The 112,912-nt window shown below is 38.7% G+C and overlaps 1 protein-coding gene across 1 annotated transcript; it reads left to right on the top strand.

Annotated features, from left to right (window-relative positions):
* The first annotated feature begins 23,426 nt into the window (after positions 1 to 23,426).
* On the top strand, positions 23,427 to 75,644 carry lmx1bb (LIM homeobox transcription factor 1, beta b). The gene is made up of 8 exons (XM_087796035.1): positions 23,427 to 23,578; positions 23,788 to 23,974; positions 67,585 to 67,817; positions 70,345 to 70,520; positions 72,110 to 72,187; positions 72,551 to 72,617; positions 73,383 to 73,544; positions 75,435 to 75,644. The coding sequence occupies exons 1-8, from the start codon at positions 23,509 to 23,511 to the stop codon at positions 75,590 to 75,592; spliced, it is 1,131 nt and encodes a 376-aa protein (XP_087652161.1). The 5' UTR covers positions 23,427 to 23,508; the 3' UTR covers positions 75,593 to 75,644.
* The last annotated feature ends 37,268 nt before the right edge of the window (positions 75,645 to 112,912 follow it).

Genomic DNA, 112,912 nt, shown 5'->3' with positions numbered 1-112,912 from the left:
TGTCCAGGATCTCGCTCAGTCTCTCGCTCATGGTAGCTGGAATAGAAACCATTGCTCACCACAACAACTGGAAGGATACAGAAAGATGTATCCATCACTCCAGAGGTCACGATAAATAGGTTTGACTGACTTTGAGGTTTTCAGGTCAATTGAGTCTTTTACTAAAGGCACAATGAATCCATATTTATAGATTTTATTTTGCTATATCGACTTGAATAGTTTTGTATTCATTGTTTCTTCAGAGAAAATTTAGTCCCAGTGTGTGTTGTAAACACAATTTCTGTATATTTAATGTATTTTTAAACATGATTTCATTTAATTTGCCGTGCTTTGATAAAAAAAATCATAAGAAATACATTGAATACTAAACAATAATGCTCTAAGCATATTTGAAATATACTAAAGAAAACTACATCTTCAAACCAGGTTACATAATAATCTGTCTCCACGTAAAAATGAAGAAAAATTCATTAAAGGACAAATAAAGAAACATTTAACTTGGGTTCCGAATTCCACCAAGATCCCACTCTGGAGCAGCTCAATTTCCCTTTCTTTCTTTTTACTACTACATATGTTTATCTGTGGAGATTCTCATTCATCCAGGTCATGGTTATCCAAGAGGTTAAAACGCGAGTCGACTGGACTGTGTAGTGTTCTAGGAAAACGTTTCACCTCTGACCTGAGAAACTTCCAAAGAAAGTTCCAAAACGAAATGATGATCTGTTGAAGCTTCATATATTTTTTTAGAGCTCCGTATGTGGTGCAATGTGTTTGAAATGATGTGAGGTTTCAAATGATTAGCTTTTAAAAACAAAAAATTAAAAAAAGAAAAGATTCATGAAGCTTCACCTACTGTTACACTCACAAAAATGCAAAAAAAAAAAAAAGGTTTTGGTGATTATGATAAAATACACAGCTTGAAATTAGCTGTTTGGCAGAGGTCTGCTTTTACCTGTTTTGAATATTTCAACCTGGTATTAAGGGGTTAAACCCTCAAAATAATTCACTGTGGGTTAGATTTAGAGAAGGACCGGAGTTGTGCGAGTGCTTTTAGCATGATTTAAAACAAGTTTTTTAAATATATAAAGTGGCTCAAGATGGTTGTGAACGTAAGTCCAGAGAGAGACTTTTGTACCAAATGCATTAAACACAAATAACATGACTGAAGAAGGATCAGTTGCTCAAACGGATAAAACCATCTGTGATGAATAATGAGAGTTGAAGCCGGTGAAGACACTGAAAAACACTCCTTACATTAGGACTATAGCGTGTGGAAGTCACGTCTCATTATCAAGCCTCCAAAATGGACGCGTCAACTCAGAGTGTCTTCCCTTTGACAGGCGACATCACAGAACAATCGAAAAGGGTTCTGAAACAAAGGCTTCCCTTTTTTCAATTGACTCTTAAAGTTTCTCATCAGCAGAAGGGAAAAAAAAAGTTTGATGGCGTCTAGATGAAACGGAATCATGGGTGTGCTCGCTCCTTCTCTTTTTTAAAGCCGGCGTGTGTTTGGTGTGTGCGCCCTAAAGAGAGTGACAACCCCCCTTCTCTCTCATTAGCACGGTATCTCGGTATCAGAACTGCCAGGAAGTGACAGACCACTGTAAAAAGAACAGGTGCTGTTGGGTTTTGAGACGTGTTACAGAGCAAACACTCCCTCATCAAACTGCGTGTCTGTTCTGCACTCTGCCTCTGTCTTCTGTCACACACTATCCCAATCACACTCGCAGTCGCCATCTTGTCACATGGTCATCTGAATGAGCCTCATTGTCAGCACAGGTACCACCGGTGTGTGTGTGTGTTGGTGAGTGTGTGTGTGTGTGTGTCCGGGGGGGTGCACACGAGCATCCCTATACGCTCTTGTCTTCTTCTTCTTTTTTCCTGTGCGAGAGCGTGATTAGCAGGAGGACACATGGCGAGCCGAGCCGGGGAAGGGAAGGGCATGAGAAATCATTAATTACAGCCGCACTGGAGCTGATGAAGTAAATGTGAGATAGTGTAACACACAGGATTTAGTGAAGTGGACGACAGCACAAGATTAATGGCGGGGGCCTGGCTGATGAGGATGAAGTCACGGCTTAGCTTGATAATTAGTTTCCAAGTGGAAACATCTCTCACCATTGTGTTATTTTTACTTTTTTTTCCAACCACGTCTTGTTATTATCATCCCGTGATGATATCTGGAGAAAGTGCGAGAGGAAGAGATGTTTTCTCGCAAACACGCTGATTGCTCTGGTTTCCCCTAAAATAGAAAACGCACACGCTTGTTTTCCCTTTTGTTTCCGATGCTTGTTTGGTCCAAAATGCTTTTTTTTCCTTAGACGATTAACACGCTCTTTTCATCTCCTCTGTGAGTGTCACGAGCTGTTTTAGGATCTAGGACGTTTGGCAGCTCTTATGAATGTGAGGTAATGGAACAAAGAGAACGTAATATGTCCTTATTTTACCTCCAGTCTAATAATATAAAGGTAAAGCAAATGGAAATACCTCTAATTGTGGTGTGTTGGTGAAGCTTCATGATACATTTTTCAAAGGCCACTAGCTGCTTGGATTATACTATTAATTTAATAAAACTTGACGTCATTTCTAAACTGTGAGCGCCACCTACTGAATAGGGGTGTGAGAAAATATGGATACATTTTTTTCCACAATACAGTATTGATATTCAATAGCACCTTAACGTTTAAAAAATATATATCTTTTTTTGACTTCCTTTAAATCATATTTTATTTATATGATAGTTCTTTAAAGTTTTTGATAAAGCGTGTGGAGAATAAAATAGATAATTGTTTTATTTACAATTAACGTGCAAATATTCCAACGTTTCTTATTTTTTAGGTGTTGCAATTAAAGCAGTCATTATATCCTCCACAGCAATAGTAACAATGATTTTCTGGCGATGACTGAGGACGAGAGGATACAATCAACTGCATAAGCTTTTAAAGCTGATGTTTGGACATATTTGGATTGAAAACAGATTTACTTAAGTTACGTTCACTGTAAGCTCTGCAACACCTGAGTCAAGTACTCGGTTAATACTAAAAATATATCCTCGTTACTACAGTATCACAATACATCGTATCGTTGCCCTTGTATCGTGATTTAATGTCTAGTGTTTTTTGAGCTTGTCTTTTTAGAGTAGGTTGTGTGTACTGCAATTGCCTTTTTAAGTTATTTATGAAGTAATAATTATTGCAATCATTGGAATTATTGCCTCTTTAGTCAACACAACATAGGAATACATTTCTCTGTAAATCAATAAAATATTATCAGTTAATAGAATGACAATAGATATTTAACACATTTATATGGGCCTGTAGGTTTATATGCCTACTAGTTAATTTAGAGGCTGTGGTCACCCTTTTCTTGGGCACACCTCTCCATCTAACCACCTTTTTCGTAAGCTTTAACACTTTTTTTATCAAGAACCTTTAATATTTTAAGGTCCCAAAATGTCTTCGTCTCTTTCTTTGATACACCTTCTTTTCATGTCAGCAGTAAAGTTTTCCACCTTCTCGTGAAGTTGTCAGGGTTTGTTTTTTTTACGAGATTCTTTGTAGATGAAAAATATACATTAGGAACCTACAGGCTTATATGAATGAGTGATGAGTCTGGTTGATGTATAACAACATATAGTGGAACCTCAAAAAACATGTGAATTAAGTATAATTCAATGTACCTGTTTTTTGCGTTGATTGGGCAGTGAGATGTCATCAACAGCCTGTGTTTTTTCTTCAACTAGTGATGGGATGATGAAGCTTCATGAAACAGTGTCATTTATTTTACAACACAGTAGGTGGCGCCGTCAGGTTTTAAAGAATAGCTGTTTAAAGAAATAGATATAGATTATATAGAGTGCCATCGAGTGAGCTCTGAAACAAGGGATAATGTTTCATGAAGCTTCATCAACACATCACTACTGAAAAACTGTTTATTTTACAAGAGTTTTCAAGAGTATTAAACATTTCCAAAATATCTGTAGCTCTTTGAAACCTGCATTTAGTGTGGTGGTTCAGAAAGATTACGCAATAATGTTTAAGCTGTTAGTTCTAGTTTAAACTGGGCTGTTTTCCATTTGCAACAATTTTCTCTTCTAGGACATTTTCTGATTTGCTTGTAGACATTTTTAATCTTGTACATGCTATTTCATAATGTTTGGGAAACACTGCCACTTGGTGGCGGGAGTTCTTCACTTCACTGGTCATGAATGAAAAATACCATGTCTGGCTTTTGGTATGTTTTGAATTTAATCGCTGAAGTCTTGTCTTGCTTAAATCATGAGTTTTCGTTCAGGTAAAGAAGGAAACGAAGGCTTGAAATTGAGCTGTAACCAAGGCCACTTCTTTTATATATCTTTTTATATAAAAAAGTAATAAAACGATTGATAAACGAGAGGCTCTCGTTCACCGGAGGGCAAGTGTTCCTAATCACAGCTAAAGATAAGAGCGCTTCCTAACAGGCGTCTCTCAAAGCCACCGTGTCTCCGATGATGTTGGTTCCAGCAATTAGGCATTCTTCTCATTTCCCAAATGACTCGCAAAAAAAAACTTGCGGATATTATAATTGCTTTTAGCCACGCATATCTAATTTGTGTCTTTTTAAGTGTTAATTAGCGCCTGATTTAAAATGACATCTTCATGTAGTTGGTTGCTGCAGAGAAATGTTGTCGGCGTCGAGCTAATGGCTTCCACCGCGTGTGTACATACATGACAAGTTTTTTCATTAGCGAACCGGGTGCGAGCGGCTTCTCCACACTCTCCAGGTGTGTTTCCGGTGTGTAAATGTATGGAAGGACAGTGGGGTGTACAGGGGAGTGTGAGAGGGAAGCGCTCCAAATAGAGGTGGAATTAATGAAGACAACATGTCACATATTTTTGGCAGCGGCGCGGGGACAGGAAATGAAGCTCAGCTCGTCTGGGTGACTGCCGCCCATGTTCTTGTGTGTCAGTGTCCTGTCAGCCCGTGTGTAAAAGTGGCAGACATTGATACATGCTCTCCCTGATAACACCCCATTTCCCCATCCATCATCCCCACACACACCCCTGCACACATATGCAGGATTATTTATTTACCGTGCCAGATGTTGAGAGTGAGATTTTTTTTTTTTTGTATTTAGGGGGGCTTGAATTCACTTCACAACTAACAGGCTTGTGATATGTGACAGGTTTTGGCTAACTTGGAGCTTCCCTAAAGTCTGTGGGATTCAATGAAGGAGGTATTGTGAGGATGAGCGCCTGCTGCAGACAGTTCATTTGGAAACTTATTTTAGTGATCGAACAGCGTCCCCTAGTGCTTAAAAGCAACAGTACAACTCTCGAGCATTATTTTGCTGCCGCTTAAATTCCATTCAGTGTCAATCCATCAATACAGAAGTAGTAGTTCAGGATTACAGTGGTCACTACATGGTACATGGTATTTTCAAGAAAATGGAAAAAAAAAATGCAAGTTATATGAGTTTGAGGATTATGAAGATTTTAACAATTCTTTTTTCTTTCTTTTTTACCTCAACAATACATTTTCTAATATTCATTTTAATTTAATAATCTTTAAAAGTCTTGTTATACTATGTAGCAAAAGAAGGTATTTTCTTAAAACATTTAAATACATTAATTACCTTAGTAATAATAGCTTTCTTTCGTAATCGGAATTAGATAGTTATTGCCAGTATTGAAAACACAACATGTGATTTTTCTTTTTTCTTCTAATTCGCTCTGAATTATACATTTAATATGATGTAATAAACTTGCAAATGTAAAAATAAACCGCTTTTTTCATCACAGGGGTAAAATACACACCACATTAACTGTAAGAGTTATCATAGCTAAGGAGCTGTGGTGAAAGTCATCGTAATGTTCGTTGGTAATAATGTTTAATCAGTACTATTATTACTATATACTGTGTTTTTTTGTTTGTTTGTTTTTTTTAAAGCGTCACATTATCATTTCTAGACATTATTTATTTATCGTTTACGAGAGTTTTCAGATCCATATTTTGATTCCTGTTGTTTGTCTGTTTTTAATCTGATTTCATATTTTCGAATGAAATCAGATTAATGTAAATCATAAAGCAAATGAAGCAACCCCGATTAAATGCGTATGTATGGCCTTCTATCCCACTTGAGTAGTTATGGGCATACTTTTCCAGCAGAGGGCAGTGTAGGCTAATGTTGCATCCGCTTCGATACAAACACAAAAGGTAGAATTGAATACTTTGGGGGAAAACATTTAATTGAATAGGACTTTGTGTGTTTCATCAAGCAGATTTAATTTAAATTTAACAAAAACCAGTAAACGTTTTTTTCTGACTTTTTCCTTTTTTCTTCTTCTGCAGTATCACTACAACTTCAGCACGGAGCAAAGTATCGCATATTAACCTTCTACACAAACATCTGAGGATGAGGATGACAATGTTTTAAGAATCGAAAATGAATTGTTTTGATTTCCAATTCCGTGTTTTAAAATAAATACTTGTTATATTGCTGTGAATAAATGTTTTCTAATTTACTGTTTGTGACTCCTTATTTCCAAAATCTTGTTTTTAGCTTTACTATCTCAATATTTATTTATGACAAATTACAATCTGCTGTTGGTTTAACTTTGTTTTTTCTTGACAAACTCACCTCCACCATGTTCCTGTTTGTTCCTCCACCTCACGACGATGATGGCTCTGCTGCACACTCAGGTTTTTATCAGCACATTATTGGGTTGCATTATTATTTCATACATTACTTTTATTGAAGACTTAAGTAAACATACATTGAAATAAAAACAATACCACTCAAAATGCAATATATGCTAAATATACATACGTTTTTATTTGGACATTTCTTTTAATGTAACTGCTCTTTTGATGAAAACGAAATGTTCCATAATGAATCATTAATAATAGAAAATGTGTGTTTCTACAGACACATATTTCCCATTTTAGCGTGTAGGAGAAATTTCATTTTATTCTGCAAAAGTAAGCTGTTCTAAAAAATAAATTATTGCAATAAACCAGATTTTTTTTTATTTAAGGATAATATGTATGTAAAAAGAATTGAGCTAAATATAATAGTAGTTATTTATTTCATACACAAACAAATACGAAACTGCTAGCTTCTGAATAAATCGCCATTCATTTATTTATTTATTTTCTACATTATGCTTGTATCATTATTAAGTTCCAGATCAATTTGAAGAATATAACACTAAATAACGATGAGCAGAAAATAAAAATAAAAAGCCAAACTGAGAATGAAATAGCATTAGCACCTGAGCTAGCTTAGCATCAGATGTATTTGGAGAAAGATGGTAGGAAATATAATATCAATGTAGTAATTTGTATGGGTAGGGTGGTTTTTAAGTGATAATGAAATAGTGAAATGTTTTTATTAAAATATACTGAACTTGCTATTAAATAGTTTAGGTATTGCATGTATATATTAAATGCAAAGGTAAATAACAAAGCCCCTAGACTACGGACAAAACAAAAATTAAGATGTACTATAATAACTCACTTATTCTTGATTAAATACTCAAAATTATATTCAATTTTAATATTTAGTTATTCCAGGTTGCTAAGAGAATCCTTAAACAAAAAAGCCTTTTCAGTAGTTGCTCCATGCTACATGGCTAATGTTGCTAACTTTATATTTACAAACGCCGAACAAATCATTACTGTACTCAACGTTTCCGCATCTAAAATCTAACAATTTGAAAAACATATCTACAAATATACTTGACTTCAATAGTTTACTTTAACCTAAAAAATATTCCTCATCTGTACTCGTGTGCTTGCTAACGTGACGTAGCACAAACTCGTAAAGCTGCCGTAATGATACTGCACCAGGAAGTGCATCAGATTAAAGACATTAAGGATAAGCGCATCTATATTAAAAAAGAAAAGTTAAAGTTAATATGAGCAAAAACCATGAAAACGCCCAAACCAAAAGTAAACATCGACTTCTCAGGCAACAGCTAATCTGCTTAATCTTTGTTGTCGCGCAAAAAATATTAAATGGCTGCACCGCAGATTCTCTCTAAGTCAAGTGTCTCGTCGTTATAATTAACTTTTAGACGTGCGGTTTGTTTAAAGTCGGCGCTCACATCGTCACGCCTAAATCAAACTCCCGGCTCCCCTGCAAATGTCGTCTCCTTTATGGGTTACTTTACTAGACTTTTACCGTCCAACCAGTAGTTTCAACCAATTATTTTGTTTTTCTAAAGTTTGTTTCTGTCCCGCCTGTAAAGGTTTTCGTCGTCATTCATCTGTTACACACGTCTGAGGATGTCGCTACCGCTTTTATAAGACCGTTCTCGATACGTGGAAGTTAGAATCAAGCGTAGCGTACGCTAAAATGTTAAATGAACCCGCAACTACAAGGTGTTGCGACACTCGGGGAGGCAGCAGATGTTGCTCTGCGCTCTCTCTCCGAGTAATAACGCAGTGTTGCTGATCTCCATTTGAAGTTCCTGGTTGACTGAGAGGAAAACTGGATTGAAAGTTTGCAGTGAGCTCAGAAACACAGCTCTCATGGGAGACCTGGCCAACCATCACATGGTTTCACTTTTCTATCCATATTCTTTATTATATTTCTATAGGATAAAATAAATATGACCAAAACATATTTAGCTCTTTGCTTGTGAACGGTGTCCGATGTTGTTGTGTTCAGTCTGCTATTAGCTATTCTGAAAATACTCTTTCATTTTTTACATATAGTCTTTTGTGACCAATATTTAGCATTTCTGGATGCTATGCAGTTGCTGGTGGTACCAGATACAGTCGATGGGTTGGTGAAGCTTCACGAAACACTGTCCTATTTGAAATATCAACCGAAAATCTGTTCAAAGCAATTGATTACAGAGAAGCTTTATCAATCCATCACTACTATCTGGTACTACCTGTATACTCTATGGCACCCCATAAATGTTAAATGGTGTTTGCAAAATATAATTAATTTTAAAAATAATCTATTTCGAACTGAAAAAATGAAACATAAGTCAAATTAATGCCCCACAAAATGCTATATGGTTGTAGTCAACCTCTCAAGATACGATACAGATACGATGTCAAATCTTGCTATTAATCACAATTAATTCATTGCAGTCATGAATAGTTTTTTTTTTTTAAATCTCGTTGATGACTCAACTCGAGTTATCTGGAGGTCCCAAATATACTGAGGGGTTGATGAAGCTTCATGAAATACTGTCCCATTTTTTTCTAGCTGAAAACTGACTCTCCAAAAAAGGTACTTTTTTTCATGAATCTTCATCAGCCTATCAATAGTATCTGGTACCAGTATGCTATTTGATACTTCAAAATCCACTTTCTGCCAATTGTTTCCTTATTTGAGTCCCAGTTTCCATGGGCTTGAGGATGGGGGACACCATGAAAAGGAAGACGTTCTGTCACAGGGCACACAAAGACAGACAACCATTCAGACACACTCGTACCTACAAACAACTTCCCTAAATTCCCAATCAATCTCTGGGTTTTTGGACTGTGGGAGGAAACCGGAGTGCCTGGAGTAAACCCTAGCAACATGGGGAAAACATACAAACTCTACACAGAAAGGTCACAACTGGGAAGTGAACCGGCATCCTTCTGGCAGTGAGGCGACCACACTAACCAACTAATATATATTATATATATTTCCACTTAAAATAATGAAATTCATACTTGGATAAATGCTATAAGGTCAAATATTGCTTGTAAATTATTCAATCATTTGCAGTCAATCATAAATTACATATTTCTTTTTTTTTTAAATTGCTTTAAATCGTCACGCAAAATGTGTTTTCTGGAGATCACAACCTTTTAATGTGGTATTGATGTGCTAATGAAGCTTCACGAAACAGTGTACAATTTTACGTAGCTAGGGAGCGCCCTCAGTTTAAAAATGATGTTTCAAGAGAACAACTATTCATTAGATTTTAAAGCAGGGAGTGACATAAAGTCGTCTCTGATAAATAAAATAAAATGCTTCTTACTGAAGCAACCCTCAAGGTGTTGTTTCCAAAACCACATTGTTGTTATCTGCTGACAAATACCGACCATACATTATAGAATATGTTTGGTGTTTGAAAATCAGATTGTTTGTGATTTACGTGATGGTGTTTGTAAAATAATACAGACACTACATGGCGGACCTGTTAAATAATGAAGTCAGTGTGAGAGTATAGAAATATATTTTGTGTTCTGGAAGCTTCATTTAGAATTTAGATCCATTTCCATATTCCTTTCATTTCTGTTTTCTAGTCATTTTACAATGTCCACTTATATGAGTCCCCAAAAATAATTCATCTTTTTAATAAATCACATTAAAGGACAATGTTTTTTTAATCATCTAAACATAGTTTTGTGAAAACATCAAGTCATTACTAAAAAACAAAATAAAAGTTGTTTCAAATACTTCATGAGTTACAAGAAGAGTGTGGCGCCGATAGAAATAGGTTTGTAGTGCACACTGACAGATTTCAAATTGAGATTTTTACATTTTTAGATCCCTCTTGAGATATCCTTTCGGGAAATTAGATTTCCAGTACAAAGATACTAGGATTCTTTCACTACATAGTACTCTTTGCAGTTCCTATCTAGGATCTGCACTGTTAACGTGTGATGTCAGGAATTGTTATGTGCTTCTGTTAGTGTTGAGCTGATGACGCTTCATGAAACTGTGTTTTTAGAGATCAGTAGGTGGCGCTCTCTGTTTTAAAAACATTTGGGGTTTCAATAGAGTAGATGTAAAACCATAGAACAGAGGGTGTTATCTTGTGGACTCAGAATAAAAAGGATGCTGTTTCATGAAGCTTTATCGATACATCAGTAAGATTAACATGATGTTACATAGTGATTGAAACAAACATTTAGGGTCTTACGAGATAATATCTAGTGTTTATGAGGAAACCCTTGTTAGCACTGACCATATGTTTCTCATGATGAGGGAAAGATTGTGTATCTGCTGATGTGATTTTATCTCAAGAAAGTATCTGCGCTTACTAGACTTACGGTGGGTTGTTGCACTTCAGGGGGGTTTAGAATCGGACGTTCAATGCACCGACGCAGACATTCATATCGGACCCTGTGTGTTTGGACATCTGGCAGATTTGTTTCCAGTCATTATCTATCTTGACCCACCGGGCTGCTGCAGTCAGGACTCTGGCATGTTCGGAGTTGAAGTGCAGAGCAGCAGATCAAAGCTCCACCCTCATGTGCGTCCGCCAGATGTCCCGCGGTCATTTTTAAACTCACACCCCGCCGCATGACACGGAGCGGTGTGCAAGCATGTAGACAGAGGTGGATGGGCTGCTTGGAAATTGGAAGAGGAAGCCTGTATTTATGAGGTGGTTTGAGGTGCTGTGTTAAGACGGGCTTAAGTCTGCCACTCTGGCCCTGACAGCCCTGTTTCCCCCCCCCCCCCCCCCCCCACCCGCCCGAGCAGGGGCGAGCAGACACCGGGAGAGGTGAGGGAGTGAAGGCAGGAGGCCTGTCAGAGCCAGAACATAACTGGACCTTCAGTCCACAGAGCGGCGGGTGATGCATGACTCACATGATGACCGCTGCTGATACACACTAATTGTTCAGCCGGAGGTGTGATCGGCAATTTGTTCCCTGGTGTGTTTTACAAAAATACTCTCACTTTGACAGAGAAGATAAGAAAAAAAAAAGTCCATAAAGGTAATTATTATATAATGCACCTTAACGGTAATCTTTTAATAGCTTACATTCAATTTCCATGCAGATTCAAGCTTTTGAAAAGATAATAAATGTTGCTAAATTAAGTTACATTAAGTAACATGTAAAAAATTAAATTACAGTCACATCTTAATTCAATTTTAAAAATATTGAGGATTTGGTCAAATATGTCTTTTTTTTTCTTATTAAACTTAATGAAATGAAACGTTTTTTAGTCTATTTACAAAAGAATGACAGATAAAAAGTCAATTTTATTATTTTTATAGAAAATGTCATTTAATAACACATTAACAATAGAAATTGTTGCCAAACACTGACAAATTATTATTTATCTATTTATGTTAAGGTATTTTGGTTTAATTTGCAGATCTGCATTAATGAAAGTGGAAATGTACACTATTAATATATAGCTTTGTTTCGTCGCTAAAATAGCACAGATTACTTTGGCGGGATTTGACTGAACAAATAAAGTACAGTTAAATCCCACTCGTTCTTTAAACAATTACCGGCAGCACTTGTAGAAAACTAGATGGCTGACTGCCAGGTGGAACATTAAGTAAGAAGCATCAGAACTAATAAAAACTATTTAGTTCCTGTGAAAAACGACTTCCTGCCAGAGGCTAGCAGGTGAAGATGTAAACAGAAACTGTTGGTGTTGTTATACATCAGTGTTTTTGTGTGATGGAACTTTTGTTTACTGTACATTAATGTTTTTTAATGTAATGTTGCCATGTAGAAATATTATAGTGTCCTCTGTATGTTAGATTATCTCTAAAATATGTGTGCTACCAGGGATGCTAAATGAATAGCCCTATCAATGGAAATTGTTGCTTTTTTTTACCAGCCATAATTTATCTCATGAATATATTTTACTGTGTGATGCAAATCCAAGAATCTCAGTGGTATTATGTGTCCTTAAAGAGCTTGAAATACTCATTTAAAGTACACAAAAACAAGATAGCAAAACTAGTTCATATCATGACCCCTGAAAATGCATGAAATATAGATTTTCATTAGCTTTTTATCCTATACATCCTATCATAGCTGTGCTTTTCATTTTAGTTTGAGTTTTTTTGGTTTCATTTTAACCTATTATTTTAATCCACATTCTGTTTTTTAGTGATGTATGTGGACATCAATCAAATATCAAATATTGCAACCCAGACTGGAGTTTAGTGTGTTTTTTTAATTTATATTCCTTGGTAAAACATACTGCTTAAACAGCTGTTAAAATATATATATTTTATATTCATGATGACTGTTTTTGATAGTGAACCTTCAGACTGAAACTTAAAGTTAAAAGTTTAAGGCTTAAGTTTTTGATTTAATGGATCTTGTTTTTTGGTGTTTTTTGGTTGTTTCTTTGTATTAAACTACCTTTTCAATGCACACTGATTTATTTTACAGTTGCCCTGTTAAAATATCAACTATGGTAACAAACTTCGCAGCCCAAACTGAAGTTGAGGTTTTGTATTTATTGAATTAAAAGAAATGCCTAAAATGCTGACAGTGCAAAAAAATAAATAAAGATGTATTAATAGTTGATCCTCCACATTGAGCCTTAAAACCGAACAAGTCGTTTCCAGTGTCATCCTCAGCTTCACCGCGTCACTCCATCCGTTCTTCGAATCATTTGTACGACTTCCAATCCCAGCTTCTTCTCATTAGGCGTGTTGGGCGCAGCCGTGTGGTCTCTCTCTCCCTCTCTCTCTCCCTCTCTCTCTCCGGGCCGAGCTCCAGACGAGGCCACACATCAAACCTGTCCGACTCTCCCTCGGCTCCAGGTAGGATGAGTGATCTCCCCGGAGCAGGGATCTCCTCTCCTCCCCCACACGGCATCCTCCTCTCCCTCTCCCTCGCTCCGTCCCTCCGTTCGCCCGGCCCATGTGACTCGCATTATTGTTAATTGAGCAAGGATGGAGTCGGGTGTGAGGTGATCTCTCTCTTCATCCACTCCCTCCTTCCTTCTCTCTCTCTCTTTGAGATATTTCTGCACATGTTTGAATGACCGGCAAGCATCTTTTCTTTTTTCTTTTTTTTCCTCTCTCCTTCCGCCAACACTGGCTGTAACACAGAAATCAATTAACTCCTTTCATGTCAGATCAAAGGGCCCGATCACCGTCCGGCTCTTTGAGGGACAATTAGGTCGCCGGACAGAAGGCAGGAGTGGACGCATTGGAGGGTGGAGGCCAGGGTCGCACGTGCGTCGTAAACAAACAAGGTTAGATGGATGGTTGGCGGAGGATGTTCCTCACTGGTGGCACAACAACATCAAACCGTTGGAGCTCCTCGTCCACAGACAGGTGCGCTGACCCCGTCCACCCCTGGAGGTGCCACTGGCATTTTATTTGACATTAATGGCTGGCCGGCGTTTTTTCTAACAGCCACCTGGATGCAATAAAGGGGGCAGCTCCTGAGCTCTGGCTGCCCAGAGGATTTCCCAGCAGCTCCCACGGGACCTCCGGCTAGTTAAGATGTTTATTAAGCTGAAAGTGGTCCAGTGGGAAAACACGGCACTTCTGAGAGATTCGGGCCAGCAGTTTTCTTGTTAGTCGGAGCGCTCCCCTGAGAATTCCCCCGTTTCTTTACTTCTTCAAAACCTGGTCGGGGTCAGTTCACGGGGCCGTGAGGTTGACCGGCTGGTAACTAGGCGAGTGAACCCAGTTAGAAAAATATGGAGGGACATTCCTGAACTTGGTGCTCACGGGGGAACGCAAGTGTGATTAGCAGAGTTGTCGGGATTAATCATTTGACTGAAACATACGGAGAAACTACTCTTGGGGTTCTGAGGGGCCACTTTCTGTGAGAGGAGCGACCCAGTCTGGGCCCTAGCAGGTCGCTATCGAAGAGAAACTTTATTTTCTGTCATTATACTTACGTTTAAATCTAAACTTTCTTTTTATATTTTTTAATAATTCTAGAGTTTAACTACCAATACATGTTTGGCTTGTCCAAGTGAATGTATTTTATTACTCAAACTATTCGTATTGTTTCTTGTTAAAAATAAATCCTTTATTTCTTTTAAAATATGCTGTCCTTATTTTTAAATCCATAGAATGCATTTCTAGCTTATTTTAAATGCAGCTTTTTGTTTTATGGTTTAATATTTCTAAACAAATTTTTAATTACTTTTTTTTAAGAACAACCTTTTGATCTGTATGTTAAAGTTAAGGTCAGATATTAACCCTTTATTGAAGTATTTATTTTATTTTTATTTTAGAATTTCATCATAGTAAAGATTGTTTGTTGTCATTTTAAATGTTATACAATTATTATTTAATTGTATTATCTATATTTTAGGTGTACTTATAAAATGTATTGACTCATTTCTATAAGCCTTTAATTTCATTGAACATATGCATATTTAATCATTTCGAGTACATTTTTAGGCAAATGATTTAAAAAATGTATGTTACCAAAATATTCCAATAATATATATTTTAATTTATCATAGTCTTATTTGAATGCCTTACAATTAGCCTTTTTAAAGATATATTTGGACAATGTTTCCAGGGTTTCCTCCTCATATTTAAAACTAAGAAATTACTCAAATCATCAAAAGATTCTGTTATCATGATGAAAATTACATATATACTACATTTATTTATTAAGATTATCTGTTTTTGTTTTTGTTTATTTCCGAGTGTCACTTTCTTCACAGGTCCCCTTAATAATACCATTGACAAATATTATTTTAAACCATTTGCAGGTTATATTGTATCAATATTGGTGCTATTTATTTTTTATTTTTTTATTAGATAATTATTTAAAAATACATATAGTTCGAATTATGAAGGACATTTTAACATATAATTGATATTTTAATGAATGCAAGCATTTTCCTCATCAAATAAATTGTTTTAAAGTCATTTTTATTGATGACACAATGTTTTATTATTATTTTTTGTTGTTTTGTGGGATCTGTTAAATCATAACTGTACTTGTATTAATTCAAAACAAACCTAAATTCTTAGTAACCGTCCTTAAAATACGCATCTTTAGTTTGTACAACTCAAAAAAGTTCAAGAATGTCGTTCTACTTTTGGGATTTTGACCTTTTGGAATCTGCTGCAGCAAAGTTCAAAGCTCAGATCTCGGGCCCGAGGCGCTCGGCTCTAACAAGCCCCACACTCCAACGTCGTCGCTCGCTGCTTGTTATACTTTAATCTTTTCTTTTTTTTCTGTGCTGAATATTAAGGATCTTTCGCTGGAGTTGCGGGTGCGAGCACAATGTGAGGCCCGGCGGCAGCACGTGCTGCACTCCTGAGTGCTCTCTGTCTAATGTTCGGGACAGATTAGAAATGTTGGCCTGTGACAGATGCTGTCTAGATCTTCACTACCAGATCCACCCAGCTGCAAAACATCTGCTGGATTTTCTACCTTTCCCTCTGAAGTGCAGCCTGCTAATGACACCAGCACATGCCGCATGTTTCATAGGACGAAGCCCCAAACACGGTGTAGTTTCATATTAAAATAGAAAACTACGTTCAGATTATTGAGCTTTGCTTTTGCATTGAAGCCAGTCGGCTGTTGAAATGTACTTTTTCAAACCTTTATTTCCCCGGCAGAGACAGCATTGATGTATTGCTCATGAGAAATGGGCAGTGAGAGCTTGTTTTTAATGGCGCCGCGCCTAAAATCGTGGCCTCCTGCAGCCTGTTTTTTTTTTTTTGTCTGAGGAAACATTATTTTTGTGAAGACAAATCCACTGAATAACATAGTCGTGCGATGAAAGCCGCTGCAAATCTTCACCCAAATCTTTTGAGGAACATCAAAACTAATTCAGTGACTTCAAAAAAGATTGTGAAAGTTTTAATCTTACGCACAAATATGTGTGTTTTGTGAACACATTTTGGAGCCGAGAGGGTCAATGGTGTTTGGACCAAAGTTGTTCCTCGTGTGTCTCCGGCGGAGACTTGTTTTTCTGGCGACCCCTTGAAGGAAAACAGAAGTGGAGCGGAGATTCCCACATCACAGAATAAAAAAGATTCTGTTGCTGCTGCTGGGTTTCATAAGTCGTCCATCTGCTGCTATCTGGGATCCAACTTTTGAGGGACCGCTGAGAAAATGTTTGCTAGATAATCCTCTTGTGGGGAACATTGAAACGTAATGATGGTTTTTATGCCTTTGTTTTCTCTTGACACGATAATGAGTGAGCAGTGGGAATGAATTGTTCTTAAGTGACATGAATCAAAGCATCGTGCGCAATAACGTCACACATGGATTGTGGGTTTGGAGGAACATTGAAAGGCTTCTTCTTCTTCTCACTTCTCTCGGAGATGAAAGCAGAAAAATACAATTAGCTTTATCCATATCATCGACTATTGCCATAAAAATAATGTCACCCCGTTTTAAATTAGGTCAGGTTCGTCCAGATTTCCTGAGGAGTTCGGGTCGACACACACACACACACACACACACACACACACACGCTCACACACGCTCACACACACTCCACAGTTACTTTTGGCGTAAGGATGCTATGGAGTTACCAATTAATTATTTGAACAGTTAATATTTTCATAAATATAACATTAATAAAAATGTAATTCATTAAAATGAATAACATTTTAAAATGTAAATTAACTGTGTAAATTAAACAACAAAAGTGATACAACCTAATAATATTCAGAAGAAAGTGTTTTAATAAAAATATATATATATATATATATTTGTGCAGAAAATATTGTTTGAACAGTTGTTTGAATTAGCACAGAATGTGTGTGGATGTAACTATAATACATTGTTAATATATATATATGAAACTTAATGTACATTTTAAAGTTTCAATTTTAGTTATGTTTATTGAAAAACTACCATTACTCTAATAACTCTTATTTTATTTCATTTCTATTCTTTTTTTTTGTATTTTATTTATTCTATATATTATTTATGTATTAACGTTATATATTACTTTATTTTATTTTTTAGATGTTTTTTTTCTTATCTTATATTATTTTTTGAATTACATACTTTGTGCACAAATAGCGGTGAAGAGAGGCTAAACTGGATTTAATGGTAGAGCAATATTATTGCATTTTCATTATAGATAAATTCTAAATTCTCCTAAAAAACTTTCTAATTCTGCTAATAACTGTTTTTTTTCTTAGCGTCTCCATGCCCTTAGCTTTCCTTAAACTTAGTATCCAACATTGTCGAAGTGCAGTAGGACCAGAACTTCACTGTCGTAGTTCAGTCGTGACATGAAGCAGAGCCGCAGCGCTCATGAACTGAGCTACAACACCGATCATGGAGAAACGTTTCACAAGTAATTTGACTATTATTAATTTTTGCCGCATTATTAATTTAAATATAAGTTGTTAAAATAAAGTTTTAAGACTCTGTTTATTATCTTTTATTTGAATAATGTGTGTTATATTCTTATCTAATTATAAGTGTTTTGTTATTTATTTTTAAAAAAAAGTATAAAGTTTTATTTGTATTATGTAATTATATTTGTACTAGGGTAAAAAAAAAATGTCCATGTTTACATTTCACTATGTTTGCCGTTGTGTCTTCTTTATATGTTTGATAACAGTCTCCGTGTATAATCTGGCCCCTTAAAATGACATCGCTCATCCATGACTTACAGAGTGTAATGACAGGTTAGAACATTGGTGGGTAATCAAATTCCCCAGGGGCCCCATTTAAGACAGTGACTGCCGTGGCGGCCACGAAGAAAAAAAGAAAGGAGTAAAATAGCTATATTTAACTACAATAATAATAATACATTAAAAATAGAAAATCTAATAAAACCAAACTAAATTAACTAAAAATGTTATTTTAAATAATGCTTTTTGCCAAATATATACATTTATATATTTAAATTAATACTTTTTAACGTGTATAAAATACTAACATCAATGACCGAAACGGAAAATAAAAGTCACATTAAGAGTTGAACTAGTAATAACTATAAATATAATACATAATTAAATTAATTAAATACAATTGTTGTTTTTTCATGACCCTTGACCTCATGAGGGCCAAAAAATGATCGCAAAGAAAATGTTTCCCAAGTCTGGATAAATATTAAATCAAAAGGAAACATTTATTTATATGTTTTACTATGATTAGCTATTAAATAGGAATATATTATTTCAGTTGTACTTCCACCTTAAATCCAGCAGGTAGCAGTGTTGTTGTGGAAATAAAGCACGGTTTCACCTTTTCAGGCTGGTTTATTTACACACAGTCTTGTCCGATTTCACATTAAACTTTTTTTTATATTATTATATTGTAACTTTCAAACAATAGTTTAACTTATTTATTCTACTAAATAAGTCAAACATTTTAAATAAGTACTTTCCGGTTCTACCTGTTGTTTTTTCAGAGAAAATCTTATTGTTTCTTGTTTTATTATGTATATTTGAATATATTATTATTATAATAATTATTATTGTTTGTGCGGAAAAATAATCTCATAATTGAGAAACCGGACCATGCTTTGAATTCCAATACAGTTTGTCGGTGTGAGACGTGTATTACTGCGTTTAAATTCACGCTTTTTCTAGAGAATATCTAGATGGATTTAGCTGTAGCTCACCGTCACGCTGGCCTGTCGTGAACTCGGCTGTCTTGTCAGAGAAGAATAGAAAAAAGCTCAAATCCAATAAGTCATAACGTAAACAAACGTGACTGGACGGTGCTAAATTAAATTCGGGTTCTATTCCTCGGGGAGTTGGATTATCCGGCTGTATCACTCCGCTGCCGTTTTTACAGATTTAAGAGGAAACATGTGGCTGGAAGAATAAAGGAGAGAGATGCCATGCATGTGCGTCATATTGTTTTTGCAAGAATAAACAGAAAGGAAAATTGTATATTTGCGTAAAAGTGAGATGAAATACACCGTAAAATATCATGAAATCATTTTTTTATTATTAGCTAAAAAAGTTCGTTTACACATCGAAAGTTTGTTTATTTTAAATTTAGAAACGATGTTATTAAAGATAAAATACAAAAAAAAGGAGAATTTAAAAAAAAGGACAAACCTGATTTACTTCCGCGCTGACCCCCGCTCAAGGTCACTGCTTCCGGTTGCAACAATATTAAAAGTGAGCATTATTTTACAACAAATACTTTCTACGCGTTTAAACAGCGATGTAAAGGTGCAGCACAGATCGAGGGTTCGAGCCTGTGTGTGTCAATAGCTTCGTAAAAAAAAAAAAGCATCATGGCGAGTTGGAAACACTCGTTAAAAAAGATGAAAGAGAGTGAAACTATCAAAGTCTGCAATTTAGCAGCATTTAGGTTGAGCTTCTCTTTGAGCTCGTCAAAGTGTCTGATTCTGGAGCAGCACTTTGTTTCAGGGATGAGTGCAGCTGCTGTGAAAGATGGATGGACGAGCATTGAAGCAGACATCACATTGATTTTAATATTAGTCTTGATCACTTTTGTTTTTCCTCCATTGATCTGCGGTCGCTAACTCAATTTGAATCGCAGTTGGAGGCTGGAATGGATTTATTTGACCTCAGGACACAATTATTCTGCAGTTTTTAATCGTCCACATTTTATCTTACTTTTTTTATTATTGATCGTTGTAATATTTGTTTGATGAATGAATGATGGTTAAACATTAATAAAAGTGACATTTTCAAAATGACACTCAGCATGATAATCCGTGCGTTTATTAAAGTTCATATTTCCTCAAACGTACATTTTTTTTAAACCAAAATCATCTTTTTATAGCTTAAGTTTTACTTGGAAAAAATATCTAGAACTAAACTGTCCTGAAAAAAACATGAACGGATGGAGTCAACGTTAATGATCCTTTTTTTTTAAATAGTGAATGAATTCATGGAAAAAAAACCTCTAGTATATTGTAAACGTTGGGATGTATAGCAATAAATTCGACACACAAAGTCCATTTCCATTGTAGCACTCTTTTTTTTCAATTTGAATAAAATACATATTAATATTATTGTTATCAAGATACACAAATATGTCAAAATGAAAATCTTAAATTGCGTTGCAATCGTTTTAATTCCAAATAACAAAACAAAGATATTCCTAGGAAAAGTGATTTTGAATTATATTTAAATGGAATCAATTATCATTATTATTATTATTGTTATAATATGTTGTGCCGGACGTTTTTTTGTATATATATATATTGTTGATTGTTTTCTTTTTTTTATTCCTCCATGTGTACAGACGAATAGTTTACATTTCATGTAGTACCATTGGTGTTTTCAAGCGACACTTCCTCTAGTTTGGCAGTGAAAAGTTTGCAAAGCTCTCTCTCAAGCACACATACACACACACACACACACACACACACACACACACACACACACACACACACCTGCTGCTGAAAGCATGGGAGGGTTTCTTCATTAAAACACTGCTGGCTAAAGTTAGGATTGATTTATTGAAGTGATGTTTTCATTTATACACTGCTGGATGGATGGATGGATGGATGGACGGGTGGGGATGTATGGAAGGAAGGGACGCAGAAAAGACAAGATGAACGAGAACTATATGCTGATGTTATTTTTATTGATATTTCTTCTTTTTTCTTCTGCTCTACTCATAAGGCTACTCCAGAAACTAATTGACCCCATGCTGATAGAAGTGTTGGAAACGAGAGACGCAAGGGGTTATGGGGCTGGAATGCAAGATTTGATGACGTCACGACCGACAGCTAAAGACCGACAATTATTGCGTGAAACGTGTGGATCAACAGTGATGGCGACTTTAGTTCGTTTAAAACTAAAATCTGTCATTCTCTCCTCGTTTTAACAACGATTTTCTAAATTCGAATGATTCAAATAACGGTTGTTTTTTTTATTAAAGGGAAAAAAATAACCCGCAGTATATTATGTTCAATATAAAATGTATTGCAACAACATTATTGTTATAATCCATTAAAACCTAATAGTTATCGCATTACGAACATTTGTAAGTGGTTCCTCGGATTCATGTCATTTGCCAAACCCGTCTTAACCTCCATTATTTTCTTTTAATTTTGATCCATGATAAATGTTTTAATTCATACTTTCTTTTCTTTTGACATAATCTCATTGGCTTTTAATTCGGGAAAAGCTTCGCTAATCTCTTGTAAGATTTGAGAGCTTTGTTGGACTTACTTAAAATGTGCACCTACATACTTTATTTGGATTTGCACTGCCCTTAAGGTAACTCTTTACATGTCACATTTATAGCTTCTAAATTGCCTTATGACGTATTCATTATATTTATTTGGAATTATTATTTACGATTTTATAACATGGAGTATATAAACATCTTTATTATGATTCATGTTTTTTTGTAATTCTGTATTAAATTCAACAGAAAATACGTTAGAAATAACGGTATTTAAATATGCTACATGTCCTTATTATCGTCAAGCGTTGATATATTATCACGGAGAGCGATGCTCCCATAGGTGGCGCTATAATTAATAAGACTATAAATTTGTCAGGCTCCTTCCATCAGCGGGCCCGGGTGATAATGATGACTGTTATTACTAGTGTAATAAGTAGTAGTAACAATGTGCTGTTATTATGAAGGTGTTGCCTGGATGTCTTCCTTATAACACAGCAGGTATTAACGTGCGGCCATTCCTGCTGCCGCCGTCCGTGTTTTTATTATTCTCTTCTTTTTTTTTCCTGCAAAAAAGGCCTTAAGAAAAAAAAGAATCACACAGCGTGACTAGCGATGCTTCAAAGGGGCCATCATTTGAGCGGTTATTTTGTGTTTTATATTTTGTGTTTTGTTTAACAAAAGATTGTGGATTCATATCGCAAATATATTTTATTTGAATTGACCGCGAGGGGGTTTTATTTTATTTATTTTTAAGGCCTTTTACGAACAAACACCGGAGCTTCTGTTCAGAAATAACAAAGCATGACTATATATTTGCATTTACGGTCGCTTTTACGGATGGTTAAAACATATATGACATGTTTTATGTGCGTTTTAATAGTCATGCTCTACTGAGGATCACCTTATCTTCAGGTGCGTCATATATATTTTTTTTCATCCACAGATCTGACGTGAAATAAATCTCAATTAAATAGTTAAAAAAGTGCTCAAAAACCATGCATTAATTCGATAAATACATGCTGGGAATGTTCGTCTCTGTTAAAACTTGATTACACCGCCTTGTTGTTGTGTTCATTGTTGTTAACTTGTGTCGTTTTTTCCTCTGGTTAGTGTGTTTTTATTGGGAGTGAGTGACTCGAGCAGCATCCCAATAGCAGCGAGAGTGGGGAGTGAAAAAAAGTGCCGTGGAGCATGCAGCAGTGGGAGGATCCACCTCCAATCTGGATCCAAGACTTGTGCTGCCACAGGAACACAACCCAACAACCATCCCGAGAGTTCCTGCAGGACTCCGAGCCTCTGCTATCTGTCTGGGATATCTTGTCAGCCTCATCCTCTTTTTTGCCTTTTTTTTCTCGCTGGTTTTCATTCTCGAACTGACATTTTCGTGCGCGTCTGTGTGCCCGCGACCAAAACTTCTCTCTCGCGAAGACGTTTTGCACTGCTTGGTGCCGTCGGCTTTTGAGGGGAAAAAGAACTCGTCCCTCGGTTTTCGGATCATAACATTTTATTTTTTTTAAAACGACCAAAAGCCAGGTGACTTTTTTTGCTTGATCGCTACTTTTTTGATGTACTTTTATTCAAGTTGAACGCGTCGCGTTGACAGAATTCAACTCAACAGGTTCAAGACAAATACCCCGGCGATTCATATTTCATCATTTAACGATTGAAGATCGTTTTTTTTTCGAGAGAGAGAGAAAAAGAGAGAGATTCTGACGGTTTTTGTTGGCACCAGGTTCGGTGGGACGACAGCGGCTCTCCACTGGAGATCAGTCCGACACGTGCATCATGCTGGACGGCATCAAGATCGAGGATCATCCGCTGCGATCGGGGCAAGCCACGATGGGAGTCATGCTCGGTTGGTTTTTCTTATTTTTTACTTGTGAAATATAGCCTTTCAATGCAACTTGTTCGTAAAATCATTTACTTTTGGAAGATTAATCAAGAGTGTTTTGGCACCTGAACGCATCAGCTTATTGTGTCTCTGTTATCTATAGGGATTTTCTGTACCCTCTTTTTACCCACTTGTTTTTAATTTTAATTGACAATTTCTCCTTGTTATTTTAGGCAGTGACTGTCACCACCCCGCCGTGTGTGAAGGATGCCATCGTCCCATCTCCGACCGCTTCTTGATGCGGGTCAACGACTCGTCATGGCACGAGGAGTGTTTGCAGTGCACTGTGTGTCAACAACCCCTCATCACCAGCTGCTACTTCAGAGAAAGGAAACTCTACTGCAAACACGACTACCAACAGTAAGTGTCTCCTGTACATATATATTTTTTAAATATGTCCCGGTAGCCCTCGCGGTGATGCTGCAGAATTTTGGCCTGCAGGCCTCCATCCTATGGCGGCGTCAATGTTGGAGGACCATTTTATTCTTCTATACCTTCAGTAGCATCCTTCATTTCCATCCCTGCATCATCACTAAAAAAAAGTGTGTTTGAGAATGAAGGGGGGATTAATTGAAGGCCACTTGACGTCCTGGTGTGATTTATGAGACGTGGATATGTAACGTAAGTCGTCCCTATTAGTGGCCATATATTACTGTCAAATGATCGCCCACAATATTTTCCACCTTTTATTCCGGTCACTCCCTTTATATGTCTTTGAACAAAAGACGGCACAGGTGGAGCTTCCATATTTTTTGTTTTTTGGATTACAATTAAATAAGGACGAATTGATCGATATTCCTTCAGTCATATTTTTAAAATGTATTTTAATATGTAAATATGAGTATTTAGGTTGATTTAAAATAAGCCTGGATCGGTATATTTTTTTCAGCTAAAGACATACACATACGGAATAATATTAGACATCCGAATTCTGCAATAAAAATAAAACTATAAAAAAATAAATACGTGGATGTATAGTTATTGACTTTAAATAAAATGCGGTTTCTAAATTTTTTTTAAATGTATATGTATTGTAATTTACATTATTCATGCTTCAGAATTACATTTATTCGCAGAAATGCTGCACAGTTTATAAAACATTTAATCCATAATACATTACGCAAACGTGCAAAGGAATTATTATAATATTTTAAACAGCTTTTCTCAATTAAAAAAAACGCCTTAATTTAATCATATTCTACACTTTGATAACTGTGTTTAATAATTTACATTACATGGATTTCAGTATTTAATTGTAATTCATATTATATTTAAATGTAATCGCTTCCAATCACGTTCTATTCATTATTGTTAAATATTAATCGTTTTATAATTATTTAAAATCGATGATAATCGTGTTTCTTATGTAACACACTATCTGGATTACATTTGTGTGTTATTACTAATGAAGTTATTATTGAATTGATATTCTGGATGTGACTTTATTATCAGCACTTGAACATGGCTTGAGTGGCTGGAGCTGATGTTTCTCCTCCACATGAGCGCTTTTCATGCTTGTCACCACATTTTGGGGCATTTTTTTTTTTTGTGTTGTGTGTGCGGCCTTTTTGAACGACCCTGCCTCCATGACTGGCACATTATGTCTCCCTGCTAGAAGCCTCGCCTGTGACAAAGACTTACATCTATTGCCGTGTGTGTGTTTCACGCTGCTGTGTGTAGCAGTGCAGACAACAATGGGGAAAATCATCGCAGTAACTATGGGATACTCCTGCCATGGCGTCACGGCTCGGGGAGCCCGACGAAAAAAAAGGGGAGATTTCCTTCTCTTTATTTGAGGCACATTCTCACCCCCCCAAAAAAAGTGTCAAACCTGATGAGCCAAAAACCTGCTCTTTTCACTCAGTTATCGTCTGCGTAATTTTTAAAAACAATTTTCGGTGATATCATTTTTCATTGATGGCACCGTTAAAGATGTAATTGGCACCTTTTTGACTTTTATGAGAGCCGTTTAAGATGCATTTGTCAGCCCACAAACGACTCTGGTCGGCGAGGCTCGCCTTCCAGAGTCTCCGCGCCTCATTACATTCTTCCAGCGACTGATTCATGCTCCGTAATCAGCCTCGCTAGTTACAATAAATCACAGCATTGGCAAGCGTTCATTCTTCACACCTTTGGAACACATTTAAGTGCAGGCCGGGGAAAACAATTGTGTATGCTGTTATTAAACTCCCACCAACAGAGTTCAACCCATACAGTGCAATTATACTGTAACAAGATTGGATCCTTTATCCCATATGTTTTCCTCCTTTTTATGTCACGCAGCTGACCTGTGTTTATTGTTCCAGCCCTGGCTTAAATGCACTCAAATTGGAATTTATGTGCATGGGAAGTAGATTTGATGGCTTTTTATTTCAGTTGCACGACGTAGGGAACCCCTTCACAGGCCGATAGAATAAAACCGTATTTCATATCATGTAATATTATAATTCTAAAAATACCTGATTGATTCAGAGCATTTTCTTTCTTCCTATTTAATTACCAGTCATTTCAAATAACAAAGTGTAGGTATGTCAACAAATAGTAATTGAATATTTATTATTTTAAATAAAGTGAAGACGACATTATAATAGTGTTAAAAATGTAAGTCAACATTAAAAATGTAAATGTTACATACATTGCATATAAATATACAACTACTAATAGCTACTATTTAAATTTCTACTTATTTATTTTTTTGCAGATGCTGTAATAATATATATATTTTTTTCAATTAATGTTATTATTGCAAACCAAATTTCTTATCTTAAAAACTGTGATTCGAATAATCAAAATATGAAAGATCATCTTTAATAAATAGGACATTTAAATTTAATTTAACTTTATTTTATTATTTATTATTTTAAGGATAATTTATGAATTTACTAATAATAATAAAAAAACAATTCACCATAAAGTTGTTCGCTGTACATGTTATTTTGTGAGGAAAAAAATAATGGAATTCAGGGTGTGGTTATAGGTGGAGCTTCAAAGGTTTTCCAGGTCACTCTTCTAAACATGCGGGCATGGTTGATGGCCCTGAATTGTTTGCCAGGAAGACTCAAGGGTCGTATCTTTAAGTTAGTCTGCAGTGTTGATGTTGGTGGCTTATTTGCCCTCATGATCTTTGATGATGCCTGTGAAAGGTTTTGATACGTCTTCATTCTCAGATCCAACATTTGGCTAAATTGCCTCTTTTCAACCTCTTCAAAAGTGTGAAATCAGGTTAAAGTTTAACGTAATGAGTCTACAATTATGACTCGGAGGCACTGAAAGTAGGGCTGAGGCTGACATGGCGACCCGAATGCATCACCAGCACTGTCAGGAACAAGCTTGAACGAGACAGCGTGGAGTAGAATTACAGCACCTCCAGAGTTTGTTGTGCCCCGTCCTGGCGTTGCAGAGGTCAATTATATACGATTAGAGGTAGATCTTTTCCCCCCAGAGGGACCTTTCTTCTGAGCGAGCAGAGGCTTTGAACGCGGCCGTGTAATGAGGCTATCACTTGGCCGAAAATGCTGGACAACACCCCTGTAATGGACGGCCTTGTTAGATAGCGCCATAGGCTGCAGTCGCGAGCACAACATGAGCTGCTGCGATCACACTTTTCACGCCTGCTGACACATGAGACCATGGAGGTTCTGAAAGTCCCCGAATGCAGGGGCCACCAACATCTTCGAGAGATATTAACACTGGATACATTGGCTTAATGATACAGAAACATCTTTAAGTGTGGCATAACCATTTGAATATATTTGTAACTAAAAATGTGTCACAAGGTACATTTTTAAAAAGGTTATTCGCCATCATTATATCTTAGGCCTTTTTTTTATTTTCATCACAAAATAGTTACGAAAGATTTTTTAATTTTAGATATATATTTTTATTTAACTTAACTTCACAAAGTTAGTATTTTAGTAACAATAATATGTATTTTTTAATTCGTTTTTCATTTTCATTTACTTTTTTTTTTTACACTAAACCATATTTTAAATTTCGTTTCAAATGTTTTCATATGAATTTATTTGAAATTTGAATGTATTCTTCTATTAATATATGTTCTCATATTTTTCAATTTTGTTTTTAATAATCTTTTTTGTTTTAACCCATCAGATTTATAATAATTTAATTAAATGTTTTAACAATGTATTAATGCATTTCATTTATTTACAACTGTCTTCTATTTTAATATATTAAATTTTAAATTTTCAGTTGCATTTCTCTTGTCACTCTCTCTGTGGCCCCGCAGCAGTGCCAGTTTTTATGTGGCCCTCTGGGAATATTAATTAACCTTCCTGCTTTTTAGCTATTTATCCTGCTCTCGTATCAACGATTGTCTCATCAGTTGTACCTCAATGACCAGTTCAATATAATCTTCTTTTTTTTTTTTTTTTGGAAACGAGCATGCTGTAAGCAGAATTAAATTCAGGTCACGGCGGTGAGAGTGGTCTGAAAACACAGCAGTGATGAGGCCATAAAAGCCGAGCGTCCAGAGCCTGTCGCCCCTCCTGTGTACGCTGGACGATCCCCCAGTGTGCTGAGAGCTGCTTTTTTACAAAGTGTTTGGAGTGCCCTCCTGTGAAATTGTTGTTTTTTAATTAGCCGAGCTTGTGACGCTGCAGCGTTGTGCCGGAGAGATGCTGACGGCTGGTTTTCTCTGTCAGCTCACCCGGTGTGTGTGTGTGTGTGTGTGTGTGTTGTGTTCCTGCGAGGCCTGGCATTTTGTGAACAATCATACTCGCTGGAAAAACAAACACAAAACAAAATATTTTTTACTGTCAATACAGAGTTAATTAAAGATTGTCCTCATCGGTTGCTTTTAGCAAAACAAACTAACTGCTGATCCCTGCGTTTTCGTCCCCCAAACGTAGCTTAGCTATAGCCGTCTTTTATTTGAAATATCTCTCTTTAAAAAAAAAGGGATAAAAACTCAAGAGTCTAATGTTAGAAACAGTGAGCAGGATAGTGTTGCTTCAGCTTGCTGGGATGTTTTAGAGCTCGGTGAGGAGCTGGCTGCATCTGACCCTGTTCCTCTGTAAGGAAGTATTGGGTTCTATGTCAACACGGCTCGGCCTGTTCCAGCAGCACACTGGGATGCATCATCTGTCATCTCATGGTTCTGCTCTCAGCCACCTTCCTATGAAGCAACCTGTTGGCTTGTTATCCGTCAGCCTTGTCCTTTCCACTCAAGCTTTTGTCCGGATAAGTGGTAAAATATGTCCAAGAGCCTCAACGAACGCATACATACTGTCAAGCTCACCATCCCGGACTTTCTCAATATGAAATGACGCTTGAATTCAAAAAGTCTCCTCTTTATTTATTTCCAATTTGTATTGTTGTTTTTGGCTGTGAAACAACTCGACATATAGACTCCAATGTGTTGAGGCCAACACTACATAATATAAATGTAATAAATGACTTTAACAGTTTGGCTTTTTTGACAGTTACTTGTTTCATAGTATTCAAACCTTTTAACAATAATTTTAAATCATTCACTAGTATTTGCAACTACAATTTTTATGTATATTTCGACACAAATAATATATTGGAGATGGGAAAGCATAGGATTTCAATGGCTTGCTCAAGGGCTACAAAGTATTTTTCGTAAAGCATATTTTTTTATATTTATAAACTTGCAAATTTGAGTTTTAAGTTTGAAATTATACAGATTTTTAAGAAAGGTTTTGCTTTCTGCTGCAACATTATTATTGGTTCCAAATGCCCAAAATTAATTATAGTATTGTTATTTATAGTATTATTATGTATAGTATTATTTATAGTACTTTAGTAATATTCCTTTGAGATTGTTGCATTTTAGTTTGGATCAAATTGAACAAATTGATCCCAAACTTTGCAAGGACAAACATTGAAAATCATTTTATTTTTATATTTTTCTCAACATGAATAAAAATAATAGCATATCTCTGTTAAAAAACACATTTTTTGTACATTATTATTAACATTAGTTCAAAATGAAACAGTCCATATAAAGTTTATGGTTCGTAAGTTTCATATATATATATATATATATATATATATGTATATATATATGTGTAAATATATATATATATATATATATATATATATATATATATATATATATATATATATATATATATATATATATATTATAATGTAGCCATGTGAACAGGATACGATGCTGACACTAATGCTCTCGCCATGATCCTCCGGCACCACAAAGGTTCAGACCCGTTACTGCCCATCACGACTTAAGAGGCCAGTGGTGAGGGGACGAGGTTCCGTGTTGCTTTTGTGTCAGTGGGAGGAGGATCTGCAGTCGGATCCGCCTGGTGTGCTCATGTTACCCCGGATGATAGGAGAGGGCTGCACGGGAACTCAAGCGTACAATTTGTTGGTAGCCACGATTTAACCTCATGTGTTTGACATCCAGGGAACGTTCAGGTTTGTTTGAGCTTCACCGCGTCTCTTTAAATATACAAACTGCTCAATTGAATTAAAAAAAAATAGATTTTCGGCCAGATCTGTGGAAGATTTTTATCAAGAGACCGGCAAAGAAATAAACATGTTTTCAATTTAGCATGTTTGCATCAAGTGTGGAATTGTTTTCCTTTATGACAATGATGTTTAGGATTCCTTAGGTTTAGAACATGTGTGTGTACAGTATAGCATTAGCATGGAGGAAGGCGAGGTATTGCTCGAAAACAAAACATTTTCGATGCAATTGTGTCCCATTTTTACGGTTAAAAATGTTGTGCAAACACACAAAACCCCACCAAAAGCAGATGGTTTCACCACAAACCATTACAAATGTCACCACAGCAGCACTTTGAAAGAACAAAGAAGTGTCTTTTCAGGCTGAAGTCATCTTTTCATTGAGCGCTTTAAAAAAAATGTAAAGACTACCTCCTGTTAAAAATGTATATATTGACTTTATTTAATTTTGTGAAAACACATTTGGGTAACAAGATAACTCTCACTGTGAGGTCCTGGCTTTGTGAGGAAAATCCAGTCTCCACGTATACGTGATCCCACACTGGAATGTTTTTCCAACACGTAGCCCTTTTTTTTACGTGTACACTCGAGAGGACCGGCATCATGGTGACAAGTGCTGCAGTCAGACTGTTGTGTGCCCGAGACTCACTCTCACACTCGGGTCACACATTCTAGCTCAGCATGGGAATGGGCAGAGCAGTGTGTTTGTCCGGCCAGGTTTAGCCGGGGAGTGTGTGTGAGTGTGTGTGAGTGTGCGTCGCTTCAACCTCTTTTTTAAGCTACATTGTCAGTGTAAAAAAATTGGCTGTCGAGATGCTAGACATAGCACATTTTCTTTGTCTTTTTTTTTCTGTACCCCTTTTTTTTAATCTTCATTAAATGAGATTAGGGCCCAAAATACCGGTATTCCTGCCCGATGTGACTGACAGAGATTTGCACTTTTATCATTAAGTGTGACACTAAGCTGTTGGAAAGCTTTGTTTTCAATGGAGGGTCTGACGGAAACGGGGGCTCCTAATCCTTTTATTTGTGTCGGGCTCAGAAGAAGGGAAGAATGGGGACGGGGTGGGATGTGGGGGTACAGAATGCCACGGCCCTTAGTCTCTTCCAGACCAGGCCTCCACAGCCAAGTGAGCATGAGACTCATCTTATGTGGTCCCCAAGCGGACATTTTTCACACGCATTTACACATCAGTGGCTTTGAGGCGTGTTGAGATATGTTATCCTGTTTGCTATTGTGTTGTTCCTGTTTTCTTCAGCTCATGAAATACAACTTAAATACTAGCTTAATAGTTGCTCTTTTCAGTTCTCTTTTCATCATTTTATTCAAGGATTTTAAGACAAGAGAACTGACCGGAGCTAATAATATCCTCATTAGGTGGATTTTAAGTTTGCTGGTTCCCCTGGTCCAGCTCCAGCTTTGGCTTTTGTGTGATGGCTCATCACATCAGGTTGTGGGGCATCGGCTTCTTTGTGTGTACACCCTCGCGGTAATCCATCTCCAGCGGGAATCCCCCGGGGCACTTTATTTACTCATTCAACTGTTTGGAAGTCTGTTAGACTGCAGATCAGATGCAGTGAGACCAATGTGATTACTTTAACCGGCGCGGCAGATTCCTGCCCAGCATCTTCTCTCACCCGGAGCTGGTCGGCTCTGCAGGTGGGGAGGGATGGTTGCTCACCGGCTCATCTTTCTCTCGCTCTGACTCCAGGGCCTGAATTCCTGGTCCATCTCGAGAAGTCTAGTTTTTCGAGGGTATCGTCGCCACGCTGCAGTGTTTCTGATCACATTTATCATGTTTCTCTCCGAGGATCATTATTTAATTCCTGGCATGTTGTCACAGTGTGAAAACTTACATCTACCGTATGTTTTATTGCAAACAATCAGGACCGGGTTTGTTATCCATCCATCAACATAAACCCCAAGCTATGTATTCTGGGCTTACCCCGCGTTAAACCACTGCAAAACTGTCAGACTTGCTGAATTTACTCTCCCGCGCTGCAGCACGACGGGGGAATATGGTTGCGATCAGCTGCCAGGAGCTGCCTTTTTGACGCAAGAGCTCCTCGAATCCCGTGTTTAGAAGCGGCCGCTGATTGGTGATGGCTGTCTTGGCAAAGGAAAGAAGCACTGAGTAAAAACAGTGCAGATTGGGTTTCTCCCAGACCTGACCTGTACAACCCCTCCTTCCCCAAATCTCAGCATGATTTGTTGCATGAGGTGCCATGACCCATGGATGCTCTAAAAAGGCGTCACAGGGAACGTGGGCGGATTATGAAAGGAGTAGACAAACTCGAGGAACGTGGGCCACATCTGGGCCATTCCATTGAATGTCAGCCACTGCTTATAAGAAGGACTATAACATTTTTGTGTCGTTATTTTCTCTTTCTATTTGGCAGATCATTTGTGATGCATGTAAACAATAGAAAATTCACTTGATTCTATATTTATTTACTTTTTAAATGGACAGCTAGCTACTTCTACCACTTGATTTATGCCAATAACATGGACCTTAATTCCTCAGGCAATAGATAATCCAGCATGCAGAGAGAAAGTCATCAAGGCCTGTAGCCAGGCCGGGCAATAACATTTCCCTAAAGGGTCCACATTACATACTGTAATGGAAATCAGAGAAAAACCCTTTAAAATGGTACAAAACAGTTTAGAAAAAAAAGCTTTTTATTGGTATGGTTTTCTCTTAAATATGTAGCAACAGCATGGAAACTAATTTAATTTAAATGTAATTTGAGGGAGCGGAAATACTCATCAATAAACTTTAGACCTGACCTAATAATGGATGGTAAAATTTGTTATTTTTACATGATCAATTTAAGGTTTTACTGTGACCTCAAAGGGCCCCCAAACCGCCTTTTACTTAGATTGTGTGTTCATCTTGACCACGATGAATTTATTACGAGTTGGGAAAGTGTTGAGCATTGACTATGTGTAGCTGTCAAAGCACTGTATTGTACAAACATTATCTACTCTGCTCCCCTTATACCTTTCTGCTGGCAGCTGGATATTCATATTTTTCCAGAAGGCATAACAATAGATCTTTTAAGGGGAATTCCTCGACTCGTGACTGCTTGAAAATGATTGGGTGTCTCTGAAAGGGATGAATAACACAGACATTTTTCAAAAAGCTTTGTATCCATGTGTGATTTTAGCAGTTCTCTCCAGGTGGAAATTTGTATACTGGGCCGATAAGGAAAAATGTGCTGCTGTAGGTGAGGGCTGAGATGTTTGCTCGATTCATCTAAATTTCCTCCTCCTATGTTGTTCGATTCAACCTCGCGGCCTCAGAGCACATTATTTATGCAGCGGAGCTCCCTCTGGGATCGGTGCAATGGAAGGCCTGTTGGACAGGAATAACTGAGGCTTGATGTCGGCTCAAAGCATTGCAGGAGTCTGAATCAGCTCCTATCAGTCTTCCGAGCTGCCTCGGAGAGTTAGGGGGTTGAGTGGGCTCTCTTGACCCCCTGGGCGTTGTGTCTGCCTCACGTGGGCTCGGCCTCAGACCCATCCACACAGGGGAGCGCCGTCCCAGCCCCAGGCCGGAGTTGCGGTCTGAAACCGGAGCCGCATGGTTGTGTTCTGATCCCAGCTGGAGAGACAGCTCCGACTCCGAGAGCGAGGTCCTCTCGCAGCGTGCCGCCGAGGTCAGCGATGGCCTCTGAACCTTCGTCGCACAACTCTCGCTTCTGCGCAGCTTTAGCTACGTCAATAAGAGCGGCGTCCATGGCTGTATCTTGGCGGTCCAGAGGGGCTAAAATAATGTCATTTTGGCAAGAGATTTATTTTATTAGCGCTGTAAATTATTGATTTGGATGTCAATAACAACTTTGTATACAACATAAACATACATATCTTGATTTCATTACACATTCCTACCACTGTGGGGAATAAATAAGGGGTTAAACTATAAACAAAGTCTTACATTTATGCATTTTTGTTGCAATTATTTCAGCAATTATAAGTACAGGATTGTCCGTAAACTCTTCTAGCACCAAAATAAGTTTTTATTTTTCCCTAAACCTTGTCGAATAACGTCTGATGGCTTTTCCAGTTGATGTGTTGGAATGCACAAATCCCACGTTTGGACTTTTAATGGGGAAATAAAAGGTTATTTGATACATATTTAAATATCACAAACAAAATGTTTACGCCAACACACAGTAGAATTGCAAATCCTCAGTACAGCTGTCGCTTCCATGGCACAATATGATGTTCTGTGACCAGTTTATATTAAAATGTCAAGCGCAAACCGTGTCACAGAACTGGAGCGATGGAGGGTGTCTGACTTACAAGAGGGCAGCTCTTAAGTTTGTCATGTCTCCGCCATTGTTTCCATGTTGTGGTGGACAGTTTCATTGCTTTTCTCAGATTCTGTGGTTATTGGGAATTTTTTTTTTTTTTCCCCTTCTTCTTTGTCTAACACTTTGACTGTATCTCCCGACATTGAGTCGTGTGTTTTGCATTCCTGTGTGGAAAAAAATGCTTGCGTGCACGGAACCATATGTCTGCCCACGTGGATCTCGGCCTGTCACTTTGCCAAGTTTTGGACATGCTTTTGGCAGGCGACACAGTCTGTGGATTCTGCTCTTGTAGCAGAAAGCGGTGCGTGCCACCTAAACCACTAGTCACTCCATCACCCCCCACCCTCCGTTCCTCTCTCTCATCAGCCATCCTTGTCGTCTCCACGCTCGCCGTACTCTCCTTTTTCTGGGCCCCCGAGCCTGGGCTGTGGCCTGTGGATGAGTGCTACATCCTGGCTGTCAGCACAGGGGTTAGCTGGGGATTGGTCTGTGGTGGAAGTGCAGTATCAGGCCCTGTCTGTCAGCTCCTCGTTCCACGTCCTCCCGCCCCTCAGCGCTGGCTGCTGTCAGTGGCACAAACACGTCCCGGAACACTGAGCTTTGACGGACTCTGATCTCTGGCTCGGGAAAAGTGCGTATCGGTATAGGCATATTCACAGCCATGCCAATGAAAAGCGGTTGTTTTAAAAAACCCTTAAGTGCTCTGGTGTTGTGTTTTTAAACAGACCGCGAAAGTTCTGACGGATAGTTTAATATTTCACCCTGTATTACATTTCAGGTACTTTTAACTGTCACTTTCGTACTTCCGAGGAACGACCACTCACCCACAGCCTCCCTCTGAAGCTCGGCACACCCCTTCAACGAGCACCTATGTACAGTATGTATCTAATGGTGGAGATTATAAATAAGGACTGTACATCCCCACATTTCTCACTCTGAGGCTAAACCTAGTTACTGCCATCTATTTTTTGACTTTGGAAGATATTTACTTCCATGTGCAACACCTGATGGGAACTGTTTAGATGAAAACCCTAGTGAAGATATTGCACCTATCGCGACATGTTTCTTTACGTCTTCTGATACTTGAAGTACTTTTAAGACCTCTAGATCTGAGTTTCAGGGGCGAATACATGGATGTCTTTGTTCTAATCTGACACACAGGTACATGCAGGCCGACACACATCTGTGGCACACATGGCCGCAGACAGGCCAACACATGTCTGAGGATTTGCGACCATAATCAGATTAATTGGTCCATCTCTCCTTGGAAACATCACATATACACATGAAGGCCTCTGGTAGCTTTCAGCTGGATGCTGCTAACACTAACCAGAAGCTGAGCTGCAGGCGAAAGGTCGGCGGGGTCACAGTCTGCACTCTTCAACAGCATCTCTGTACAGCCGTTCTTACCTTGTTCAAACTGAATGATTTCTATTTTCAGCCTGAAGTTATTTGAGCCGGCGTCTCTTTTAGTCACTTTTTTTTTTTTTTTTTTTGGGAAAGATAGAAACGCTTTTCTCCCGCAACATAAACATAACTTTCGTGATGCTTGGCACGAACCCGAGTTTCTTCAAAGACTAAATTTGCCTGGCCTTTGCATGAATATCATAAGTACATTAACCATAATCCTTATTAACATTCTCAGAGCCACAGGCAGGTTCTGAGCCACAGAACGTAGCCAGTGTTTTTCTTGCTTCCCACAAGTATGTCAATGTGAGGAGTATCTACACACAAGCTGCCATTTATGATTTTATTATAGGATTGAGTTCACCACCACTTACCCTCCGTAAAGACTACATCTTACTGTCTTCTCCCCCTTTCAAACCAATACTTTGGCAATACCTTTACTTAAATATGTTTATTGATCAAAGGTTGTTTTTTTTCAAGTTGTGCCCAACATATCTGGAGTAAGAATAAATTATTTCAGACTATTTCCTGTTAGTATTAGCTTTACACATACAAAGAATCATTGTAAGGAGCCTACAGACAAAAATCCTTTAATGATTTCATCGCCTGCGACAGAATTACTGGGTTGTCACGATATCTACTGACCTTTACTTCCTCCCCTGGCAGTGAAAAAGCAATTGTTGCTCTGAATAAATTGACACATCATACCCAGTTTAACAGAGTAGACCTTGTTTCAGATCACAAACATTTGGGCCTACTTAAAATCGTAAGCATACCATGTAAATTTTCTACAGAGTATTCAATTATTTGTGTAAGGGAAGGGGGCAAGAGATGAGGAAAAAACACAAAAACACTCACCTATTTAGAGTACTCAAATGACCTCTTTTCACAGTGGGAGGGAAATGGAGTACCCGGGGTAAACCAACACAAGTAAGGGGAGAATATAAGGAAATCCACACATTAGGTTGCTAACCTGCAACTGTGCACCCGTCCAGGTATAAGTCCATGCACTGGATGCACTGTGTAAATCCATTGTGTTGTCTCTGGGTCAAGGTGACCCGGTGTCCTGAAAAAAAATGTGCTTGAAGTATCCCTTGTGTTGCCTTGGCCTCCGGGTAACCTTAACCCAGATATAACATAATGTACAGTATAGTGTATTAACAGCACGTTCAACATGTTGCTAGTATAAAGAAGCCATATTTCTCTTTGCTACAACTCCGAAATCTTTTTTTCTTGTTCGATCGACAGCTATTGTGAAACTTGGTTGACGCAGTTGCCGTGACCGGGCAAACTCTCCATCTGACCAAGACATGTATAGACTCATGTCCTTTAGTGTAGCATGCTAAATCTTAGACGTAAATTGCCAACGACCAAACAAGTGTATAACGCGACCTTGCCAATAGAGTTTTATAAATGTAATTACTGGTCCTACTGTTTTCAGCCATAGGTCGTATTGGAAGGGTAATCAAATACACATGAGCTCATTAACACTGAAACCCAGGGGTTTGTCCCAACTTTTCTTTTGAACAACTTGGTGTTATGTGGCCGAGGTCCAGGAGCGTTGCCTTGTAAGACGAGTGAAACAACTGCTTAACCCTTTTTTTCAAAACACATTCTGGCACTAATGGACTATGTCACACCCAAACAACTCCGCTCAGAGCGACGCTCCGCTGTGCAGGAGAATCCTGCGGTTCTGGAGCCAGAGACGGAGTCGTGGCCCGCCGTCCCACAGAGATGACAGGAAGATAAGAAAGCGAGGCGGCCTCTCCACACAAAAACATCCCACCAGGAACCGAGTTAACCTGGAGGGGAGATGAAGGACTGTCAAAATCGATCCTTCCCACTTCGAAAATACACAAATGTTATTTTAAACGTACACAATTCGCTCCGCATAATCGACTTTGTCATCCAGTAGCCGGCTCAGTCTGCAGCAGATAGTGTCTCGACGACCAGTTTTCAGATTAAATGTCAACGGAACATCTGTATGTCACGACTTTGACCTCCTTTGTAGCCACAAAACCTTTTTTTTTTTTTCAAAGACTGTAAAAATGACAGACTCTTGGCAGACCCGGCGTCTGCAGACATAAGTCAGAAAAAAGTGCTTATAGTTTGCAATATTTGAGAAGGCGAAGTGAAAAGGTAGCAGTTTCTCCCAGACGAGGCGTAATGAGGGCACTGTAGGGAAGAAGAGGTTTTTGGAAGCAGCACTAAGACAGGGATCAGGAGCATTAAAAAAGATTTACACCACCGGCTCTAACAGTTTTCTGTTGCTCAATGGCTCCTCTTTTACAGATATTTCAAGGAAGTAATAAACTGCGCTGACAAGCTTTTCGAGTGGCTTTGAAACATCCCTGATGGGCACGCCGCTTCCATCCCTGCGCCGCTGCTCACTATCGTTAGACTCTTTTGGCCTCACCTGGATGTTACGAGGCGCGTGTTGTTGTTTGCATCTGAGAATAGTTGCGTACTTAACTACAGCGCATCAAGAGCAATGCTCCCCCCGAGGGTAAGTGAGCGCAACATTACTCTTGTTGTCTGCTCCTTTTTGTCGTGTGGTTTTAGTCGACACAATGTTTTTCCTGATGCTTAAGTTCTTTTGAAGCTGTGTGCACACTCCAGAATGAGGCCCTGCTCAGTGTACGATGTCATACTCCCACTGTGCTGACCAACGTGCTCTCTGGGACTTGATGTGCCCATAACATTTAATGGTATTTTGGCAAATGTGAATGGAAACTCTAGCTTTTGCACTGAAATCACACCATGTTCCCGTCTGTCCCGCTGCTCGTTTTTTTTGCTTTTAATTATTTGTTTGCGTCTTTGATGTACACGAGAAAGAACTCGAAGGAGGGGTAAGTTGAAACAATATGCCTTATCTGATTATTATTAAGAGTAAGGGAAGAAGACTTAAAACAGAACCGTGTGAGTCAAGGGTTCATAGCTGTTCTGCTAATACACTGCATTTGGGCTTCATTGTCACAAGGACAGTCTCACGGAGGGGACGTTTGGATGATATCTAGGAGGTTTATGCAACAATGTGTTGAACAAGGGAGTGTAATAACCTCAGGCAAGACCACTTTTTTGATCTTTACCAACACTATTACAACTCTTAACTCCAAGAATATACATCTTGTCATTTACTCAATAATGGCTCAATATTGTAAGTAGCTTTAAGAATATGAATATTCTCATTTAGTGTTTTTGTTGACAACAGTCCTGTTTTTGTACCAAACAATACGGTTCAATGTGATCTCATTTTTTCCACATACCGTTAAAATAGTCTACGATCATAAACAAAGCACTCAAAAGTATAGTAAGGACAACAATTATATATATACATCTATACTTCTATACATTATTGGATAAAGACAATACACAATTTATTTAAAGTAATTTCCTTGAAATCGAAATATATAAATAGAAGCGTAGACATAGCTACCTAATGTGTGTTTTACAAACTTTACTTTTGTTGCTGCTTAGAACATCAATATTATCCAAACAACAATAAAGCATCATAAGAAAGCAATATCTTACAAAGACAAAACAGACCAAGTCACCACCACAACCCGAAATCATTACCAGAGGGCAATAGTGGGGTATAAAACATCCCTCGTGACTCTCTACCCCTGCTGGTAACTGGCAAGTTTATCTTTCGCTCCACTTCCGTGCAGATGCCTGGCATCGAGCCCCGCTGTGATAAAAACGTCTTCAGGAGGTAAGTGTTTACGGTGAGCATCCAGAGGGGTCAGCAGGATCAAAGCCCTCAAAGGGGCACACAAGTACAGAAACAGGAATAATAAACAAACCATCCAGTTAGTCATACAGTCCAATTCATGACATGCAGAAAATATTTCAAGTCGAAGCAGATCTCTGACCCTCTGTACTTTATTAGTGTAAAGAAACAGCCCTGACCTAAAACAGGCCTGGCAAAAACAACAGCAATAATAATAAATTGATTTTTTTTTTTTGAAACCCTTCATGTTCCAATCATTTTATTTTCCACAGATGATGTGTTTACTTTTTGATTTTGTACTTTTTATTTGTTGTAGTTCCAGATCGTACTCATTTACACATTTTAGATGTTCAAGAACAACTAAAAAGAATTCTGGGGGAATTTCAAAAATTGGATCATCATTCCTTGTTGATGATGTTAGCGAACGCCAAATGGTGCTTCTAAATTCTTTATTCTGCAGCACTGGTTGCAATAAAAAAAACTAAAAGAAAAAAGTCGTCAATTCAATTGCAACCATTTTAATAGCTCTGCCTCGAGTTCAACTTTACTATGTTACAGCGGTTTAAACATTGATTCCAGAAAACAAATAAAGGAACGCTTTAGAGGTAACTAAAAGCACAGTCAGCACATTTCATGACCCGTTTTTTTCTTTGCCTTGCCGACAAACTCGATCAGATCGTCACTGAAGTGCGAAACATCCACTTCTCAATACAATTTAACATGACTCACGGTAATAACAAAGGGTCTAAACATACTTGTAGCGAGAGACATTGTAGACCAGCAACTTGAACAGTGCTTGAAACACAGAGTGTGTTTTATCTCTAATTAGAAAGGGATTTGCTTCATAAAATGATAGTTTTTCTCATGTTTTGTCCATATTTCCATGGTGAACCACTGGGGTATTTGTTGTCGGCCAATTGTCGGCTTCACGTCGAGTATTTTAAGTTCAGACTCGGCTCTCTGGTGATCGTTCGCTGGAAGCTGCTGATTGACTTGACGGTTTTAGATGAGCCCGAAGTGCTCGGACCCCCTGCTCGCGTTCCCCAAAGTCCAGATTTCTCCCAGGACAACAGCAATAAATCTTCACTTTTTCACTCTCCTTTTCTTCTTTTGTCCTCATTAAAACATGTCGTTGCTCAGGCATCCCACCGGTGCTCAGACATGCTTGGGTTTGTGAGCTCTTCTGCGGCGGTGTCTGGGAAGCCCACTGGAATGGGAGTGGTGTACCACCCCGGGCCTGCCCTTTTGCCCCCCCCACCCCCCCGTCCAGTCGTTCGCTGGAGGCTACAGATTTTTTTAAGTGGGACTTATTACTGGTGAGATAAGTTGGGAGATAAGCCGGGTTCGTGCGCGCAAGATGTATGAGGTGCGCGGACGGTTTGTGACACGCACCTGACCTGGAAACGAACGGTGTGAAGCTACAAATGCAGCTCATGGAACATCTGTCATCCGTCTTGTCAGGGGTAACGCCGCGTATCACCGGGCAGATCTCGGAAGGTGTTAGCACTTGTTTTTTGTCGAGAACGTTTGATGTTTCAATTGAAACACACGTCGAAAGTTAAACGCACATTTATTATAATTTAGCTCTTATACACTCTTAGGGCTTAGGTTGAATTTCAAATTAAGCCATTTTACCCGGGAGTTTTGACTGTGATGTATTCGCGTGGGAGAAACATTCCTTCTGCCTGGTATGTTAATTCTCTGCTCCAGGACCTTCTCCAGCATTTGGGACTTTGAAGTTCCGACTTAAGTTGCCTTTCTCCTGATCAGATGAACTTGTGGCCTCTTACCCGTTCGTATTTACGAGACAGTCCCTCGCATGTAGAGGGATGATAACATCGACATGTTACAGGCTGCCGCCGCTTTCGCATTTTAAGAGGAGCGCTTTGTTGAACACCCAAACTAATTTGAGCTTTAAAATTGATGACACATACATGGCAAAGGAGTTCACTCTCGGGAGAGCTGCCAAGATACTCAAGATGAAGACGAAGAAAAAAAAAGAAGCCAAACCAGATCAGTGTGAGCTCAACAACAGTGTCAGTGAACTTATCGGATAATAATCTGTTTTCTAAATGTTATACAAACCTTTGAACCTTAGTTTCTAACTCTACTCTCAAAATATGATATCGTTGGCTCTTGCTTTTTTTTAATGGGACCAACGTACAGTTTGTATTTTATATCGAAATAAAGTAGAGACATACTTAAACTTAAAAACGTCACTAGCTATGTTGAGTTTCTTTTTTGCTTATCCACATGAAGTAACACACGGCTTAGTGACAGTCATTTGAGGACAATGACAATAAATATTAATGATTATATGGAAAGAATAGTTAAAATATATTATGTAAATTATGTCTCGACATTTCCTCACCTTTCCCGATTGTATTAGTTGATCAGAATCAATATAAGAAATGACTTTACTGGCCACGTATATTGAATTTTTCTTGGCTCTTTGTGTCTTAAATTTAAAAAAATAAAATATAAATAGGATTATTCAATATACCAAAAAATACCAAAATAGTCAGTCAGTGCATGTCATTTAGAATTAAAAGTGATAGATCGCTGAAATAGTTTGTTGAATAGTTGCTATTTGAAACGCCGGTGGGCTGGAAACAATTAATGATGACAGTTTGAGCTTAACTTAAATTTCTTGGGATTGTTTGATCCACACAAGCATTGAATTGACAAGTCTCAGTTGTGGTCCTTGTTGTTGTAGTGACGTCACGAGCATGGATGTTCTTGTTGTGTGGTATTTGAGACGTGACTATGACAACCTCACTTAAGATGTCAAACCTGGAATTTGGTGCCTTGATTTCCAGAAGTTGTTTTTTTGTGGTCTTGTTTAGAAATGTTGCTTTGTTTTCTTTCATCACCGGGAAGAAATGATTGTCCGGGCGGGCGGCTAATGTTCCGAAAGGTCACCCGCTGTAATGATCCCGGCAAACGCCGGTGTTCTGACCCGACTCGGGATGAGTTATAGGTGTCTCGTCAGCTTGTCAGTCAGTTTGGGTGGTTCTTTTTTAATCATTTCATCTTGGCCGGGGGGCTCTCTTGAGACTCCCGCAACGTTTAGCAGTCTGCAGCACAGGACCGCGGGGCCCGTCTCAGCCCGGCCCGTATCCGAGCTGCCATTATTAGCTCTGCTCTCCAGAGCTCGCAGCTCATCTCTCCCCGGAGAGGACGGCTGAGAAATGAAGCGGGGCTTGCTGGGCGCGGCAGTGGAGGGCCAATGGCCCGACATGGAACAGTAATTACTCCATTGATATTCCTCACACAATAACACTGTCATCCCTCATTTGCATAACCCCGCTCGGCTCAGTGCGGCAGATGAATCGTGTGGTCTTGTCAAAAGGCTGCAGGAGTCCACCCCCCCCACACCAGCCCCCCTGTACTTGAGAGGAGGGGGTCTCACCTCCTTCTAGGTGCCACGGTTGCTTCAAACTCAGGGATAAATTGTTTGATGGTGATGCTTTCTTGTGTTTAATACGTAACTTAATTGTTACTAAATGAGTAAATATATTTAATAAATAATTTTTACTAATAACTTAATAGCTCTTTATAATCCTTTTGTTGCTGCTACTACTTCTGCCACCGACTTAATAACTGTTTACAGAAATGCTAGTGGTGTGAGTAAATATCGATGGACTCGTATATCGCGATAATTCTCTCATGATACTCAACGATATTCAAAAATAATGTATTTTTTTTTTCTTTCTCCAAAATAATATTAATTAATTAATTATTTTTATAATTGTATATTTATAATTATTTCCTTTATGGGTTACATTTCATTAAAGGATATATAAAATAAATATATATATTTTTAATTTATATTCATCGTTATATTTTTTTTCATGATGATATATCATTTCTCAAATTTACTGCGTTGTTTTGTTGTTGTTGTTGTTGTTTTTTTATCGTAGTTGTTTATGGTTTACATTTCAATAGGAACATGAAGATACTCATAGTGTTTGTTCATTTTTGTGATGCAATAAAACCGGCTGCTAGATGGCAGCGATCATCAAGTCCTCCACACCCGAAGGAACAATGAAGTTCTACCGATAACTGGGGACAAGAGGATACAGTCGACTCCAGCATCTTATAAAGATGATGTTTGCACATTCTTAAAAAATAAGGAAAAATCTCAGGCAATACTAAAAATAAGTGTATCCTTGCGTATGGAATTGGCCGATTCTTGCCAATACACACAATTATTATACTTACTACAGCTGCCCTTACTTTTACTCATGCTACTTCAACATCTTATGATGATAATATTTTCTTTTGCTACTATCATTATAAATTGTATTTTACATTTATTTGGCAAAGGTTTTTGACGACGAATATCAAGAGAACGTATGAGTCCGCCTCTGAAGATGAGAGCGTGTTGAGTTTTTTTTTTTTTTCCTGTGGATGTCACAGTCTCAGTCCTCGGTTAATGGCCATTGGTCATTGGCTGTCTCCCCTTTATTTCTTTTGCTCTCCTGCTCTATCCTCCGAGGTCTCCCGCTGGAGCAGCACCCTCAGGCACCACATCATTTATTGCTGTCAGGAGTCACGGAGGAGGGGGTGGGTGAGGAGGAGGAGGAGGAGGAGGAGGGCGAAGATGTGCTGCAGAGAGAAACCAATGGAGGTGATGGGGAGAGGCAGGCACGCTAGGCTGTCAAATCTCAGCCGTTGAATATTTAATGGAGCCTGGAGTGTTTATTTAGTTAGCCTGTCGATTTTTACCGCTCTGTCAATAGCAGCTCCCATGTAGCCTGCTGATGATCTTTAGTGTCTCGTCCCCCAGGAGCCGAGCCGGCTCTAAATGCAATTATGGATTTTCCTGCACCGCAATGTGTTTGATATTTTTACTGATCTAATTTGCAATCTGGTAGTTTATTGTTTGGCATTTTAGTGGCGTTCAAGTGGCGAGGCAAATTTGATTTCCTCTCATAATTCTTTATAACTTCATTAATGCTGTTAGCACATTGGCACAGGTCTTAAATAAAGCCCGAGAATCATCGCAAAGGATGAACGCATTCCTCATTTTATTGTCTCTGTGCCTCGTCCTTTTTTTAACTGATTCTGGCTCTAATTAAAAATCATCCTGGCGGTTTAGAGTCTTTGCGAAAATATCAAGTCGTAATTGGACGGGAGGCACTTAGCCGTGTATGGCGGGAAGAATGAAACAAGAATCAAAACAACTATTTTCCGGGTGGCACCGGGTACCCTGGGAGACGAATGAAGGTATTAGCGTCAGAGAAACAGAAGCAACAGAGGCAAAAAATAATGAGGACGCTTGCCTCAAAAGAGATAGTGGGGCTTGTGTGTCTCTGCACCGCCGCAAGGATTTTCTCGCCCGATGACGGATGTGTTAGTTAGAGGGGCAGCATTAGCCGTAATGCTGTTAGCATGTAGCCGCGTGAGTGATGCGCTAGTTAGATGCCCAGCAGTCGAGCTAATGGTATTAAGCGCGTTGAGCCTTCAGAGGGATGCAATCGGTTAGGCGGTGATGGATGAGTGTCGTGCCGCGGAGGCCCGCGAGTCCTCCGGTTCGCGCAGCCGTCGGTGTTTCAAGTGGACACGCACAATTAGCAGAGAAAATCAGAGCCAGCTTAGACCGATGTTGGTGTTTGGACGTACAGTAGGAAATTCCTCATTGAGCGAGTGACGAGTGAGTAGCAGGGGGAAGGAAAGAAGCTGCCGCTGTCTGTGGAAATCTAAGCTCTTTCTTGATACGTACAAATATACAGCCCGGTGCTGCAAATCTGTAGATCTCCCAGTTTTCTGGATGACGAGGCAAAGACAGTACTTTCTCCTATTTCGGCATAAAACAATATCCTCCGACGTAATCTGTCATCGCGTGGAGACGGAGAGGAATCCAAAGAAAAGCACCAAACAGAACGCACTTCAGAGGTGATCGGCAGGTCACGCAACACACACTCCGCCAGCGTGGGACAGTGTCACACCCCATTGAGTTTTCAAAACAAACAGACGGGATATCAAAGGCGGAGGAAGTGCCTACATTATCTGCGACAGACTAACAAAACTTGTTCTGAGCCGGCGTTGACATACAACTGTCGTGACGACGGGACGCTCGGCTCAAAAGATTCTCAGGCACGAGTCGCATTTTTGGAATGTCATTAGTTGTTGCATCTAGACTGCAGTTTCAACACGTGACTTTAGTTTCAATGCATTATTGTTATTTTCTTTCTAAAGTCTTGACATATTTCAAGATATACACTTCAATATCCAACCAAAAAAGTATTCCTAGGATTCCTGGATACAGCTTTTAATAGAGACCCTGTACTTAGACAAACATTGGCTTTTAGATTAGTTATTTTTTGCTTTTTGTTTTATCTAGTACACCAAATATTTGACTCACAGCATAACATTTTTCTGCATCTGGACCAGCAAATTTCGATTTTAAACAGCTGTGATAATGATTTCATACAGACCAGAACTGACAGTTAGCACTAGAAGTTGGTGTAGAGAGAACAATGGGGTCAAAAGAAAGTTGTTTTTCACTGAAAGACATATACTGTTGTGAGGCGCCATCAAACTAACAGACAAAAGCATCAAGCACGAAAATATATAAACTTGCACAAGGACAAAATAGGGAACAAAATAAAATGGCCCTAAATCAGGTAAAAAAATGTCAAGAAAATACAATAATAAAGAAAAAAATTAAATAAGGTGTGTAACAGTGTCGTATATTACACATTAAAGCTAACAACAGTTGTTTGATTCTATATTTATTCTATAAAAATAATCTCAATAGAAATAAATAAATATCTAATATTTTCTGTTTCAAATAAAAAAAATTAGATTTAATAATTGTATTCATTTTGAGCGATGGCTTTACTAACTTAATTTAACTAATTATATAAATATGACTATATGATTAAAGAAATATACCCTTAAAATGGAAGGTAATATAAAAAAGCATCAGCAACTTTAAAAAATTTTTTTTTAAAAATGAACAAATAATGACAAACAAAATAGCCAAAATTTTTACATTGTTTTAACATGCTGCCTATTTAGCCGTCAAACCTATACAAAGAATCAGTTAGTAGTTTAACCTTGACCCCATGAGGATCACACTAAGATACTTTGCCTTGGTCTTAAGGTAACTAATACTTATTCTTAGTTATTACTTTAACTTTACGACGGCATCAATACACTTGTTTTAACAAACGTAAAAGTAAGAAAGTCTTGAACCTGCACACCTTAAGAGTCTCCCTAACTTGGCAAGCAAGAACATGAAGGATGTTTTTATTCACGCATGAGCTGAATGATCCATCAACTCAAATCCTCTGAAACACTCGTGATATATGAGAAGAAGATAAGCTGCTAAATCTTAACCAGTCAAGATCTGCTTGTTTTCTCTCTTGTACAAATGTATAAATTCAGCGGGTCTTATCAAACTATCCAGAGGAAGAGGAGTAACTTCATGTAGAGGGAATAATTGATGATTCATCTCTCCACCTCTTACTAAATAATGAGGGATGACAATTAGAGCGGCCACGGGAGGAGGAATCAAAGAGCCGATATTCCCCTCGGCAGAGTCGCTAAACTGGATCCAGATGTGGAGATCCATGCTGCCACACAACAGGCTCTTTCTGCCAGCAACAGCCAGACAGTCTGGTAGCCTCAACGCTGCAAGCACGACAGGAGACGCTCCCGAGGAGAACCCGGGACGGAGGCCCCTCTCCCAATATCTATCTTGCACCCCTGACCCAGTCAGGAGCCACAGAATATCGTTTCTCTTCATGCTGTGATTTATGTAACCCTTGGTTTGTTGCTCCAGTCTCAGTCTGCTGCTGCTCTGACTTTTGCTCCAGAGAGGCGAGTCAAATGAACATTTGGACACATCGACAACAACTTCTGTGAATGCTGTGCGAGTTCATCTGCTGCTTCAATTTCATAGTGTCAACATAGTTGTTTTAACACTATAAAACTGACCGTGGAGTGTCCTGTTTCCTATGATGTCATGCCATCCCGGCTGCCTATTTGTTTTATGAACTTTGGAAACGTGTCCATGCTTTCAATGTCTTTAACATATTCCAAAATGAATGACAATTTGCTTTTTATCAATCTGGCAGAAATTAGGGATAAGAAACTGCATTTAATAGGGGTGTGCATTGGCAACAATCTGGTGATACGTATCACGACACAGGGGGAATGATACGATATATTGTGGTTTATTGCGATATTGTAGGAATAAGGATATATTTAAAATATTGTACTTCACTCTAGCATTGCAAAATTTACAGACTACACGTCTTTTGACAAAGTTTCAACTGCTTTAATGTGCTTTGAAACCAAAATCTTCTGGAGTCGACTGTATCCTCTTGTCCTCAGTTCTGCACGTTAAGATTGCTGCCATTTAGCATTGGGAGGTTTATTTGTGACAAAATAAGAACACACACTGTCATTGTCAATAAAATAATCAATTGATTTTATTTTTACACAGTTTTTTAAAATTTAAACCATAACACAACTAACATGTAAATATGATTTAAAAAGTAAATACACTGCTGTTGAATATCGATACATCTTCAAAGAAAAATATCACAATGTATCTGTATTTTCTCAGAAACACTTATCTAAAAATATCTAAAATAAAACTGTCCCACCAAAGGTATTTAGATATTCACTGGCACATGTTTTCATCCTTTATTTTTTTTTTTACTAATTGTTTACTTATTTGTTTATTTCATTGGAATTTTTTCAGGATTTTTGGTTTTATCAATTTGTTATTGCTATTTTGCTTGTTTTTATTTATTTTTTTATTTTTAACTCAGAGCCATTTTATTGTGACTGCGGAGCTCATCATGGACTTGTTATTGAAAGGATAATTTTCCCTTTTTTTTTTCTTTTCTACGTGGCCTGTTTGTTTAGTGTGCAGCTGTTTCTTATAGACTGTAGACAGTGATGTGTTGGTGGTGGCGGGGGGAGGTTCAGGCGAGGGGTCAGGTGTTGTCAGTCACCGTGTCGCTCGGATCAATGGCCCGGCGTGGCAGCCAAAGGACCAGCAGCGCGCCATTGATATGTTTAACAAATTAGCCATGATGTCGGCAGGTGTGATTGTGGGGTCAGCTCGTCATATGGTGGCTAACAGACACGATATTGCTGCACGTCCTGATCTCTCCATTCCCTCACAATGGCATTAGAGGCGCCCCAGGGAAATAAAGAGTCCCACTCCCCTATCCCCACTGCTCCTTAAATTAACTCCCCAGAAGGTTAAGCTCTCTGATTTATAATTATTCAAGCCCACCACAGACACCCCTCTCTCCGAGCTCAAGCCCCTCTCTCTCTCTCTGCCACTTCAGCTGAGTGGCACTTGGCTTTTTGTGGGAAAGCAGAAGAATTAGATTAGCTAAGCCTGACCGGTGAACATCCAGCCACAAGACGGGAGCAGGATTGGACTTGATCCCTGCCTGTCTAGCTGTCTCTCTATTCAATCTAGCTGTCTGTCTCTCATATTGTGTTGTTATTGCTTGTGATCGTCCCTATGGATGAGGCATTTTCCAGCCTCGACTCCTTCCTCAATTGCATATATGACTCTCTCAGGAGCGGCCAGTGTCATGAGTACATCTCACTTGCCGCGGACATGATTTGAATGATGAGAGGTGCTATTGGCCTTCACGTCTCCCTCGGCGACTCGTGGCAGTGCGTTCTCTTCATTAAGTTTGTGCGAGGGCAGATAAACAAAGTGTGTGGATGCGACAGCAGGACAAAATGTTTTCATACAGTGTTTAAAGAAAGTTTTTTTCACTTGTAACTTTGAAGAAAAAAAAAAAAAGGTTGAGACACAAAACTTTTACAAACGATTCCAAAATGAAATGCTGTTTAAATGCCAACATTTTTAAAAATCTATCTATAGCAACATTACTATCATAAATAGCAATAGTCCTCAATCTATTTTTGTACTGTAGCCTGTTTTAATATAGTTCGTTTTCAAGGACTGGCCTTGATTCTGATGCCCTTTTTCATGACGTGACTATGTCACATGGTCATTTCGGAATGCTTTTATGAGTAATTCATAGTTAAAAATAAAACATATTTGAGGCCCAAATAATATACTAAAAACAAGAATTATATCATTTTTTTTGTTTCAGTACCACAAATGAAAAACGGAAATTTCAATTCTAAAAAGCCACATTCACTACCATAACTGAAGTAAAAAAATAAATAAATAGATTATTTTTGTTGTTTAAGTTCAAATTTAAAGTAGTTGAAATGGTTTTTCTGTAATTTAATTTTTATTAGAAGCCATTAAAAAGCAACACTAACTATTCATTCGAATAATATAAGGGGTTCTAGTTTTATTTCTTCTAAATATCTCTGATCTTCAGAGGAATGCTTGTGGTCCGGAGCACCAGCGTTTTACAGAGAAGTTTCACCTGATATCCATCCAGATTATTTACGATTTCCAGGAATTTTTACTGCTAAGATCGTTGTGCCTCGTACAGAAACGTGTGTCTATCTACAGTAAGGGTGTAATGAAGAGCATTAAGAATGTTGTCGGTGTAAATCCAGAAAGACAAGTTCGTTAACTCTTCAAATTAAATTGGGAATCTCAAGTCACTGCAGAATCGCAGTTTGCTTGTGCTGAAATGACAACAGAGGTAGCGTCGCAAAAAACCCAGCTTTAGTAGTTGTCAGTCAGTGATGATGCGGTGTGTTCTGGTGAGCGACTGTGTGCCTGTAAAGTCAATTGGGTTCCTCTGGAGGCCAAGGTAATGTAATAAGGGACCACTCTGACTGAGGCCTGTGCTCCTTTTTCTACAATCACATAATTAATCTCCTGATTCGACCGCTCACTGAGTCATGACAGATACATTTGTGTTCAGTGCATAATGGCGGTGCTCCTGTGCGACACTGTTTTAGAAGCCCATTCCTTCACAGCCTACAGAGGGTTACATACAAAACAAAACTCCCTTTGGGCCCTATTAGGAGACGAAAAGAAACACACACTTCTCAAGCAGGTGCCCTAATAATATGTCGGCAATTTAGATAATGACTGGGAGTGAGATAAACTGAAGTGTGTATTACAGGTAATTGGATCTGCAGTGTGTTCGCTACCTTAGCATCAGCGCGATTGTGAGTCAGTTCTGTGGCTCTCATAGATCTTTAAACAGCCAATGGTAACTATTGCAAGTTTTGCACAACATTTTAGACGCCCACACCCCCATCTTTCCTCAAGCATATCATCACTTATCGGATGGCATATTTGACATGGTTATCTTCTTTCGGATCCCCAGTTCTTTTCACACCTCCAGTTAGTTCGGGAGTGACAAATCCAACACCCTGGGCTGTCAGAATGATCAAGTTGAGAGATTTATTTCTTTTCCCTCCAAGGTGAAGCCTAGAAAAGTTGGAGTCATAATGAGAGTTGTCAAGACGACGAGGGGAAGGAGAGAGAAGCAGGTGGTGGGAGCGACTGCAGTGCCTTTGGGGTCCAATGCTGCGGCGCTTCTTGGCCTTTAAAGAGATTACCTTGGCAGTGTAAGGAGCAAGTCCACCCAGAGGGTTTCCGGGGATATAGGCCAACCGACCCATTACCAATGCTGCCGAGGACACCATTAATAGCGCGATGATGAATCACTACTATACTTTCCGGCCGATCCGCTGATCTATTTGGACCCATATTCCTCATGACGATGCATCCCGGAATTGATAATGATCTGACGACTTGCTCCTGAATTTGTTCAGAGCCACACAAGCGTTTTCCTATTTTAAGACTACACTCGAGGTCAGACTTCTCCCACTCTTAATTAGATGAGGGATAGTCTAATTAAATCAAATTCATTATGCTCGGCTCTAGAAATCAAGAGGCTCTATTGGAAATAAGGTTAGTCTGCCCCTCATCCATCATGCCCTAACTAACCAATTTACACAGCCAGCCTTATGCATGAGCCATTATTACCTTGTCATAAACACTTACCTTTAAATTCCACGAATCAAGCGGCGATATGCTAAGCTCTTATCGCATTAGCTTGTGCTACTGTGTCAGCCTCTTTTTGCCTAAGATAAAGGAGGCACCCAATAATTGTGTTAGCCACATGAGGTGGAGACAGTGCAAACGACCAGCTATTTAAAGCCGGCTGATAATTCGGTACAATTAAGACAAAGCGTGTCTTCCACAGAAGAGGCATCAATGTAGGGCAGTATGAAAAAGTGCAACAGTAGCATTAAACGACTGATTATGTTACTTCAAACCAAATTGTGAGGATATATGCGATGTTTTTGGGTGTTTTGTTCAGACAAATCAGACACGCACAATGCGAAACCATACGTAAATATTTAATGATTAAAGCAAGTTTTCCTGTTTTCCTTTTTAGTGAACCCATTAGTTCTAGGCCAGACATGTCAAAACAAAGCTAATACCCTTTGGTGTTTACTGTATCACATTGTCTTACTTTTGCCAAGACCGTTTATCTTAATCAAAACATCAAACGTTAAATTCAGTCAGAATTGTCGTTAAAAGGCTAAACTATCTTGACGTCTATGTGGTCTTGAAGACCTTAAAAGAGTTCGATTGGTCCTTTCATTGTTCCAAAAGCTGCCGCTGAAGCATCTTTTGGAAGACAATCGTACCCAAGAAAGCTGTTGATTATCTACCTCCAACTGTTCTTTTGATGTAGAATGTAAGTAAGTAAGTAAAGGTTATTTGTAAAGCGCCTTTCTAGACCAGGGTCACAAGCGCTTTAACAATCAAAAACAATACACAGTTAAAATTTTTACTATAAAAGGCAAAAACACATAGGACAAACAAAGAAGTCCCAGAACATCAGGGAAAAGCCTGCACAAATAAAAATGTCTTAAGATTTTTCTTTAAGGAGTCAGTAGATCCATCAAACACAGAGGGAGAGGAAGATCGTTCCAAAGCTTAGGAGCAACAGCCTGGAAGGATTTCTCTCCTCTGGTCCTGAACCGTGTGCGAGGAACCATCAGTAGATTCTGATCCACAGACCTCAGAGCCTGAGCTGGGGTGTAAGGCTGGATCAGATCACTGATGTAAGGAGGAGCCTGACCATGAATAGATCTGAAAGTAAGAACCAGAATTTTAAAGTTGATCCTGAAAGAAACAGGCAGCCAGTGAAGATATGTAAGGATCAGGGAAATGTGAGTTCTTCTACTAGAGCGGGTCAGAATTCTCGCTGCAAAGTTTTGTATCAACTGCAGGCGAGGATGCTCTGCCATATTAACTAAAACTGATTCCTCTTTCCGACTGCAATTCTGTTTCTTTGCCATCCTTTGTCACGTTTGTTTATTTTGGCCAAAAAGACTTATTGCATTTTCCTGTTTGGCAAGGAAAAAAAAAAACACTGCCTTGGGTTACTACTGCAGCTTTTGTGCCGGGAAAAAAAGGGAATTCGGTTGTGAAAGTCTTGCCTTAAAATTTATATCCATCCACCATCAGGGCACAAGTAGTTTAACGGCGGCTAGCTGGTGGAGCCATATTCCGAACCACATGAGCCCTGTCCCCTGATCTGTGTTGAAAGTGAATTAGTAAGCTCCATTCTAAAGCCTGTGATGGCAATGAGCTGCGAGGAGTGATTTGTTGGCTGTGTATATTGCAGCTCACTGTCAGAGAGAGTGAGGCGGGGGGTGCTTCAGAGAAGCGTGTGTGAGGGATGGGACGAGGGGCCTTATCGCTCGGTGTTTACTCACAGTAAATTGAGTTGAAATAATAGTCTTTCTGTGCGGCAAAACAATGGGGCAGGCTGCAGGCTGAGGGCCCGGGCCCGAGCCACTTCTAAATGAAAGGCAGAGCCCGGGGCGAAAAAAAAAGGAGAGGAGGGCCAAAGGGAGGGGGGTCTTTATGCGGACACCAGCCATGGAACAGACTCCCCTCCGACAGGCACCTGGGTAGGACAACGGGGAGAGCGGAGCGAGAGCGTGGCGGGGGTGGAGGGAGGAGGCCTCGGGGCTCGGTCATTAGGTTGGTGGCGGAGAGGATGATGACTTGCCCCGAGGACGGAGTAGCGACAGGTCCCGGTGGGACAGAGACCACCACCTTTTTCTCTCCCCGGGGTCCCCGGTGGAAACGGGTGGGATGTGTTTTATCGGTTTACTCCCCACCACCCCTTCGCTTCAACACCATCTTGTAACCTCTGGCGATGGCAGAGCTGCGGGTGTCTAACCTGAGGAGAATCAGCCGCGGACCCTCCCCTTGCCATTGTGCGTTTTCAGCTGCAGCTCTGACGCTTCCCCTTCATTTATCATTCTGCGGCATAAAGTGCTGCCACGGCGCTAGAGAAACAGCTGCTTTCTCCAGACAGCCTGAGAGAATGGGCCACTCCCCGCCACACAATGACACCCCTGGACCTAAAAGAGAGTGTAAAATCGGCGCCTGAATACAAACCCCCTTTTCTGCGCCGAGTGGGCCGACCGCGAGTGTCACTGCGGTGGGAGACATTGTCATCACTTCTGAAGACTCATAAGGATCCATATCGGTCCCAATCATGTGTACAATGAGTAGCGAGGGCAACAGTGAGATCCGTCTTGTTCGCGGCCAAATATGCATAACTACAGCTGCGGCGCTCTCTCTCTCCCCAGCTTTCATATTCAGCCGTTTAACATAAATAAATCATGTGTGTAGCAGCACCTGTATGTGTGTGCTCTTTTGCCCGAATACAAAGAGCGTTCTGATAGATGGAAAAACAAGCCCAGCCAGCAACCAGAAGGGTCAAAATGCAGTCACTACTACGTAAGGGCGGCTGAGTTGACTTGAGGTAAACGCCCCAGGGCAGTGCAGATACATTGTCGGTTGGTTTCGTGGACATGCCGTGCCATGCATCTGCCACTTCACTCCGTGCCTCGGAGGCTCCACGTGTAGAAAAGGGAATTTTGTCAAACCTGTTCTCTTTCCAGCTGGAGCGATAAGATAGAGCGCCCTGTCGACCACCTGATGCAGAACATCCAGGAGTACATTTATTGGTCTGCTGCGATGAAGGCGAGTCGAGCAAAAAGGAGCAGCGAGGACATTCGACGGCGTCTCTGCCAGACCTCCCTTAGGCCAAACGCTTCCTCGAAACTTCAAGACGAGAACTAAATACTTTTGCAGTAACATTAGCTGCTGAGCTGGAGAAAGAAAAAAAAAATCTCCTTCAAAATGAAGCACACAGCGAAACAAAAACATATTTGGAACACAAGTTTCGGCAAGTTTTGTCATTGTTTTTAAAGACTTTGCTCTTGAGAATGTGTAATATATACATCCTACAATTATTATTGACGGGAAATGTTGATTTATTTTCCCATGAGGCAAAAAGAAAACATGAAATCTCAGAGGAAGAACTCTTTTTATAATTTCTTTTAAGAACATCACAACTATTACTTGATGTATTTTGGCACAAACAAAATAAGTGTTTATTCTTCATTACCCAACATTTAAATACAGAAAATGATAACGTGATTTGATTAAAAAGCTGTTACTTGATGTATTTTGGCATCAATAAAACAAACAAAATAAGTGTTTATTCTTCATTACCTAACATTTAAATACAGAAAATGATAACGTGATTTGATTAAAAAGCTGTTTTACGAACTACAAAAGCATTCGATGACCTTTATAATCACCCTTTATTCATTTTCTCTGTATAATTTGAAACCTTTTTTAAGCACTTTAAATACCATTAACTGCAATAACCTCAATGGCACAACACACTGAGAGCAACCTTAAAATTTCCTCATTCAAATCTGTTCCTACTTTTTTCAAGTTATTCCGGTAACAGACATACAGACAAAAACACAACTTCATAAAACCTTTGATTGTAATAATATTGTAATAAACTTTGTATTAACACAGTAAGAACAAATGGTATTGGTAGTAGGATTCTTGCTATTGTTAGTGTATGTCGCCTCAATCAAGATGTTTAAATCATAAATAAATCAAAGAAAATCAATATATTTAATAACCTCAATGATAGACGACCCTTTGCTCTGCGGGAAAGTATTCCTGGAATTCTTCGGTGCACCCACTTAAGCAGCCGAAGATCTTTAGTGAAACAGCAGGTTTGCTCTGCGGTGTGTACGTCTGAGATCATCCGTCTGTTTGACACATTCCAACACTGCGCCCGTCTCCAAGTCCCCTAACTACCATCCAGTTGCCATGGTGACAGCCATACATCCTTGCCAGCTCCTCGCACTCTGAGACATATTTGTTTGGCTAGTGTAGCTACGTTCCGACAGAAAAACACAGCTTTTTAGCATAACACCTGCTAATCCTGGGATTTGGTTTCTTTGAAGGGGGGGGGCGTTGATCACAAAGTCAAATATATTATCTCAATGCAAATCTGGACGTTAATCCCAGAGCCTGTGGGTCTTAAAGCATCCTGTCTTTCAATAGAAATATTTATTTTTCATTAGATTTACCTCAGCTTTTCTTTTTTTTTTTTGCAATCCACATTTCTTTGTTGATATTTTTTATTCCCCTTCAGGTCAGTTTAGTTCAATTGAAAACCATATTGAACTCTTTAATTCAATGGAACATGATTTTGCATGTTCCAGACTTTACAACTATTTTACTTATCTTTGCTTTCTTTATGTAGCAATGTTAAATCTTTATTATTTTTACTTTTGTTATTAGACTATTTTAGGTCCGAGTGAAGATTTTGAGTGAAGAATTCTTTGTTGTATATTTAAAGTATCTTAATGGTATTTTAATGGTGTTATTTTGAGAAAAATGTATGAAAAATTGCAGATTAATTATAAACAAGGGTTTTAGTGTCACTTATCTTAGTCCCTATTTTGTTTGTAAACTACTGTAACATTATCAACTGACTATTTTCACATTTACTCTATAACAAAATCATTATATATACATATATTTTGTATGTTTTTTTAATTTACTTTTTCAAGATTGGTAGGAAAACTGTGTGTTATTTACAATTGTCTTTTAGCTCGAGCTCAACAACAACAAACGAAAACAATTAGAAAGAAATCAAAAAAAAAAAAAAGTTTAAAACCTTTGATGTGCACGGCACACTACTTTTTTGTTTGTCCATGACACTTTAATTCACCATTTCGTCTAGTTATTTATTTTTCTGTGTGGGTGGCTTTAATTTATACTTCAGTTTGAGTAAATAAGTGTCAAGAATATACAGGAAAAGATAATAAAAGTAGAGATAAAACAAAACATATACATCCTTCCTGCTTGTTGACTTATCATTGAGTCGTATATAAATATATATATATCGCTCTGTTATTGTTTAGAGTGAACCAGAAAAATCAGCCAGAATCAAAGGCAGCAGTGTCACAAACAACGGGATCTTGTGAACGACATCTAATTCCTGGTCGCCTCACATTCCCCTCATCCAAACTAATTTTGGGCTTAGACTGAATCTCTGTTAAGTAAACAGGTCCCTCTCATGCAGAGAGCCGCCATCACAATGATCCGCGGATCATCTCGGCCCATTAAAACCCGAGCAAACACTTTCCCCTTGACCAATATACTGAGGAGAAAGGAAGGAAGCACATGTGGGCCACCTTCTTCAGACGTTCCCAGATTGCGTCTCCTTCGCTACGTTATTAATCCGCTATCTTTTAGCGGCCGGTAAACTCCACAAGATGGACACGGCTCGGTTCATGGCGGAAAGAGGTCAAGCTCTATTGGCCTCTGCGCGGAGCTGTGGAATTTTTCATTAGTGCACAGCTGGGTCACAAGTGGCTCCAAAGCCGTCTTAATATTGTGTAGGCCCACAGATTAGGAGCGAAGAAAAGAAGGCAAAGTGCGATGCTCTCCACCAGGATCGGGGCCTTTGCATATTTGCCGACTTGTGCTTTAGAACACCTCATATTACTGTTTGTTTTATTTCTTAGACGCGAGAACCTCTGGGTCAATCGTAATTATCCGGCCCTTCCAATCCAAATGTTGTTTTTTAACCATTCCAACACTGGATCCCGAAGATGAGTCCATTTATTTTCTCATGATAAAAAAAAAAGAAAAAAAAGAGCGTATCGTAGCGAGAGCTAATTGTTATTGGACCGACTGGACATGAGCTCATTTTTTCCTTGTAAAGTCATCGGCGCTTTATGACCACCAGTGAACTCGAGAATTAAATATAAACGGAGAGAGAGAGCGTGCGGGCGGTTACAGTCCACCATACCTCTGTAACATGTGATAGCCATTACACTTATTGTAGCCATCACTCTCTCCTCACTCCTTCAGAAGCATCAATCAGCCCGGGTGGCTCGTCAAGCGGGGCGAGCCTTTAATTGTGGGTTCTGCTTTAGCTCACGCGGATTACACTCAAGCGCTAGGGCACGGTGACCGAAAATATCGCGGGCCTTTTTTTTTTCTTTTTTTTTTCGTTTGCTGCCGTCATAGCGATGGGTTCATCAGTAGAAGTGGAGATGTTGCACATGTGACTCGGGTAGCAGCTGTCCAAACAGCTTTCTTCTGTATCTGTGTGATGCTGCTGTTTAGATAGTGAGCTTAGCCTCGGCTACAGCCCAACACACTGTCCTTTCACTGCAGCGGCTTTGTTCTACCTGTGTGGCTGCTGTGGAGGATTATTTCGCCGCGCGGAAGGAGGGACCTTGTTTTTTTTTTTTCCGACGGATTCATTAGCGGCTACATGTGAAGGCGGAGCAGTCGATCATTAGCCGCCGCGAGACGGTTCTAAGCTGCTTTTCGCGTTGATACGCCGTATTGACCACACACTGTCAGTCGCACATAATCCCTGTACGACCGGCGCACTTAATCCACCCGTCCATGTTTTATTGATCCTGATCGAGGGCCGATAATTAGCTTCACAGTCGGTGTTTCCACGACATCATTAGAACGACACTTGTACTGTCGGACAAATGTTCCAAACTTCTTTTATTGATGGATACATTTCACTCAGTCTTCAAAAACATCATACAGTTTAGGACACTTTACTACACAGATGATAGTTTTAATTTAACTAAAATCTGTTGAACATAATTTGCTCTTGTATTTATTGCTTAGTTATTCATTTATATTTTATTTGTTCATATCTAAACTTTATTTTTTAATGTATTTGTACTTCTGTTTTGTTCCAATTTTCTAAATAATTATTTGGCAAATTTCATTTGAATTTGTTTTAAATGTATTTGTCATCCCGTTGACGCTTTACAAATATATCATATTTTATCTTCTAATATTAAGGTTTTGATTTATATTTTTAGGTTATACATTTTCATATAATATTAAAATATTATTCCTGATTTCTAGATTTTAAAGCTATATTTTTCATTTATTTATTCATCTTAATAAAAGTGCTTTTGTGATATTTTTAATTATAGTCTAGCTTTTGTATTTCAATTTGTTTTAATGTTTTATGACACTTGTAATTATACATTTATAATAAATAATGGCACTTTATATTTCTTGTGACTTTAAACTCATTCTCTTTTCTTTGTGTTCCACGTTCTGTCTTTATGCCGAGGCATAACATTTAATTGCCAAGCTTTAACTTAATGCTGTATTGTTAATTTTCTAGTTTTTATTTAATATTCAAAATGATGTCTTAATCCTCATTAATTAGAACCTGGAAACCGTCATATTTAAAGGCTAAATTATTGGAGTTCTTGAAAAAAAATTAAAAAAATGAAAAAAAAAAACAATCAGGGCCAGAAAAAGTGGGGAAATAAAACTAATTACTCCTTCAGCTTCTTGTGTATTCCCAATAAATCCAACACTTTGAATAATCACAGCCTGTAATTGAAAATAAATCATATCAATTGACTTCCCTATTTTACAGTCAAATATTAAACTCAAAACAATAAACTCTTTCGTTTTGTTCCAGTGGAGTAAAAACAGCACCGCAACGCCGCCAAAATGACCATTAAAAATAAATCACACTTCTCTCCATCAGATTCAATAACAAGTGGACGGTAAAATCCTCATGAAGGGAGGATTTATTGTCGGGATGTTCGCTTACATCGCGTTCATTTGATCTAATTGTAGCTAATAAATCTTTGGTGTTTATCTTCGGACTGTAAATAGCTTCTGTCTGTTTGACTCAAAACAATTATATGTGCGTGTTTTAGCGATTACCAGGCGGTGTGCGTCGAGTCATCTGCGAAGAGTGACATCATCGGAGCAGCGACATGAGGTTTAGGATTTCTTTGTGCAGCTGTGCGGCTCAGCCTTATGTGTAGATATACCCCGAGATGTGTGTTTGGCCGGAGAGGTTTCTTAAAAGCTGCACATTCCTCTTCTTTGGAGCTCACGCTGCCATAGAAATAAAGCGGCCATATTTATTTTTCACAACAGGCGACTAGTGGGACGGACAAACTGTAACCAGGGCGGGTTTTTAACCGACTACTAAGTGCGCACTCGGAGGTGTGGAGCACGTGCACGCACCAGCGCATTGGACGCGTCTCTGAATTCTCTTTGTGAAGTTCTCATGCCTCCCCAGTGAGCTCAGCGGCTCCCCGGCTCCACGGCCCAGAACCAGCAGAACCCTGTGGCCAGAGACGTGTGATGGAGAAGGCACCTTTGGGCCATTAGTGGTGTACACATCTCCTGTTAATGTGTTTTACTTTTACCTGCTGGGAGTTTAATTAAAAAACAAAGAGCCTCAATTTAAAGGCCATTATTATGCTAATGTAGTAAGCACGGGATGGTGATTAAGCAGCTCTTAGAGCTGACTGGAGCTGGCCCTCGGGAGACCGAGGATGGCACTTCTTATTTGGCTTCATTACTCTCCATGAATCTCTTTTGCAAAGAGAAACGCTGATACCATGGAACAAGGTCAGCCAGTCAGGTCATTCGCTATGACAGTACAGTTGGCAACACTTTTGCCAAACGCTCTCGAATCCAACAAGGTATTTAGGACCCTATAGTAACCGGCGGGTGCAAGACTTTCAAGTTTAACAAAACATCTGTGTTAAACAGTAAAAAAAAAATGGCCCAAATCTATTAGCAGGCTTAGTTGCAGAATAAACTTAATTCTACCAACAGTATCATGAGTCTGATGCAATATTATCTTTTCATTCTTGGAGGCTCAATCCATCCTTATTTTCTCTGTGTTTATCAACCATTAAACACGTCAAATTCCTTTCCTTCTATGTGAGATGTACTCTTTTTTCAAGTGTTTCTTATCTTATTTTAAACAGCATCTTTATAGGTCAACCACATGGACATTAATCTCCTTTTTTTTTATAAATGATACTGTGGGACTCAAAAGAATGACTTGGTTGGCCGGATTTGGTCACAGTGTCATGAGTTTGACACAGTGGTCCCAAAACCTGTGCTCCGAGATTTGTTACCGGACCACACAGAAAGACAAATAATTAAAATTATAATATATGTAATATTATTACTGCCTAAAAGGTGTTTTATTTAGAAAAAATAAAACTTATTTTTGAAATAACATTAGCTTGTGAATCCATTTGAATGATTATGATACACACATCAGCACAAATACTGTAAACGCTTGGAGACACGCACATACAGAACAACATCATCGGCATACAATCAAATATAAATAGAACATCTTGTTCTACCAGTCCAGAGCAGCGTTGTGGTTACATTTTTTTCATGCACTTAATCGTTGTCCTTTTGCAGGTTTAGCTGTTGTATTTTAACTTTTCGGTCTGCGGTACTTAAACATATGACAAGACCTTTGAGGAGCCACAAGTTCAAATATATATATATATATATATATATATATATTTTCTTCTTTTTTCTAAAAGTGCCTTGTAATCAATTGTTATCATCAAGCACATCATGAGATTTTAATTATTTGCATTAAGGGTTAAATATTAAGATAAAACTGAGGAAATATGTAGAATTTTCACTGTCTATTTGTAGAGAAATGAAAGCTATCATCGCCGCGGCGACAGTAGGAATCCATAATGCACACACCGGTATGATATTGGTTTGACTGGAATGTGGACCCCATGACAATGTTGAGGCCCCATACTAGAGGTAGTTTTGACCCTAATACGAATCAAAGGAATCAAGACTCAAAGGCTAACTACAATTAAGCCTTTTCTTACCATTTAAATTTCTCTAATCTTACTATTCTAATAATGGGCCTAAACATTTAAATACATGTACATGATTGATGTTGTACATTTCCTCCCAATTCATACATTTTGTCTTAGATCATTCTGACACATTTGTTCCAAGTTGATCCTGCTTTACTGTAGAACCTGAAAATACTTACAAAAACAAGTTGTTATACAAACTATGAAAAACAGAAATTTCTTTGAAATAAATCCACATCATCTTTCCCTCTGCAAACAATTACACACTTTTCTGAGCAATCTGGCTTTTCTGAAGCCTGTGTGGTCAACATGGAGTGTCTCCTGCATGTAGCGGACAACACGGCCGTGCATAGCAAAGTCATTTCAAGATGTGGAGTTAAAAAGGTTTGTGGATCGAAACATCTGGGCGTCAAATGTTGTTGTGTTTAGCCGAAGCTCCTGCCGCTGTTGCTAAGAACCCAATTCACATAAAGTCTTTAAAGAGCTGCTCAAGGGTTCAAAGGCTGCCATTCAGAAATTTGGTTGTTGTGTTTCCAGACAACAGAGATGACAGGTTTTCCCTTGAAAATGTGAATCAAATTAGTTAGTCATGCATTTGCATAATTCTTTTTTTGGTGTATCATGTCAGTCAAATCTAAACTATTTCTAACTTCGGTTTTTCATTTGAACACTGGAAATATACTTGAATCGTTTTGGAAAATTGATTGGTCTGATCTGTGGGTTGTTTTTAAAAAAAAATGTTTCACAACAGCCACAGAAGTTTGACCGCAAGATCCCAGATTCATACTTAAAAAATACAGCTTTGGTTGAGATGGCCTTCAGATATAGGCTGATCCCATAGACTCAATAAAGTATGACCATGATTATGGGTACGAAAACCAGACGTGAGAACATTATTTTGGAATGTCTTGGAATCTGTACGTCAAGGGGAAGCGATCGCGGTGAGAAGAGGTTATAGGTTCTTTATAGAGTGGGTACGAACGCGACTGTATTATTAACAAAGATATCACCTCAGATAGTTATGAGATTTTAGTTCGTGCTCTTTAAGCATGTTAGCTCAGATATGAAACGTACAATTCCATCTATGGTTGCCCACTTTTGGACTTAAATATCCCCCCAATAGAGCCTTGACGTAAAGTATGTTTTTCAAATGGTTAAAATGAATGCAAAAAAAGGTGGATCAGCAGCAGACAACCTGTTAGGAGGTCTCATCTACCGGAGCCCATCTTCCACTGTTAATGTCTCACAGCTGCTGTCCGGATAAACCTCAGCCCTTCCTGAGAGCAGCAGCGCGCTGACATAATCGTCCCGGCTAATTCTCCCCCCCCCGATTGTTATGGCGAGCACTTGAGCGGCACCAGGCGTGGAGGTGTTTGCACATGTTGCTAAATGTAGCATGATCGGACGAAGCCGCTTCGGTATTCTTCCCAGCACATGGACGTCTGTGCACCCGACCCGGAGCGTGAGACGTTAGCGCCGGTGGAAGGGAAAAGCTATTGACGACATGTGGCGAGAGCTTAAGACGCTGTCACACTTTAAGTTGCCGTAATCTGCTCAAAGGGGGGAACGCATACGTCTCCTCAGTGGCAGAGGAGTCCCGTAACTGTTCATCAGTGCTGCTCCTCGTCCTCTTTTTTATTTTCTAAAAAAACACCATCATCTGTCGCCGTATGATGACAAGACCGTAGGTTCTGTGAAGAACAGACAAGGGGGCTTACAGGGTTTCGTGGACACAGGATTAAAAAAGACGGATGTAATGATTCCACCAGGAGAGAAGAATGTGCTGAGGCAGCCCTTTTTTCATTTATGAGTTAGGTCCTTTTGGGAGGCCTGGGTAAATATTGACAGCTCTCTGCTTGAGATGCAGCCATTGATCCAGGCAGGAGAGTCTCATCTCTGGATCCCTGCCATCAGGTGTGGGAGTGTGTGTGTGTGTGTGTGTGTGTGGGGGCGCCTGAGCCGGGAGTTTGTTAGTGCGACAGCAGGATTCGTGTCACCCCGGTGCAGGGAGTGGAATTAAGGTGTCGCAAGGATCAAGCAGAGGCGGAGAAAGCTGACTTGTTGCTGCAAAAGTTGTTCAGAATTTCCTTCAATTATTGTGTTTTTTACTGGTTGAAATATAACTTTTTTTATAATTACATTTTTCCAAATATAAAAAGTGAGGCAACTATTGTTAAGGAATTCTAAAGACATTTAATTCAATGTTCCTCGTTATCATTTTGATAGTAGATTCAAACGCCAGGGGTCAGAAGCTGTGAAGCCAAATAATGTACTGACAAATAAAAAAAGGCCTTAATATGATTGAAGATTTAAACAAAAAATATGATACAACAAAACTAAAAATGTAATTTTATTTTATTAAAAAAACTCCAGGACAAATTAAAAGAATGATAATAATATGATATAAAGGGTACTTTAAAATAGTCTTTACATTTTATTTTGATGTATTTTGAAATAAAAGAAATACTGAAATAAAAGCACATTTTTTCCCTGAACAAAAAGAGGTCATTAAGTTATATTCGGAGTTGAACTTGTAACGATTTTTAAAAAGTCCAAAATGTAATCTTTTTTTTTTTTTGAGTAGTCAGACACCCTTTTACACCAGTTGTATAAGTTTACTCTGCAACTCATGTAGCCCTCATTGATACAGTGGAATGGCTGCCTGTGGCTGTCGGGCCATTTGCCTAGATATGAATCACAGAATTGAGCTTTGATAATTTTCTATTTATTAACTATACATTTTTAAAGACTTCCCTACATTGTTGAACCTGGGAATTAGTCATTTAACTGGTTGGTTTTAAACTAAGGATTGAAATGACACTTACTTTAAGTTGCTTAATTTTTCTCGATAATTATACTAATCATAAATATAGACAAAGAATGTTTTTTATAAGTAATAATTCCAGAGAAAATTAAAATAACCAATCGTACTGATTGGATGAATCCGGCGGATTCATAACAAAATGAATATCCATTATTTCAAACGATTACATGATACATGTTGACGACATGATACATGTTGACGACATAACACCGTCATTAATGTTGTAATGCTGTTTGGGACGTTCTTCCCCGTCCTCTCTGGATCTCTGGCGCACATGCCTGTGGACTGTTGGCCCGGTGCAGCCGACCTCTAACCGCTAATCAGGTAATGTTGAGGGGGCTGAATGGCGCGCCTCCCCCTGGTCAGACTTCACTGCTCACACACTGGTGTTGTTTTAAAGAGCATTCTTTCGCAGCTGAACTTGGAAAGGTATTAAAGTGGGATTAAGCTCCTCCACAATCCACTGCTTGTGTCATTCAGGGAGGTTGTGTTCGGCTCTCCCCGCGGCCACCTCCCCACTCCTCCTCTGTTTGATTGTGGCGAGCCGCAGGAGTGGGACCGACTGTGCCTTTCAAAGGAGAGGGGTAGGGTTAAATCCCTAGTCCACTGCTCCCTGCTAATTCTCCTTGTTCCTTAGAGAAGGATTTACTTCTGCTGCCAGCTCCTCAAAGGCCTTCTCTGCCCATCCGAAAAGTCGGTGTTGCCTTCCTGTGGAGGTGTGGTTGCCATAGAAGGGGCGTCATGCGTGGCTATTCCATCTGATCCCTGCTGAGAATGGGGACTAGGGGCTGAAAACAGGCAGAAAGTCCGGATTAGGTCCGAGGACAAAGCAGGACAGGAAGATTCCAGAAGGGACGAAAAGGAATTACAGCCGCAAAAATAATGCAAAGTGACAGAGAGGGGAAATAGAAAAATAATGGCTTACAAGATTAGACGCGGTGAGCAGAAAGAAGAAAGGAAACGGCGCTGAATGAGAATGTTTTCATCGAGAAGATTTGAGAGAGCGGTTGTAGGTGAAAAGAGAATCCTTGGACGTATCAAAACCGCGCTAACAAGTCATTTCCTAAACTTTTTAGCTCTCTTTGCGAGGCTTAGCCGCCAATCATTAGCTCACATTCAAGCTAGGACCTCGTTGTGACAGATTCATCACCTTTCTTTTCCGGATCCCAGCATGTGGCCGGGATTTAATCCCCGTAAGAACGGGAAACAAGAGTGTAAGAATCCAGTTTATCTCTGTGTAGCGTCGCCGTTTCCGCTTTTAAAGCCTTTTCATACATTTGGTGCGTCACTTTTTTACCCGGTTTTCGTAAAGCGTTTAATGAATATGTCGAGCTTGCTTGTTGGTGAGTCGCATCTGTACGACATTTTAGACTTAATTCGCTTTGACTGAGATGCTTTTTTAAAGACTAATTTCAAGTCATAATTGCTTCGTCTATTTCATGTGTATCTACCCTCTGATAACAAAGGGACTTACTCTTTTACTGGTTATTTGTTCAGTTTTGTTGTTGATTTGGTGACATCACCTTTGCTATTTATCTTAAATTGAATTATGGCTTTATATGGAATCGTTTTAAGAACTTTTTCGTGACAGAATTTCAAGTCTAGCAAATTGGACCAGTAGCTGCTGCACAACTAAACCTGTTCTTTACACTTTAAACTCATTAATTCAAACGACTTCTTGTCATTACATAGTAACGTCATGTCTCAGTATATTGCATTGTGCAACATGAAACTACATTTTGAAAATAGTATTTTGCTAATTTAGCGATAAACGCACCATTGAAGGTTTAATTATCTCAGTAAATATTGACTCATATAATATATATTTCGTGATAAATATCTGAATTTCAATCGTTATAGTTTCCTTTGTGCGCGCAAACATGTAATTAAACATAGGTCTGGTGACTAATACTCCAACAAAGCGCACGTGTCCGGCAGACATACAGCTGCACACACCGTATCAGCGCTTCAATCAGCACCAATAACACCATTAGCATGACAAAAAAACAGCCCTTTGATTTCCCTCTCCTCGTATTTGCACGTTATATTCATCAGCGTCGCTCATCTTTGTCTTCAACCTGCGCACACTGTGCACTTCTCTGCTGCTCCTCTCTATAAAATAGATGGTCATGACAAATAGATCGGCGGCTGCCACCTGGAGCAGGACAAACAATGACGCCTCCGATCAATCTATGATGCTGTTGCACACGATGTGCTCCATTTACTGAAGAAAATAAATATGTCTGCGTCACAAATACAACAATGCAAACACAGAGGAAGGATGGACGCACAATAGAGGCGGTTTTATTTTAGTGATTTTAGATTATAAGTAGAGCTATGAAGACAGTAGCATGGCTAGAACAGATCTTTATGTAGCCACTAACATACACGTGAACTCAAAACAGGATTTAAGAAATTTAAATATATAATTTAAATGCATTCTAAATTGTTAAATAAAAAATGTCCGTGAAGGTTCTCATTCATCCAGGTCATGGTTATCCAAGAGGTTCAAAAGTGAGTCAATTGGACTGTGTAGAGTTCTAGGAAGACGTTTCACCTCTCATCCGAAAATCTTCTTTAGTTCCAAAATATTTGGCAGAATACTAACATACATACATTATAAATAAAGCAGCAATAATTATACACATTTTCACATGTTCTGTGATAAATCAACTGTTTAACAGAATCTTTTCAACGCCTTTTTTTTTTTGGAGCAACCGATCACGCAATAACCACAAAACGACTTGGAGACGAGTGTTGCATTCATTGCTAACATTGAATACTGATTGTTTTTTGATGATTCCTGGAAGAGTAAACCGACAAAAAGACCCCTCCATATACATAGAATAAATGCATAGGCTGGTGACACTTCCGTTTTCACAACAATGCAATCATCTTGTTTTAACAATAGAGGGAGCCCAAAACAAATATGTTCAATCTCTAGTGCTTCAATTCTGAAATTGCAGATGCTGTTTTAAAAATGATTATTTTTATGTTCAATACATGCAAACAGAATTGGGACCAATATACACTTCTAAGGTATTTTCTACAAAACACTTTGTATATAATATATAAATGTTAAATTTTTCAAACGTGGTTATACTCTTCTAAATATTGTAATAAAGGTTAAGTATACAGTTATTTTTCATGTTCACACAACATCATGATGACATTTGTTCATGTTTAAAAAGCTCCACAAAGTGAAATGACTTCAAATGTTAATATAAAAGCACAGTCAGTAAAACTTTGTCTTTCCATCAGGTTGTTTGCGGCCAAATGCAGCGGCTGCCTGGAGAAGATCGCCCCCACAGAGTTTGTGATGCGAGCCCTGGAGTGCGTCTACCACCTCAACTGCTTCTGCTGCTGCGTCTGCGATCGCCAGCTGAGGAAAGGCGACGAGTTTGTCCTGAAGGAGGGTCAGCTGCTGTGCAAGATCGACTACGAGAGGGAGAAGGACTTGCTCAGCTCGGTCAGCCCGGATGACTCAGACTCAGGTGAGCGTCTCGCACACTGTCACGACGCAGTGAGAACAGCACTGGGGTGTGACCGTGAGATGACAGTTGGGTGTTGTATTCTGGGCCCTGCCCGTCATCTCGGTGGGAGCAAATATGGACGTTCGAGCTCGGCCAAACTCTAGCACTTATTTTTGGATTTTCTTACTTACGAAGACAAATAAATGTCCTGGACTTGAGTAGGTTTTCAGTTTTCTTTTTAGTTTAAGCTAAGTAAATGCAACCATATTTTAGTGCACCTGGACTAAGTTTGGCCGAGAGAAATGACTTATTATGTAAAATCTTTTATGTTGATATTTTAATCCTTTTTGTATTCATCTGATTATTGTTTGTTTTTTTACTTAGATAGATAGATATATATACTTTATTAATCCCTCCGGAGACCTCCTCCCAGTTCACAGCAGATCATAGTTTGATAAAAACAAGATCAAAGTGCAAGGGATGTCAAAGTGCAAATATAAAGAACATAGATCAAATAAATGGAGGAATTAACACAAATAAAGGATACAAAGATCAGTCAAGAACAGTTTATCCCTTTAACTATTATCTAACAGCTGATTTAATCCGTTTAACTAGTTTGACATGAAATGTATTTAATGTCACCTTTCAATAACTCAATCTATTATTCAATGTATTCCTCCTGAAAATTAATTTAAAATAAACACAAATATTCAATGTTAAATATCTTACTAGCATATTTAAAAAGTTTTAAATCTCTTTAAACCATATATTCACTCTTAAATCTTGACATATTAGGTCAGTTAAGTTAAGAATTTGTATTTGTAAGTGATCCCTTTTTAAAAAAGTGTGACCATAGGTTTTCCCTTCAGATTATGTAATAACTATTATTTTCTCTCGATTTACGGCCAGTGTATAACGTGGCCCCTTAGGATACTCAATTAACCACCCCTGCATTCCCGACCCAGATCCTGGACGAATGAAACCAGAGAATCACTTTGAGTGACAGAAAGATTTGTGGCCTTTCTGCAAAAAAATCCTTATCAGCTTGTAGTTCCTCGCCTGTAGCCCCGACACACAGCGAGGCATTTGGCCAAGCGTCACTGTTCTCTCCTCCATCTGGCTCACATTTAGACTCCACAAAAGCAGGGAATTTGTCAAATACATCTGTGCCTGTGTCATCCATTGTCAACTTGTGGAAATATTTGCTCGGTATCATCCTCCTCCACTTTTTTTGGGGGGGGGCGGAGGGGTCCCAGCGAGTCTTTTGTGAGTGTGTGTTTCTATCCGAAGCTTCAAGATGGAGAGAATGTAGACTTGAACAGAGGTTAACCTCGGTATGTGGCAGATGAATTGTTCTTTTCTTGAGAGAAGAAACGTCGAAATGGATCAAAAACAGATGACAGGAGACGTACAGCCATCTAGTGTGCCTCGGCTGGCAACCGCTGGAAACCAACGATCATTAGGGTTCATTAACCAAACTGCTGGTTCTGATTTCAGAGCACTTGTTGTCAGCCCAACGGAGATGATCCGTTTTTTTTTCTACTCTGGATGATTCATTGATCTGATTCCTTCATTCATCTTGTTTTTTTGCTTTGGTTCCAAACACACAGATTTAAGTGACAATCAAATTTGATGTTAGAACTTCCTATGACCTTTACATTCTCATATTTGATACAAAGAAAGAATAATTTGAATCATTTCTACTTTGTTGTATATTTATGTCTGGAAGGTGTTTTATTTGGAACCAAAAACAGATTTTCTCAGATGTAACATAAGCCTGTTTCAGTTCAAGACGCTTGTTTTGGTCGAGTTTACTATAAAATAACCTTGTAAACTTGGTGAAATAATGCCTGTTGCGGATTCAGCATTCTTGACAATTGTTCTGTTTTCATCTGAAGATTGGGCTGTGAAAATAAAGCCTACATTATGTCGGTCCACGGTGCAAAAAAAAGGTCTGCTTAAGAGAACAACATAGTAAAATAACAAATAAAATAATGGTTAAACAGGTCTCCGTCTCTCATGCCTCAGTGTCCACCACTAAATAACTGTACCCACCAGATATAAGAAAGATTAGTCTTTCCTTTTAACAAAGTGTTAGCTAATCCACGCTTGCTAGCGACCTTTGGTCGAACCTGAATTACATTATTTTCCAAAGCAAAATAAACCTTGTCAGTATTACTTTACATTAGATTTCTGTACTAAATCTAAGCAAAAGCTAAATTTTTCTGCTACTTGGTGGGAGATTGATTTCCCACATGTTCCCGTTTTCATGTCGCACTTGACGTATTGCTCTTATCAGAGATTGATTCAGTGCAAACCAGATAAAGCTGAGAACAATAGATCACCAGTGTCTCACCGTTCACTTCAGTGACAAATGAACATTCTTCACTCTTCAACACTTCCGTAAGCCTGAATGTGCATCTGGCTTTTTTATGTTTTAATGAATGGACACGACTTATTAACACCATGTGTCTGCGTCGACTGCACGTGTGTGTCGTGAGTGAAATTGTTGTGTCATTGACAGTCAATTGAAACTTCTTTCCTGCAGAGAAAAGCGACGAGGAGGAGCTGGACATCAAGCCTGAGAAAGGTATCGGAAGCCAGGGGAAGGGAGACGACGGGAAGGATCCTAGGAGGCCCAAACGACCACGGACCATTTTGACCACTCAACAGAGACGGGCGTTCAAGGCCTCGTTCGAGGTGTCCTCCAAACCCTGCAGAAAGGTGCGCCGAGTCTTAAATCGAATCACTTATTCAGTCCGTGGATGAGTTGCTAGGCAACAGTGGATTTTATCTGAAGTCGATTCCAGACCAGTGTGGAGATGTAAAGCAGTCTCAGTTCTTTAATGCTATATAAATATATACATTCAAATGAACGGTATCTTTGAAAAATTTTCCATATCCTGTTTCCAAATATTGGATTTTCATGTGGATCTTTAGCTTCAAAAGACGTGTCCATTTTAGCTCGAGGCAGAACCTAGATTGTTGAACCTGAAGTTTCTCTGTGTGTTCAAGAACGTAAGGATGTTATTTGACTACTGTTGTCTGTTTGTTATTCTCCTGGGTGTCAAATACGTATTACCCTTTGTAGCTGGGATCAGTGAAAATGGAACTTTAAACCAAAGTAAGAGGTTGAATCTGTAGTTCAAACAAGTTAAGTTTCTTGCTCGATTTAACCATCCTGGTCAAATTATACATGCTATCATGGGTCTACTCTGGGTACTCCATTTTTACATCAGAAATGTATGAAAAAGAAGCTTCAGATGACATCGGTGTGAAGAGAAAAGCGGAACCATTATACTGTCCACGACTAAGAAATTAAGTTCTTAATTTCATTAATATGTGAGGGTTGTGGCAGAAAAAGATGGTACACATACCTTTATTCAATGAATAAAAGCTTAAATGAAGAATGTATTGCACAAATATAATTGCAAAACAGAAATGTAAAGAAAAGATAAACCAAATTTTGTATTATATAATTAAGAAATAGAACATTAAAGCAAGATATAAGGACTTGTGTAACACTTTTAAGGATTTATTGAGGAATTTTCGCTGGTCGTTTTGTCAAATAAGGCTGTTAATTGAGGGTTCCAAACTAATTAATATTATTCCATAGTTCCATATATCTTGCTTCAAAGATTCAGTATGTATCAGCGAATCAGAAAGTTACATACCAAAAAGTAAAAACCGTTGCATGAGAAGGTGTTTAGAAACTTTCAACTGGTGGTCTGTATAGTCAAAAATGACATCGAAAATCGATGATATTTGTGTTTAGCATCTAATTTAGGATAAAGAATATATGTTTTATATAAGAATCTTCATTTAATTGATATAATCCTGAAAACTTAAAATATATCTTGACGATGTCCCCATGACGCTTGTCCTGTTGTGTTTTAAATTCTACTCAAAATCAACCATCAAGGTAACAACTACCAAATGTTTTTTTTGGATATATTGGCTGGCGTGCACGTGCAGTGACGGACACATGGATGCTTAAACAGCTACCACAAAGGCCGCAGTAGTTTCACAAATAAATTTCTCAAATTATAACAGCCCCCCCCCCACCTTCGAGCCCAGCTTTGAAGTGGCGAGCGGCTGCTTCATGTTCTGTGTTAACTGAAGCAGGCTGGTGTAACACAGCCCAAACGACACACTGAGATAGAAGAACTCTAAACTTGTCCAAGGCTTTGAAGATGGAGGATAAAAAGGGAGGCCACAAAAGTCTTTAAGCAAGAAACCAGAGGGCGCCTACAGTGGGTGAAATCAAGATAGCTCGACTTCAGCTTCATCTTGGATGTGTTGTCGTTCCTCAGGTGAGGGAGACTTTGGCTGCCGAGACGGGACTCAGCGTTCGGGTGGTCCAGGTGTGGTTCCAGAACCAGAGAGCCAAGGTAAGAAGCCTGGAGTGATCCCAGTGAGCATTATTGTCCACATAAGATAACAGCTGAGTTTTGTCTCGAGGCGATAAATCAGCTCGACTGTGTGTGTTAAACTTTCGCTGCATTCCTTCGCCAAACGTTTTAAAAACAGGAAAAGCACAAGAGGTTGCAAATCTTGCTCGCTCTTGCATTAAACGTCCACGCCCGCCTCGCTCCTGATGCTTATCTGACACAAAAAACCTTTGATTTCTGACAATGAGGAGCGCTCAGATAGAGATGTGCAGTTCACCGGCGGGTGAAGAGCGAGGAGCATCCTCTTTAAATTGAAGAGTTAGTTTTGGGAGTTCCTCACAAGTCTGACTCCTTTGGTTTCAGATGAAGAAGCTGGCGAGACGACAGCAACAGCAACAAGAACAGCAGAACTCTCAGAGACTCGGCCAAGGTACGACTCCAGACACATCCTCGCAGATTCTGAGAACTCATTTTTTTCCTTTACAGTTACTGTTTTTGTACCCATGGTTTTTTCCATCTTCTTTCTAACAGCGTTTTTGTTCATTTTATTTTCCATGTTTGATTTAATTCAGTGTTTCTTGTGAATATTGTTATATTTTATTTTATTTTTGGTAGATTGTATTTTATTTACATAACAACACCACAGATCTTGAAACTCATATACACACTGTATAAGTAGTTGAGAAAACTAAAACATATTTAATAATAGCCACTAAAATATGTTCCAAACTTAAAGTAAAATGACTAAAACACTGAATTGTGCTTGTTGTGAGCCCAGGTTTTCATTTCGATAACAAATCCTATTCTAAACTGTCACATATTTGTCAAGTTTAGTGTTTTGACTGGAATAAGAACGTGAGATCCTCACGTTTATTTTACCTCCATTACACGTTCACACATTAATGGCGTTCACCACACATCTATGTCAATGCTATTAGCGTTTCATAACACATTAGCATCTTAGCCACAGTAGCACTTTTAAGCAATTCACGCTTTTGGCATGATTGATTTCTATTGGAAAATATATTTTACACTTTCAGGAAACAGCATGGAAGGTTAATTAAAATGTAAAAAAAAATGACTCCTAATTTATTCTAAATTTCACGTAAAGAAACAGAATTATTAATGGAGTGTGGAAGGAAACGATAAGTACATGAGTAATATAAATAAGTAATATTTGTTCATTTTCCTACAGAAGTGATGTCAAATCGAATGGAGGGGATGATGAACTCGTTTACACCTCTGGCTCCGCCGCAGCAGCAGCTGGTCTCTATGGATCAAAACGGCTATAGCACAGACCCGTTCCAACAGGGGCTCACCCCTCCACAGATGCCCGGGGACCACATGAATCCATATGGTGAGCATTCAGAGACTCCGAAACCCCCCTGTTTTAAAACATCGACTCCTGTTCTGCAAACACACACGTCTGTCCCTTGATCAACCTCGCCACTCCCCGGTGTGAAACACATGTTCAGGCCGTGACACCCATAGATTATATTATCGTAAGCATTCTTATTTGGATCTCTGCTCGAGACCGAGTACCGAGGCCGGCAACCTCGATCTGCTGTTTCGTAGCCGTGGAGATTTCAGCAAGAAGGGATGACTGGCTGAGAGTAATTTGGTTTAGCTTGAGCAGTGCTAGTCCAGTAGCTGCCAATGGTCGCCCTCTTATTCATTTTCATTATAGTAAAGTTTGGCCCTTTTTGCGTAAATCTAGCCAATCACGAAAGGCAATCGGTAAACCAATCATAAGAGACAACAGCGCATTATAACGTTGTCGTAACTTAAAACCATAACACAACTTTTTCTTCAGTCATGAGTTGACCTTGAATCTGGAATGTTCTCCCTTAGCCTTAACTTTACCTTAATACCCAGAAGAAGTAATTACGTTTTGGCACGTCTTTTCGATGTTCAATTATCACTGTCATAATATATACTAAATAAAATGCATGTTTGTTTTTCATGTCTTTATCATGTCATTTATATGTTGTTGTAATTTATGTTTTTACCCAGTTAACTCGTTTCAGATCATTTAACAGGGCAAGTAAAAGATGCAATAAATCAAATTTCATAACATTCCAATATCGACTTTTAGTTAATTTAATAATTGAATTATTATATTTGAACCATTTCAGCCATATGGTATTCAAATATAACATGTTTATGATGCTAAAACTGACACGGAGGTGAAGACATCCGTCTTGTGGTATAAATCGAGATGAAAAAATGCCTTTTTTTTTTGATAACCACATCATGACACTTTAATCGTACTCTTGGAATTTTTTTAAACTTGTACTTGTACACCTTTACCTGACGTAACCATCATTAGCTGTTAATTATCTTTCCTCAATTCAGATGCTTTAGGCAAGCTAGCTGTTAAAAAGCTAGCTCATTATTGCTTTATCGCATTATTGGCTAATTCTCTGTAATTGAACCTGTAACTCTGTCACTGTTACCTTCTGTCTGTTGTGCTTATTTGTATCATAAACTGAAGTTAACTGTGTTAGCATCAGCTACGCAGATTTTGATGTCCTCTTTTTGGTCGCAGCAAAGATATTGTGTCATTAGGATATTTGGAAAAATCACGATTGGTTCACGGACGCAGAGGGGCTTGAAATGGCAGATGCAAAAGTCAATCAAATGCTAATTCACATGTGATGTCGTAGAAGAATCGGGGAGCGATGTCCTCGAACTCGCACCCGGGGGAACGATATCCCGAAGTTCATAACATCCTTATAATTTGCCTCGGTTTGGTTTGGTTCCTCTGGCTGCTACCGACCCAAACCCCAAGTCTCATCACTCCACTTTGGTTCGGGGGAAAAGAAACAATATTGGCAAGGCATTAAAAGATACGTCAGGAAACACTGTCCCCGTTTTGTGCAACACTATCATTAAGATCCAGAGTGTAATAAAGTTAACTATTCCCTCCAGAGAAATAACGTGTTGAGGTTTTATGAAAGGCGTAAACAGTCGCTATTAGTCTGATCTTTTCAGAGGATGCCCCTTGTTTACATGCTCCCTGGTACACCGCAATGGTCCCGGCGAGGGCAGCTAAAAGTGAGCTTTGATGGTATCCAACAAAAACATGATGACACAATATCTCAAAGTGACGATTAGTAATTAGAATTTAGCAACAATAAAGCCCGAATGCGAGATGGATTTAATTGCCTTTGCGGATGCATGTTTTTTTAAGTGACACTTTGCTCTGCGAACGCTGACACTTATCCGCTTTATCGTCTCTCCGCAGGTAATGATTCCGCGTTCCACGACATAGACAGCGACACTTCCCTAACCAGCCTCAGCGACTGCTTCATGGCGTCCTCCGAAGTCAACTCCATGCAGGCCCGCGTGGGGAACCCCATCGACCGCCTCTACTCCATGCAGAACTCGTACTTCGCGTCATGAAAGAGCGGCAGCAGCGCAGAGTTAAGCAGCCCGTCTCAACCTAAAGCACGACAGCCAGCGCACGGGACACAACCCACGGGTCACGAGGAGACCCGGAGGACAGAAGAACCACTCGGGAAGATTCCTTGGAGGCAAAAAGACTTGTTCATTGTTACTGAGTAGGACGTGATTAGGAGGAATCGTGCCGGATCGAAGCCACTTACACTCTGAAGCCAAATAACACGGTGAATTATTCCAGTGCATGATCAATTGTAAAGCTTTTTTTGTAAGCCCCGCCCCCCCTCCGGTTAAGACGTGGTGTTCCTCCTCCACACTGTTCACCGTTAGCATTTTGCTCACTAGGCGTAGATATTGTGTTGATAGTAAATAGATGCAGCATGTCTGCAAGAGTGACTGTACATTGGTGTATGTCAGCGAGTTGGTGCTGAGGAAGACTTGTCTGGCGGAGAAACGCAGGATCAGCAAAGTGTAAATACTTTCCCCGTGCAAATTGGATGTGCATGTTAAAAATGGAAAAGCATTCTATTTATTTAACTATAACATGCTCTTGAAGGTACATATTAAAAGTGAAAAAGCTTTATTTAAAAAAGGAGAGCATTTGTTTTTTTGTTTTTTTTTAGTGAGTCGGTCACGACTCATCAGTATGCCTTTTTAATATGAAGATTAACACGTTTCAGTTCTTTGATATTGTTGTTGTTTTTTTGTTTCCAGCCAAGCTGTAAATGAGCAAATTGCTATTTATTTCGTACAAACCATAAAACCTTTGTTGTCATTGTCACATGTGAATTCTTAGTTGCTAATTGACCAAAGTTGACTGGTTTGATGAATAAACGACGTCTTTCTCCTGATAACATTAAATAAACACACGTTCAATGATTGTACGATGACGCTGTCTCCGCACTCACGTGTGCTTTTGTCCATTTTTCTATCAAATATGAGAATTAATAATTATTCATTATTAATGGACAATACTTCAAATGATAGCATCAATAAGCCAGCAAGTAAATACGGGACTAATCTCTTCATTTATTTATACCTTCTTCTTCTATAGATATTAAACCAGTAGGAAAAAAAAATCTTGAAAGGAGATCTTGAAAAGTTAAAAGCATTATCTTGAATAAAAGCAAAATGAATGAGGGCTTGAGGGAGTTTTCTGCAGGGTGTGTTGTCTTTAAATGTTTAAAAAATGTTTTTCTAAAGTCAGAAGTTTCTCTGTATATGAGACGTTAGAAATCTGCTGCTTTTACAGATACAATACCGATAACACAAAAATGATTCGATAAAGTAGTTTCACAAACCTCATCAAGGGAGACAATAGAAGAAGAACAAGAAGAATTAATTGTTCTTCTACTGCAGCATAGCAAACATGGCGTCTACTTCCTGAGTGTTTTCTTTTCCTTTGACCCATTGGTGACTTTCATCGAAACAAAAACAGAATTTGATAAAAGTCCCTCTAAATATCGGGCAGTGGGTACAAGAAAGGGCACAAAGTATCCCGTATTCAGTTCTTATCATTGGGTGAGAAAGACTATTGATCTTTACATGTTCATGTTCTTTAGATCTGATTTGCATAGCTTGTTGGGCTGGAGTGGAAGGTCACGGGTTCGATCCCAGCTCCGGGCATGTTTGTATGGATTGCCTGAGCAACGGACTGACTGATCTTGTAGTGCAGCAGTTCTACAGACTAGAACAAAATGACGGATAGGGAAGTTTTACTTTTAGGCATTTTCAGTACATTTGTATTTCTAGCTTCTTAAAAAAAATTTCCACCATCCTATGCTGTACTTAACAATGCAAGCAATTATTAAAATGTACTCCAAGGTTTTTGTGTCGAAAGCATTGCATTGCCTGATACCATGGTATGAATTATATTTTAAAAACTAGTTATGAGTTAGAATTAGACGAATAATAATTTGATATATTCTCTTCAACATATTTTTAAACCTTACACGGACTTAGGTACTTTTGCACTGTACAATTATCTTGAAATTTATCAATAAAATAAGTCGTAGGTGGACACATTCACTTGTGAGGTGACCAGGTTGGTAGATATTCGGTCAAATTGTCGAGCCGGCCACTTAAGAAAAGAGGTTGGACTTTTATACCTCAACCATTTTCTAAGATACACCTACCTTTACTAGGTAATCATCAGCGTAAATTAGTGTTTCCCTTTACAAAATCATCCAGGTACAGTGAGCCAGCATTCCTGGCAGGAAGTTTGAGGTGGGCAATGAAAGTCCTGATTACAGCAAATACATCAGTCCAGGTGATAAAAGAGCTGAGCCAAAAGGAAAAGCACTCAATTTCCTTCCTGCTATGGAGCGTTTTGAGGCAGGCTGGGCACATCAAACCGGGCAGGGACCTTGAGATAGATCCAGACTTCACGATATGATTATTTATTCCAAAATCGCCCTCTACTTGATTAATAAAACAAAATAAATCTCTAATTTCTTTGAATTGCCTGAAGAAGAACTTGAACGCTTGCTCTGGGAAAAAAGGGAGGTCAAAGCGTGCTTGTGTCAATAGTTTGCCTTTAAGAAATGCAAATATTGAGATTCCGTTCATGTTAATTGTTTGTAGTTCACATTGTTATCCCCTTGATCAACACAACTTCTGTTTGTCCCTCTAACTGTCTGAGTCAGGTGTCCTTTGTTCTCAAACATGCACCCACTGACACACCCCTGTGCACATGAGGCTTCTTCCTTAAAGCGTTATGAAGATGCACCTAACTCGTGAAAAGTGTGGGTTGGGCACAAATAATGCAGTTCGTCTCATCACATGATTTATTGACACAACGAACGTCTCCATTCTTTGTCAAGACAGGATTCAAACAGGAAACATGGATCTTCTGAGATTTGGTAGTAAAGGTTTAATGAACCATCACCATTCTGGACATGTCTAGGTACACACGTCAGATACGCCAAAAGTTGATAACTCAATAAATAAACGGTTGACTGATTTTTTTATGGTAACAATGAATTTGATCTTTTTTTTTACAATTCTGGGACTCTTGTGTGACTGAGTTTGACACGGCTAAATATCAATATGTTCAGTTTACACTCAGTACTTTTTGCCAACAGGTCAAGGATATTTTTGGCTAAAATGTTTTTAAACAAATTTTTAAAAGTGCTTGCTATGGTTACAGGGCGAGCCTGAACTGAGACTCTAAATAAATAAATAATGTGTTCTTGAATCAGTCCAAATGTCAATCATTCTGCCTGACGATCCTTTTCTGGTAAGATCAGATGTTAACCAATCCAAATCATCCTATCTCTATGACTTACCCATCAGGACTTTATGAATCCTTGGTCGAGTCTAAGCTATATAATTCGGTATCGAGAGTAGGGGGAAAAACAACAGAACTTTACCTTACCTTACTGAAGTCTTATGAATTCCATTTCAGCAGAGTGGTTAGAGGGGGAGATTTAAATGGCAGAAATTGAAAGATGAACTTTACAGAAATGTAGTTGAAAAGTGAAAAGTCATTTCAAAAATAATCTGCTTTATCTGATGATTACTGATGATTACCATTGTTAGACGACTGTATCCCCGGACTCACACTAAAAGCAGTGCAACGACCAAAAATGTCTTCTGTCTGGAGATACATGTCAATAGTTCACCCACAAAAATATTTTTTTGTTGTTGTAAAACACAACATGTTTTTTTCATTGCAGTTTGAATTTGAAATGTAAGTGCATTTAAAACTTTGTCAACCAGTCATGGTAGCGATGTTGACCAGCTCCCAATTAGAAAATGAACCAATGGAACAATTTCTTGTCATAATGTCCACCCATTGAACATCATTGAGATGTGTTGTGAACACATGCTGGTTAGAAAGTAATGCTATTAATTAAAGCAATGCAAAGACTATTCCATTTTCTAAATCACCAGATGCATTTTACTTCTATCACTCATTTCTTGCCTATCAACATGACATGGATAGAAAAAGAGAATCGCACAAGCCACAAAATGGTGCCCCTGGTTTTCCTGTGAGTCATCTGGTGGAATTGGATTAGTTCTATGCTTTAGGGGTTATGAAACGTCAGGCAAGCATGTGACCTGAAGGAGTTTTCTAAAAGTAAAATTTAATCAGATCCGATTAAGACGGGAAAGACCCCACATGAGTCAGGATGTTAGAGATTGGACCCAACCCAAATGACCAAGCTATGGAGGACAAATAAAGTATATTAGTACGAAAATATATTGGTACAGAAGTCTTAACCACCCTTTTTATTTTTCTCTGTTGTACATCTCGACTAAACTCAAAATAGACATTAAAACATCCTGTTTTCTAGACTGAAAAAACACGTGACTTGTGGTGAAGTGAACTATGACAGAGTGATGCGTGAGGTAGAGAGAAGTTCAGGTGACATACCGCTACAGCTGCATGACTGGATCGTGAACCTCGCCCACACCCTCGGGGGATGTCGGCAGCTGCTCAGATCTGATCCTTAACTTCCTTGACGTCTCATCATAGTTACCTGGTCGGCATTCAAAGCAAATACGAAGTGAAAGAACAATCTGTTTTTTTTCCGAGACGTCCTAGAAATTGATGTTTTGTTCAGGTCCGAGGGGTTCTGGTTTGGTTGTGATGCTTCACATTTTTCTTAAGATGGATGGAGACTATTTGTCAAGAGCAATCTGTACATGTCAACCTTGTCAATCAAATCGAAACTCAAATAACAAATCATGATCTTTGCTACTATTTTAGTTTTCTAGATTACAATGGAAATTCCCCGCCATCGTGTCGCGCAGCCTCCGTGTGTCTATGTATCTACGGAGAACAGGTAGTCCTTGTGACGGGGATTATAACGCACGAGACTGTGTCAACACGTGTGACAAAGATGCCCATTTACAGTAAACATGGATGCGGCTGCTCGGCACACTTTATGTTTGCTCGGGAGGATCCGAACAATTGGTGGAGCTGCTCCCTTTTCAAGGCAGGCCAGGTGAGCTGACACAGAGGTGTGGAGGCGAACACAGGCCGTCGCAGATGGGATTGTGAGGAACAGACAATAAAACCGTCAACACAACATCCATTGTGTGTGTTTGAAAAATGTCTCATTTTGTGATTTTCCATGATTTCGGACGGTATAACTGGCTTACATTTCCTCCTTAATTTTTGATTTTACATTATCATCTTTTCACTTTCTATAGCCAGCAATAAGTTAAAGCAACAACATGTAACATTTACAACTTGTTTCTGTTTTACAAATTTCTTCTGTCATGATTGGTTTAATTTTAAACAGTATTGACATGATGTGTAGTAACCATAACAATACTTTTCACTGCGTATCTTTGTCTGGATGAAACCTCCCGGGAGTCTGTGAGTTTCTACTTAACCATATAAAGTTCTGAGAGACTTTTTAAAGTTACAAGGGAGTTCCAGAAGAAAGTGACACAAGAAGAGTGTTTTTTTTCTAACCCTTGTTTTGCCTTTATCTGCCACTGCATCTGTATTTATGGAGGCCAGGGAGGTCGATAATAAAAATAATATATGTGTTGTATTTGGCAATGGAGCATCAGAGATTTTATGACATGGCACATCAACTTTTATGAAACAATGGGTTGCCAGAAACAACAATATTTATTTTGCAAATGTTGTTGCTTTAAATAAATAAATTAAAGGTTTTGCAGAATTTTATGATTTATTTTACGAGGCAGGACAAGTAGCTCAATTTGTATTATAGCATATTTTCACCATGACTCATTAGTAGCATCCAAGAATTTCCGTAGTAGATGCTAAGGTTAAGCTATGCTAACAATGAGTTCTGAGCGATTGTACTAAATATGCACACACTCACATCTACGGACAGAAGTGCCCTGGTAAAGCGCAAGCAAACACTGGGAGAACATTCAAACTCCACACAGAAAAAACACAGGAATAAAAACTTTTTTTTAAATTTTAAAAATGAACATGAATGTGTTTTTTTATTGTCTGTAATGTACTTTTAATGCCACACGTGGAAAACTGGCTGCACACCTGCAGAGTTAGTCATCAGCAGCAAATCACCACCACAGAACAAGATCGACGTTTCTCATGCCTGCTCTTCAGTGTCTACTAAACATCACACAAAGGCTTTTATAATGACAAGGAAAACAAATGAATCAATGAAAAAAAAAATGATTTGACTTCTTTAAGCATTGTACATTGGAAACATATTTTTCTCTTGACTTAAAAATCAAGTGCAGCGGTTTGAATCTATTGAGCAAAACAATGATCAATAATATTATTTTGCCATGTCAGATGATGCTCCTCTAAGTAAGCTAGTGATGGGTTGTTTACAAAACGACGAGAGTGCCAATATATCGTTTTATGTTTTACTTTTAATAAAAAGTGTGCCCTTTAAATACACATGTACGATCAGATTAAATCAAAATAAAATGTGTCTGTTTAATCAATATCAAATGTCTCACAAAAACCCCAGACTAACTGGACTCATATGTGTGTAGCGTCTAGACAAAATCACAATTTATTAACCCACAACAAAAAATATGGAAACTAGGCACAAAAGTGGTTGGAAATACACAAAACTAAAACTAAGGGAGAAACAAACAGAGGATCAGAGTCACATGAGATATTACAAGAATACTCGGCAAACAATAGGACGATAAACTTTAGCAGCACATGAATGAGGGCGATCTGACACCACGGACTGGAATCAACAAGCTTCCGTAGCAGCTGCGGATTGTACGAAAGGAAGTGACAAAATGAAACACAGATCATGACAATATAAAGTTACACCAAACCACCTCAATAACTGTGTATTTATTGAAGAACAAATGTAATGAAAATAAATCTAAAATAAGTCCGCTTTGGCCAGTACATGTTCAAGTGCTAGATAAACATGCTGAACTTGTCCAAATAGTAAAACCTGGACCGTACACTGCTACAGCGCCATCACCAGTCAGCAGATGGTAGTTGTGCAACATCATTTCAGCAATACAAAATCTGTACAAGAAATTTCATTTTTGATGTATGTTTAAAAATTGTTAATTTAATAATTTAATGATTAATTATTCAATAATTTCCACTAATACTTTTACTGGGGTTGGAGCCTATCCCAGCTAGTTAGGGGGAGAAGCGGGGGACATCCAGAACATAATTTTTAACTCCTAAAAGCCCCTCATTCTGTGGTTAATCATTTAGTAAGAATGATCCTTTTTCCTCAACTCCCTGCCCTTCATCTCCTCTCCTTGTGAATCCCCAATAGAGCCGATGATGGCGTCCGGCGCTTGTTTGCAGACACGAGGGCGTGGATGGGCCAGAGACGGCCCGGTGGAGGTCGAGCTCAGTGTGGCCTGGATATGAAAACAGAGCAGCTGAAACCTGAGCCGGAGCCACAGACACACACACAAACTCACGGCGAGTTAAGAGTAAACTGTTCACACGTTTACTCTTCTTCTCTTCAGGAAATGAGCCCAGTGACAATATTTTCATTAGATAACCAAAATCCTGAAATTTTCCACCCGAGACACATTTAGAGGTTTGTGATCCATTTTCTCTGGAAATACTGGGTTGCTTCAGCAGCCAAGTAGCTCTGTTGGCTTTGAGGGATCAATTCAAGACGCTTCATATCAAGCGGCTATTAAAACTGATGATGCAGAACAATTAACAAGGTTGTCAGTCAGTAGCATCCTGGGCTTTCATATCTACAATGAAATACTTGCTGTTCATTAGAGCTGAGTCCAGGTTTGCCTGCAGGCCTTCAGAACTCAAACAAATTAAATGTTTTTTCTCCAGATATTCCTGTAAATCAATCCTATATTTTATTGTTGAAAAGATTCTACAAAAGCTTAATAAAAACATTCTTTATGAACCTAGTATTTTTTAATTAAATTAAATTATTATTCACCTTTTCCGTGTATGTGCATTTCTACTACTTTAAACCCAACTTACTTCTAAAATGTCTGTCTTCTTGTTCATCCATCTATACATCTCCCCATCCATCCATCCATCCATCCATCCATCCATCCATCCATCCATCCATCCATCCATCCATCCATCCATCCATCCATCCATCCATCCATCCATCCATCCATCCATCCATCCATCCATCCATCCATCCATCCATCCATCCATCCATCCATCCATCCATCCATCCATCCATCCATCCATCCATCCATCCATCCATCTATACATCTACCCTTCTATCCATCCATCCATCCATCTATCCAGGCTACCATCCATTCATCAAATCATCTTCTTGTTTGTCCATTGATCATCTATCTATCTATCCATGTATTCATCCATCCATCCATCCATCCATCCATCCATCCATCCATCCATCCATCCATCCATCCATCCATCCATCCATCCATCCATCCATCCATCCATCCATCCATCCATCCATCCATCCATCCATCCATCCATCCATCCATCCATCCATCCATCCATCCATCCATCCATCCATCCATTCATCCATCCATCCATCCATACACCCAACCATGCATCAACCATTAATTCAACAACTAATCTTGTTGTTTGTCGATCCATCCAGCTATCAATTGATCCATCTCTCCATCTATCCATCCACCCAACTATACATCAAACGATCCATCATACACCTCTCCATCCATCCATGCATCTATCCATTTATGCTTTCCATCCATCCACTCATCCATCAATTTATCCATTATCAATGTACCCATCCATCCTTATCTGTCTTCTTGTTCGTACGTCCATCCATCTATTTATTCAAAATCCATCTGTCATGATCATCCATCCGTCCGTCCATCCGTCCATCCATCCGTCCGTCCATCCGTCCATCCGTCCGTCTGTCCGTCTTTCTGTCTGTCTATTCAACAGAACAGAACAGAATAGAAAATATTTAATCTCTCCTGCCTCTTCTCTGGTTCCTCCTTCCAAGAGTATAATAGGAAAAACTCACAAGGAAGAAAAAAATTCCAACAGATTCCTATAAACGGCATCAACTGACACAGTATGTTCATGGTCATGTTTATGATAGAAGACACTGACTGACAATGACTGACTGACAAAACCTCTTTGGCTGGTTGTTTATGACATACTTAAAAATAAGACTCAAATCTGAGACCATAAGTGTCAAGAACATCCACTTTTTAAAACCCCTAATTTTTTTATATTCCTCTCTTAACATCCCATTTACAACTTGCCACTTTTCCATTTTTTCAGCAAACCAAACCCTATTAATTGCTCCTCTCTGCAGCCGGAGACATTTTGTGGCTTCAATACTAGTCTAGATTTCTCCTCGTGATTCCAGAGTTCACAGGAGTTCACAGTGAATCCCCAGTGGGAGCAGGAGGGGTGCTTTGGGGTGTTTTCATTGGGCATTTTCCATGCCGTGTGGTTAATTGTTATGGGAGACTTTTAACCAGCGTCTGACACGTACCCTTTGAGCCTGGAGGGCTCGTGCATAATCAAATGACAGACTATACTGTGGTTTTGACCAAAGACGGGGGTCACAGCCAAACACCCCGGCACGTCTTCAACGGAAAAAAAAAGAACAAGTGAATAGCCTTCGCTATATGAGGCGTTGTTGCATAGATTTATGAAAGGCCAATTCATTGCTGTTTATTGATGCTCCAGCAGGAAAAGTGTTTTACGATAATGACCAAAGCAGAGCAGAAACAAATAATGAACTATCACTTGTGGAGGAATCTAGAGTCTTAATGTCAATATAAATACAGAATGAATCCACCTTCAATTCCCAATATGATGTTTATAAGAAAGGTGTCAAACTTGCTTAAGAATAAATAAATAAATAAAATAGGAAAAGTCAACATTGAAGTGTGTTTTTGAAATAATCTTTCTGGAAGTTGATTTAAGATATGTAACTGCATCAGTTCATCTTGAGTAAACATCCAGTCAAGTAAATGCAAAAAGTCGCAGTTCATTGAGTTTCCACCTGAGGCTGGCAGCAGAAGACCCTGCAGTAACGTACACGCCTAGTTAAAAAGCCGACATTAATTTTTTTTTTTTTACTGCTTTAAGGAACAGCTTGTTCTTAAACATGTATTTTAATATTGGTACATGCTGTACGGAGATGGAATTTATTCTGAAATGACCTTCTTAAATTTTATCCCTGTTCCTAATAAAGGGCGTGGTTGACTAAAAGTCAACGTAGCCTCAACTTAATGGCTGCAGTTTCATCACTCAAATCTACAACTGATAGTGTATTAAGTCAAGATATTTGGTCAATCGGATGGTTCTCTGAAAATCAAAGAAGATTAACGTTCATTTTGATATAGAGATGACAGTGATTAAGATAAGATGAGGAAGAGAGATTATAGATGTCAACAATTTCTAAGATACTTACTATAGGAGTGAGCTTGAAAGGAAGAAATTTGATACTCCTGGTTAAAGAAGATTTTGGCATCTTGTGTTATTGAGTTCGACACCCCGGTCTTATACAGTCTATTTGTGGGTCTGGTAGTATGAATGGTGCTTCCACATTCTGTCCATTGGATCCAGATGTCTTCAAACCGATATGTAATCAACAGATCGAACGATTGTCGTCGCTTGTTATCTGAAAATATCCAAAGTTTTTAGAAAATTAACTTTATATTCATGTCTGTGTCTCCATTCAAGTCATGTTGTTAAACAATAAATAAAGTATGAAAGTTTATTTCGAATTTCTCCATATATACCCCCCGGTCCTCTGTACACTCACAAAGTGTGAGTAGACAACGTCTGATAATGGATAAATGACTTATTTTGTTGACGCATATCTGAGATGTTTAGGACTTATTTACTTATTTAAACATGGAGCGGGGAAGAAGTTGCATCAGAGAGGCGTGGGATTCACCCCGCAGTGCTCAAGGGCAGACAGATCCCTGGATAGACGTGTAATCCCCGACACTATTGGAAACCATCTGTTTTGGTTTTCATTTTTCTGCGTTATTAGTGCTTATTGGTACATGGAATCGGAATGTGGCCGGAGCGTTTGAAGTCACGCGGGAAGGTGATGCCAGGGGCAGCGGTCCCAGGAATGATGACCTCAGGGTCTAACAAGAGCTCACGCTGATGACCTTCAGGAGCCTCTCTTGATGTTGGAATCCACTTTTCTGTCTCAAAGGTTGTTTGCTGTTTGGTCTGGAGGTTGAGTCGCGGTGCACAGATCGAGCCTGACATGGTTGGGTTTAGAGTGTCAATCAAACTTGAAATAAAACGGTGACTAAGTAGTTTCTTTCCCAGATGTTTTTACCATAAAATAGTAAATATTCTCGTGTGGTTGTTGATGAAGTTTTTAAAACATCATCAACATCAACATCAGTAATAGATATGTTTAAAATAAAAAAAATAAAAATGTATTCGTCATATATCTGTTTTCAAATGTATATATTTTTCAGTTTTTTACCTTTAAAGCATTTTTATTTTATTTTAATTGTAGCTAAAAAAAATTAAAATATGTATACCTTTCCATGATACTGACCAGATGACATACAGTTTTAATATTTATCTTATTTATAATGTTTTTATTTTTCTGTTGTTGTCAGAATCTTAATGGTTCATATGAAAAGACAGAAAGAAAGAAATAGAAAAGAAAGAGCGAAAAAAAGAGGGAAGGACATTTCCTGGAGAACATGTTCATTTAAAATTGATTGAAGTTATTTATTTTCTTTTCTTTCTTCTTCTTTGTTTTCTTTTAAAATATTATATTGCTAGATATTTCTTATTAGATAAGAATTATTTACCTTCAGTAATCATATTGATGTTGTTTTTTCCAGAATTATTTTTCTTTCGTTGTAGTTTATATTTATTCAAGAAATAATATTATTTTCTTTCCCTTTTTAATCTACATTTTTACTTTTCATTCTACTTTGCATTCACGTATTTATCAGTAGTGTTAATGCACTTCTTGAATCATCTTGAAATTAAACGTTAAATTAAGCTTACAAACTAAGTAATACGTTTTAGTCCTCTTTCTTATCACATAAACTTTGACATATTCTTTACTCTGCCCCCTCTAAGACTAGTGGCAACTAATAAAGTTTTAACTTTATTAAAAAGAGGTAGCTGGAGGCCCTATTATTGTGCACATTTGCCACTGACACGTGGACGTGACAACAAAGATTTCACGATTATGACAATCAATCATCAGAGTTGTTGGTTCACTGGCACTGGTTTTCACTGCACTTTCATTATTAAAGTCAAAGGCTTGCAGTTCAGCACCTCCAGTATTTCCTCAGCTCCCAAATTAATGAAACATTCTAATTGTCCACAAATGGAATTTTAATTTGAAGTGTTTTGACTCCGGGCTGCACACTTATGACTATTTGCTGTACGCGTGTTCCAGTCCTAAATTACTTTTTAATATGTTACAACAAACGGAAGACGGATTAAATTTAACCAGGGTGAGTGATTGAAAGTGAGACGCGTGGAGTTTAACACATACACCTGAAGACATGATAACATCGACAGCTAACGAAGGAACGGTTGCTTCTACTATGATATGTTAAATGTCCACTACAAAGATGGAGCTCAACTTCTGAATTGTGTTGTTTTGAAGGATGATTCTGGCTTTCAGGTTTGATCCTGCCATTGAGGAATATGAAGGAAAAAAGCCTCTTATTGGATTTTTGGTTTATCCATATCAGTAAAAGTCACTCTGTAGTAACTCCAAACACTTGAATTAATTGTTAATTCTCACATAACACATCCCATAGACAGAGTCAGTGTTCAGTAACATCAATTATGAATAAACAAGATAATATGAACTAAATATAAAGTAAATACTCACTCACTGTTCATTGAATTAGAAAGGTATGAATAACGTGCAGGAAAATAACAAAACAATCAACGATTGTTTGATAACAGTTGAAAATCTCTTTACTGAATTAAAAAATCGTTGCTTTAAGCTGAGAATGTTTTTGATTAAAGTCGAATACGGTTTGATTACAGTGGATTAATGTCTAAATACGGAAATTGTTGCAATTGCAGTCGGAAATTGTTCTACTGCGGTTGGAAATTGCTTAAATAATAACATAAACAGTTTGATTAAAGTAAAAAATCATTTTATTACAGTCAGAAACTGTTTAAATACAATTGAAAATGATTTGGTTACAGTCAGAAAAGGTTGAAATACAGTTGAAAATTGTTTCATTTAAGTCAGAAATTGTTCTATTACAGTTGAAAACAGTTCAAATACAGTCGTATTTTTTTTGATTACGGTCAAAATTTGTTTTATTACAGTTGAAAACGGTTAAACATCAGTAAAAACATTTTTTAATAGAGTTAAGAAATAGTTGAAATACTGTCGGAAATGTTTTGATTGCAGTTGAAAATGTTTTGATTGCAGTTGTAAATTCTAAAATTCTTTGTGTATGATTTATACAAAACAAAAACTGAGAACGAGTCAAACTGTATGATTGTATAAAAACGTACAAATATACTGTCCAGCATGACTTTGTAAAGGAAAAGATGAAATAAAAAAAATTAGATTAAAAACAATTATTCCGCTCTTGCAGTCTAGCATTCAGTAAAGCTACTTCTCCTTGCTTTGTCCCAGCTGATTAGGGTAAGAGGCTGGGTCACTAGCCTGTCACACAGATACAAATAACCACTCACGCCTTAATACAATTAAGAGTACACAATCAACCAATGTATATTTTTTGGAACGTGGGAGGAAACTGGAGTAAACCCAGGCAAGCAAAGGTTGGCGAGACCAGTGAACCTGGATTCTATCTGTGTTTCTTCCCACATTCTAAATAAACACAATGGTTAATAGATAACTTCAAATTAGCCAAAGTGGTAACAGTAAGCATGACTGGTTGTTTGTATGGGCTCGTGATGGGTTCTGGATGTTTATGCTAAATTAGGCTAAACAAAAATAATGAATAGGACCAAATAAAGGTCATATTATTTTGGCCACTTATATCAACAGGACTAATGATGAAATGAATATACAATAGAGCCATCTAGAAAAATTCCATTTAAAACAAGTGAATTCTATCTGTTTCCGAGAGGTCTATTAAATGCTGTGAGCTTTCCAGGATCTCCCAAAAGTTTCACTAGATTAATACAGAAAACGTTTCTGTTGGTTAGTCAGGAAGTATCTGCAGTTCTTGATTCTAGATGCAGGTCAGTTTCTTTTGGACAGATGGTGAAAGAGGCCCTATAATGACCTGAGAAGACGGGTGGACCACCAGGCTCCCCTATAGCATCAATGAACACACAAATGTATGGAGAGGATGTCGAAGAGTAAATCCTCCAAACATGGACTGTTGATGCAGAGGAGAAAGTTCTCCCTCTTCTGCATCGTTGGGCACAACTCAGTGTTTGAGCGAGAGTTGACCTTCAGAGAGCGTCGTGACTGTTAATCTCAGGGTCAACAACTATGTACGGCAAACCAAACACTCATATAGGCGGCTGTAATGGTGACTATTTACACCTCCACTAAGACTTTAAACTATTCAGTCCGAGCCAAAAGACAAAGATGACATTTTCCATGGGCTACTTTCATTTTAAGGATCATGTATTTGTAGGTCAAGAGGAGGTCTTGGTGATACAGGGTTCATTCATCGGTTCATTTTCTGCTCCTGATCCAGGCTGAGGTCGAGTCAGGTCGATCATTGCTCCTCAATATGCAGACAAAGAGTGAGTCCAGTTTTCCATTAGTCGACATAGTAGACTTGTCTTGAACCACGCCTCAACTGAGACTGAGACAAGACTGAGACCAATGTGTTGAGACTGAGACACAACTGAGTCCAATGTGTTGAGACTGAGACAAGACTGAGACCAATGTGTTGAGATTGAGACAAGACTGAGACCAATGTGTTGAGACAAGACTGAGACCAATGTGTTGAGACAAGACTGAGACCAATGTGTTGAGACTGAGACAAGACTGAGTCCAATGTGTTGAGACTGAGACAAGACTGAGTCCAATGTGTTGAGACTGAGACAAGACTGAGACCAATGTGTTGAGACTGAGACAAGACTGAGTCCAATGTGTTGAGACTGAGACAAGACTGAGTCCAATGTGTTGAGACTGAGACCAATGTGTTGAGACTGAGACAAGACTGAGTCAAATGTGTTGAGACTGAGACAAGACTGAGACCAATGTGTTGAGACTGAGACAAGACTGAGACCAATGTGTTGAGACTGAGACAAGACTGAGTCCAATGTGTATAATCTGTCTTCTGGATCGTTGGGGACAACTCAGTGTTTGAGCGAGAGTTGACCTTCAGAGAGCGTCGTGACTGTTAATCTCAGGGTCAACAACTATGTACGGCAAACCAAACACTCATATAGGCGGCTGTAATGGTGACTATTTACACCTCCACTAAGACTTTAAACTATTCAGTCCGAGCCAAAAGACAAAGATGACATTTTCCATGGGCTACTTTCATTTTAAGGATCATGTATTTGTAGGTCAAGAGGAGGTCTTGGTGATACAGGGTTCATTCATCGGCTCATTTTCTGCTGCTGATCCAGGCTGAGGTCGAGTCAGGTCGATCATTGCTCCTCAATATGCAGACAAAGGGTGAGTCCAGTTTTCCATTAGTCGACATAGTAGACTTGTCTTGAACCACGCCTCAACTGAGACTGAGACAAGACTGAGACCAATGTGTTGAGACTGAGACAAGACTGAGTCCAATGTGTTGAGACTGAGACAAGACTGAGACCAATGTGTTGAGATTGAGACAAGACTGAGACCAATGTGTTGAGACAAGACTGAGACCAATGTGTTGAGACTGAGACAAGACTGAGTCCAATGTGTTGAGACTGAGACAAGACTGAGTCCAATGTGTTGAGACTGAGACAAGACTGAGTCCAATGTGTTGAGACTGAGACAAGACTGAGTCCAATGTGTTGAGACTGAGACAAGACTGAGACCAATGTGTTGAGACTGAGACAAGACTGAGTCCAATGTGTTGAGACTGAGACAAGACTGAGTCCAATGTGTTGAGACTGAGACCAATGTGTTGAGACTGAGACAAGACTGAGTCAAATGTGTTGAGACTGAGACAAGACTGAGACCCATGTGTTGAGACTGAGACAAGACTGAGACCAATGTGTTGAGACTGAGACAAGACTGAGTCCAATGTGTATAGACTGAGAAAAGACTAATACCAATGTGTTGAGACTGAGACAAGACTGACAACAATGTGTTTGGACTGAGAAAAGACTGAGTCCAATGTGTTGAGACTGAGACAAGACTGAGTCCAATGTGTTGAGATTGAGACAAGACTGAGACAAATGTGTTTAGACTGAGACAAGACTGAGACCAATGTGCTGAGACCAACGTGTTTAGAGTCAGACAAGACTAAGACCACTGTCTTTAGACTGTGACCAATAACAATTCAATATTTTTAATTCTAGTTAAAATGTTCTAAAAGTGCTAATAATCCACAGTTTTGGTCTTGACTCTTACATAAAGAAAGACTAACCATATTAAGGAAACACTTTATTAATATACTATGAAATTAGTACCAAACAGATTCATTACCTTTGAATTAAATTACAAAATCAAAAAATGTACGAAAGAAAACCTTTTTGTTTTATTGTCCTTTTTTCCTTTGTTTCCTCATTCAGTTTGACATACCATCCAGCAAAGAATATATTTCAAAAACACTGTTTCTTTAAATGATATCATACATAGCAGATGACATCTCACAAAGTGCTGCAGTAGCCAAAGGTCTAAAGAAGGCAAGTTCACAGAGAATTTCATGTGATTTTTTGCTGTTTTGGGGTTGATAGATGGCTCGAATAACACCAGGTAACACAAGATAGCACATCAAAGTAAAAAACAATGTCCGATAAAATCAAACACTATTATAAATTATATGTTGAGGTAGATTTGAGGATGACACTGAAGGATTTCAAATAAATGCATAGATTATGTCTCAAATTGGCTGATAAAGACAAATTAAAAATGTTATCTAGGTCACCAAAAATATAATTACAGTTTAGATTTGTGTCCGAGGTAGTCATTTCTTCCTCTTCAGTTTATATGTGTGTGACATAATGTGAGTGTCATTAAAATGAGCCTAGGAAAAACTCACAATGAAGGCTTGAGTTTAATCAAGCTGTAAATCTTCGGGGACACACACCAGGGTTATCAATGCTCTACTTAGCCGGCGCCTATTGCTCGGAGATCATTTAATGACTACTGGGTCACATTTGACCCCCTGGATGACCTGTTATTACTTGATAACCAGTGTTGTGCAAAGACAGAGGTCGCCGACACTTTGCCCCGAGTTGACCCCTCTCATTGTATCACCCACCGACATCATGATCAGTTCATCATGACGAATAATAATCTATAATCCCACATATGAATATCATTCGTCAGCCTCGTGGCTAATGCCGCTTTGACGCGCGCAGCATTGATTAGCCTCTTCCGTGGCTAACAACAGCGTCAGCCGCTGTTTAGTGTGTTTCTGACACTTTTATTATCCCGGCTACAGCATCCCCACCTTTTGAAAAGGTTAGTAAATTTCAGCGTATAGATTTTTCGGAGTCTCCTCTAAATGTCAGAGCTTAATTATTAACCGCGGGGACATTTTTCAGGAGAGATTTGCGCTTTTACAATATTGTTGTGCTCGTCGAGGTTAAGTGTGTCAAGCCTTTGTCCTTTTTTTGTTTTTTTTCTGAAGAGATGAAATGTTGTTTGCAATAAAGACGAGGCTGACCTTTGCCGGACAGAAACACCACACCGAATCTATAAACGTCTGTGAACACTCTTAAAGTAACACGGTGTAAATATTAATGAAGTTGGTTAATAACCGCTTCCTTTTTTTATGTGATTCTTCTCTGCTGACACGTTTGTTGTTCAGAGTTTATGGATCCAGCTGCTCTAACTCCCGCTTTATAAAGATGTCACAAACACAAGAGGTCACGACCTCCCTGTGTGACCGTTGTGAGCAGTTATTGATCAGGGTACAGTCAGCTAACCAGAGCTTCCACAGCAGAACACAGACTCCAGTGTTTTGTTTTTTTCGAGAAGGCAGCAATATCAGCTTTAATCCTGGCCTCGGCCCCGCTGGTCTACTTCTCTCTGCCGTGCATGTCAGCATGTGTGGCTCATGTTTCCCAGAACTCCTGCGTGGTGCAGTCAGAACCTTCTTAATGGTTTCGTATTCTCGTCCCGGTCTTTTAAGCCGCCTCTAGGCGCTTTTTTTCTTCATGTGTGTCCTCGGAGGGGCCGTGCCCACCCCTCGGTGAATGATGCCCACTTCCTCCGATGACAAGCAGGACGTGACCAGCGCCACGGTGTTGAGCCTTGAACCAATGACTTGCTTCTTGATTTAGGATAAGTAGAAGTCTGTTACGACCAGTGACCACCAGTCAGTCATCAGGTCTCCTGGAAGAAGCCATGCATAGAACCGCTTTACCCAGTCTCCATGTTGTTGGCTTCAGCCGGGCCCTGTTGTTGCAGGTCCTCGGTCGGTCGTTGGGATGATTCTTATCTCCAATTTGGAGGAGGTTGAGAGGATTTTCTCCTGTGGCGGGCAGTCAGGGCCAGCAAGGCCTTCTCTGCTGGCCTAAACATAATCAGAAAATAAATGAAATTTTAATTTAATTCAATTTTATTTTATTTTTTTATGTTTATTTTTCATAAATATGTATTAAATTATTCCTCATAGTCTTTTCTCTTCATTTCATAGCTTTCCTCTTGCTTGGACTGCTCCCAGGATTGTACATTCATGTTAGAGCTTTATCCAATCATATTTGAGCTGTCATGTGTTGCCAGAAGAAATCTACCCGAGGCCATCAGAATTTTAGAGGTTGCTCTTGTTCATTGATATATGTATGTGTGTGTCGTGGCCATGGAAACCAAACAGACTGTAATCGGAGTGATAGTTTGATAAACAATAGATTATAGAGCAGAGAGTGACTCTGAAATAAAGGATACAGCTTCATGAAGCTTCATCGACACCAGTACATACCACAGCATCTAATAAATCCATGTTTCTTAAAGTGGGAAGCTAAGAAGAGATTTTAAGTACTAGAGTAAGAAAAATGTTGAGGGCTGATAGCAGAGAATCCCAAACATTGGGAGACGACCAGATGGTTGCAACTGTCCACTGACACACAGTATTGTATAGCTTTTGACATGTAAATGAAGTGGTCACTTGTTAACTTTTAAGAGAAATGATTTTTAAAATGGCCACTAAAGGTGTCAATGTTGACATGTGTAAACGGTTGCACGGATAACAAATCATACAAATCAATTGTCAACATGTTTTTTTTCCTCTCCTTCTTCTCACCATCATTTGTCACTAATATATACGAGCCTGCAAGTGACTGCCATTGACCAATCAGGTGTGTGTTTTGGTTATGTGGTATGGTGACTCAGACAGGAGACTTTGGTGTCAATTAAGGTTTTAAGACTTTGATAGCGACGACTGACAACTTGTATGAACTATTCTAAAAGATACCACAAGTACAACAATTTCATTCATACAGTACAAGTACAGTACAGACAAGTGTTTATTGTGCTTATTTTAGCCTTGAAACGTTTGTGAAACACAAGAGCAGTTTAGTGCTATTACCCTGCATGGTGTACGACCTTTGGAGCCTTGCAGGAAAATACTATGGAATCTCGCAGTGTAATACTACTAGAATCACAGAGTAATAATATGCAGCTTCACGGTGTAACACTACTAAATACATGGAGTAATGCTATGCAGCTTTGCAGTGTAATACTACTAAAACGACAGAGTAATACTATACACCGTCACGTTGTAACACTACTAAAATCATGGAGTAATACTATGCAGCTTCACGTTGTAACACTACTAAAATCATCGAGTAATACCATGCAGCTACGCAGTGTAATAATACTAAAATCACAGAGTAATACTATACAGCTTCATGGTGTAATACTACTAAAATCATGGATAAATACAATGCAGCTTCGCAGTGTAATACTACTAAAATCACAGAGTAATGCTATACAGCTTCACGGTGTAATACTACTAAAATGATGGAGAAATACTATCCTGCTTCGCAGTGTAATACTACTTAAATCACAGAGTAATACTATGTAGCCTCTCAGAGTAATACTACGAGAATTGCGGAGGAATACTATGGTGACTCGCAGTACGGTTTCGTAGTTTACCAACATTTTGAAACAAATTGTAAAAATTGACAGCTCTGGTGGGAGGCCTTGTACTTTACTATATTTTGGGCATCTGTCTTATGATTGTCTAATGCTGATACTGCAATAATTAGACTTATGTCGTCCTCACTGATTGAGTCTTTAAAATGAAGACGGTGAAGCTGTCCGAATTTAACCAGTCATGACAGAAGATTTTGAAATGTTATGTATTGCTGCTTTAAGGTTTCTCTAAATGCAAACAATAAAGATAAGAGCTCAAATATCTCCACTCGGTTCCTTTTTCCCACTCAGGATGGTCTGACCAAAATACCACAATTTTACTGGTGTGTGAGGTAAACCTGCTGCTTCAGCTCTTGGTAGCCTAACCTAAACGAAGCCATCCAAAATACGTTCTTTTAAGTCGGCTAGTCAAAGATTTTCCGCTCCACCTTCTGCCGTACTGAAGTAAAATGATGATTCTTCTTCTCTATATTTTTCATGGAATCGGAGTTCTAGCTAGCAAGCCCTAACAAAGAGCTGCCATCACACACACACACACACACACATACACATATGCACACATTAACCTTCGCCTGTGGCCTCCTCTTGCAGGTGCAAGTCTATTCTTGACATTTTGTTAACCTGAGAACATTCTATTCCTCAACATCGGGTCAAACTTTTGTCTGACGAAGACAGAAAAATGTGCATATTTAATGTCCTGTCATCTTGACAGTAACATGATTTTTTTTTTTATTGGAAGTATGCGCTGAACGTTTCGGAGAAGCAGGAACAGCGGGACAGACGGCGGAACACGGCATATTTGTGTCAGCGCCACAATTGGAACGGAGCAACATTAATAGAGCATGTGGGTTGTAACACAATTAAAGTATAAATATGCAAAGCGCAGCGGGCTGCTGCTGCGATCATGGTAGACAGGTGCCAGCCATCTTTAGTGTTTACAACAAAGCTCCTGCAGCAAATGGCATCAAAGCCATCAGCCTGGTAAGTACGTGATGTCTGGGAGCTGGAGCGGCAGCGGTGACACTAACACTCGAAAGAAAGAAAAAAGAGTTATAATAGCAGCAGGAAGTGAGAGAAACTCATCAGGAAATGGCGGCGCTCGTAATGGTTATTTGACTCGCGCTGGGTGGTGAAATCCGGACTCGGTTTCTCATTCACACTAAAAAAAATTAATAATGATTGTTTGTTCTGCTTTTCATGGCTTTGATATGAAAAGAGGTGTGAAGAGGAGGCTGCAAGTCCAAACAAAAAAGTTGCTCGGAGGCAAGGCAGCGAGAGAAGAGGCTGACAAGCAGCCGTGTCTGCTGAACTGGTTTTTGGGCCAGTGATTTGCTCCGTGACTTCTTCAGCTGTTTGTCTTGTCTGTCGTTTCTGAGTTATCGCGGCTTTCAAGTGCTAGGGACTGATCCGTCCGCCGACGGGGACTTCTGTGTTTGATAATAAAGCCTTTGACTAATGAGGAACGGCCTGCAGCCGCCCTTATCTGGACACATGGAGGAAGACGCTTTTTTTTTTATCTTTGATGTTGAAGAACATTTTGACATGGATTTCAGCTCGCTCACCTGAACATCATTCCTGCTGGTAGTAAAATCAATAGTTTGTCGACTGCAAGGCAAGTTGGCTCGGCTATGAGTAAGTAAGAACATTTAGATTCAGTTTAAAGACGACAATCATAAAGGACGAATCTTTGTTTGTAGGTTTTATTGTTACAGCAGCACACTGGATATTGAGCTCTGCACTGGGACAATAAAACTCCAATAGCTCGTAGAGTCGTATTTTTCCCAAAGATTTTTATATCTTATATACTCAAAAATTTGGCTCGAGGGCCACATGAGGCCCGTTGTCTGTATTGGTGGGGTCAGTGTGAAGTCAATAAAACTGACATTTTTACAGCAGCGTCTGCTTCATGTGGCTAAAGGTAAACTGTTCCGCTGTCATTGATTTTTGATTTAAAGCCTCCCCTTCAATTACTGGAGTCTATGTTTAAGTATCTTATCTGTAATTGCTGTCAAAATTCTTTAGCCGTCTTATCGCTTTACAGAGTAAACTATTTTTGCTTTAGCTTGAAGCAGAAACCATTGTTCGCCGAAAAGCTTTTAAAATATTAAATTTTTGCAAGTCACACTTTCAATAAGTTTTAGTATTTAAACTACCATAAAAGTGACAGCACAGTTACTTTTACTACATATCAATCAAATAGTTCATTTTAAAACACTTCAAAGCATGTGACAAAAGTGTTGTCATAGCAACCAGAATAAAGATGACATTTTTAAATACAGGCCACCTTTTTCATATTTCTTTATTTTTTATTTCAGTTGAGACATACAGTGTATTTGTCCTTTGGATCTTTTTCTCGATTGTATCCTCTTAAAATCTTATAAATTCTTGAAATATAGATAAAAATGGTTCTGACCTTATTGAGCTAGTGAATATGGGCTTTAAGTTTTTCACCTCTAAATAATGGTATTTTATATTATAATTATCAAAATTTCTACTTTATTTAATAAGAAATTTAATATCCTTTTTTTATTGAAATGCCCAACACGTATTAAACTATATAATATATTTTATTTCCTTTTTTTTAAGGTATTTTGTAATTTTATTTAGATTTATTCGATGCTATTATTACCAGTGTTAAATGTGTTCTGTAAATAATCACTTCTCTGGCTGAAATATTGAAAATTTTACAAAACACAAAAATAAATATGCAATAATTTGGGGATGATAGACAACAATAATCGTATTACTAATGCATAATATATTGAATTTGACATTGATTATCATGTTTTTCCACAGATTTAACTAACATTAATATGTTTTTTTAATGATCGAACAATCCATCTGGTCACAATAACTAGTGTCAACCAGGACAAACATCCTTCTCAACTTGCATAAAATGCCTGTATTTGCTTTCAACATCTATGACATGAACGATGACATAATCGAACATGCGTTTGCTTTGCATGCTTATTTTGTTGATCAAGTGTGTTTGAGAAGAGACACTCACGATCCTCTATTTGGTGAAGAAACACACGCCGTGAAAGCTCCTGTCAGTGACGACACGAGTGTCCACGGCGGGAAAACACACAACTTTTCATCATCAAACTCAAAGCTCCGAGTGATTCCTCCGCTGCTACTGTTCCTCAGGAGCCTACGTCGACATCTGTCTCTGTTTTATCGTGGGTTTGAAGTGTCTATCACGATGTGGTTTGCTAAATTTGCAGGGTGTTCCTCAACATACCCACACAACTCTTTCCAGCGTCAATAGTAAATTCAGTTTTCCTATATTTTTTTCTGTGGTAAACCAGATCCACTTTAAAAAATGTGTGTTTCGTCCCTACGTTGGATTGTTTGATGACATTAAACACACATTTCAAATGTTTTTTTGACATTATTTTTTTTTAAATAAAGCATGATGGAATCGGGCAGAAATGTGTGGAGAAGCCAAACAAGTGTGACATTTCACTTTTCTGGCTGCTCTGTTGAGTCAAGTGAAAACATTTTGGGAGGGGTTTATGTCTTGGATTAATTAGGCCAAGGAACTCCCAGTTTGGGGAGCTTAGCCAGTGCAGGGTGATGTTTTCTTCTGAGTCTTTTCCACAGGGATAGGTTTGCACTCATCTTTGATAGTTAACCCCATGTGACCCTTGCAGAAGGGCCGGTCCCACTCCCACCTCGACGCTGCTGCTTCTCATTAGGGCTCGGGCCGGTCGTCGGACTGGGGGGACTTAGCGTCCTGCCACCCGGACCACCGACACGCTGGATCCACTGAAAACACATGCAGTGTTTTCGCTCTGTGACTGTGTTGATCCTCGTCATGTTGGTTTAGTAATTAAGTCACTGTGTTAATTCAATGTTGTTTCAAATAGTCTGGAGAAGACGTTGAACGAATTAACCTCTTTACAATATGAATTTATACCCCTTACTTAGTTGATCTTAAAACATGTTCTATTTAGAAAGAAATTGGGTTTTTTTTAGCACATTTTTTAGCGTTTAAATTATAATATTATAATACTATTGTTCGTGCCTTTCAACGTAATTTTTTGTTCATATTGTTTACATTTTTTTCTGTTGAATTTCCCCTCCGGGACTAATAAAACAATATCGTATCTTGTCTTGTCTTATCTGATTATGATGATTTAAAACTCCAAAACATAGAACCGATCTTCTATTCTTATCTAAACATCAAGCAGGTTGCCAAGGTAACAGTGTGACAAATAATTCTGGCTGAAGGTTTCCGAGGTGTTCTCAAGGTAGAACATTTTGTCACATTTCACAGATTCTGAGAGAGATAAAACTCTGGCACTCTGGCTTATTGAACCGTTGAAAGTAAATATTCAACACTAAATTACTCTATTAAATATACTTAGAGGTGTAACTTTAAACCTCATATCAGTTGTCAGGACACAATGCACTTTTGTGCAATGAATTGTTGTTTTGAAGATGAAAAATAATTCAATTATTGTTCTGGAAGATACAAATAAAAAACTGAAGACGGTACATAATAGCACTAATAGCACATTTTTTACACAGTTGTTTCATTTTAAAACCTTGTATGGTTGAGTATGACACCAATTTTAACTCGCTGGTCCTAAACACAAGAGCATATAGCGAACAGGCTAAAATGTATGCTGACAAACGTTGACAAACTGAAGAACAAAACCATTCTCTGAGAGAAACAACATATTTTTATTTCACAAAAATAGCAAAAGTATATAAAAACCCATTTAGGAAAGATACTTCCACATGCATCCTTTACTCATACACTGTAGCTAACAGCTACATAGGATTGCACGCTATTTTGTCATTGCAAAAAAAGCAATAAAGAACATTTTAAACATCTTTCAGAAAAATATTCGACTCCCAAGCATCAATGTTTACCTATAAAACCCTGAACATACCATTCACAGACATCACTCTTCCTCAGAAGTAAAACATGGGCGTAATTATCCAATAAAAATATTGATAAAGGTTTAATTCGACACTCGTTTCTGTGCTGCCAATAAAAACAACGCAGTCATTCTTCGGATGATTAAGAGCAGCTTGGAGTTATCAACAGGTGGTTTCTACCGTGAAATGACTCACGTTTGTGTGTTTATAAGGATTCCTTGATCTCTCAATATCAGTTTATCTTTATATTCTATCTTTGTTTTTTCTATGATTAACCTATTATCTATTATAGTTTTTCTTCTTGCACCATTGAATATATTTTATTCTATTTATTTTATTTGTGTTTTATGTTTCAATACTATCCCATTTGTGCAGATTCTGATTCTAAATAAAATAAATATTTAACAAATTACGTAATACTCGTATTTAGTAATTTAGCAACTCTACAAAGGCATTGAAGTTGTTGGTTTGATTCCATTGAAACAAATGCAATGTATGTACATCAAGAATGTGTTGTTGTGAGCGGGTGAGTACAAGAAACAAATCATGCATTTGTTGTTTGTTTCCGACAAAACCAACTTCCTGAGCGCGATAAATGTGTGGACGCTGGTTAAATAACATGTTGGTCAAAGGAGGCGGTGGCGTGAAAATCGCAGCTGAGTCATTACTCTGTATCACTTCTATCTGCGCTGGATGACGAGACGTGGATTCGTCTGACCTCGCCGAGGCGGCACAAAGGCCTGGATTGAATGTGGGGCACCCAGGGGCCAAATTGGCGGCAGGCCCAGCTGAAGAGCACCAGCCAACCACCACCTGCACCTACTGCTGCTGGCCCCAGTCTCCCTGGATATGACCCCCACACTTCTCCTGCACCCCCCCCCCTCTCTCTTGACAATCCTCATCTGCATCCCAGTCATATCCTGCTCCCACTCCCAATATCTGCGCCGTCCATCTCAGCCGTCCATCACGAGGGCCAAACTCTCTGTGACGGCAACACTATGGGCTCAGCTGTGATCGCTCCTTTCAGCCTGTCACCATGCTGTTGCCAAGCGGATTTTACAGATCAAGCAGTGACAATGATCTGGGCGATCTCTATTTTCTCCTCCCCCCACGTGTGTGTTTCAAATATCTGAGGGTCAAACTGTCATCCAGATATAGATTACAATGTGCTGCTGGTGAGTAATTGTTTTCTATTTATACAATAAATCATCAGCTGCAGGTGGGAGATAAAAATCACCTGTATATGTTCCAAAATTAACACTTACAAGTCCAGAGCCGTGTGAAGAACACTGACCGGTGTGGCGTCAGATTTTTGTCAAGTTCTAAGTCAATCATAATAGTTTTTAAATATCTTTTTAAAAAAAAGTCTCGAAAGATTGACTTTAGTCACATTAACAATCGACCTTCAACAAGAAATATAGAATATCAATATCACAACCTAAAGGTTAATGTGCGCGTCAAACTAAAAAAATATTTTTGATTCCTGCTTGAGTGTTAAAAAACACACTTTCTTCCAATGAGCGGGTTCTCTCTCAGCTCAATACTGCCCCCTGAATACGTTGAGTTGTACTGCAGTGACCACTGCTGAGGACGGAAGGAAAATCGCCATCGATGCTTACACAACTTCGATAAGAAAAATATATATATATATTATTTTTTATATTTTAATATGCAATATTTTTAAATACATGTTTAATAAAAAATGATTAGCATCAGATAAGCAAATGGTAGTGGTGGCTGAAGCACTTTTTATTGTTTATATTATAATATTATATATTATTATTGTTAATGCCTTACAACGCTATTTTTTATTCGTTATCCTTTTTTTTCTATTGTTTTCTAATAATGGTTTACATTTGCTTTGTAACTCTCATACATTCTGTTGGTAAAGATATGTGGACATGTGGCAGTCCAAAATATTAAACTTGTGACGTCAAAGCAAAATATTTATTTTCGATATACAGGTACTAGACCAGCAATTTAAATTGACTAATATTAAAAAAAAGAACATGCAGGGGAAAATGAAATTGAAATATTAGAATTTCGCAATTAACTGTTTCTTTATTTCTTTTTGTTTCGCAAATAGATGTTTAAAATAAAAAATATTTATGTGACATGAAATGTCCTTTAACGTTGTTTCAAAGATAAAACAAAAAGTTACGAGCGATCTATACTTATATATGTTGGTTTTTCACTATGTTTAAAATCATATTTTAAGGGTTTTCATTATTTTATTATAATTTGTGTCTGGTATCAAAGGTCAGTAAAAAGAAACCATTATCAATATAATAAAGAAAGATCTTGTGGGTTAATTTATGAAATACTTCTTAACCACACATTACTTACATCAAACATTTAAAAAAAACGAAAAAAAAAATGCAGCAATTGAAGTAACCCTTGTGCCCCATAATAGAAACTTTCAAACAGCTGTTTGTCATTATAAATGAATAGTAATTATTTTTAAAATGATGAATTTATTAAAACAAAACTATAGTTACACTGCAGATTATCGGTTCAGTGGTAAACAAGTATTTCTTTTTTTTTAACTAAATATTTCAGTTTTAAAACGGTAAACGGTATATCATGATTTTGAACTTGCTAATTTATCCTGCATCACTTTCTTTAAACGGTCGGGATCGTTCAGCTCCACTGTGATCACGGTTTGCACTTCATTTCCTGTGGAACTCATAAGTCACATGACCCTTGCCCTTGAGGGAAAACAATATCAAAACACGGGGCTGGGAAACAACAGACCTAGACGGGGGACACTGGGATGCCAGTGGAGGACAATAAGAGTAGAAGGATGGTCCGAATTCTCCTCCCAGCTGTAGACCCCAGCAGATTCAGATCCTGAATTCCTGAGCTGTCTGGAGCAGACCCCGGGGCTGCCGGAGTGGCAGGGAACGTTGTGGGAGTCTGTCCTGTTTCTGTAAGCCCGGGCGGGGGTCTGAGAGTGATCTTCTTTTTTTTTCCGCTATGGCTGCATTTTTGACCCCCTTGTGTTTGTGCTGTCTCCGCTGCAGCGTCTGAGTCGCTTGGAGACGAGTGCAGGTCTTTAAAGCTGTCTGGCAGATTCATGCCTGAGCTAATACGCCCACTTGTTGTATCACGACACCTTGTTTGACACCTGCATCTTGGCTCAGGGTGATCTAAAGTGAGAGTTCAAAGCAGGTTACAGGGTTACCGCGCTTTACTACTGCGCTAACCTTGATCATCCGAGTAATTATGAGGGCCCGGCTGAGAACACGCCTCAGGACATTGATGTAGTAAAGTCGAATGGCACGGTGTGTATGTGAAAGTGTATGAAAGTGTCTTGGGTGTGCACACATACTGTCAGAACGCCTCAGAACCCAAACGGTGTTTGCATGTCAACCGTGTGTTAACTTTATTAGTAAGTTTCTATTTTTATTGTTTAGTTGTTGACTAGTTTCACAAAACAGAAAAAATAAAAATAGACAGGTATAAACAAAGAAGAGAAGAAACTGAAGACATTTAACACAAAAACAAATTTGAAGTTAAATAGTTGACGCCTAAATGATCTAAAAAAATGTTGTTGCTTTAATCCACTATGCCAGATCTTATGCTTATTATCTTCATAATATATGTATTATAGAGGCTTTATTACCTCTAACAACAATGTTTTTGACATGGAATTGGCATGAAACGGGTTGATTTGTTGCTGTAATGTATTTCCATGTTGAACTCACAAGGTGTGTTGAAGCTTGTGTCTAAGGCAGGGGGTCTCAAACCTGCCGCCTGAAAGCCATTTTCATGATATTCTGCGGCCCCCCCGTTTGAAATTTGGTACAGTGTGACCACACAAAACAATTAATAAACGAAATATGAATCTAACTCGATCAAAGAACTGCAGAAAAAACCACTAAAAGACCCTCCAGCATGTGGTCTAAGTAAACTGTCTTTATGCTACAAGTTTCACTAGGTAAGGAAAACATTTGCTATGAGCAAACATCATTATTTTATCATGATTTATTAGTTTGATTGTATGATATTCTGTAAACATCTCAGTTCTTATCTAGTCACACTTGTCTATCCTTGTTATAAATCAGATGAGGGCTCATTGTTCTGTGTGTGTGGTGTGGTTTGAAGGCTAGTTTTTAATTTCATTAAAGCCACCTAAAGCTTTGTTAAAGCCTCCCCAAGATGTCTGAATATTAACTGTTAAGATGGTGTTGCCTCTGTGTTGTCTCTCTTTCCGAGTTGGAAAAAACATCAGCTGCTTGGTGATACCTTTTAGCTTCAATGTACGCATTCATTATTGTATCTTGCATTCCTGTGTAGAAATAAACAAAAAACTTGTTTAATTCTTAATAGATATCAAGAGTTCTAGCTCTTTCTTCTGAGTATGTATGGATCGCACCACTGGTTATCCAAGAAGACATGACTACTGACCTTATTTTTCAAACTATAACAGTCCATAGTAAGATCAGATCGAGGGACTATTCAATTGTTATGTCGTTTTTAGGAAAGTCAGAATTAAGTTGAGCAGTTTTAGGCTCTCCTAAAAACCATCAACTGCAAATATAATAATAATAATAATAATAATAATGTCTATTTATATAGCGCCCCTTCTAGACCAGGGTCACAAAGTGCTTTGACAGTCATGCATTCAGATGAATACAAACAGGTTTTGTATAATATTTTTTAAGAATAATCTTAAGAGTGTGAAAAAATGAGAAATAATACTTTCTTCTCCCCAACTACTTGGTCCAGTTCTTGTGGGGGGGGGGGGGGCAGAGGCATTCCCACACCAGCTGTTCCAGTGGGGATTCACCATGTTTTCGTGGAAGAATGACTTAACAGTGAAGGGAATTGAAAAAGTATCCAACACAAAAATACTTTCTCTGATTTTTCTAATTGGTTTTAGTCAAAAGTAAAGTATTTTCTAAGGTCGGCTTACTCAGAAAACCATGTTAAGTTTTGTGTACTCATACTTCTAGGTTCGCCGAGGTTGGGTTTTAACATATAGACTCATCATTCACTTACACACCTGAAAACTGTCAATCAAATATATTTTGAAGTTGGATCTTGTAAATCACGTGTGATATGCTTCAGGACAGATTTTGGTGTGAAGTCCCGTCAGCGGGTCGAACAGATGCAGAAGAAAAAAAAAAAAAAAAGTTCAAGTTGCGTCTAATCTGTTTCAGGCTGCATGAAAGGCTGACATGTCATATCGTGTGTTCATCAACACGCCGCCGCTGTCCTCCGGGCACGGGCCCTGGCTCACTCTGCAGGACCGGTCGGGGGCCTCCGAGGGGGGGCGGTTCTGGAGGCGATCCATTATCAGTGATGGGTCAGGGTCACACAATAGGGACACTTTGTCAGATCTGTTGGGGATGCACTGCGGTAGGCAAAGAGGCTTCTTTTGATCTTTGCACGTTTGCTCAGCAGAGTGTGCCGTGTCTGAAAACCGAGCCGCGCTCCGACATTTCCCTCCCGTCACCATGTGAGGATGTGAATCTCTAGCGGCTGGAGAAGAAGGAACACGGCAGAAAGATGAATGTTCTTGGGAGCGATTGTTGATTTCAGAGGTATCCTGTGCTGTCACAGTTGATAATATCATTGTCCGGGCTGTTGTAGCAGCTAAATAGGCTGTTGTGTGTGTGTGTGTGTGTGTGTGTGTGTGTGTGTGTGTGTGTGTGTGTGTGTGTGTGTGTCAATGTGTGTGTTCGGAGCCCAGTGTTTGTAGTTTTTGTGTTCTTCAGGGCCCCCCCAGTGGGTGTGCTCACTTTAAAGGGCCCAGTGAACTGTGAGGACCAGAGACATGAGACCGTGCCGCCCAACTGGCCCCGGGACACGGGTTCACCGGGAGAATGTGAGCCGAGCCGGGGAAGTCGGCCGAGACGGACTCACACTCTCCCGCCTATCTACTCCACCAGACAGTGAGTCCATATGATGGAGGGAAACTCTACCTTCTTCTGGTCAGCTGGCAGAATATGGCTAGCGTTGGAATGTACTCGCTGTAGCTTGTCTAACTGATGTGTGGAACAGTATTTAATCAAGTTTAAATGAACTTAAAACCATGTTAAAATCAAATATACAGTGCTAGCATTACACAACAAAATAAAATAAAAAACAGTACAGCTGATTAAAACGCTGTTTAAAACTATTGATAGGGAAAATAGAACTTTGACTAAAACAGAGCAATTAAATAAATCAAACAAAGAAACAAAGAAAAAATAATATAATAATATGTATCCACAACATAATGCTGTAAAAGTGTGACATTCCTGTAGTACATTGGTACTAAACAAGAACTGGTCCCTGAGGCATTTGATACCGTGTTACACAGAAAAAAAAAAAAACTTAAGTTTGATTATTAAAGTTTGAAAGATGTTTTATTTTGAAAATTGACTAGTCTTTTAAAGGGAAACTAATTTGATTTGTTCGATTAGTTAATTTAAGTGTCTCTTAAATAGATATTGGACCTCTATTGTACTCATCAGTATGTGTCTGTTTGTACAAAAATCTTTTTTCATTTAAATATTTCCATTAGAAAATGTGCTTAAGCCCCGCCCACTGAAAACCCTTCATTTTCTGAAGAAAACTTGTTTACCACTCTGCTTTGATTGGTCAAGCATCAAGGATTTTTGTCACCGAATGTCATCATTCCCAGAAGTCTCTACCTCCAAGGGACTTGTTGTATAAACAAATCAGGCGTGAATACAGCTGGCTGAAGAAGGAGTGAAACCCATTATTACGTCATAATGGACTCCGCTCTCGTAACCTCTCCTTCGCTGAGATTTCAGATTGGTAATAACTTGAAAACATGGTCATAATGAAGGACTAACTGCATCTTCAAGAGGAAGACTTCAACATTTGAAACATTATTCCGGTCTGTGGTGCAAACAAGATTGGGGACTCCTGCCATAGTGTACTGCAACAGTTTCAGCTCCGAACAATTACCACGATACAATTAAAATAAAACATTTGCATATATTTTGAATAAATATATTCTTTGTATCTGTATCTTCATCCACTTTTTAAAGTTTTTAATATTAAAAAAAAATAAAATAAAAAAGCCCTTGCTCAACACAACCTCAAGATGTGACACTCTTAATTATTAGAGGACTACTTTTCCATCTTTTTTCATCAAACTACTTTTCTATTTACCAAACTTTCAATAAATTCTCTGTATTATGGTTGACATCCATGGCCTCTGGTCATGGTTTCCTAGTTTGGTGTAGTCACTGGCATCTTTATAGGTCAACATATGAACGTGAACATTAATCTACTCTTGATCAAAACATCTGGTGGGCCATGCAACAACAACTCGTGGTTAGATTTGGCCCCTGTGACATTACTTTGAAACACATCTTCATATGGAGTTGTAAATACAGCATAGAAAAAACATTTTGTTGCACTGTAGTTGGGAGCTTTTGCTAAATATCCCAATTAGAAAATGCATTAGCTGCATATTAGAAACACTTTGTTCCACCGTAAGCTATTATTAAACACAACAATGAAAACAGACCACTTACAGTCAGTTAAATGAAAAACTTTTACATTATATGCTGATTTAGCTGAAGATTTCCACTGCTTACCAGATTATGTTTCATGCATTTACAATCATCCTCTCCCTCCTCTGCTTCAGTTAGTTCCAGTGTTTGAGTCAGTCATCTGGTTAAGAGGAGACAATGGTTAGAATTATATGATACATTCCTGCACTTGCTGAATTACAAACAATTCCTAACTCTATATATTTAGAGCATTAACCAAGAGAGATATCTGCAAAAATAACACACTTTAAGAACAGGTTCTTGAAGAGTCAAAGTACAATATCTATAAAATTTAGATCAACTAGAGGGTAATACTTCAAACAAATAAAAACACAAGAAAGCAGTTTATTATTTATTTGAACATTTGCAGTTAGTTATCTTCCTATATCTCGCTTCAAAACCATGTTTATATTCCCACCTATGGCCTCCACAACATACTGAACGCCATATTTATTTTTAGCTCTCGAGCTCCTATGGCTCGTCCCCCTCCAGGAGAGAAAAACACGGAGAGCAGAAGTGAAGTGGAGTCCAGATGAGTGTTGATATCAGATTATGGTGTTTGCTGTTTTTACATCAGCCTCTGTTCTCTTCTCTCATGTTGTTTCTTCTCGTCTTCCAGAGCCGACGGACAGACAGACAGACAGACAGAGCCGGCGGCGTCCAAAATCTCCAGCTGTGTTCTTTGGATAAAAAATACCTCTGTTGTTTTGTTGCCTTTTGTTTGAGCATTTCCTCCTTCATTTAACTCAATTTGACATTATCCACTGGACGCTTCTCATCACATGGCTTTGTTTTCTTACTCTGGACAGAGGTTCCTTTAAATTAACCTCTGGTTTGCATGTCGGTTCATTCTCGAGTCAGAGGTTAGGAAAACAGTGTCAGATCGAGTTTACAGTGACGTGGAAGAGTTAAGAAGATTTAAAAAAAAGATAAAATCGGTTGCTTTTTTTGGTTTGATCTATAAAAAAGTTTGCCTTTTTATGGTGTTATCTTTTCTATTCAAAACATATATTGTAAGTGTACTCTCACATGCGTTTTAGATAGCTTTTAAAAAGAAGAAAAACACTTTTACTTTAAGGGAGATACAAATTAAACTAGACTTGAAGGTCCCACATTATCCCCAAATAATTGTCCATAGTATTTATTTTTGTGCTTATGTCTTATCAACAGAATTGACCACTGATATGGAAAAAGATAAACACATTTTTATTAGCTCATCGTGGAAGTTTTAAGGGCTTTAAGGGACACAAATAAGATTATTTGGATACTTTCCAGCAGCTACTCGATAACACAATCAAAGCCATTGTTTCTATTATTGACATTTCCCATAATTCTCACTGGATACCACATGGAAGTCAAACAGTTGGATAAAGACAGAAAAAAACAGCCTTTCTGAACAGTCATTGTAAAGTTTAAAAGGTCTGATTTTATTGTCGTCTTTTTGCATTCAATCCGTTTTTTACGCTGCCATCTCTAATCTTTTTTATGCCAAGCTAACATACAGCAACTCTATTCTCTCTTTTCGACATCATCTTAAGCTCAAAAAGCTGAATCATTACATTTCTGTGTGTGTTATCCATCATTAATTGATATCAGATTTTATATGTTTTAACTAGAACACTACTCCTTCATGGTGACCCATATGCCATTCAAACGGTTTCCCCTCTGCAGTAGCTGAGAATTGATATGATATGGGTGATATCTGTTGGGCTAAATTTGGCAGATAGGCCAACTATTAAGTAACATATCCACCTGTACAACAAAGCTGATTTCCTGAACTCAATTGAAGATTATAAAAGTGGGGTAATACCATTGATCTCGATCTAGCAAATGACTTATTTGTTTATATTTGTCCTCTTATTTATTTTACAACCAATTTCTTTCAATGATGCCCTGGTTTGTTTTGCTAAATGCATTTACCCAGTGGTCCCATTTTTCTGCACTGCAATGGCATTATTTTCACGGACCTACCTTAAGATAAAAAACATCAAAAAACAAACGTTAAGGGCATAAAATACATCTCATCATAACTCTGAATCGGCATTATCCCCAAGATGGTCCTGTATAGAGTTTGTGATTTATTCATTTTCACTACTTACTTATTTTTGAATAGTGTCACATTCTAATATTAAATGTGGTATTTTTCCAAATCAAACACATTTCAAACATAAAATCAACACAGATTCACCAAAAGTAAATCATTTATTTTAATTTTGTCTGCGGCCCAGGAACAAATTCCACACACAGTACAAGTCCAGGGCCCGGTGGTTGAGGACCGCTCTTCTAACCTACATGTTAACCCAGACCTCTTTAAACTTTTGGAAAGAGACACCGTACTATGGGTGAGATATTGCGCAGTGTCCTTCTGTTAAACATTGGTGCAGTCCTGTTAAGGATTAACGTCGTAAAGTGGCGTCTGAGCCCATGGTGGCCATTCAAGTGAAAACCTCTGTGAGGGAAGGGGACGGACAATTAAAGCACTATTTAAATATTTAAGCAACCAGAGTCTTCCCTTGGGTGCAGTAATTGGCGGTGGGGGGAGAGGGTTAGGGTCGGGGCAGACCTCGGCTCTCCAAGGAGCCGTTGAAAGCTGGACAGGCAGCCACGGTGGATAGTCGGGAGGCATCACAGCTAAGGTTACAGTGTGAATTAAAGCTGACACTATGAAGCGCTCCTCACAATGACCCGCAGAAAGCCGCAGACAAAAGGGCCCATTTTGGAGCAGGACAAAGAGGAGGTTAGTGGAGATACCTGAGCCCGGCTTGGCTTCGTCAGACTGTCTGTGGACAAATGCCTGGTGCCTCAGGACCACCGCAGCTCGACCCTGTGGGAGAAGACACATATTAAAAAAAAGGCGCATTCCATTCTCCGCCATAACACCAAAACAAACACGTCTGACACATACAGATGTCAATAAGAATCCAGAGATGTCGTGAGCGGGTAGATTTCGTGACAACCAGTGTTTACTATTAATATCATGTCTTTGTTTCATAAGAATTACAAACAGAAAAGCATATTCATCGGCTGTGTTCTCTATCAAAAGCATATTTAACCCCTCAGACCTCTTTGAAATATCATTCTCTCCCCTCAGTCATCGCCAAACTTACATGAACACGAATCCCGCAGCCCGACACTCATGCGAGCGCTCTCGCCCTGATCCCCGGGTAACCCACGTGCGCCCGAGCATTCCGCGAGCGTTTCTGCTATCTTGCTTCATCTGCTGTCACCATGGTCCTCATTGGGCTCTCTCCTCTCGTCTAATCCTCCACTTCATCTGAAAGTCAGGATGACAGCTTTGGCTCTCGTCTGCGCCAACTCTTTCACTTTCAACAGCATCCACCTGCTGTTTAAAGAGGGCTCGGATGGAGCTGCATGCCTTCATGGTGTTGACTCGAATTATAACTTCACCTTTAATGTGTATGTTTGAGGCCATCATGGATTTGATCAATTTGTATATTCACGTAAGGAATAAGCAAATGCATTAGGTCACAAATACTACATTGAACATTCGCCACTTTCAAATACAAAATCAGGAACACATATGTACTAAGATTCCTCTTGTGTTTGCAAGGGGGGCTTAACCACAGATTGAGGCTGATCTACAGTAACTGTGTGCGCAATCTATGATGCTCAGTGTTCATCAGGGATAACAAGATTGTATAATTTTTGCAGAAAAGCAAGTTCAGAGACACTCAGGCAGAACAAATCGACATGCTAACATCTCTCTTTGCGCTTGATGGATCTACTGACTCTTTCAAGAAACATCTTAAGACGCTTTTCTTTTGACCTTTAAAGTATATACTTAATTGAATATTGTTTTGTGACCCTGGTCTGGAAAAGCGCTATATAAATAAAAATTACTTACTTACTTAAAAAAGTTTTTTATTAGCACTTGAGCTAGAAAATATACTCTAGACACTGTCTTGGTGCCCAATTACACATTTGCAGAGATTGCATGTACATTTTACTAAATAAAGATTTGACAAACCTTAATAAATTGAGGTAAATTGCTTGGGATCAAAAAGTCAATATTAACTGACGCAAAATAACTAAAATCAATGTTAACAATAATTGGAAAAGAAATGTAATTTAAATAAGCAGGTATTCTATTTATAGTTTATTTAGCTGAATTGTATTGTTTTTGGTTTTTTAATTTAAATAAGTGTATTTATTTTTTCATTTTTTTTATCAATTTTCCTTTCATAGAGGTCAGATTTGTCATCTGTTATTCAAGTTTATTCAACATATTTGATTTTACAAATCTGAACCATCTTGATGTCTCACATTTGTAAAGTGACAAGGGTAGGAACACTGCTACATCATAATAGTAATAATAATGTACTGGACATTGACCCCCAGCAGCGCGTAACATGCAAGTTATTGAAAACCATTATTGCATAGTGAATACAAGCATCAAAGGAGAGTGCCATTGTCCCTCCGCTACTGTCTAAATTATTGATATACTCCTACTTTCCACCCCTGAACAATTAATCATTTGCTTCACGCAGGTCTGACAGTGTCTTGTTGAGGTAATTACTTTCTGCAGACGTTTCCCAGGGAGGGAACATCCAGACTTTAGCCACATTTTTTTTTTTTTAATCGCCGTCGTGAAGGCCACAGGTCACTCTGACACAAAACCTTTAATCTGAGACAAACAGAACTCACTCGTGAACCTCAGCAGGAATAATATATATTTATAAACACATTTGACCAATAATGATGAATTAAAATTGTGTAAACAAAGTTTTAATTTAGAATTTTATTGAATTAAATAGTCTAAACTGTGTCTAATTAAAGTATACTAAGATTATATCAAACTAAATTACAATCTAACAAGTACACGTTTGACCGTTTTCAGCTTTTTA

The sequence above is a fragment of the Callionymus lyra genome, chromosome 1 (genome assembly GCF_982586985.1).
Source record: "Callionymus lyra chromosome 1, fCalLyr1.hap1.1, whole genome shotgun sequence".
Taxonomy (NCBI): domain Eukaryota; kingdom Metazoa; phylum Chordata; class Actinopteri; order Syngnathiformes; family Callionymidae; genus Callionymus; species Callionymus lyra.
Note: the sequence above shows the minus strand (reverse complement) of the source record. Positions and strands in the feature narration are given on the sequence as shown.

Excerpts from the sequence above, each read along its gene's own strand:
- lmx1bb (XM_087796035.1), top strand. The coding sequence starts at position 23,509 with ATGCTGGACGGCATCAAGATCGAGGATCATCCGCTGCGATCGGGGCAA. Across the intron at positions 70,521-72,109 it reads CCTCCAAACCCTGCAGAAAG|GTGAGGGAGACTTTGGCTGC; the intron begins GTGCGCCGAGTC and ends GTCGTTCCTCAG. Across the intron at positions 72,188-72,550 it reads TCCAGAACCAGAGAGCCAAG|ATGAAGAAGCTGGCGAGACG; the intron begins GTAAGAAGCCTG and ends CTTTGGTTTCAG.